The following is a 144179-nucleotide window of genomic DNA, read 5'->3' as shown; positions in this document are numbered from 1 at the left end:
AATTTATTCTATAGAAATACTTCTACATTTATTCAAAAATGTACAAGTAAGGATACTTACCAAAAAAATAAAGAATCTAAATGTCTTTCAATAAGATATAGCTAAATAAATTATGATACATCCATATTGTGAAATACCATGCAGTCTTTAAAAGTCATGAGGTAGTCTTTCATTAAAGATGAAAATGTTATTATAATAAAGCCTCATTAAAATGATATAAAAGAACAAAACATCACATAAATCCACAAGGACAAAGACACAGAAGAATAAAAGAGGCAAGTGATTGTCATAGATTTCTAAAGGAACTGGAGGAGAATAATCAATGAAAAAGTATAGTTTAGAGTAAGAGAAATTTATAAAAAAAAAAAAAAAGCCAGTTGGCTCCCAAAACCCTAGCATAGGGTATGGTATAGTCTGAATATCCGTACCCTCCAAAACTCATGCTGAAATTTAATTGCTGTTTAACAGCATTCAGAGGTGAAATCGTTTGGAGGTGATAGCCCTCATGGATGGATTAATGCTGTTATTAAAGAACAAGTTTGGGCTGGGAGTGTGGCTGGTGGTAGAGTGCTCACCCAGCATACTCCAGGGCCTGTGACGGAGTCCCTAGCACTTTCTGCTGGGGTAAGGCGGGGCAGGACAAGTTTGGCCTTCTCTTGTGTTTTGCCCTCCACATTTCACCATGTGATGACACAGCAAGAAGGCCCTTGCTAGATGTTGCTACTTGGAGTTTCGACTAGCCATCCTCCAGAATTTCAAGCCATGAAATTTATGCTCATTATGAATTATCTAGTCTCAGGTATCCTGTTATAGTAGTACAACATGGACTAAGACAGAGTTAGAAGGAGTTAAACTTTCCATTTTATCTTTATTTATTTATTTTTATGTAGTGCTGAGGATCAAACCCAGCACCTCGCACATCCTAGGTGAGTGTTCTACTACTGAGCCACAACCCTAGCCCCTCCATTTTATCTTCCTTAGAAAGCAGTTTGAATATATGCTCCAATAAAATGGAAAAGTAAACCAAGAAAGAGAGAAGACACTGGATCCAAGATATACAGGAGCCAACAGTGAAGAGAAATTCTGGGATTCTTGTTGTGCAGCAGCCTGAAGCAACCAGTTCTGACAGAGTTATCTAGGAGAAAAGTTTCCAGAAAAAAAATAGGGATTCCATAACTTAACCATTATGTTGGTGTATTCAGGGAAAATAACTCAGATATGTTAAAGGGGGAAAAAGAGAATCAGAAACTCCAGGAAAATAAAATACTATTTGAGAAAAAACAAACATAATCATAGGATCCTGATTGGCCTTGCAATGAATACCACTTATATAATCATAATAATGCAGCATTGACTCTATATTTAACAAACAAACAAAAGTACCTAAGTCATTTGTGTAGAGAGGGGATGACATACAGTGGTGGGGGAATAAGAATTCTAAATCCACATCTGGGATGTCAGAGTAAATAAATTTTGTGACGTTATTAAAATATGTACACAAATTATTTTGATTATCCTTCCTTCAAGTGTTGGAAACTAACTCTCCTTGCTTTGAGCTAGCAGCTTACTTCTGACAAACAGAATAAAGTGCAAGTGACAGTGTGTAATCTTGGAGACTAGATTATAAAAAGTTTTACTGAAGCTTCTTTGCTACTTAGACTCTCTTGAATTGCTTATGTGGAGAAAGCAAGCTGCTGTGTTATGAGTCCAGTGGAGAGGCCCAGGTAGTGAGGGACTGTAGCCTCCAGCCAATAGCCTCCAAGAAATCGGGGTCTCCTGCCAACATCCAGGTGAGTGAGCCATCTTGAAAGTGTGTCCTCTATCAGTCAAGCCTTTAGATGACTGCAGTCCTCAGCCAGAATCACCCAGTTAAAGCCACTGTCGAAGACCTAACCCATAGAAAATGTGAGGTAATAAATGTTTGCTCCTTTAAACCATTGTATTTTTAGGTAATTTGTCATGTAGCAACAGCTTACTAATATAAACTCTTAAATTGATAAATTAAGAAACAAATCACAAGCTATTGATTTTAGAGGCAATTATCAAAAAACCGAACTGTCTGTCAAGGACATAGGGTATGGTATAGTCTATAAATGGGGAGAAGACAGGTAGATGTCTGCTGTTTTTTTATTACAAAGCTTTTGTTACTAATTAATTATTTTAGAACCACATGTAGATATAACATTGAGTATATTTTTTTATTTTGAAACATATGTAGAAAAAAAGTTTTATATCCTATATGCGTTTCAAATATTTACACACACGTGTATATATATATATATATATACACACACACACACACACACACACACATACATACACATTTGTGTGCATTATATATATAAATACATACATGTATATATATATATATATATATATATATATATATATATATACTTTTAAAAACAGATTGAAAACTACCTGGAAAAATCAAAATAGAATTGGAGGAGAGGTTAAAAAAGGCTTTCACCCTTATATTGTATAATTTTTTTTTACATTGGATGCATTTTACTTATTTTGTTTTTGAAAATATATATAGAAAGGGAATGGCCATTGATATGATCTAAGTGGCTAACACCTCTAAGGAAGAATTTTTCTGCCTAAAGCAAAAGAGTTAACTATAAATCAAGAAGATATAAGTAATGCAAGAAATTCTAAAAACAGATGCTTAAATTTTTTCTGGAAAGACCCATGAATGTTACATTGCAAGAAGTATTTGTACGGTGATTAAGAGCACTGCTTACGGATCCAGATTGCCTGTGTTTGAATCTCCAGTTTGCTATGTATGTCTTGGATGATTCTGACTTCTTTGTGCCTATGTTTTGCATCTCTAAAATTGGGATGACAATAGAAGGACCTAACTCAGAGGGTTCCTGGGAAGATAAATAAGTTAGTATACACAAAGCAACTACTACAGTCTCTGACCAGAGTGAGTACAATCTAAGTATTATTTAAAACTATGTTGTGAGTGGACTTAGCACCAAATTGTACTTGAAGTCAGCTGCTCTGACAGGCATGACTCCAGAATTTATATAGAAGAGAGATATCGGAACAGCAATTTGATTCCATGATTGTGCAACAAACAAAGTTTTTAACTAAGTAAACCTGAAGTGATTTGGGGGGATTCTAACAGATATTTGATCTTCAAGTTTCATTTCATAACAAGCACATTTCTATTCCTTGGCACTACTTATCACATTGGGCAAATTATTTTAATCTCTGAGACCTGTTTCCTCATCTGTAAAATCAGGAGGCTGAACTACATAATTTAACAAATCTTGTCCAGCTTTCAGGTTCTATAATTCTGGTATTTTGTCATATCTAAAATTCAGATGATGGTTAGGGATATACATAAGTGGTAGAGCACTCACTTAGCATGCACAAGCCCTGGGTTTGACCAAGCACTGAAAATAAAACAAAAATAAATAAAGCTTAGATGAGGAAAACATTAGTTAGAGGAGCATGGTTATCAATTGTAAATTGTGAATACAATTTAGATAGATTTTGAATTTTGAAACTACTGTCTAAATTATGAATTTTACATCTTCATTAACAGAAAGGAACAGTATAGTGAATCATCCAAGGACACATGATTTTAAAATCATTTATAATTAGCCTTTAATATCTTAAACTATGAGATAATTGTAAGGCAAATATATCATCTTTATGGTGTTTTATTTCAATATTAAAGTTACTCCCTATTCTCTAAGTGACATCTGTGAGCAATATGACAACTCTTATCAGCAACTGAAAATGTTTTATATAAAATACAAAATATAGGGGGCTGGGGCTGGGGCTCAACGGTAGAGCGCCTGCCTCACACATGTGAGGCACTGGGTTCGATCCTCACCACCACATAAAAATAAACAAAATAAAGGTACTGCGTCCATTTCCAACTAAACAAAATATTTTTTTTAAATGTAGGAAAAACTAAAAGTTGACTTAACTTTCTTACTGAAAATAGGAAAATCTTTAGGATTGAAAATAAACATCAGTATATAGGTGACACCTTATAGTGATTAACAACAGGAAATTTACTGCCAGATGGACTTAAGTTACATTGAATAAGTAATCTAAGCTCTTCAAATCTAAATTGTCATACCTATAAATTAAGAATAGAAATTGCATAGATTGTGCAGCAGGTGATCTGAAGATTAAATAAGTAAAGCCACAGTCCAGTGAATGGAATATAGTGTTTGCTCAAAATAGTTGATTTCTTTGTATTTATTGTCCTCAAACATCAGATTTACTTATTTACAAATCATAAACTAGTATTCAATGTTATTATTGAGATATCATAGACTTTTGATAAGAGTTCAAATTCTAAATTTTATATGCCTATGTTGAAATTATGGCTCTGCCACTTATACACTATATAACCTTGAGATCCATAAAATTAAAATGAATGAAAAATAATTCATAGAGTTGTCTGGCCAAATAAAATATGATATATAAAGGATCAAAAAATATTAGCTAGTATTATTATTCAAGAAGTGGTAGAAATCAATCATTTAATGTTTTGTGCATTTAATGGCTGACCAACAACCCAAGAGGCAATGTTGTTTTCCTATTTTGTCATCACTCCTTCCTCATTTAGGTCTGCAAAAAATCAGAATGTAAGGAATAAATTCATTAGACTGTGGGTTCCTTTTAATAAAAGGACTTTAATGACCGTCTTTGAAGAAACATCTCAGAAGCTGTTTATAATAATGACTTTTTTCCTAAGCAATAACCCCAGGGATGTTTGTTTTGATGCCATTTTTAAAAAATCTAATAGAAACAAAGAGCTGACCCAAGGACATCAAAAATAACTTCACAACAGAAAAAGTTTGACAATGCTGGTGCCTACTTTATTTTTACTCCAATTAATTTAAAAACCTCATTTTCTAAAAAATGATAACCTTTTCCACATTGAATGGAGAAAAATCCATTGATTTATTATTGTATCCTTAACACCTGAACTATGCTAACAGATTCCTACCCTTCAAAACACAGTTAAATTGTTACCTCCTTTGTAAGGCTGGTACTAATATTTCTCTCATTTCCGAAAAAAGAAATAATCCTTCCTGTGGGAGACCAACCTTACACGTGATGGAGTCACACTCCCCGGCTGGGTGCTGAGGGGCTCAGTCGCAGAAATGTGGCGGAGCTTTCCCCACCCTTCTTGGGTTCGAGGGTCAGTGTCTCATGCATGGTTGTATCTTGCTATAGCCCATGGGTGAAGCTATGCTCACTTGTTCCTTTATAATATAACCCCTTGCCCTATTTAGGATAGAATCTTTCATGGAAGTGCCTTGTGTGTGTCCCCTTCTCTTACTGTGCTCTTAGGTGTGGCCTATCCAGGTGTCAGTCAACCTGCTGACAGTGGACAGCCCCCAGAAACCTGACCCCTTGCCTCATTTGAATAGCTTCTCCTCAATAAAAGGGGTTATCGCCTGCTCTTGCTCTCTCTCTTCCTGAGGACCCTTAAGGTCAGAGGAGCCGTCACAGCGACCCCAAAGAAAAAGGTATTTGTGTCTCTTGTGTGATTATTTCGTGCAGCCCAATTAGCCCTGTTTAACTGGAGTGACCCTTGAGCCTTTTAGTCGAGAGAACAGAAACCCGGCACCTTCCCTCGTTCTTAATCACACAGTACCTTCAAGTATATAGCAACTGTCATCAACAATTACTTTGTTTTCTTTTTTGGGGGAGGAACTTCCAAAGGATATCTTATTCTGCAATACATTCTTTGAATTTGATTTTAGTCCAGCTGATTTTTATTTTGTACATGGCCTGCCCTCCTTTGTAGAATCTATATTTTCATCTGGGATATCCTATTTCTTTTTTTTCCTGAGAGACTGGACCCACAACTTCACTTATTTGACTGCCAGATAATTACATGGCTTATTTATTTTCTAAACTTGTGTTCTTGCTTCTTAGCGCACATTTTATTTATTTTTGGTACCAGGGGTTGAACCCAGGAGTGCTTCACCATGGAGTTACATCTCCAGCCCTTTTCATTTTTTGTTTTGATACAGATTCTTGCTAAGTTGCTGAGGGCCTCACTAAATTGCTGAGACTGGCTTCCAACTTGTGATCCTCCTGCTTTGGCCCCCCAAATCTCTGGGATTATAGGTGTGCACTACCGAGTCTGGCACACACATTTATTTTAGATAGTAACATTGAAAAAAGCTTCTTGGTTTCTTCAGTTTGGAGTTATAGAAGGGATGGTGAGCTGAATCCTATATTCTCTCCCTTCTGTGACAATAGAAACCTAACATCCATTGAGCACACGAAGACCCAAGAAAAAGACTGTTATTGTTGGGGTGTCCAGTGGGGTCCAGGTCCTTGTTGTCCTGAACAAAAAACTGAGTAAGACACACAAAAGTACTGATGTATTGAAAGTGAAGGTGACAGCATATGTATTAGCAGAGTGGCCAAACCAGAAACTGAGACTTACGGCCCAATATCTGGAAATTAGTGTCTTATATGCTGAGCTATGAGGTATTCTCTTTTCTATAGGGACAGGATTGAAGACCTTATTAACCCCATTTGCTCCCACTGGTTACCTTATGATACCTGACTAAAATATGGTCCAATATTCCCCCACTGGTTACTTTATAAAACCTAATTAGAATACTTCCCACTTTACCCCCATTGGTCATTTAAAAATATAGAACCTGTGGCGGGAGTTGTCATGGTGACAAGTCCTCAGTGGTGGGAGTTGTCATGGTAATGGCACTTTATGATAAACAGGGACATGATGATTCCTCTCCCTGTCTTGTCCTCCGGCAGCATATTTCTTATACCCTGCCTCCACCATCTTGGCATCCCTAAACTCCTACCCAAAAGACTACTTTTCTCAGCAACCCTTACAAACAAGTGTAGTCCTGGTACTAATTTATTGCCAATAACAGGTATCAATATCCTCTGTGCATTGACCACAGGAATGGCTTAGCAGTTAAGTAGGCTGGGTTTATTGCTTGTTGTAACAAGGGAGAATGCACACTATGGGGAACCATGGGTGGCTCAGTGAAAAGGGCATTAGGAAGGCTTTACTATAGGATTTGCTTTGTGTTAGTTGATTTTAGGGAGGGTTGAAAGGATTTACTCCAGATGGGTAAACAGGGGCTATTCTTTGGGTATCTTAAAACATTATCAGGAGGAATGAAGCACAGCTAAAGCTACAATTGATAGCAAATCATAATAGGCAGAATAGGGAGTGTTTTGTCACTTTGCAGTTTGGACAATGTTCATGTTTCTGTCTGATCAGACATAATTGTGCAGTAGTCTTGTTTTTATATTGATCCATCAGTCACAGAGTGGCCCTGTCAAAAGTTGTTCTTTGAAACTGTGTATGTTTAACAGGAGAACATCAAGGTCTGCAAGTGCTAGGGCTACTCTACAATGCCAGGGGCTGTTTATATCTTCCTTATGGGAAACACATGATATTCACAGAAACCTATTTTAAAAGAGCTGGAATGTGTCTTTTGCCTGTGATTCTTCCTTCCTTCATTCACACGGATGGAAAGTGGTTGAGAGGGCTGAAGAAGTCCAGTTGGAACGAATATGAGGTGCTCGTGATAATGGAAGCTACAATAGCCCTAGCTCACAATAGCTGTAGATTTTTATATGAGATGAAGACAGGTCTACCTTGTTTAAGTCTTCACTATGTTAGGACCTATTCCTCATAGCTGAAACTAATCCTACTGCAGCAATCTATCAGTGTTTTTAAGGTTGGTTTCATTTCTTTAAATTGGATAGATGGGGCTGGGCACAGTGGCACACACCTGAAATCCCAGCGGCTCAGGAGACTCAGGAAGGAGGATTGCAAGTTCAAAGCCAGCTTCGTTAATTTAGTGAGGCTGTAAGCAACTGAGAGAGAGACCCTGTCTCAAAAAATAAAAAAGGGCTGGGGACCTGGCTCAGTGGTTCCGTGCCCATGGGTTCAATCCCTGGTACCAAATACATAAGACATAGACATATCAGAAAAAGTAATGTAAGGGTCAGAATGAACTGCCCTTGTACAAATTTTAGATCATAATTCTGTATTGTAAGTTGAAATTATGGTATCATTAGACTTAATGACCATTCACTGTAGTACTGTGATTTTTCTACTTTTTACTTATTTATTTTTGGTACTGGATATTTAACCCAGGGATACCTTTCCTCTGTGCTACATCCCCAGTCCTTTCTGGTTTTCATTTGAGACAGGGTCTTACCAAGTTGCTTAGGGCCTTGCTAAGTCATCAAGGCTGACCTTGAACTTGGTATCTTCCTGTCTCAGCCTCCTAAATCACTGGGATTACAGGCCCTGAGTCAGAAGTGGGCTATGCCCATCTGATTTTTCTAATATGATGATAATAATAATATCTATATTCTGCAGGGCTGTTGAGATTAACAATTTTGGCCACAGTAAACTGATAAAGGTTTTAAACATGAGACTAAAAAAGAAAAAGACAAACTAGTTAAATTTACTCAATTAATTTGGTCAAAATAATCATTTCAAATCTGTATCTCACTATATAGTTTTCTGTTCTCCAAAGCTGCCTTTTTCTTCTTTACACTGTTGGAGACTGAACCCAGGGTCTCATGCATGCTTGAGCTACATCCCCAGTTCCCCCCACATTTTTAAATCCCTGAGGTAACGTTTCTGACATCTTCTTCTTCAAACCCAAAAGGTCAGAAGGAACTTCCCTGCTCTCATCCTCTGTATGGGTCCTGAAAATCAGGATCAAGTGGGCTTTCGTTCCATAGCAGGTTTCATGTTCTCTCTACTGCCTTAGTTTTTTTTTTTTTTTTAAAGAGAGAGTAAGAGAGGAGAGAGAGAGAGAGAGAGAGAGAGAGAGAGAGAGAGAGAGAGAGAGAATTTTTTTTTAATATTTATTTTTTTTTTAGTTCTCGGCGGACACAACATCTTTGTTGGTATGTGGTGCTGAGGATCGAACCCGGGCTGCACGCACACCAGGCGAGCGCGCTACCGCTTGAGCCACATCCCCAGCCCTTTAGTTTTTATTTCTTTAATCAAAGACAATGTTGTCACACACAGAGAAATCCTTTTTTAAAGAAATGTTTATTTTTTAGTTGTAGTTGGACACTATACCTTTATTTTACCTATTCATTTTTATGTGATGCTGAGGATCAAACCCAGGGCCTCACACACGCTAGGCCAGCACTCTACTGCTGAGCCACAACCCCAGCCCACACATAGAAATCTTTGTGGGTCTATTTCTATATGCTATTTCCTTTAACTTGCTTATAGGGCAAGATTTTCTTAAGTACTTCAATTATCTTTGTGCACAGCTCATTGTACTTGAAAAGTTATTCGAAGTAGTAATTTGAGGCCAAAGATAAAGGTAGTTTTCTATATTTTTGCTAGGCTCTTGGGGTAGTACTACCAATTGGAGACCATCTTGATTTAAATTTAAGGTCAGAGCTTCCCTGAAACCATCCAGTTAAAGTAAACCTAAATGGTGTACTGAGCGCTGGTTTATCACTGGTTTACCATTGTCCCAAAGGTGAATTCTTTTAGAGTCTGTTTACTGTTTGAATCCAAATTGCCTACTGGACACTATATTGAGTTTAGCACACATTTTGATTTTCCTAACCCTGGTACCAGGAAGCTATGAAAATTAAAGCTAAACCGTGCACAGTGGTGCACACCTATAATCCCAGCAACTCAAGAGACTGAGGCAGGAGAATCCAAGTTTGAGGTTAATCCCAGCATTGCTGCTGGGATTACAGGAGAGAACTTCTCTCAAAATTAAAAAATAGAGATGGACACAGTGGCACATACCTGCAATCCCAGCATCTTGGAAGATTGAGGCAGGAGGATCGCAAGTTCAAAGCCAGCCTCAGAAATTTAGCAAGGCCCTAAGCAACTTAGTGAGACCCTGTATCTAAATAAAACATTAAAAGGACTGTGGATCTGACTTAATGGATAAACACCCTGGGTTCAATCTCTGGTACCAACAACAAAGGGCTCAGCAGGAACGCATCTAAGCACCTCTAGGTTTAATCCCTAGTTACCCCCCCAAACCCCCCCACCCAGTTAAAGCTGGAATTTTCTAGGGGTCAGCACATGCTTTTAGAAAATAACCTCTGTACTAACTTCTCTGGGTTTCAGTTTTCTGAAACTACTTCCTTATATGTTTTTAGTTATTTTTGGAGGATTGGTTCAAATAAGAGCCTAGCATTATTAGTCAAAATACTTCCTTTGCAATATTAAAACATTACTATTTTTTGTTACTTTTTCTAAATTTCTTTGCATGTACATGTATTGCCGGAATAAGAAAAAAATACAAGTTATAAAAGTTGTAAGGCTAAAAATGATTTATATCTTCAAAATATATCCTCCATCATTTATGATTTGGGAAAGATTTTGGTTCTCCTATGAATTTATGCTAGAATTTAGAAATATTGTATAATGTTTAGTTAAAAATGAGTCTCCCATTGTCATTGCTCTGAATATTGTGAGGCATATTATTGAACTGGCAAATCCTAAAACATTTCTGAGTATTATGTTTAGTTGTAAATAGTCTAAGTCCATATTATTAACAAATACTGTTGACCTTTTGATGGAAAAAAATATATTACTTCTTTACCATTTGCACTATTTGTCATATTATTCATAAAAAAATATTTACTTATCCTTAGAACTATTTGACCCCAAATAGTAGCTTAGGTTATTATCTTTTATACAAATGTGCTTTATTTCCTCTATTAAGTATTAAATTCCTCAAAAAGAATCAAGTTTTACATATCTTTAAATTCTACGTAGTATCTAATTCAATATTTTGGTAGGTTGTGATCCTAAAGTTTCATGCAAGTTTGAGATAATTGTTTCTAGCATAAAATCGGGTTTATTAGTTATAAAAATTACAATAGACTGATATATATGGAATAAGACATTGCTACAATGTGGTTTTCCTTCTTATATTTACTCTGTATTTTAAGTTATATAGAAAATTTACAGATTGCACAACTGATTTTCATGGAGTTAAGGTTATTCAAAGCCTGAGTTTCCAGTTTTAAGATTACCCATGTTTTTCTTGCTTCCTTGTGTTTTAGACATTAACATTTCCAGTGAATGTGAATTGGCAAAATGAGAGTAAACTCAGTTGGTGGATGGAGCTTCCCAAGAATAGTTCTAGGGAAAGGAGTCTTAGGGGGGAGTTTAAAATTAAGATGAGAACAAGGAAACATGCTTCAGCCACGAGACCAGCACTCATAATAGAAGCTTCATAATAGAAGTCCGAAGCATAAAAATTAACTAGTGAGTTTTAAAATGAAAGAGACATAATTCTCATTACCTTTATTGCCCAGCTCCAGAGATGGCTCCTCCTAGCTCCCGCCTCCAGCCACCTAATGTGGTGGTGAGATTAACATAAGAGGAGAGAGAGAGAGGGGGAGAGAGAGAGAGGGAGGGAGGGAGGGAGGGAAGGAGAGAGAGAGAGAGAGAGAGAGAGAGAGAGAGAGAGAGAGAGAGAGAGAGAGAGAGAACACGCCAGGGAGTGAGCTTTTATTGGGAAACAAAAAAATTCAAGGGAAAATTCCATCCAATGAAGGTCAAGGGGGGCAGCATTCCAAGGTCAGGGTCAGTGATTGGTCTTCGGGTCAGTGGTCAGGCACACCTCCACATGGACAAGCCCTCGAACGTGGGACAGGGTGGGGAAGGCTCTGACACAGTTTCATCTAAGCGCCTCTCACCTAGCCAAGGAGGTAACTCAAATTACGTGTGCAAGAATGTCTTCCCACACATGCTCTAATAGATTGATTAGCTATACCTGAGAGGGGTTTCTTTAAACACGTACATTTGAATGATAGCATTTTTATTCAAAACAATTTTTATTAAGGGAATTCAAATGAATCAACAAATCAATTGTTATACCCAGTGACCACAGAAATTACTTGACATATATTGATAGAATAGTATTTTGTAATATTCACATATTATTTTTTCCTCCCTTCATTTTACCCTTTCCTTTTACAGCTCCCTAAATTCAAGGAGATAACCATGTGTTCACTGCTCTAGGGAAGTGATTATAATATGGATGGTAGAAAACAGATATCTAAGTCTTCCATTTTTTAACTTTTATTTCCAAAAGTCAGAAAAGATTGAGAAGATCGAACTACAAAGTATCATGGCCATAAATATGGAGAAAGCTTTAAGAAACAAAATACTGGGGACAGAGCTGGGGTTGTGGCTCAGTGGTAGAGCACTCACCTAGCACATGCGAGGCCCTGCGTTGGATCCTCAGCACCACATAAAAATAAATAAATAAAGGTAAGGGTCTAACTACAACTAAAAAATAAATAAATATTAAAAAAATACTGGGACAAAGGATGGGATAAAGGTATTGATGGGATGAGATAAAGGATAAAGGTATTGTGTCTAACTACAACTAAAAAATAAATAAATATTTAAAAAATACTGGGGACAAAGATGGGATAGATCTGAAGTTTTAGGAAAAGAGGCAATTTAGACCTTGTTTCCTCAGTAGAGAGACCAGGAAGGTGCAAGTCTGCTAAAGGAATAAGTACATTGTATATTTGGGACAAATAGTGCCATAGGCAACCTCACAGTTATATCCGTATTACAAGTACCTCATCAAATGGTGGATTTCCTGTGCTTCCAGGGTGTTACATATGCAAAAAAATAATTATACCAGAGGAGTTATGCTGCATTACTTACGTATTTTTGTGTAACAAATTATTGCACCAAAACTTAGTGGGTTAAAAAAAAAAACACCTTTTTTTTTATCTCACATAGTTTTTCTAGGAAAGAATTCAGGAGCAGCTTTGGTGGATGGTTCTGAATCAAGGTCCCTTCTGAAGTCGAGAGTCATATCATGACTGTAGTCATCTGAAGGCTTGATTGGGGCAAGAGAATCCATTTCTAATATGGCACATTACTATGGCCGGCCAGCTATTGGCAAGAGGTCTTACTTATTCACTATGGGTTTCCTTACATTTGACAGCTGGCTTCACCCAGACTGAGACATTGAAGAAAACATGTCAGAAACTGACAATGTCTTTTCTGATCTAGCTTCAGAAATGATGTATCATTATTCCTCTGAATGCTGTTTGTCACACAGACCAATCTTGGTATGATATGGAAGAAGGGCATGAATATAAAGAGGTGGCCCCCGCAAATACCCATATTCTCATCTTCAGAAACTGTGCATATATATGTGCATATACATTGCGTGGTGAACCGAATTAAAGTACTTGATGGGATTAAGGTGGCTAATCAGTTAACCTTATAAAAGGAATTAGGGAAGGAGACAAGCTTTAATGGTTTGCTCTTAAGATTTTTGTCAGTCTGGTAGAATTGGAGAAAAAAAATTAAACTATTATAGACAATAAAGAACTATATTATTTATTGTACACTTTAGTTTATGAATAGTAATAATTATATTATCAATTCTCACAATTATAATGCTAGCAATTATCATAATTATTATGAATATGGGAGTAACTCTACTTTTGTGTCATACTTCCTAAGTGGTTCAAAGTGAATCCATTTCCACTAGGCCAGTAATTCTCAACCTTGGATATACAGTAGAATCAACTGGAAGAGTTTCTTTCATTAGGAGCAGAGCCTGGGTGTCAGTATTTTTAAAAGACTCATAGGGGGCTGGGGCTGGTGCTCAGCGGTAGTGCACTTGCCTGGCATATGTGAGGCACTGGGTTAGATTCTCAGTACCATATATAAATAAATAAAATAAAGGTCTATCAACAACTAAAAAAATATTTAAAAAAAGACTCATAGATAACTCTAATATGTAACTGGGTTGAGATCAATGCTTTAAATAAGTCCAAGGCCTTCTTACTATTTCAGATGTCTATGATTCTATCAGGAGTTCACCATACAGTAAGACGGCTGATTCTCTCTACTAACTGCCTGGAGTAGTTTGCTTCAGAAATACTAGAATAATGTCTCAGTAATATTCTATTCATTTTTGAGGTACTGAGAATTGAACTCAGGGGCTCTCCATTACCAATCTACATCTCCAGACATTTTTAACTTTTAGGGTCTGGAGATATAGCTCTGTTGGTAGAGTGCTTGCCTTGCATTTCCAAGGACCTGGGTTCAATTCCCAGCACCACCAAAAAGAGAAAAAAAAAGTTTTGAAACAATCTCCATAAATTGCTGAGGCTAATCTTGAACTCAGGATCCTCCTGAGTTGCTGGGATTATAGGGGTGCCACCTGGCTACTTCTCAGTAATATTTTTTTAATATTTATTTTTTAGTTGTAGTTGGACACAATACCTTCATTTATTCATTTTTATGTGGTGCTAAGGATCGAACCCAGGACCCAGTAATTGCTAGGCAAGCGCTCTACCACTGAGCCACAACCCCAGCCCTGTCAGTAATATTTTACCAGAGAGAAAAACAAAAGCTAAAGTTTGCTAAAAACAAACAAGAACCAAAATCTTAGTTGGCATTGTATTATATAACATAACGCAACCTTGTCTCTTACCCCCTTTACTTTCAGTAACTGGTCAATAGTTAGGCCTGACCCATTAACTAGGATTTCCCTCATCCTCTGTCTCTCTCTGTCTCTCTCTGTCTCTCTCTCTCTCTCTCTCTCTCTCTCTCTCTCTCTCTCACACACATACACACACACACACACACGCACACACACACTCCGCGTTTCTTCCTCTTTTTATTGTATTTTACCTGACTTCTTTAAGGTATCTGATACTTTTAAAATATATTTATCTCCCTAGACTTGTATATCATAAAACAGTTGTTACTCTGACAACTTCCTCTTATTGTCCTTTGCTAACTTGTCTTTGTTTGCCTGCCTCTTAAATGATAGTCCTCTCTAAGATTCTGTTCTTGGCTCTTTTCATCCCGTTCTATATTTCTTTCCAGGGACAAAACAAGTTCACTTCAACATTTTCATCTACCATTTACTTACTGATTTCCCAGATCTTTATTTTTCAGTTCAGAATTATCTCTTGTGTTCTAAACATTTTTTTTCTTTTTCAGTACTGAGGATCAAACCCAGGGTTCATCTACCTCTGAGCTACCAGCCCTTTTTTATTTTTAAAACAGAGTCTTGCTAAATTTCTGAGGCTGGTTTTGAACTTGCAATCTTTCTGACTCAGCCTCCTGAGAGGCTGGGATTAAAGGTGTGTGCCACTCTGCTGGGCTCCCTTATGTTGTAGACCTGCATTTGTAGCTTTGTTAAGTGAGCCATGCCATATTCAACATGTTCAAAATCTAATCATTAGTCTTATCCATAACACCTTCCAACCTGTCTCTCCTCCATTTCCTATCTTATTGAATGACACCAGTGTTTTTTTTTTTAATTTATTTTAGCCTCATGGCTTTATTTTCTTATTTTTCCAGATTTATTGAGGTGTAATTGCCTGCCTTTCTCTCTCACCTTCCTTATGTACTGGAGAATGAACCCAAGGGTGCTCTCCTATGAACTACACTCCCATTCCTTTGTATTTTTTATTGAGACAGGGTCTCACTAAATTGTACCATTGGCCTGGAACTTGTGATCCTCCTGCTTCAGTTTCCTGAGTAACTAAGATTACAGGTGTGTACCATCACACTTTGCTTGAAGTATAACTGATAAGGTATACAAAATGATGTATAATTGATAAGGTATACAAAATGATGTTCTGGTATATATATATATACATTGTGAAGTAATTTCCATAATCAAGATAATTAACACATCCCTATACATAAAATCTACTCTCTTAGTGAGTACCATACTTTTAGTCACTGATGGTAGAAAACAGAAATAATTCCAGAACAGAAGCTACAATCTGTGTGCCTATTTGCTGAAGTTGTTTTGGTTTAGACGGTACTTTAAAATCTTTAGAGCAACATTTAAGATTTTGGAGATCATGCATGAAAATACAGATTTAGACTTCTCTTTAAAAATCAGAAGATGAGGCAACTCCAGGTCCCACCTGCATGAAACTGGCTGGTGATGAGTAGCACATGTCCCATTTAGATTCAGATGAACTCCTTTTTCATGTAATGCTCATAATGGGATAGTGAGGCTTCTTTCATTCATCCATGCCCCTTGCCTGGCTTTTGAAGGCATCTGAAACTGTGACTCCTGTCCTAACTTCTTCCTCTCTCCTTACTTCCATCTATAACCAATAAGTAGGACCTATAGATTCTTGCATGTATCTTCTTCCTTCATCTTAATTGCTGAACTCTTAGTTCAAGATCTCAATATTGCTGATTTGGCCTATGAAGTTCACTGCTAGCTCCACCAGTCTAATCCTTCACTGATATACACGTGAAGTAAACTGTCTCTCCTTCAGTAAACATTAACAGTACCACCATTCCAGCTCTATCACTTCTGCAGAGTCATCTGTGCTCTAACTGGGCTAAATAATTATGTTAATGGCACAGTATTTCACATCTCTGGATCATGGTGCTCTTTATGCCTAGAATATCCTCATTTAACTTACCTACTACCCAGTTCGCTCACACAACCACTTCATAACTTCAGAGATTCATTTCAAGTGTTACCTTCTCTTTGAAGATTTTTCCTCCTCATTTTCAATTCCACAGGTGGATATAACCACTGTAACACTGCTATCTTGGTGACTATGACATTTTATTGTACTTATTTACTTGCTGTGTTCCTATTAGATTATAAATTCCTTAAAGGTAGGAGCTATGCCTGTTTATCCTTATACTTCCAGAACCACACTTGGTGTTTATATAGCTGCTTAATAAATGCTGGCTGAATGAATAAATAAAGGATTACTTCAAATGATTATTTACAAGTAGTCTGTTCTCTTACATAGGTTGATCTTCTTCCTGTAATCCCATTTATACTACTGATATGCTTTTATTTAAGGATATGCAAAGATAAACATTTTAACTCAGTTCAAGCAAATTATTCAATTTCAGAAATAATAGGTGGGCTCAGACAAATTGTATTTGTATTAACAATGTTTCCCCATTTTTTTCTTAAGAAAGACACCCTATATTACCTCTAACACCTAAGGGCATATGATTGATAAATAATTTATGATTCAGACTAATTATATCATATATAGGATACACGTCAGTGTGCCTTATGGGTATGGCTTATAAATAACATTAGGTTATAGCTGTCAATCCTCTTAACAAAAAGTACATTAGAACCTTTAAAGAATCAATTATGAATGAATCAACTGCATGAAGGAAAGTAAATGGTACTTCTCCAGGTGATATTATACTTTGGAAAACCATAGTAATATAAAGAGTAAAAAAATTAAAACATCATCACACAAAAAAGGTATTTTCTTTATTTTTTAAAATTTTTTAAATTTTTAAAATTTTGGGGGTACTGGGGATTGAACCCAAGGATGCTTTACTAAGGAGCAACACCCCAGCTCTTTTTATTTTGAGACAGCATCTAAGTTGCTCAGCTGGCTTCAAACTTGTGATCCTCCTGCTTCAGCCTCCTGAATCACTGGGATTGCAGGCATGCACCACCATACCCAGCTACTTCTCTTGGAGTTTTAAAGATACTCATTTTAGAAATGATCCATGTGAATATCTTGTAAAGAAGCATGTCAGCAGAGGAAAGAGATGGCAAATGCAGATTGAAGTGGGCATGTGCTAGAGCTTCCATGGAAGAACAGAGAAGCCAGTAACGAGTATGGGCACAGCAAGTTAAGTGCAGAGGCATATAGTAACCAGAGAGCTAATCAAATGGATTCAATCAGAGCTAGGGAAGGAAAGGAGCTGGATCAGAACACGTAGGGCAGTAATTCTGGGTTTTTTTAATATTTATTTTTTAGTTGTAGTTGGGCACAATACCTTTATTTCACTTATTTATTTTTATGTGGTGCTGAGGATCGAACCCAGGGTCTTGCGCGTGTGAGGCAAGGGCTTTACCGCTGAGCCACAACCCCAGCCCCATGTTATTTTTTTTAATTAATAAAAATGAGACAAATCTCACTAAGTTATCTGCTTATGGTCTCACTAAATTGCTGAGGTTAGCTTTGAACTCAGCCTTCCAAGTCACTGGGATTAAAGATGAGTGTCACTATGCCCTGCTTTGTAATATTTTGCTAAATAGATTGGTGATTGTTTATGGTTTAGGAAGGAAGGAATTGGGAATAATGTGCATTTGGTTTCCTTTCAGGGTCATGAAGATGTTTTAGAATAGATAGGCGATAGCTGCACAATATTGTGGATGTACTAAATGCCACTAAATTATATACTTTAAAATGGTTAATTACATGTTACATTAATTTTATTTCAATTTTAAACAACTATAAAAAGGCTGGGCAGGGCTGGGGTTGTGGCTCAGTGGCAGAGCACTTGCCTAGCATGGGTGAGGCATTGGGTTCAATCTTCATCATCACATAAAGATAAATACATAAAAGATATTGTGTGTCCATCTACAACTAAAAGAAAAATTCTAAAAAAGGCTGGGCATGGTGGTGCACACCTGCAACCCCAGTTGCTTGGGAGATTCAGGCAGGAGGATCACAAATTTGAGGCCAGCCTCACCATCTTAGTAAGATCCTGTTTCAAAATAAAAAATTTGCTGGGCACAGTGGTGTACGCCTGTAATCCCAGCAGCTCCGGAGGTACAGGCAGGAGAATCTCAAGTTCAAAGCCAGCCTCAGCAAAAGCAAGGCACTAAGCAACTCATTGAGACCCTGTTTCTAAGTAAAATACAAAATAGGGCTGGGGATCTGGCTCAGTGGTTGAGTGCCTGAGATCAATCCTGAGTACCCTTCAAAATAAAATAAACAAAATAAAAAAATACAAAATATAAAGGGCTAGGATGTGGTTCAATGATACAGCACCCCTGGGTTCAATCCCCAGTAACAAAAAACAAAACAAAATCCAATAACAAAAAAAAAAAAAAAAAAAAGAAAAGGGAGAATTTCAAGAAGGCATTTATTGAAAAGGGTCAAAAGCAGCAGAATGGCCAAGTAGGATATAAATTAAGAGGTCACTAGATCTGTCAAGTAAGAAGACCTTAGGAGAAACACGTCAGCAGTCATATTGTTGTACATTGGCATGAGATGAGCCTGTGGAAGTCTTGAACATTTGGTAGGATAAGGTGAAAGTGTCAGTGAAAAGGGTAAGAAGAGAAGATATTTATACAGCAAGTCTAAGAAAAGATAGAAGAGAATAGAGTCAACAAGTAGGGAGGTCAGCATTGGAAAGAATTAAGAATCCTAAAACTGGAGAGAAATATAAGTATAGGAGTAAAATCATGATTTTTCAATTTCACTTAGGGGGGAGAGAATGACTGAATGAATGAATCGAAATTTGCCAACTCCTATTTTCTCTAAATATGTAGAGCTTGAAGAGAGTAAGTAGTAAGCTTTGGGGGTTGACAAAGATGAATAAAAGTTCTGCTGGGCGGCTTTGAGATCTTTGTAGAAATCACAAATACCACACACATACAAATAAACAATGAAAAACTTCAAAGATTCAAAGCACTGCATGATTAATATTGTTCCACAAATTAAAAATTAAACCATCTAACAAATGATACCGGATTTGGGATATATTATGAATATATTTTAAAAGTGTTTATGTAACATGTAACAAAGTTTTAATCAGGCAGAATTGGAGAACACAGACAGGTAACTGGAATCTACTGAAGGAATGTTAAACTAAAAAAAGAAAGGAGGTGAGTGCAGTGGTGCATACCTGTAATTTCAGTTGAGGCTGAAGCAAGAGGATCACCAGTTCAAGACCAGCCTGGGTAATTTAGCAAGACTCTGTTTTTCAAATAAAATAAAATAAAGTAAAAAAGGGCTGGGAATGTGGCTCAGTGGTCAAGTACTTGCCTTGCATGTGCGAGGGCCTGGGTTCAATTCCAATACTGATGGAAAGAGAGAGAGAGAGGGGAGAGAGAGAGAGAGAGAGAGGGAGGGAGGGAGAGAGAAAGTTACTATGAAGAAAGATGTAAGCAAGACTTCACCAGAGATTTGAAACAATGGAATTTTATTTAGGAATTGACAATGAAAGGTCAGATAATAATTGCTTTGATAAGTCACATAATAATTTCTTTGAAAAAGATGAAAAATATATACAAACCTTAAAGTTTAAAGAAACTTTTTTTTTCTTTCTTTGTGTGTACTGGGGATTGAACATGGGGGTAGTCTATCACTGAGTGACATTCCTAGTCCTTTTTATTTTTTATTTTATGACAGGGTCTCACTAAATTGCCAAGACTGTCTGAGATTCTCCCAAGTCACTGGGAATATAGACATGAACCCAGCACTAAAAGTAAAGTTTAAAAGAATTTTAAAATCACAAAATGCTTATCAATTGAAACTAGTTATTCAAAATAAATGTCCTTTAACACATTTTTCAACCTCTAAATATATGTATATATTTGCACACACACATAAATATACACATACATATATACTTCTACAAACTGGTCATCTTGAAATGTGATATTCAGTGACAAGGTCAGGCATTCATTCAGTGATTTCAATGAAAGAAACAATATGCATTGTTAGGGTCTGTAAACAAGTCGGGATGGCACCTGGCATTTTGCCAGAGGGAGTGGTTTGTGAAGTAACACCAGCAAGCCATTAAGTGTGGAGATTCCTTATTGGTTGACTGCTGTATCTAGTTTATGTTAATTAAGATAAGCTGTGTGGAATGTATATATACCCCTCCTGTCCTACAATAAAGGGCTCCCACTCCTGCTGTATCAATCTACACAAGTTCCTCGTCCCCCCCCCCCCCCCCCCCCCGTTATTTTGCTGCAGCCGGACTGCGGCAATGCATATAAAGTGTCTTATACAATTCTAATTAAAAGATTTTTGCATAATATAAATTTTGGCAGTGAAATTTTCTTTACTAGATTTTAGTTTAGAATTGTATGGCTCCCCTACACCACCAACTATTTATGTTGAACTATAGATTAAGTAATTGAGACGCTAAAAGAAATCTTGGCTTTATACCTACACAGACTTTATACCTACTCAACTATGTTACCTACACAGACATGAAAGTTTTTTACAGAATAATGAATGTGATAAAAATATAAAATCATGATACAATTTTAAATACAATTTATTATTTTTTGTGATAAAATATATCTAACCTAAAATTTGCAAGCTTAACTTTTTTTTTTTTTTTTTTTGTAGTATTAGGGATTGAACCCAGGGCCTTCTATATGCTAGGCAAGTACTCTGCCACTGAATTAGATTCCTAGGTCTTTCTATAAAGTTTTATTTTGAGATAGGGTCTTGCTAAGTTGCCCAGGCTGGCTTTGAATTTGCAATCCTCCTGCCTTAGTTCCCCATGTAGCTGGGATTACAGGCATGCACCACCATGCTTGACTGATTTTCACCATTTTTAAATGCACGGTTCAGTGACATTAAGTAAATTTACACTATTGTGTAACTGTGACCACTCCATCTCCAGTACTTTTTCATCATTCTAAACAATATACCCTATCTATCCTCCTATCTGTATTTTAGTAAAAAACACACAAAATTTATCATCTTAACCATTTTTAAACATACAGTTCAGAAGTGTTAAGTATATTCTCATTGTTGTGAAACAGATCTCCAAACCTGTTTTGTCTTGCAAATTTGAAACTCTATTCCTGTTAAACAATTACATTTTCCTCCCTTCTCCCAGCCTTTGGTAACCATCATTTTATTGTCTGTTTCTATGAATTTGACTACATCAAATACCTCTTAAAAATGAACTTACAGTTTATTTTTAATCTAAAATATTTACAGTCTCTGAATGAAAGAGATTTTTGCTTGTTTTGTTTGGGGGCTTATTGCTGATAGTTTGGCCTCAGCCCAATCAATATAATAGATGGATTTCAATTGGTACAATATTTCATAGTCCTTGTTAATGATTCATTTCTGAACAGAAACTAAATGTCATTATATTAAAGAATCACTAATTAGATGCTCAGGTAGTGCTTGACTTTGAAGTTATTTATAAAATTTTAATTTTTCTTTGAATGTTCAATGAAACAGCATAAGAAATATGAAATAAAAAGTTGGAGGACAGGGTATATTTAATTACTCATTCTCCTTCAGTATTATTGCTGTATCCTTTGTTGTGTTACAGTTTGAAGTTTTCATTGAATGGAGAGTCACCTGGGTTTGGGTTCCAGTTTGGCTTTCTGTGTGACTCTAGGCAAATCACTGAATTTCTCTAAGCTTACATATTATTATTCCCTCTAGTATTTTAGTATACATTTAAAGATGGGCATAATAATACCTGACCTATCTAGAGTTCTGATAATAAATAGGGAGTAACATGTGAAAAAGCTCTGCAATATTAAGCTGTAGAAATACATATTATTAAAGAAATTTCATCCATTCCAAACTTCTTGTCATTTTTATGTGGCTTTCTTCTAAAAATCTTATGTTACCTTAAGAAACTAAAAATATGTTCCCTTATCCTCACTTCTCCATATACTGGATTACATGTTTCAAGAGAAAAATTTACAGATTAAACAATGGTGATGAGCTAGGAATGAGGGAGTAAGGGATACCAAGAATAAACTAGAGAAGAATTTCCCTCCCTTTTCATTCACTTTCCCATAAATTCCCAGCTAGGAATCCATTTAACATATAGTTTAAATTACAAAGAGTACTGAGGGACCTAGAATGAAATGGCAGGTTAATATTAGAATCTCAAGAATGGTTTGAAGCTTCACCTGTAGTTTCACATAAAGCATACCAGATATAAAAGTGTTTGTGACTCAGTGGTTTATGAAACAAGCTGGAAACTCAGGAACTGTGGGTTCTGTTCATGAGTCTGACATTTGTTTTCTATAAGTGAGTGAGCTCATCATGTTCACTCCCTGTGGTGTTATATTTAGCTTTTAGTCTAATAATGATGATAGTGATACCAAATTACTTCCTAAGATTGTAAAAGGAAAAAGAAAATAGAACTCAAAAGAGTTATGATGCTATGACAGTGGCAACAACCATAGCTTTTATGAGAAAACATATTTAAAACTTGTCTAAAAAATTAAACTTCCTACAGATATTGAGACTTTCTTTTAACCTAGCTAAGGAGGACAGTGATCCTGCAAATATGAAACAAGTAGATAATCCTGAAACCTCTTTCAGATTATTAATTTTAAATTCATTCCCATTCAACCCTTCACAAAAGCATAAGAAAGAGTTTTAAAAATGATCTTCAGCTTCCTCTTCATTCTTCATGTATTTACTTACCTAGAGTGAAGGTGGCTGGCTAGTACACAGTAAAAGAGGCAGAAGAGGTGAGTTAGTTGATTAAAAAAATGTCCAGAAAGCATTCAGTTTAACCAGTTCTTATTTTGTGTTTTCCATGAGAAAATAGAATGAGTAGTACCCCACTGTTAAAATCATCTCCTTAAGATAGCACCAGGTGGCTTTTTTACCTGGAAACTGAAGTTCAGATTTAAAGGGGAAAAGTGACTTGTCCAAGTAAGAAATGAAGCAGGTTTTGGAACATTCATCCTTTTGCGTTCAGAGTCCATGCTTTTTATTATTACAATTCTGCTTTTAAGAAAAACAGAATTTATTTATGGAATAAATATCAACCAAAACTGTCCTGAAAAGTTATTAGGAAGTTGAGTTGCTTCAAGGATTCTCCTACATGGGCATGTGGGTTATATCACACCTCTGTATATTGTGGCATGCCTGCTCAATATTCTTCTCCTGACTAATCAGATTCTTTAAGGCTTTTTACTCTGCCAGTAAATTCTACCAAATTCTACCTCATGACAAACATTCAGCATCAGCACTTGCTGCTTTAGTGACTTAAGGTTTCCAGGCTCAGATTCCCAAATGAGAAGTAGACCCAGTTCATGTTCCTATACCAGGCCATGGGTCACTGACCAGTTTATATGGATTGATGACTTACGTTAAGCACCCAAACACTCAACTGCAGCTGAGGATGAGCAAGGCACTTCCCTGAGAAGAGAACTGTGGTGTACGCAGGCAAGCATTCTGAAACGTCTGTCGAATGCCATTAAAACAAACAAACAAAAAACTTTCCAAACAAGATCTGCCTTCTTCTCCCTTTATTTGTTATGCTTCCCACCACCTGGAATAAATTCTAAAAGAATTTTAATTCAGTAGATTTAATTTTGTTGAAAAAATTATGCATGTACGTGGTAAAATATTCAGAATATAAAAGAATATATATTGGAAATCATCTCCTTTCTACTGTTTGTTTTCAAGGTCCTCAAACAAGAAACCACAGCTAATAGTTTTTAAAGTATTCTTCAGAAAAATCTCATGTGTTCAAACATTATATCCACATTTAAATTTTACATAAATGGAAGAATAAAATAAACATGATGTATGCTTTGCTTTACTAATTTATAACAAGTTGATCTTGGGGTCTAGTCCACATTAGCATATATAATTTAAAAAAATTTTTCTTAAGCAGCTTCACAAAATTTCATTTTATATATATATATATATGATTTTGTTTTTAATCTGTGCCCATTTGATAAGCAGCTACAGTGTTTCCAGTATTGCCATTACAAATAGGGCTATAGTAAGTATATATATATATATATATATTTACACACAATTGTAAATGTTATCCATAGTCTAAATTCCTATAGGGGCAATTTGGTCAATACATATGTGATTTTCAATTTTTTAAAAAATTGAACATTTTCTTTTATTTCTAAGTATATTTCATTTTAACCAAAATTAAATAGTAACCTTTGTGAAAAACAATAAAAAGAGTATTCAATTTGAAAAGGCAACACATTCAGGTGAATGAGAAATATTTGATGTATACATACATGTATGTATTTTGCATTCAATAACACTCTGGTATTTTCTTTATTTTTTCTTTTTTTTATTATTAATTGTTCAAAACATTTTTTGAACCAGGGATTGAATCCAGGGGTGCTTTACAACTGAACCACATCCCTAGCCCCTTTTAATATTTTATTTAGAGACAGAGTCTCAATGAGTTGCTTAGAGCCTTGATAAGTTACTGGAGCTAGTTTTGGACTTTAGATCCTCCTGCCTTAGCCTCCCAAGCTGCTGGGTGACTCTTTTTTTTTTTTTCTTAGATCTCTTAAAAGATATTTATTTTTATGATATATGTAATGCATATGACATCCAATTCACCCATTTAACATTTAAAATTCAGTGTCCCTTAGTTCATTAACAGAGTTATATAACCATTTAAAAATAGTTAATTTTTAGAAGATTTTCATGTTTTGAAAAGAAACCTGGAACCTCTTAGCTGTCAGCTTTTTAATCCCCATACTTCCAAAGTCCTAGATATCCACCAATATATTTTTAGTAATTCATAAATGTAAACAATAGTAATTTATTTATTTATTTTTCTTTTTCGATATGCATGACAGTAGACTGTATTTTGACATTTACATGCATGGAATATAACTTCACAATTTTATATTTGTACATAATGTGGATTTACACTGGTCATGTATTCATATGTGAATATAGGAAAGTCATGTCAGATTTATTCTACTGTTTTTCCTGTCTCCATTCTCATTAAATTTTGATAGCGAGGGGCTGGGGCTTGGGCTCAGCGGTAGCACACTTGCCTGGCATGTGTGAGGCACTGGGTTCGATTCTCAGCACCACATAAAATAATAAATAAAGGTCTATCAACAACTAAAAAAAAATTTTTTTAAAGAGAGAGTGAGAGAGGGGAGAGAGAGAGAGAGAGAGAGAGAGAGAGAGAGAGAGAGAGAGAGAGAGAGAGAATTTTTAATATTTATTTTTTAGTTCTCGGCGGACACAACATCTTTGTTGGTATGTGGTGCTGAGGATTGAACCCGGGCCAAAAAAATTTTGATAGCGATATTACCATACTACCTTGCAAAGATGCTGTGCCAGTTTATCTGTGTAAGAGAGTGCCCATCTGCCCATACCATCAACAGCCCATGTTTTGTCAACCTTTCTGTTCTCCTTCAATCTAATCTCCAATTAAATACTGGTTAATTTCAGTCTCTGTGTACATGGTGCTGGGGATGGAACCCAGGGCCTCACACATTCTAGGCAAGTGCTCTTCCACTGAGTTACATCCCCAGGCCTAATTTCAATCTTTTAAAATTCAGCCTTCTTCCTTGAAGCCTAGGTGAGTCATCAAGTTCGCTCAATTCTTCTGAAGTCTCTCTTCCCCCCATTTGCATCTTTTTCCATTCTCTCCCTTTATCAACTCAGAATTTATCCCAAAAGTGCCAGATTAATATTTTTCTAATTTTTACAATTTTACTTCTAGCTTCAGAAACCACTGAAGGCTCCCACTACCTACAGTGTCAAGTTCAAATCCTTAAACAGGCAATCAACACTCAATATAGTTTAGTCTACTATGACTACCTCATGCTCTACAGCCTGGTCCACAATGCTCTAATTTGATAAACCACTCATTTTTGTATCACAGGGAAATTATTATCTTAAAATAAGATCTGTTCTCTCTCCTGAACTAAGCTATATTCTTCTTAGAAGAAACCATACCTAAAACATTTTTCTATTTCTCACACACACAAAGTATAACCCCATATTTTGAGGTGCTTAAAAACATCTGTAGATTGAAATGAGACCTAAATATATTAAAAAGAAGAAAAAACTAGCTAGATACCAAGGAAAACACTGTTAAGCCTTTCCAAGAGTTGAAATCCTTGGAGTGCCTCATGTTAATTTTCTGTAACCTATAGCAGATGCCAAAAGTAACTGCTGAGAACTCAAGAAATCCTGGAGTGTTGCAAGATAGAAACAGAAGCTTGCCAATAAGAGGAAAAGAAAAGAAAAAAAAAAACTATAAAACACCAGCCAATATGAGATTCAGTATGTCAGTAATACTTTTTACCATACTGTCACTAGATTGTGCATATAATCTTTATCAATCACTATCTAGCTTTTACTTTCTTTGGACATATCAAAAGTAGAGGCACTATTGTTCATCTACTCAATTCATTGCTTACAGTCTGATTTCTCTCCCAGTTTTGAAAAAGGGCTCTCTATGATGAGCTATACTTATTAGTCCAGATTCTGATCTTATATCCAGTGAAAATGAGTCTCAGTATCTGGTTGAAGTAAAATACTACAGGCCTTTGTTTCCATAAAGTTTTTCTTAGAAATTGAACAATTTTACTAAACGAATTGTTAAAATGGAGATTATATTTCTTAACATGCATACACATATAAATTTATAGGAAAAGATTTGGAAGGGAACACCTGGAAACACATATTTCTGAGACTAGGAGTAGATTGGTATACATTAGTGCATTGCTTTAAATATTTTCCTTTTAAAAATCAATTGTGTCTTGCTACTCACATCTATTTTCTTTACTTTTTTTTTTTTCATCAAATTCCACAGGGCACCTAAACATTCATCTAAGAAAAGTGTTCTACCACTGCTATTTCCTATTTTAAACAAATTCCCTGACCAGTTGCTCTATAAAAAATAATGCTATTAGTGGGTATCCCTGGATTAAATCCTTCATTTCTGTCACATTAGCACAAATTTACATTCCTTACTGAGAGGCAGTGTGATGTTGTAGTGCAAGCAAAAGGGCTTTAATTCTAGTTCTGGCTCTGCCAAGAATATGCTGTGGGAACTTGGACAAATCACTTTAATTTTTTTTAAAGATGATTTAGATTAGCCTATTCTTTGGCAACAAGAATATTTACAAAGTTTATTCTGAGGAGGGAAAGCTCCCACATCAGTTTCAAAGGTGTGCAAATCTCAAGGCAAGATGACAAATCCCTTCAATTTATCAAACTCTAAGTCCCTAGCATACGCGCGGTACGTGAAGCACACACTCATTTCAGGCGCTCACTCGTCGGGATTGAAATGGATTTGTATGGAGTCAAGTCCTTTCACCCAAGAAGCGTTTCGCTTCTAGGTTAGTCATAGCAGTCTCCCAAACTGGCTGCCAGAGTCTATTCGCCTGTTCACTCTCACCAGGCCACTGGTAAGACCTACCTGCTGTGAGCGTGGAGGGGGCGCAACTACAGTTCCCAGCATGCCTTTTCCCACCCCTGCCCACCCATGCCCGCTGCGGGTCACCCCGGCCGGCCGGGACTTGTAGTCCCAGCCCCCGGCTGGCGGTGAGGCTGAGGCACTCTGGGAATCTACTCCTCCTAGCAGACAGTGAGGCCATGAAGTCCTACTGTGACAACTAAGGTTTCCCCTGCTCGGAGCTGCATGCCTTCCTCCAGAACAAACTCATCCTAACATTCCTCTGACCACCGAGCTCCCCGGCCGGGACACGCCCAGGAAGTGGAGACGGGTGGTCCCCCAGACAGCTCAAGTGTCTTCCAGCCACTCGGAGCCGGCTGGGCGGGCTTGGAGGAGGAGCGGCCGAGAGGCGGGCGAGCGGGGGCGGGCTGGCGCGGCGTAGCGCTTGGGGCGGGGCCGGAGCGCGGGGCCGCGCGTCTGGGTGGCGGCGGGGGCGCGCCCGTGGGGAGAGGCGGCGGCGGCGGCTGCGGCTGCGAGTGGGGGGTGGGGGGGAGGAAGAACCGGGGAAGGGGGCAGGGCGGGCGGAGAGCAGTGTTCCTGAGGCGGCGGCGGCGTCTCGGACGGAGGAGGAGGAGGAGGGCGGGGAAGGAGGATGGAGCAAGCTGGGGGTTGGGGTTGGCGCTAGCCGCAGCGGCTGGCCTCGTACTGTGGGAGAACGACTGGCTGCTCCTGGAAGTTGTGGTGTCGGGAGCCGGGCGGGTGCCGCCGCAGCCGCCGCCTGGGCGGTGGGGAGGAGGAGGGAGCGGCAGGGTTGGCGGGGGTCGGGAGGGAGGGACGGGCAGGGGGAGCGAGCTGGGGAAGACGGAGCGGGCTCTGCGGCGGGCGGGCGGGCGGCGGGGGGGCCAGCGACCGCAGCCTGGGGGACGCGGGAGGATGGAGCAAGTGGAAATCCTGAGGAAATTCATCCAGAGGGTCCAGGCCATGAAGAGTCCGGACCACAATGGGGAGGACAACTTCGCCCGGGACTTCATGGTGAGTGTCTCCGCTCGCTGTCGCCTTCGGCACCGGAGCCCCCTGCTGCCTCTCCGGGCCGGCCAGGGCTGCCAGCGCTTTGTGTGCAGCTGTGAGGAGCAGGGGGCGCGCACCCACCCGAGGGCCGGGTGGTCCCAGAAGCCGGCGGAGAGGAGCTCGCCTCCGCCCCTCAGCCTCCTTTCTCATCCTCCCGGGTTCGCGGCCCCTCGGCGAGCGCCCGCGGGGCCGAGCTCGCACTCGGCACAGCCGCCCGCGACCACCTATTGTTTCTCGGGCCAGGAGCCGGAGGCTAGTGAGGTGCAGGCCGAGGGGGCTGGGGACTCGCCTTTCCACGCCTTCCCACTCGGCCTGCCCTTCCCGGGATGTTCGAGGCAGGGTGTCTGGCTGCGACCCGAGGACAGCGGGTTGTGGCTGGCAGAGGAACGAGGGTGCCTTTGCTCAAGCCGGCCTCCAAGTGGGCAAGGTAGGACTCATGCTTTCTCCTGGTTCATAATTATTTTCTCCAGCATTTGGGAGAGGATTGTCCGTAGAGTCTCATGGTTTACCTAATTTCCATTCACTCCCGTGTCGTCTCTTCTCTTGAGACCCAGGTTTGAGATGGTCTTGGGGTCACTGTGACTTCAGGTTGAAGGGGGTCATTGTGGGTGGGGGTTGTCCTGTAGGAAGCTTACTTCGGACTCCCTGGGGGATATTGCCGAAGGCGGAGGGGATGTGACTATCACTTCCTATCCGGGGTGGGGGTGGGGAACTTGGGAACAATAGTCCTGGTGGGGCGGAGGCGACGGTACGGGCCGAAACCCTGAACCGGGAGATAACCTTCCCGGCCCCCCCCCTCGCCCCCCTCCCTTCCGCCTTGTGCTTGTGCAGACAGGCTTGAGAGGAGGTGAGGGTTAAAAACCTTGTTCGTGAAATTGCTGTAGATATATCACTGTGAGGGGGTCAGATCCGAAGGCGTGGGACCAGAAGCGGACTTCCTACGTTACCCCCCCCGACCCCGCCCCTTTTATTTTTCTGCTGGACAATGTTCCCTCTAGGGTTGTTTCCCGGCTTAGGAGGCGGTGGTTGCGGCTGCTGCTCCTACGGATATTGCGCAAGATTGGGGCGTTGGAAACCCTGGAGGTCTGGGGAATGGAAAAGGAAGTGGGACTTTAGGAAGTGATTGCTCCTTAGCCTTGGCGGGCGTTGGGAATGGGAAATTAGCTAGGGAAAAATTTGCTCCTGAACCGGGAGCAAGAATAAGCACATATCTGAAATTCGATTGTGAGAAGGATACACAGTTAATGTCTATAAAAATGAACAGGCACCAAACGTTAAGCCAGTTTGTTTCCAAGTGCAGTGATTTCAATGTGCAGGTGAAATGGCTTTTAGGACGGAAATAATTTTTCACCTTTTTAAAGGATTCTGTCTAGTAAAACTTTAGCGTTAAAATTGTTAACAGCTGAAAAAAACAGATCCTTAGCCTTACAACAGTATTATAATAGCATGCTGAGCTTTGTGATTCCTTCCTCCCAGGCCAATAATAGAGGATAGGAGTAGGTTTTATTATTATCTTGTAAAACTGAAAATTGTAGATAAAAGTCTATTTTGAACATTTTCTCTTGGTATTTAGTCTTTATGTTTTTGAACAATTACTTTTTGGTCTGAAAAGATTAAAGAAAGGAGAGGACATTTTCCATTTATGCTGTTGAGAGTGGATTGTGTGGTATCTTTTGAATGGTGTCATTTACAATAATTGTGTAGAGTCCCCCTTTTGCTACTCTCTAGCAAAAATAAAATGCATTGAGTATTTAGAATCTTTAAAAGTAATAATTTTCAGTCCTATTGGGTTATGGAAGAAGAGGTGGTGTGGTTCCTGGCTGTTTCTTGGTTTCTCACTTTGTTATGCCTGGATATATACGGTTTGGAAGGAGCACTGCTTGATAATATAGGCCATCAGGACAGGTGACCAGTCTCTGAACTCCTGAACAGGGGAAGTAGCCTTAAGGTTGGTTCATGCTTTGGGGATGAGTCAGGGATTCTTATTGGAGATTTCATTTCTCAAGGACTCAATGACTTTTTTCTTCCATAATACTTTGGTGTAGCTAGGTGATTCTACATTGGAGATTTGATGACTAAAGCTATTCTTTTATAGTGCCTGCTTTTTTTTTTTTTAATTTCCTGAGTTGATAAGCAATAACTATAATTAAGACTGCCTGTAGTTGGTGCTGCTTTTCTCTTGACTGGAAGGCTGGAGAGGAATTGTGTACTGTCATGGAAAGAGAATAGATGATCAGATTTATTCTTAAATTCTGATGTGGATTAAAAATGTGTTTTAAAATCTTAACATTTTTAGAACTGAGCCTTAAAGATAGATAGTTCCATTATGAAGTATTACTGGTATTTCAAATTTGGAAATTCTAGAGTAGTAATTACTAACAATAATCAGTAATGCCTTATACTTAGGAAAGTGGAATGGGCACTCAAACCTGTGGTCTGACTCCATAATGCTATTTCCATTATTCTGTAGTCCCATCACCCAAAGCCTATATTGTTTAATATTTTTAGTTTTATGTTGCCTCCTGCAGTAGGGGTAAAACCAAGGGTCTCTGAGCTACACCCCCAGCTCTTTTTATTTTATTTTGAGGTACAGTCTTACTAAAAATTGCCCAGACTATCCTGGAATTTGTAATCCTTCTGCCGCAGCCTCAGTAGCTGGGATTATACGTTTGTGCCCTATACCTGCCATGTTAATATTTTTAATCATTCTGTGTGACCATAACTGCATGTCTCATTTTATATTCTTGTGGTTTTAAACTTAGATTTTTGATAAGATTTTTTTCATTTATTAAAACTGCTTTGTAAAAATAATTTTAACTAATATTAGTGGCTTAATAGTTTGTATAATATTTTACCAAGTGACCATTTTATAATGTAACCATTTCATTATGCTTAAATGTTTAGGCCATTCTATTTTCTGTAATATATAATATGTGATAGACATACATAGAGCATTTGTATTCATGATTATCTCATATCTTTCCAGTAGTAGAAGTACTAGGTAAGAGGATATGAATGCTTAATACATGTTTATAAATAACTGTTTGAAAAAATTGTATTGATTTATACAACTGTCAGTAATATGAGTGTTCATATTATAATTGCATTAATCTTTACTTAATGGCTGAAAAAATGGTATCTTATTTTAATTTGTATTTCTTGAATACTGTTGAGGATAGGAATTTTTCTATCTATTGTTAAATATTCTGTGAGTTAGTCATTTGTTCTTGGCCTTAGTCTCTTGTGTCCCCATCCTCTAAAAGAGGAGAAAACTTAAGGTACTGTGATTGTGTAAATTATGGCACCTAGATTATTACTTACATGTTGGAAACAGGCTAATTTTGCAAATAAACAAATTGGCAAATAAACAGTTAATTTGTGACAGTTGTAAAACTTGAACTTTACTATCTCAACTTTTAATCTTTACAAGGTAGTAGGCTGTGATCATGACAAGTTGTCATTCATGTTTGACAGCGAGGTTTTACTCTATACAGTACCCTGAAGTGGTCTGGAGGAAAGGTGTCCCTCAACTGTACTCTGAGAACCAGTGAGCCAGTATGAGCCAGGGCTAAAGGTGGTGCTGGTGGGGTTGTGAAGGATCTTGTACTAACAATACTATGTTTAGTTTTTCTGTAGACTCATAATGGCAATTGTAGACAGTTCTGCACTACAATTCTTAGAGTTACAGGGAGAGTAAGATGGTGTTAAGAAAGTACATGTCCTGGCCCAACAGTCTTGCAGTGTTACCCCACTCCATCTTCTCCCATCCCATCTTTGCAGACTGCTTTTTGAGATTACTATAAAACTTAATGTGTATCATCCAAATAGGTTTTGGTAGAAAAGCTGAGAAATCACTATTATGGGTCTCTGGAGAGCCACTGAATGTTTTAAGGAAGATGGCAGTCATTTGACAGATTTGTGTTTAAGTTGATTCTGATGGCAGCATAAAGTATGGCATTTTAGAAGCTGTTGAAATATAAGAAGTTAGACATGAGGGCCTTTGCTGAACTATATCGGAGAGAATAGAGAGTATACAGTGGATTTGATAAGAAAAAAAATTCTTAATGATTGACTAGATGTGAATAGTAAAGGAAAAAGAAGTATAGTAGTAAGACTCCAGCATTTCTACCTTGGTATACTACTCAAGCTAGAAGGTAACATTTGGTAGAATAAAAGAGTAAGGGAGTAGAAACAGGTAGAGGGGATGAAACAAGATAGTGGGAAAAAATTTGAAGGAAGAAGAGGTTGAATTTTAGTTTTGGACATGTTAAAATGGAGATACCCTGGGGTGCAGTGGTGCACACCTGTAATCCCAGAAATTTGGGAGGCTGAAGTAGGAGGATCACAAGTTTAAAGCCAGCCTCAACAACTTAGTGAGTCCCTGTCTCCAAAAAAAAAAAAAAAAAAAAAAAAAGGACTGGGGATGTGACTCAGTGGTAAAGCACCCCTGGGTTCAATCCCTTGTACCAAAAAAAAAAAAAAAAAAAAAAATTTAGGTGTCCTTATATACATATGTAGGACATAGTCAAGCATCATAGTGAATAAGGGTATTCTGACAGGGTGATGTTTTTAAAGAAAGCAGCCAAAAAATGTGCCAGTGATTGTTTCTAAGAAGGTATGGCCAAAGATAATGGAGCTGAACTAGAGATGTCAGTTGTTACTAGAGTCAAATAATGCTGGATGAGAAGAACCCATTCCTTTTGACAAGTAGGAGTATTTGTCCTAGAAAAAGCAGTTTGGGATTAGTTACAGGAAGAAGCCAGATTGTAGTGGTTTGAGGAGAAAATAGATAAAGTATAGGTATAATTACCTTCCATTTTAATATTTGGAAGGTAGATGGTAGAAGTGAAAGAAGGTACAGGTTGCAATGCAAGACAGTTTCCCTCTCACTCCCTGCTATTTTACAAAAATAAATAAAGACTATTTTTATATTATTTCTTATTTATGTGCATATTTTCCTTTGTGAAGTGATTGTCTAAATATAATTTTTAAAAATATCAAGAATCTTGTCTTGTGATTAAGCAAAATCTCTGAAAGTTTTGATTCGTGTTTGGATTTGAAATATTAGAAATCAAAAAGGGAGGGAAGACTGAAAGCCTAGAAAGATCTTTATGCTGCAGAGACTAGATAAGTATAAAAATTGTAATTGTTTATTCATATTGTGGCTTGTAGGGTTTTGTTGCTTTAAGATAATGATAGCTTTATTGAGGTATAATTACCTACCATAAATTTCATTTAAAGTATACATTTCAGTAGTTTTTAGTATAGTCACAGAGTTGTGCAATCATCAGTAGAGTCAATTTTGGAAAATTTTCATCACCTTAAAAGAAACCCTACACACAATAGCAGTCACTCTCCTCCTTCCAGCCATAGGCAACCACTAATACGTCTTCTGTCTTCTTAGATTTGCCTAATCTGAACATTTCATATAAATGGTGTTGTGATATTTGGTGTTTTGTGACTGATTCCACTTAATATAATGTTTTCAAGGTTAATTCATGTTGTAGAGTGTGTCAGCAGTATGTTATTCCTTTTATGGTTGAATTAGAATCTATGGATACTACATTTTGTTTATCCATTCCTCTGTTTATGGGTAATTTAATTGTTTCCATGGTCTTTATGAGTAATGCTACATTTGTATACAAGTTTTTGTGTGAACTGATAGGTTTTTTTCATTATTTGTTTGCAATACTGGAATTGAACCCAGAGTCTTGCACATGCTGGGCAGGTGCTCTACTCCTGAACTACATTCACAGCCCTTTCCTAAATTTAATTTTGGGACAGAGTCTCCTTGATTGCCTAAACTGGTCTCAAACTTGTGATCCTCCTGCCTCAGCCTTCTGGCTTGCTGGGATTACAGGCATGTGCCACCACTGGTTGGACCTGTTTTAATTCTCTTAGGTCCACATTGAGGAGGAGAATTGCTAGGTCAGAAGATAACACTCTATTTGACATTTTGAGGAACTGCCAGACTGTTTTCCCGAGATAGCACATTTTATATTCCCACCAGTACTATATATGGGTTCCTGTTTCTCTACATCTGTGTTTTTGGTTATAAGTACCTTGTCGGTTTGTAAGGTTTTGTGTGTCCAACTTGTCTTTCAAAGATATTTTGTATTTCAAAGATATTTTTCAGTCTCTCCAGGCATCTTAATGCTTTCCTGGTGCCTGTTGTTTAGCTGTGGGTTTTGTTTGTTTGTTTGGGTTGGGGGTCCATCCTTTGATGAGTATTTAACTAGACATATTTACATTTTAACTAACTCCAAGAGTAGAAGTGAAATTTTAAGTACTGTCCAGACATGGCTCACTGAGATGAACACTAAAAATTAATTTCATGTTAATTCTCTAGAATGTTTTACTGTATTTACTTTTAGAATATCGTTGCCTTATTTTTTTTCTTTTTTTCAGTATTGGACAGTTTCGTTTGGAAAATATTTTGAAAGGATGAAACTTAAAACTAATATTTATTTAGTTTTAATTTTATTTATTTTATAAATTTAAAATGTATGCATTTCCTATAGCACTCATTTCATTAGGTTCATAAACACTTACATGTCTATCTTATCCAAACTAAAAGCCTCCCAGGCTAGAAACTGGGACTTAATTATCTCTGTGTCCCCATTCCTTAATATAATACCTTCCTGACATTTAATAGGTACTAATATCCATTGCATGAGCAAATATTGAAGGTGAGCTTAATGGTATTAGAAAGAAAATTTTGTCAGGTGATTTCTTTAAATGGTCCAGGGGCTTGCTCTTAGACCATCATGAGAACTTGCTTCTCCTCACTCCTACACACAGGTGTGCTTATACACAGTGTCCACTGAAAAAGAAAATACAAGATAAGGAGCTAAACTGAATTTAGACCTTTTAACTGAGTATTGCTTATTAATTGCAATTTGTTCTACATAAGTTTGTATAATAATATTCTACTTATCTGTCTCTGGACACTGCTTGGTATGCATAGGGATGCATTAGGGTCCTCTAAAACCTTTTCTACTAATCTATTCCCTGCCAATCATACTTGGAGAACCTTTTCTGAGACTATTAATTTTAACAAAATGCCCAATTTTAAACTTTTTTTTTTTTTTTTTTTTTGGTGTGTGTGGTGCTGGGGATTGAATCCAGGGCCTTGGGCATGCAAGGCAAGCACTCTACCAAGTGACCTATATCCCCAGCCCCAATTTTAAACATTTGGTTTTTGATTTAATAAAACCTAGATATTTGTTACTGTCATCTCTTAAAAAATGGAGAACACATAGATGTTTGGGAGTGATTACAAACAGTAACTGCTCTATCCTTGTTTCTTGTCTTATCCAATCCATTCCACATATCATATGTACTTTCCCAAAATACCACTTGTTGGCATCTGTAGGCTAATAGGAACCAACTACTAAAATCAGATGTATGTTCAGCCTCCATCTTACTTTTTAGTTGTATTTAGTCCTTTAATGCATGTATAAAGGACTATATTGGAAACATGATCTTTTTCTTTTCAATAAATATTGTTTAAAAATACTCATGGTTCCTTTTGCTAAACATTAAAATTATTAGAAAATTTAAATACCTAAGCAGTTCAAAATATTGGATCTAATGTCCACTGTTTTTCAAATTTTATTTATCTTCTCTTTTTTCTTCCCATCTTGATTTCCTGATTTCTACTTGTCCCCTCCCCTCAGTTTTATAATTCTGGCTCTAGTTGAGAAGCCTTTATAGGATTAAGTTTATACTATTTAGCTTGGCATTCCATAACTGCCTTAACATATTTTCACATTACATTTACAGAGTATACCTATACTATGCATTATGTATCCTCTCTTCCCCCTGATATAAGCTCTTCCTTATCCTTGAATATAAATGAATAAAATCTTGCTTCTCTGTGGTTGAACATATATTTTCCCTTCTTAGAAAGCTTTCCTATATTTACAGACTAGTACTTTGAAGATCAGAAAACTAAAAATTTAGAATGAGCTTATTGTGTTTACCTAGAACTCAGAAGCAAAAATATAATACACATTTTCTGGGATAAATATTTTAGACTTGTTTGTCTTTTATTTATTTACTTTTTTTGGAACTGGGGATTGAACCCAGGGGTACTTTACTACTGAGCTACATCCCTAACCTTTATTTTTTTTTATTTTGAGACAGTTGCCAAGTTGCTGAGGCTGGCCTTGAATTTGTGGTCCTCCTGCCCCAGCCTCTTTTGTGTCTGGGATTTCAAGCATGTGCCACCACACCTAGCTAGCTCAGTTTATCTTAAAGTACTTCTTCATTATAAAATTTGAATTTGAATTCTACAAGAAAAAAAGCCTTTCATTGGATTTGAGTTGAAAATTTACAGAGGTCAGTCAGGTAATACACAGTTGTTTTACACCACTAGTCTCTTCCAAAAAGATAACTCCTTTCCTGGTACTTCATATTCCTACACTATTTAAATTTTTTAGATTTTTGCAATCAAATGTTGACAAAATAGACAATTGTCTATTTCTCTCAGAAATCACACACAAATCTTGTTTCCATTTGTATAATCTTACAGCGAATGTGGCTGGCTCGTGGCAAAGAAAAGAAACAAAACAGTAGTTGCTTCTCTAAAGTTTTTCCTTGGGACTGTGGAATATGGATCATGTTACTAAGAAACTTTGGGGATGTATATTAATGTCTGTATTTCCTGTGGTAACTTTTTCAGAGTGCTTTTATTTTTAATGTTTTTATTGGTGCATTATAATTATAATAGCAGAACTCATTGTGACATTCATACAACATTTGCTCAGTTTATTTTCTTGTAATTCCCCTTTCTCTCCACTCTTTTCTCCCCTTGGTCCCCTTCCTCTACTGGTTTCCCTTTTTAGTTTTTTAATTAGTGCATTATAATTTTATAAAAGTGGGATTTATTGTGATACATTTGTACATGCATATAGCATAATCTGGCCACATTCCCTAGTAGTTCTCTTTTCCCCTCTCCCTTCCTTCAAAAAAAGATCAGATGACTGTATCTGTGGGTTTGTCTCTGTATCTTCTATTTCATTGATATACATGCCTGCCTTTGTGCCTCTTCCTCTATCCCTGTTTTCCCTTTTATTTTTGTGAAATCCTTTATTTTCTTTCTAATTTACATATATGAGAAAAAGCATTTGACCCTTAACTTTCTGAGTCTGGCTTGTCTTACTTAAGTGTTCTCCAATTCCATCCATTTACCAGCAAATGACTTAATTTCATAGTTAATGGCTGAGTAGAACTCTACTGTGTACAAATATCACATTTTCTTTAACCATTCATCTGTTGACAGACATCTAAACTGGTTTCATATCTTGGCTATTGTGACTTATGCTGCTTTAAACATAAGTATGTATATATTGCTGTAATAATGCTGATTTTAGTTCTTTTGGATAATACCAAGTGGAAGAATAGCTAGATCATATAGTGGCTCCATTCCTCGTATTTTGAGTAGCCTCTATACTGATTTTCATAGTCTTTAGACTAATTTGCAGTCCCACCAACAATGTGTCAGTTTTCCTTTTTCCCCCACATCCTTGCCAGCATTTATTATTGTTTGTATTCATCATAATTGCCATTTTAACTGGAGTGAGATGAAATTTCAGTGTAGTTTTGATGCATTCACCGGATTGCTAAGGATATTGAACTTTTTTCTTTCATTTTATTTGTTGGACCTTTGTATTTTTTTGAGAAATATGTTTAGTTCATTTAATCATTTATTGATTGGGTTTTTTTTGTTCTTGGTTTGGTAAGTTTTTGAGTTTTTTTATATATATATATTCTGGATGTCAGTTCTCTATTGGAAGAGTAACTGGCAAAGATTTTCTCTCATTCTATAGGCTTTGTCTTTACATTCTTAATTGTTTGCTGTGCATAAGTTTTTTAATTTGATGCCATCTCACTTTTCAATTCTTGGCTTTATTTCTTTAGCTTTAGAAATCTTGTGAAGGAAGTCGATGCTTGTGTCTATATGTTGTAGTGTTGACCCTTCATTTTTTTCTAGCAGTTGCAAAGTTTCTGGTTTAAATCCTAGGTCTTGATTTACTTTAAGTTGACTTTTGTGCAGGGTGAGAGATAGGAATTCTGGTTTCATTCTTCTATGTATGGACATCAAATTTTCCTATCATCATTTTTGCCTATCTTTTCTCCAAGGAATGTTTTTTGGCACTTTTGTCAAAGATCAGATGACTGGGGCTGAGGTTGTAGCTCACTGGTAGAGTGCTTGCCTAGCACAAGTGAGGCACTAGATTCAATCCTTGGCACCACATTAAAAAAATGAAATAAACACAAAGCATTTCTTCCTGATTAAATCAGAGATGTAGAAAAAAATAATAAAAAAAAAGATCAGATGACTGTATCTGTGGGTTTGTCTCTGTATCTTCTATTTCATTGATATACATGCCTGCCTTTGTGCCAGTATCATGCTATTTTTATAACTATAACTGTGTAGTATAATTTGAAATCAGGTATTAATTTAGGACTTCTTCCCCTCTCTAGTTCTGTTAAGAGTATCATGGGGGAGGGGAGGCTAGGGCTGGGGCTCAGCTGTAGAGCGTTCACCTAGCACATATGAGGCCCTGAGTTTGATCCTCAGTATCACATAAAAATAAATAAATAAAATAAAGTTATTATGTTCAACTGCAACTAAAAAATAAACAGTTTATAAAAAAAGAATATTATTGGTATTTTGATAAGTACTGCATTCAATCTATAGATCACTTTTGGTAATATGGCAGTTTTAACAGTATTAATTCTGCCTGTCTAGGAACGTGGGAGTTATATTTTCTAATATCTTCCTCAATTTCTTTTTTCAATATTCATAATTTTCATTCTAGAGGTCTTTCATCTCCAAATAATTATCATCCAAGATTGTTTTATCTAGCAAAGCTGTTCTTTAGAGTTAGAGAAGAAATAAAAATCTTCAAAATATGAATAAATCAAAATAATTCATTAGTACTAAACATGTACTGAAACAGATCTGTGTAAGCTGCAGGTCTTTGTAGCCAAGAAAGTCCATTTTAATGTTAGCAGCTAATCGAAGTAGGGAATGCCAGCTAGTGTCAGCTCTGGGGTCACACATGGCAAAGCTGGACTCCTTCTCCACAACCATTGAATGATGGTACAACTCTTAATGACAGGCTATATCCTATAGTGCTGCACACACCCCAGAAACTTGCTGCCAATTTCTTATTTCTAGGTTCCTGTCTCACAAATTGAAAGAATGGAATCCACAGGCAAGGAAGAGTGAGTGTGAGAGAGTGAGATTTATTCAAATGGGGAAAAAAAGAGACACCTCTCACAGGGCAAGAGAAAAGCAGGTTGCTGCTTGAGTATGCTAATCTAGAGGTTTCTATAGCTCTTGGGTCAACATAATTGGTCCAAATATGCTGAATTTATCAGTGTTTGGAAAAGTACAAATGCTGTTGGTTAGCCCTGTAATCCCATTCAGGTCAGTCCCACTTCCATTTTCCAGGAAGTTGAGGTGGCCAGATTGTGGATGCTTGGGGGATGGGAGCTGCAGCTCCGGAGTTGTCACCAGCCTGAGCCACCAAATAATACAGGTCAGTATGCTTTGGTGCCCCTCAGGTCGCTCTGGCCTGGAGGGCCCTGTGTGGCTGTGGGGGTGCCCATCACTAGCCCGCCCTGGGACCTGCTCCACAGCTCCCTAACAAGGACTTGGCTTCAGTATCACAGAAAATATGTAGTCTGTTTTTAAAAAGATGTTTAACAACATTTGAATAACTACCTGGGAGGCCATGAAGAAATTCAGAAATTTGTCCCTGTCATCAGTGGTCTTTACCATTCATACCAAAGATATTGGTTGAAGTTTATGAGTGCCCTGGGTGCTGTATTAGAATTGGAGATTAAAAGTATGGCATTTAGGGAGGTACTAACTGAATATACGTATTGAAAAGGAGTTTTCCTGGGTGTAGTGAGTGATCCTCCAGGGGATCTGTGAACCCTTTCATATTGTATAATTTTTTGTTTATTAGTCCAGTTTGAAGGGAAGAAAGTTCATAGTCCTTGACTTACAAGGGCTTGGATGCCGAAAATCTTAGAACCTCTGGACTGTTGGAAGAATCACAAGCTTTGGAGCCATACAGGCATTAATTTCTATCCTGATCTGTCTGTGATCATGAGCAAGTTGCCTAGAGAAATTGAAGATATAATACCTACCTGGAAAGACCAAGATAATGTCTGAATATATAGAGAGATATGTACACGTACGTGCATACACATATATGTGTGCATATATGGTATGTGTATGATGGATATATATAATATTGGAGATTTAACCAATAACTGAGTTACACCACCAGCTTATTTTATTTCATTTTGAGACAGTATTTTGCTGCATTGCCTAGGCTGGCCTCTTAACTTGCAATGCTCTGTCTCAGTTTCCTGGGTTTACTGGAATTATAGTCAAATGCCACCATGCCCAGCCTAAGAAATATTTTGGTGTCCCATTATTTTATGGTATAGTTTTTTTTAGTCTTAGAGTAGGACCTTTTTTTTTTTTTTTTTTGGTACTGGGGTTTGAACTCAAGGGCACTCAACCACTGAGCCAAGTCCCCAGCCCAATTTTGTATTTTATTACAGACAGGATCTCACTGAGTTGCTTAGAGCCTCGCTTTTGATGAAGCTGGCTTTGAATTCTAGGTCCTTCTCAGCCTCCTGGGCGGCTGGGATTACAGGTGTGTACCACCACACCTGGTTTAGAGTAGGACTTTTTAAAATCAATTTTTAGCCAGTGTTCTTAAATCTGGTAATTTTATTTTATTTCAGATATATAAAGCAGTACTCTGTCTGTTCTTAGATCTCTCTCTCAGTTCTTAGATCGCTCTTTTTTATCCCCCTTCTCTTTTCTTGGTGCTGGAGATTGAACCCATGGTCTTATGGATACTAAGCACATGCTCTGTCCCTGAGCTACACTCCTAGCCACAATTATGCCCAATTTTTCATCATCTTCTTTCAAATCTGTTCTTTAGGACATGGGCAACTGATTTATAATGGTGGTCTCTTGTTTAGTTTTGATTCTCCAGCAAATTTGAGTTTTCAATAAGATTACTCTAAAGAGGTTTTGAGACTATGCATTTGTGATCAGAACAGAAAGGAGTTCTAGGTCATATGCTACAAAGACAGAGAATAGCTTTTTACATACTTTCTGTATGATGGCTCTACTTCTGAAGTCATTGACTCTTTAGTGTTAAAAGGAACATTAATACTGTCCAGAAACTGAGGAGTTTATTATGGATCTTGCAATTAGAAAGGTTGCAGAGCTGGATTTAACCCAATACATTAAATGAAAGGGGGTACTTTTTCTAAGACACAGTAGTACGTGGGCATTCTTTAGAAGAAAAGTCGGTAAAAGAAAAAAATTGTTTTTTATCATTATGGATTTTTGGCTACAGCTTACTTCCTAACTAGCATAAGTGAAAAAAGGATTTATTGCAATAAAATACTGCTCTTCAGCTGCTTGAAGAATAAGAACTGAGAAATGGAGATCCATTTCTGGGGCTGCTTGAGTACTGGTATTTGCTTCTCTACATACCTGCTATACTGTTCTTTCTTTACATTTTGACTTCTGTTTTAATTCTACTTTCTCTTTTAACTTATGGTGGTCTATCCTGTCTTATTCACTTTTACCTTAGTTGAGGGGAAGAGTTAGAATGACTAGAATTGTTATATCTCACTTTCCAATTACTGAGAATCAGTCAACTTATCAGTGAGATGAGTATTCTGCAGTATAAGTATGTGTAATTGACCAGGATGGGAGTTCATTCGTAATTGTGTGGAAGAAACTTAGAGAAAGGAGGAATGGTTTACTAATTAGGCAGTCCAGAGTGTCCAGTGTAGAATCCTTGAAGCAAAACTGGAAGGAAAAAAAAACTACTATTTTAATGTTTCATCCCTATGTTAGTTCTGTTACTGAAACAAATATCCAAGATCATCATTTTTTTAAATATTTATTTTTTAGTTGTAGTTGGACATAATACCTTTAATTTTACTTATTCATTTTTATGTGGTGCTGAGGATTGAACCCAGGGCCTTCCATGTGCTAGCCCCAGCCCCAGCCCCCAAGATCATTCAGTTTTTAAAAGGGAAAAGTTATATTTTGTTTTGGGGATTCCAGTCCATGATTAATTGGCTTCATTGCTTTTGAGTGTGTGGCAAGTCAGCCCATCATAACAAGGAATGTACCCTGGGGCAGAGCTGCTTCCCTCATGACTGGAACATGAAAGAATGGAATCTCATAATTCCCTTTGGAGGACATACTCCCAATTACAGAAGACCTCTTACTAGGCCCTGCCTCTAAGATTCAACCACTTTACAATGGCAGCCAGCTGGGGACCAACCTCTAACACATGGACTTTAGGGGACATTTCAAACTAAAGCCACCCCCAAATAAACTTACTTCTTCAGAGAAGGGAAAAGAGGCCTCAAGAGTCCTCATGACCTGAGAGAACACTGTCTTGGTTCTGGCAGAGTGTTATTTTATGCTTACAGTATACATTAAACATTAAGCAAGATTGTAAGGATTCTGTATAGAAAGTATAAAATTAAGATCATATGTGACAGCATATTTATAGTATCTTAAGATTTAATAATTTGTTAGTATTAAAATCTGGAACCTTCTTGGTATCCAGTCACTGTTTATTCTCTTCCTGAATATGTATCAGAATACATTGTTAAAATTAATCTAAACTCATGAATCACCTAAAAATTTATATATTCTGTATATTCTAATATTGTACTTTCTTGGGTATCAGTGTTCCTGTCTCTGTGCCTGTGTATCTACCTTTGTGTTTTTTTATGTACCTCTCTTTATGTACCATCTCTATCTACTCTGTCAGTTCACCTGTCATTGTGTGCTGATAATGGATATTAGCTTGGGGGAGGGCTTGTGTAATTTGGAAATGTCCTGTAATTTATAACTAGTTATTTGTAATTGTTTACGTCTAATACTATAAATAGATAACATAAGTGTCAAGGGGGAACACAGGATGAATGGATATCCATAATACAGTTTTCAACTGAAATAGTTGATTAGGTTCAAATATTTATCTCCACTCATTCACAGGCATTATTGAATGTCATAAAAATTAAAAAGCTTTTTAAAAAATTACAATAAAGTTAGTAGAAAATTATAAAAGAGAAATGTGCCTTTAATGTTTTGATATACCAGATGCTTTTTTTTTAACTTTAGAAAGATAAAGATGAGTATTTTAGTAGCTTGAAAGCTAGAAGCAGAAAATACTTCTTTGTGAAAGTAAGCACTCACATATTATTAGTGGGGGCTGGGGCTGTAGCTCAGTGGTAGAGTGCTTGCCTGGCATGTATGAGGCACTAGGTTCAATAAATAAATAAAGGTATTATGCCCATCTGCAACTTAAAAAATACTAGTAATATTAAATGAAGACTTATTGTGAGCTCTCTTGAATAAATAGTTAAGTAGGCGTTGGCTAGTTCCACTTTATTGGCCTTTTCATTCCTTTAACCCACTGTAAGCTAATTTCTAGCTCAGCATTTTGCTGGAATTGCATTTGCCATGGTTACCTTGTACCTCCTGGACATATCCAGTGAACAATTTTTTTTTTTTATGGTACTGTGGATTGAACCCAGGAGTGCTTAGCCACTGGGCAAGATCCCCCAGCCCTTATTTTTTTGAGACAGGCTCTTACTAAGTTGCTTAGGGCCTTACTAAATTGCTGAGGCTGGCTTTGAACTTTCAATCCTCCTACCTCAGCCTCCCAAATTTCTGGGATTATAGGTGTGCACCACCATGCCCAGCTCCAATGAACACTTTATAATAGTACTTATTTTTCTTGATCTCTCTTCAGTATTCAGTGTTGTTGCCATCTTTGTTTTTAAAGCCCTTTCTTCCCTTGATGTTGAAGCACCACTTAAACCTGTTTTTTCTCCTATTTTAGTCTCTTTCTATTCATTTATGCTCAGATGCACCATTATTTAAATTTTTCATGCTCTTAGATTCTAAGGGAAATATAGTCTAATACTTGACTATTTATAAATACTGAAGAATCCAACTAATGTGGTAAAACTGACTATAGTGACATGGGTTATCCTAATGCTCTTTATGATTTTAGAAGAATAATATTAATATTTATACAGCCTATTGTGATGAATGGTGGATTATTTTTAAATTATTTAATTAGATTTAGAAAATGGGACTTAATCTAAACTAGAAATACAAAGTAAATATTTAAGCAGTACAGCTAATTTTCTGTCATTGCTTTACTATATACCAATTTTGTACTGGTTCTTGACACTGTAAGTTCTTGAACTGTAATGTTTCCAAAATGACCTCACCATTTATTTTTCTAATTGTTAAATAAGGCTTAGGAATTTTTATTTTAAAATAGAACGAATTTAACCAGAGCTTTGTATTGTCTCTTTTGTCTTTGAAATATATATTGGAGATAGACAAGGGGAAAATAATCTTTTGATACAAGTAGGCATGAATACTAATTATATGGGATTAAGGAAGGAATGCATACATGGACAGAGAAGTAACATCTTTATAGTATGTTTGACTTTAGTAATTTGAAAGTCCAGCATACTGGACATTCTAATGTGTGGATTACAACAGTCATATATAGGTTAGACCTATCTGGTTCTTAACTGTGTAACTTTGAGTGATTTAAACCACTCTCAATCTTAGTTCTATATTCATAAAGGAAATATTTTGTAGTGTTAGACTTGTTATAAAATAAAAGATGCTAGGAGAATTAGGAAGGAAGAATGAGAGTATTGAGTGAAAAGTAAATGCGAGAAGAAAAAGACAATCATTTGCTCTTTCTCTTTTGACCTTTTTGGTGAGAGACAAAAACAGTATCTATAGTATATTAATCTGAAGATGCCATTGATGGTAGGTATTCCCAAGCAAGTCAACATAGTGTTGTTTCAAGGATTTTTACCTAAGCCCTGATTTAAAAATACATCATACATGATTATTTAGAATACACTTCATAGACCAAAGGTTTATTTAAGAATTCTAACTACTTGCAGTGTGCTTATAGTTTGTGTTCTCTATTTCATTTTTTAAAAAATGGTTATTGTAACATGCTAAATTTATCGACTTCCCACTGGAGAACACACAACTGGAAAACATTGTTTTAGTTTACCATGTTGCACAAATAACAGAAGACTCAGGTGGCATTATTAGAAAGGGGGGGTAAGATAATTTTTTATAAAATTTTTTTAGAAACTTTGTTTAATATATGATGAAAGCAGTAATGACTCAGTTTAGTAGCTTAGCACCTTCAGTTCATATACAAAGATCTTTTTATGTCATTTTAAATGGTTTGCCAAGTGAAGGTTTCTTATTAGATTTAGAAGATTAAATGAGGAAATGTTTATGATACAATGTTTATATATTTATATGTATGTGTGTGTGTGTTTTAATTTTAGTAGTCAGTGGGCTTTTATTTTATTTATTTGCTTGTGGTGCTGAGCCAGGCATGGTGGCACACGCCTGTAATCCCAGCAGCTCTGGAGGCTGAGACAGGAGGATCTCAAGTTCAAAGCCATTCTCAGTAACAGTGAGGTGCTAAGCAACTGAGAGAGACCCTGGCTCTAAATAAAATACAAAATAGGGGTGGGGATATGGCTCTGTGGTTGAGTGTCTCTGAATTCAATCCGTGGTACCCTTTGTCCCCCCCCCCCAAAAAAAAATGAGTGCCTCATACATGCCAGGCTAGTGCTTTAGCACTGAGCTACAACCCCAGCTCTCATGATAGATACATTGTTAAGTGGAAATGTGATATAAACACAAATATATAATAGTAAATGGCAGTACTTTAGGTAGGTGTTTATTACTGTGGTGCAAACAACTCCCAAACTTAGTATTCCTTAAAGTCACAAAGATTTATGACTTCTCATGATTCTGTGGATTGACTGGGTGAGGATGTTTTTTGGTTTTTGGTTTTGTTTTGTTCTGGTTTTGCCTAGACTCACACATGCTGCTGCAATCAGCTGGAGGCTCAACCTATCCTTGAGTGTTGTATGATGACCTCAGTCACATGTCTGGGACTTTTCCCTGGAATGGCTAGGAACTCTCTTCCCCTCTACACTTACTCTTTCATATCAGGCTACTTCACAGTGTGGTGGTCTTAGGGATTCAAGAATTGAAGACCTCTTTAGATAAGGTCTAGATTCTGTAACTCAACATAATGTCATTTCTGTGGCATTTTACCAGACTAAGCAAGTTACAGACTTGAGGACTTCCTAGCTCTTTCAGTTTGTAACTGAATATACTCTTATTTGTTTACTTACCGTACATCCCCTCTCACACAGTTGGTCCCTTGAATAAATAATTTTTAAAATATTAGAAGTGAATTTAAGTATCTTTTGGTATGATGATTATCTTTTGATGTTTGACTCTGGATAATTTTTTAATACTTTTTTTGTATTTTTCTATTTTCAGTAATGGGCATTCTTTGTTTTAATAATTGGGAAGAAATTTTTGGTGAACCTTTCAGGAAGGGGGTATGGGAGTAAAAATGCCTGGCTTAGAGTAGATAGCTAGTAAAGTAGTTTATTACCCTACATCTTGTTCTATATTATATTGTTTCAAACACCTGAAAACAGTTTTGTTTGTTTCCTAAGATATTTTTTTAAATCAAAATTTTCAATATTGTCAACTATTTCACTTATGACAGGCCAAATACTTTTATCATTGTTCTTCAAATATGGCATCTAGAAACTTTAACATAGTCCTTATTGAGATCTTATTTCTAAAGACACAGTGGGTCTTCTGATGTCTTTTTTAAATGATATTTTTCACTTTTGACCCACAACATTTGTTGTACTTAATATCTATAGATCTTTTTTTCTGAACTTTTATAAGGTTATTTTCCATACTGTGTCCAATTTAAATTTTTAACTTAATAAAAATTTTCTTACAACATTTTAATGTTTGAATTCTGATATCCAACATTAATTTAATTAGCAACCAACCCTGTGAATACTAAAGTACTATTGAGTATAAGTACTATTTTTATTTTACAAATCAGAAAATTCATACTGAAAGAGGTACCGTAAGGTACTGAAGTTGGGCTTCATCCTCAAACTCATGCTCTTCTACTCTTTCCTATTTAGAAAACTTACTCTTAGCTTCAGAAGGCAGGATTAGAAGAAGAAAGCAGATTTCAATTCACTATAAAGAAGAACTTGTTGTGAACAGAGAAAAGGAGAGAAGGAAGGTCACATTTATTAAATATATAGTATGTAGGTGTTTGACATACTAAAACCTCTTTTTGCCTGCTCTTTTTTTTTATTGTTACTGCCAGGGATTGTACCCAGAGGTACTTAACCACTGAACCATATCCCCAGCCCTTTTTATGTCTTATTTGGAGACAGGGTCTAGCTGAGTTGCTTAGGGCCACTATAAGTTGCTGAGGCTGGCTTTGAACTCCTGATCCTCCTTCCTCATCCTCCTGTGCCACTGGAATTACAGGTGGGTGCTGTGGGCTCCCTTTCTCTTTGATCTCTAAAAAAATTTTTTTTTTATCTGAAAGCAAAAGAAAATTTTATAAAATAAAAATAAAAGTAGGGAGAATAAATATGTGGCAGAGCCAAAACCTTGCAGAACCCAGCCCATCTGACTGGTTCCCACACTCTGGCTTCTATATGGAAGGTTTTTATTTTTTTGTCTTTTCAAAAACACTCAACCACTGAGCCACATCCCCAGTCATTTTATATGGAAAATACAAGTAATATATAGAAAATCGTGTTTTATTTTGGGAAAGGTAATGTTTTGAATGTAGTATATGTAATTTGATCTGCATAAGATGTTTAAAAAATTTAAATGTCCTCCTACATTATTACTTTCAAGTATTGGCTTGCTTAAAATAACAGATTTGGGCTGGAGTTGTGGCTCAGTGGTAGAGTGCTCGCCTAGCATGTGTGAGGCCCTGGGTTTGATCCTCAGCACCACATATAAATAAAGGTATTGTGTGCAACTACAACTAAAAAATAAATAAATATTAAAAAATAAATAAAATAACAGATTCATTCCAAAGCCATAATTTTTGCCTCCTGCCTGTTAGAAGATGATAAATTCAGAATGTCAACTCTACTCTGTACCTCACGCCTTTGAGATTAATTTCTTCCGAAGCTTTCTCCTTTTTGTTGTTGTTGTTATTGATCACTAATACTACTGCCAGAGAAGGTATGGCTTGGAGAGTTGTTATGAACCCTTATTTTTTTTTTAATTAAAAGGATCTCAGAACTGAAAGGAGTCTTGGGAATAATATTACTAAGTCATAGAACCACCTTAACATTCCCAAATAGAATCACCATTTGACCTAGCTGTCCCATTCCTGGGTCTATACCCAAAGGACTTAAAAACAGCATACTACGTGGACACAGCCACATCAATTTTTATTGCAGCACAGTTAGTTCACAATAGCTAAACCAACCTAGATGCCCTTCAGTAGATGAATGGGTAAATAACTAGAGTAAACAATTAGAGTAGTTCCCTATTTATTGTATGCTATGGAACAGTCTACACAAGATAAATCTAATGACCCTTCTACAATATCTTGCCCATTTTTTGTGTCTTAAGATTAAAGGGAATTAAGTAGCAAAGGAAATGAAACAAAAATAAGAAATCTTAGAAAATATTTATTTTAATATATTTCAAAATAATAATTCTATGAAGAATTTTTTTTCAGATGAAGAAAATTTTCCATTTTCATTGGTGTATTATAATTATAAATAATAGTGGATTTCAGTGGGATATTCATACATGCAGTTAATATAATTTTATCAGTATCTTTTGCCACCGTGATCTTGGGACTGTGCAGTAGCCGACATAGTCCCCTATGTGCAGTTGCCTGCCTGCACCTGAGAACTTCACCCAGGCTTTAAAGTCAGCTGACACTGCAAGCCACAGAGCTGTCTTGAGGGCCGAGATATCAACTAACAAGGGACAACCCCACCTACTGGATGAGAAAGGAGGCAGGAAAGATACTGATCTCCAACCAAAACAAGCCCCATGTCTTCCTTCAAGATTATTTTTCCCTTTCCCTCTCCTTTCTCCGTGCTCACATCCCCAACAGCTGGCCTAGGGACCCAAGATGGCGGGCCAGAGGGAGGCCCCACATCTAATAGAAGCCCAAATCTTCATCATATCAGATTAGGCTCCTTACTTCCTTAATAAGACTCCTATAGCACAAGAATTAAAATCAAGAATTAATAAACTGAATTGATTCAAACTAAAAAGCTTCTTAGAAATCAGTGAGGTGAATAGAGAGTTGTAGCTTCGGAGAAAATTTTTACCACTTGCACATCAGATAGAACGCTAATCTCTAGGGTATATAAAGAACTCAAAAAAACTTAACACCAAAATAATAAACAACCCCATCAATAAATGGGCCAAGGAACTTAACAGACACTTCTTAGAAGATATACAGTCATTCAACAAATATATGAAAAAATGTTCAACATCTCTAGCTATTAGAGAGATGCAAATCAAAACTACCCTAAGATTTCATCTCCAGTCAGAATGGCAGTTACTAAGAACACACACAACAATAAGTGTTGGCGAGGATATGGGGAAAAAGACACACTCATACTTTGCTAGTGGGACTACAAAATGGTGCAGCCAATATGGAAAGCAGTGTGGAGATTCCTTGGAAAACTTAGAATGGAACCACCATTTGACCCAGCTGTCCTATTCCTGGGTTCATACCCAAAGGTCTTAAAAACAGCATACTGCATGGACATAGCCACATCAGTTTTTATTGTAGCACAATTCACAATAGCTAAACCAACCTAGGTGCCGTACAGTAGATGAATGGGTAAAGAAAATGGACATTTAACCAGGAAATACGAGCCATGAGAAGTCAGCTCAAGAAGATTGAGGACCTGGGGGCTGCCATGGAGGAAGCCCTCATCCTGGACAACAAGTACACCGAGCACAGCATCGTGGGCCTGGCCTGGCAGTGGGACCAGCTTGACCAGCTGGGCATGCGCATGCACCACAACCTAGAGCAGCAGATCCAGGCCAGGAACACAACAGGTGTGACTGAGGAGGCCCTTAATGAGTTCAGCATGATGTTTAAACACTTCGACAAGGACAAGTCTGGCAGGCTGAACCACCAGGAGTTCAAGTCCTGCCTGCGCTCCCTGGGCTACGACCTGCCCATGGTGGAGGAGGAGGAACCTGACCCAGAGTTCGAGGCTATCCTGGACACCGTGGATCCCAACAGGGATGGCCATGTCTCCCTGCAAGAATACATGGCTTTTATGATCAGCCGTGAAACTGAGAATGTCAAGTCCAGCGAGGAGATCGAGAGTGCCTTCCGGGCCCTGAGCTCCGAGGGGAAACCCTACGTGACCAAGGAGGAGCTCTACCAGAAACTGACCCAGGAACAGGCCGACTACTGCGTCTCCCACATGAAGCCCTATGTGGACGGCAAGGGCCGAGAGCTCACCGCCTTCGACTACATCGAGTTCACCCGCTCACTCTTTGTGAACTGACCCCCCCTGCTCCCCACTGGCCCAGCCCCCACCGCTTGCCCTGCCGGGCCCCGCTGCATGTCAACTCCTCTGTGCTCTTGAGGACAGTGTTCCTTCCCAGTGTGACCACAGCCTGTGCTTAGCTTGGGTGAGACTTAGTTGAAAATGGTGCTTTAATAAATAAACCGCTTCTGGTCCAGCTACCATCACTGGGCTTCTATGGGACCAGCCCCATGTCTGAGCAGCTGCCCGCATTCCGACATAGAAGGTCCAGGTAGCCGGCTCGCTCCCTTCAGGTGCGCTCTCCCTCCCCCAGATGATTTCGTTTTCATGTAAAAGACAAATAAAGACTTGACTTCTCCCCCTGGAAAAAAAAAAAAAAAGAAAATGGACATTTAAGTGTCTGGTTAAGGAGATCATTCAGTGCACAATGGAATATTACTCATCAAAAGAGAATAAAATCCTGACATTTGCAGGTAAATGGATGAGTTGGAGAATAAAATGCTAAGTGAAGTTAGCCAATCCCAAAAAGCCAAATGCTGAATATTTTCTCTGAGATAAGGAGGCAATTCCTAGTAGGGTTGGGACTGGGAGCATGGGAAGATTAGACAAGCTCTAGATAGGCAAAGGGGGGAGGGAGGGAAAGGAATGAGATGGACATTATTACCATAGGTACATGTACGAAAATATGAATGGTGTGAATATACTTTGTGTACATCCAGAGATATGAAAAATTGTGCTCTATATGTGTAATATGAATTATAATGCATTCTGCTGTCATGTAACAAATTAGAATAAAAAATTTAAAAAAGAACAGCTGGCCTAGAGCTAAGGGATCAGCAGACTTTTTTTATAAATAGATTAGATTATAAATATTATATTATTAATGTTGTAAGCTTTGTAAGCCATATAGTCTTTTTGCAACCACTGAACACTGTTGTTGTATAGCATAACTGTAGATCATATATAAACAAATGGATGTGACTGTGTCCAAATAAAACTATTTACAGAAGCAGATGATCAGTGAGCCATAATTTGTCTTGGTATAGTGTACATGCAAAAAGTGGCAAATATATTATAAGAAAGAGGAGATCGAGAACAGATTATAGAAGATCTCATATTTATTGCACTTGGGAGTTTTCTGTATTATCCATGCTAGTGATCTCCACACTTTTCTCAGAAAGTTTTCAGCAAGCATCTTCTATGTATTCTTTAATGTATAAATCATACTCTTGCACTACTATACCAAAATTTGTTATTATGAAATATGTATCATGTTGTAGTGTTCAGCTAGGAGGTTTAGATGATCTTGGCTAGGTTCATTACATTTCCAGGGATCGCTTGACTGACAGTACATCTCCCATGGCTATGGTCCATTCCTGCTCCATGTTTCTTGTTCTCCTATAGACTAGCCTAGGCACATTGTAGCAGATGTAAAAAAAGCAAGTGAGGGAGACTACTTAAGATCTCTGTAGACTTGAAACTGGCATACTGTCACTTTGTTGCATTCTGTTGGTCAATGCAAGTTATAGTGCCAGCTTAATTGCAAGGAGTAGGGAAAGAGACTCCACCTTTTAAGTCAGAAGAACTGCAGAATCACATGTATTTTTATCTGGAAGGATCAAAAAATAGAATAATAGATTAATTGATAATCTACCATATGGTAGGTATCAAAGATATTATGACAATGGGAGGTTAGGACATTGAAGTAAGACTTCAAAGAGGGAGAAAAACATGCAGTTATCTTTGAGAAGAGCTTTTCAGAGAGAAGGAATAGCAAGAGCTCAAGTACACTGAAAGGATGTCAAGGAAACCAGTGTGCTTGAGCAGAATGAGTAAGAAGGAAAATAGTAGATTTACAGTAGGATCAGAACTTGTGGTAGACCTTTTGGGTTATTGTAGCCATTGTATGAGGACTTTGGTCTTTAGTGGGTGAGATAAGAACCTTTTGATTTTTTTCCCTGAGGTATGATATTATCTTACTAACATTTTGTTTTAGGAGGGATCATCCTGACTGCTCTGTGGGGAATAGATGTAAAGGAGTTAAGAACAGATGCAGAGACCACTTAGAAAATGGTTCCAGTAGTTTAAACAGAAGGACCTAAAGACAATAACAGTGAATATGAAGGAAAGGGATGAGTTTGAAAGGCAATTCTTAGGTAACATTACCGAGAAGACTTGGTGAAAATAGAGAGTTAGGACAGACTTATTTAGGCAACCATGGACACTAGGGTTAATGATGAGATAGGGAATATAGAAAAAGAAATTCATTTGAGAAGTTAGATAATCATTTTAATTTTAGAGGTCTTTAGTTTGAGTTGTCTATAAGATTATAGTAATGAATTTAGATTTCATATAAATTTATTGTCAGCCTTGGCTCTATAGATTAGGAATTTGTTGTGTGTTAGTGATCACTGGACTCATGTAAAATGAGATTTTTTTTCTTTTCTTTTTTATATACCAGGAATTGAACCCAAGGGTGCTTAACCACTGAGCCACATCTCCAGCCCCCTATTTTTTATTTTGAGATAGGGTCTCACTAAGTTGCTGGGGCCTCTCCTAAACTGCTTAGGCTGGCCTGGAACTTGGAATTCTCCTGTTTCAGCCTCCCAAGATGTTGAGATTACAAGTAAGAGCCACAGCACCTGGCTGACAGGAGCACAAAATATTAGGGACATTTAAGTGTCTGGTTGAGGAGATCATTAGTGCTGAAGGTTTAGGTTTGCAGTGGCCAGGTCTGGGTTTTACTTGTCTTTTTACTTTTGGTGTTTAACCAGTAATTGCACAATACAGCAGAATTCGGAGGGTAGTGTAGATAGAGACCAAATGGATTAAGGGGGTTTGAATTTGGATTTAAGCCAAGATTCAGCCTGGCCCAAAGCACTGAGAAATGAGTAGGGCAAATTTGTATATTTTTTTTAAGAAATATTTTTTAGTTGTAGATGCACACAATACCTTTTGTTTATTTATTTTTATGTGGTGCTGAGGATTGAACCCAGTGCCTCACACATGCTAGGCAAGTGCTCTATCACTGAGCTACACCCTCAACCCAAATTTGTAGTTTCTTTTTTTAAAGAGAGAGAGAGGAGAGAGAATTTTTAATATTTATTTTTCAGTTTTCGGCGGACACAACATCTTTATTTTTATGTGGTGCTGAGGATTGAACCCAGCGCCCTGCGCATGCCAGGTGAGCGCGCTACTGCTTGAGCCACATCTCCAGCGCCCAAATTTGTAGTTTTTAAATATTAAAGATAATATTAAGAGACTTGTAGCCAGTGGTTAATAGGTTAAAATAGATTTTATTAATTTAAAGTAGTGGAAGAATTGTCCTTGTTCATAAAATCCTGTTGTATATGAGTTGCTCCCAAAGGTAAACCTGCTGTAGTCATTTTAGGGAAGAGAGAAGCAGAGAAGTAACCCAGGGACTTGGTCAAACAGCTTGTTTGTTGATTTGATTTATTGTTGTTCTCTCCTTCTCTCTTAACCTTGGATCTCTTCTCCCATTTCTGTACCTTCTATGCTGTTACCCTTGTGCTACTGTTTTACTTTGTATTCTCATTCTAAGGCAGTGGTTGATCATTGCAGCTAGTAATGGCTCAAAGCCCAGAGATTATAGAATCCAAGAGGTGATTTTAAACAAGTATTCAGTTGGTGCTACTTTGTGCTTAATAAATTCTCTTCTTTTCACTACAACCCAAAGGGAAAGTTGTTATGTTCATTTTACAAGTGAAAACACAGTTGGTAGAGTTGTTCTTCAGCTTGGTTGGGCATTGGGGCATTAGAACCCCAACTGTAGGTAATATCATACTTTTTTTTTTTTTTTTTTTAATGTACTGGGGATTAAAACCAGAGGCACTTAAATACTGAGTCACATCCCCAGCCCTTTTTGTTTTTTACTTTGAGTCATGGTATTGCTAAGTTGCTTAGGGCTTCACTAAGTTGCTGAGGCTGGCTGTGATCCTCCTGCCTCAGCCTCCCAAGCTGCTGGAATTTTAGGCATGAGCCATTGCCCCTAGCACTTTTTCCTTTTAAGGTATCAGTCAGGGTACCTGAGAGTGGTAATCCTTAAATGGAAGAACATGATGCAGCAGAAAACTGTTGATGAAATAAGTTGGATTTAACAGAGTTGAGATATTTCAGACTTACATTTTTTTTTCTTTTTGATTGCGTAGCACTTTGTAACTATCTCCATTCACTATATCATAGTGGAGTTATCTGTTTTTCTAATACAAATTGAGTATCCCTAATTCAGAATCCAAAATGCTTCAAAATGTATTTGAATGCTGACATGATGCCACAAGTTGAAAATTCCATACCTGACCTTATATGACAGGTCTCAGTCAAAATATAGGCATACTAAAAATATTGTACAAAATTACCTCCAGGCTATGTGTATGAGGGGTATATAAAACACAAATGAATTTCATGTTTGAAGTTAGGTCACTTTCCCAGAGATCTAAAAACAATCTGAAATTTGAAATACTTTGGTTCCTAGTATTTCTGATAAGGGATACTTAACCTGTACTGTATTGTGAGGTTTGCAGTGGCCAGGTCTGGGTTTTACTTGTCTTTTTACTTTTGGTGCTTAACCAGTGGTTGCACAATAGGTGCTTTATAAATCTTTAAAAATAAGTTAATCATTATAATATGATCACAAAGTATATTTTCAACAGATAACAAATAACGGTATATTGCTTACATAATAAACTGTAAGAAATACTGACAAGTGCTTTACCTTATGTCTTCAGGCTAATCCAAGTCCAGTATTTATAGATGAGGAAACTGAATTTGCCCAAGGTCAGGGATTTGCCCTATAAATACAGGTGTGTGTGTGTGTGTGTGTGTGTGTGTGTGTGTGTGTGTGTGTGTGTTAGGGATCATTAGACTCATGGAAGATGAGATTTCTGAGGGAAGATACACACACACACACACACACACACACACACACACTGATAATAACAGAAGAGCACAGAACATTAGGAAGGTTCATGTGTTCAGCTGAATGTGTAAGTGGCAGACTATTCAGCTATAAAACCTATGCCTCTTTGTATTTTGTTGTCTTTTTCAGTGTGGGAACCATCAGCATGATTATCCATTCGTTTGTAATCGGAGACTGGTTTGTAGAACCTTTAAATAAGAGGTTACTGATTATCCAGAGAATTTAACATTTCTCTTGACTCTTAGCTATTTGTTAAGACTCTTTTACCTTAAATATACTGTGTATGGGGTAGAACATGTTAGTTTCCCAAGCCTGTTAACATCAAAATTTTTAAAATGTTGCATGTGAAATGAACCACTTTTAATCAAGGGGAAGCAATTACTTCATCTCTGCAAACTTACCAATCAAAGCATTTCTGTTCATAGGCCTTTAGTATTCTGCTAGTTAATGTGTGTTTTGCTGAATGATGTGGCACCTTCCTGCCAGTTTCAAAGTGTTTTATCAGTATAATGTCACTGAAACATACTCCTAGAACCTCGATATTGAAAGTAGAGTCAGTTATAATTCTTATATTTGTTCTTCTATAGATAAGGTATTTTCAAATATTTCTTTTATTTCTTTCTCTCTTTATTCTGTGTCTTTCTCATTATGCATGTTATACCGTTTGTGGTTGTCTCATGGTCTTGAATATCCTGTTCCCGTTCCTTCAACCCCCATCTCTTCTCTTTTCTCTTTATTTTTCAGTTTTAGATATTTCTGTTGCTATATCCTCAAGCACAGAGATTCTTTCTTCTCAGCCATGTCCAGTTTACTAATAAGCTTATCAAAGGGTGTTTTCATTTCTGCTCCTTTTTTTTTAATCTTTAGCGTTTATGTATTTATTTATTTATTTATTCTAATCAGTTACACATGACAGCAGAATGCCCTTTGATTAATTGTATACAGATGGAGCACAATTTTTCACTTCTGGTTATACACAAAGTAGGGTCACACCATTCATGCAGTCATACATGTACCTAGGGTAATGATGTCTTTCTTATTCTACCATCTTTCCTACCCTCATTTCCCCCTCTCTTTCCTCCTTCAGTTTGCCCAATCCAGAATTTCTCCTCCTGTTCCCCCGCCCCCACCACCATTATGCAGTAACATCCACTTATCTGATCTCTAGCATTTCTTTTTGGTTATTTCCTAGAATGTACACCTTTCTTCTTATATTCTATACATCTATTCTTGTATGGTGAGTACTTTATCCATTGGAGCTCTTAGCATATTACGCAAAGGTTTTTTTAAATTACTTCCCAATAATTATAGTAGCTCTGTCATATCTCAGTCTGGTTTTGATGTTTGCTCTGTCTCTTCAAACTGTTTTCCCTTTTGTTCTGTCTTATAATTTTTTAAAAAATTTTCCTTTCCATTGAGGTACTGGGGATTGAACCCTGGAGTGCTTCACCCCTGAGCTACATCCCCAATGTATTTCACTTTATTTTGAGATCGGATCTAAGTTGCCCAGGCTGGCGTTGAACTGAGATCTTCCTGCCTCAGCTGGGATTACAGGCATGTGCTACCACATCTGACTTTATACTTTTTTTCTTGATAGCTGAACATGATATACTGGGGAAAAGGAATTGCTATAAATGTGCCTTTAGTAATGTGGTGGTAAGGTGTTCAGGGGAGGAGTAGTGTTCTGTAATCCTGTGATTAAGTCTCAGTCTTTCATAATGAGGCTTTAATTTTGGATTGTGAAGTTAATGCACTTCTCAGTTTTCCTCTCCTCCAGTCAGTAAGGCTCTGCTAACACCCCAGCAGTTTAGGCTCTGGGTAGTTTCTCCTTAAAGTAGGCCTTGTTAAGAAACAAAATACTCTGGTGTTTCAAAATGGTTCATTTTCCTCTCCACCTACCAGGAATAAGAGGGTTTTTTCCCTCTAGTATTTTCTGTAAGGACCTGTAGAGCTTCTGGAGATAAAAAGTGTGGGGTCCCACCTCTGACTAGGTTCACCTGGAGATTTTAACAAACTGTTGTTCACATTGAGACTCCATAAATCTGTCACAGATCAGGTTACCCTTGTAGGGTGCTGCTTTAATAAATCGTGGTTTTATATTTGCCTTGTGGTCTCCCCAGTTTTGGGGATAGCAGTTTTCCCTGTGACCTCACTTATTTATGGATCTAAGCAGACTCATTGATTTTTGTGGTTCTGGGGATTGAATACAGGGTCTTGTGCATGTGAGGCAAGCACTCTACCAACTGAGCTATATCCCCAGCCCGTGATTTATTTTTAATAAATTTGTTTAGCTTTTTATTTATTAGGTCTGAGCGGCAACTTTTAACCTTCTTATATATGGAACTGGAAACCAGAAGTCTCAAGTGAGTTTAATATAGACTAATCCCAGGTTTGCTTTATTTCAAAGAAAGTGAGTTGCTTATTTCAAAGAAAGTGAGTTTTCTAGTAAATTCAACCCTTTTGAATGACATTGGACTTACATGGTCTGTTTCTTGAAGGAATTTGCAGTGGAGATGAGAAAATAAAGATATGTACCAATAACTAACATAAAGCTAAACATAATGCTGTGGAACAAAGTGCAATGAAGATTTTATTTACCCTTTTTCCCCTCTGTGGTGAAAGGTACATAGCATAAAACTTAGTATTTTGAAGTGTACAGTTTAGAGGCATTAAGTACATGAGTATTGTTCAATGAGAATTCTTAAAAGGAAGAGATCACGTACATTCAAAACAGGACTTTAAACGAAAGGACTTTTAACATACCAGAAAGGTAGGTGAATTTTGGTGGAAGTAGCCCTTTGAGCAAACAAATAGAGTAGGATGATGGAAAGCATTTAGTAGTATCATTAACTAAAAAAGAAAAATAAAAAAGAACATTTATAGAAGTAACTAATACAGTGAGCTCTTGGTGTATTTATAAGTGTTAAAGAATTAGCTACAGAAATATCTGTTTTTAGAATAAAATTAGAGATAGGCAAAAGTAGACTTTGTCTTTGTCATCCATGAAATGTTCCAGCCAGTATATGATTTATTTATAGGTAGGTCTAATATAGAGAAATTAAATTTAGATAAGTAAATTATCTACTGGCTGTATGGTACCGGGTATTACAACCTAGAGGCAACTACCAACAAGCTACATCTTTGGCCCTTTTTATTTTTTATTATGAAACTGGGTCTCAATAAATTGCTGAAATTGGCCTAGAAGGATTGGAATCCTTCAGCCTTAGCTTCCTTAGTAACTGAGATTACAGGTGCATGCCACTGCACTCTATTTCTAATTTAAGCCCAGAGATTTCCCGTATAACCATACTATACATCAGGTAAACTTATAGCAGTATAACATGGCTCAGAAAGGTCAGGGTAATAGTGAAGTATTGAGTCACATGAATGGCCTTATTGTATTAGAAATTAGCTAAGATCTAAGAATTATCACTTCATAAAGTGATGCAAACACCACTTTGTCTAAGATACCCCCTCATAATTAGCTAAATTGGAAGATTTCTTCATCCTAATTTAAAATATGCAAGTTCAGGGCTGGGGTTATGGCTCAGTGGTAGAGCATTTGCCTAACATGTGTAAGGCACTGGGTTCGATTACCAGTACCGCATATAAATAAAGAACAAAATAAAGGTTCATCAACATCTAAAAGAATATTTTTTAAAATAAATAAATAAAATAAGCAAGTTCAGAAAGACAGTATCTTAGCTCATTTGTGCTGCTGTAACTACTTAGACTAGGTATTTTATTTAAAAACAAACAAAAAAAGATTTATTTCTCGTAGTTTTGGAGGCTGAAGATCCAGGTTCCAGGTTTGGTCTGGTGAGGACCTTCTTGGTGGGTCCTTACATGACAGGTGGAAGGGCAAGCTGGCCAAACTAGCTTAATGTTGGATAGAGTCTTTTCTATAAGAATCTTTATCCCTTTAACAAGAGAGGAACCCTCATGGCCTAATCCCTTTATTTGGTGGGGGGAAGGGATTACTGGAGATTGAACCCAGAGGTACTTAAACACTGAACCACATCCCCCAGCCCTTTTTATATTTTATTTAAAAAGTTAGGGTCTTGCTAATCCATAGCAAATGTCCACCCTATTGGGATAGTAAATTTTTTCTTATGTAATAGATACTCATCTAGAGGGAGGCAGTGTGCCAGTTAAAGAAACTGGGCTCAGGAGACTGAGGCAAAAGAATCACAAGTTCAAAACCAGCCTAATGGCAAGGTGCTAACCAACTCAGTGAGACCCCATCTCTAAATAAAAATACAAAATAGGGATAGGGATGTGGCTCAGTGGTTGAGTGCCCCTGCGTTCAATCCCTGGTACCCCTCAAAAACAAAACACAAAAAACATTATTTAGAGCAGAGCCAATCTGAATTAGAGTGCCTTTCCCCCCTGATTTATGCTTAAAGCACAGATGTTACAATGAAAAGATCAGAGTTGACCTCATAAAAGTAGAAAATGCCAGTTATGTAAAAAGATTATTCATATTTATTTTGTCAATTTATTTTTCTGCCATCATGATGAATGTCTCCATATGTTTAGGAACCATTCTAAATTCCTTTTCTACCTGACACTTTTTTTTTTTTTGCCATTTTTTCTTTTCAAGATCTTAGAATTTTTCTCTTCCATTTATAGAAACATTTTTTGCATGTTTGTTTTTGTGTGATACTGGGGATAAGATCCAGAGGCATGCTACCCCTGGGCTACATCCCCAGGTCTTTTGTTTTGTTTTGTTTTAATTAGTTATACATGACAGTAGAGTGCATTTATGGACTTTGATATATCATACATAGATGGGATATAATTTCTCATTTTTCTGAGTATACATGTTGCAGAATCATATTGGTCATGTAGTCACATTTATACATACAGTAATAATGTCTGTTTCATTCTACTACTTTTCCTATCCCCACATCACTTCTCTCTACCTAGTCTAAGGTAATGCTATTCTTCCCTAGTGCCCCCCCCCCCAACTTATTGTGAATTAGCGTCTACATATTAGAGAAAACATTTGTTTTTTGGTTTTGTGGGATTGGCTTATTTTGCTTAGCATGATATTCTCCAACTGCATACTGGCAAATGCCGTTATTTAGTCTTCTTTAAAGCTGAGTAATATTCCATTGAGTATATATATGACATTTTCTTTATCCATTCATCTATTGAAGGACACCTAAGTTGGTTCCATTGTTTAGATGTGGCTGCATCACCATAGTATGCTGATTTTAAATCCTTTGGGTATAAATCAAGTAGTGGGATAGCTGGGTCAAATGGTAGTTCCATTCCCAGTTTTCTGAGGAATCTTCATACTGCTTTCTATAGTGGTTGGACCCATTTTCAGTCCCACCAGCAATGTATGAGTGTACCTTTTTCTCTAACCTTGCCAACATTTGTTGTTGCCTGTATTCTTTTTTTTTTTTTTTTGCCTGTATTCTTGATGATTGCCATTCTGACAGGAGTGAGATGAAATCTTAGAATAGTATTGCTTCTGTAGAGAATAATCTGGCAATAGTTGTCAAATTTCAAATGTACATACCCCTTTACCTAGCAATTTCTCTTTCAAGAATTTATTCTGAAATAAATTCCTGGGCAACATGACTTCTGTAGAGAAGTATGGAATTTCACTTGATTTCTACTAGCAGAAAATAGCAAAATAGTAAATATCTACCCAGAGGGTCTAGTGAATTAATTTATAGCATACCAATACTAAGAAGCCATAAAAAGGGGGCTCGCTATATGTGTTGATGTGGGACCATTTTTAGGATGCATTATATAGTGAACATGCAACATACCCACTAATATCTATCTAATGCTTATAGAATTGATATAGATTTGCGCTTGTGCATGCATTACGTATCTTTGGAAGTATACCTAAAAGGCAAGTAAGTGTTTGGGAAAGTACAAATGGGTGCCAGAGAGAGAAAAAGACAGCTTTTGCGTTTATGAGTTTGAGTTCTATACCATGTAGTAATTTTGCTGTGTGTTTTACTTATTATAATGATTTTATGAATTTCTTTCTCAGTTTTCTATTAACCTGAATCCTGGGATTGAACCCTTCAAAATCATAATGTAAAATGCTGTGTAGGGAATGAAGAATCGTAAAATTTGAAAAATACAATAAGTATAATAATAAATCTTTGCCATATAGGATTTAAAAAATAATTCAAAGAACATTTCAGTACAAACATGGACATATGGCATAATAATTAACAGAAGAAGGATTCATATAATTACTGAATTATATGAGGGGAAATCACCAACCTCTCCAGCAATCAGAGAGATGCAAAGTAATCAACATTAACTTTTGGGAAGGTCCACCTGATTTGGTAAAATTGATAATGACAAAATTGAGAAGTTGAGAGAAGTAAATGTTGACAAGGTTATATATAAAAAATATTAATGTGTGCATAAAGTACTGTATCTACATATGTTAGTTGCAACAATTTTTGTGAAATAACCTAAAATATCTATTAGGAGAACAGTTTAACATGGTTTGGCTACCTAAAAGGAGAAAGATTTGGAGTGGGGGGAGAGATTTTGCTTTTTCATTTTAAACTTGTGCACAGAAAATAGTTAACATAGCAGGCCTAAGACTGCTATTCTTAGGTTTGTTTGCAAGGTTGGTCCTTGTCTGATGTTTTGACTTGAGCTTTTGAAAGGGTTTTGCTGATAAGAGTGGCTCACTGTGTCTCTGTGGCACAAACAATATGATTTATGTTGAACACCTGTTTTCCTTCTGGGAGTTTAGAATTTTGCTATATGCCAAGCAGAGAGTGCTTATGTGACTATGCTCCAGTCATAGACCTGGGCTTTGTACCTTTACTGAGTTTCTCTGGTAGGCAACATTTCACACATGCTGTCACAACTAATTCCTGCAAGAATTCAGTGGGTCCTAGGTAACTCCATTGGTAGAGAATTCTTGAAAACTTGTCTGGTGTTTCTGGACTTTGCTTCTTTCACCTTTCCCTTTTACTGCTTTCACTTTGTGTGATGGTAAAAAAAAAAAAAAAAAAAAAAAGAGAAAAAGAAAAGGAAAAACAGGTTACAAATAGCATTTTGTATTCTCCAGTTACACAAACTATATTATCTCAACTTTTGACTTAATCAATAATCAACTTATTGTGTTATAAATGAAGTTGGGTTCCAGTTCATTGACTGTGATATTACATATGTGGTTATCAATGCCCATTATGTCTAGAAGTCATATTATGCCATATTGAATATATAGGAAGCATTATATGTGGCACTCTGGGATAATAAAAAGAATTAGAGATACCTGTCAGGCAGTAAATTATAATCATTGGCTGTAGCAGCAGTGGTTGTGAATGGGGCAGGGTTGTTAAAAGGCAGGAGTGATAAATATTATGTGACTATAACATACTTTTGGAATGTGTACTGCATAAGAACAGGGATTTTTCCCTGTTTATCACTGTATCTATACAACCTAAAACATTAGCAAATGGGATAGATTAGGAGAAAATGAAGTGAAACTAATCATTATCATCATGATGGTGACTGTTGAATCTGAACCTTACCTTTTCTTTTTACTATACATATCTGTATCTTTTTACTGTACATACATGTATACATTTTGATACCTTTTGGAGATTATTGGTGACTTTATAAAAATAATTTCAGTAAAGCAGTAAAGGGGAAAAATAAATAAAATGTTCTTCAGGGAGCTTAGGTTCACCAGGAAGTGTATGTTTTTCTTCGAAAAGTTTGGTTTGTTGACCATAGTTTTGTGGCACTCTATCCTGAAAAAAAAAATCCATATAGTGGTAACTGTGTATTGATCTCTCTTAAACTACAGAAGTAATACTTTTCCTGTGTCATATTTGTTTTTACAATGATTAATATGAATTCTTGTCCTTGCTATTAATTTGAGGATCTTTTTTGTTTTATATCTTAGTTGGAACTAAACAGAATTAACGTAATTGTGGTTTTATGTGTAAACACTGAACCTTGATACTCTGTTTTACTGAGTAAAATGCACGCACACGCACACAGACACACACACACACACTCACACACACATACACACACATATATTATATATTATGGGATTGCTTTGGTCCCCTTTGGAGGCACAAGGAGACTATATTGATCCTGTTTTCTTGAAACAAAATCAGGACATAAAACCAGATGAGAGAAGGCATAGTCAGGGGCAACCATAGTTTTAATGCCTAGAGCTTTTAATGTTTCAGCATACCATGGGGACAATGGGAGAAGATATTTGAGGATGAGATTGACTTGGAAAATCAGTGAAAACACTATTGATTACATGAGTTAAATGGATAGAGGGGCACTAGATAAAGAAAAAAAGAAGGAACTGAAAGAAAATGTGAGGGCCCCATGAGTTGAAACAAAAATAAAATAATTCTGGAACATTTCTGTTCCATTCACTGTATTAGATATCTTCTTTTCAGTAAAAGTAGTACATGTGATAAAATTTTATTATCCTTCTAATTTGAATGGTATTCTACTTCAATTTCCATAGAAATACATCTTCTGGGTAGGGAGAAGATAGACTTGTGTTTATTTCTTTTCTTTCTTTTTGCGGGGGGGGGGGGTCGATGGGGGGAATAACCAGTAATTAAACTCAGGGGCACTCAGCCACTGAGCCATATCCCCAGCCCAATTTTGTATTTTATTTAGAGACAGGGTCTCACAGAGTTGCTTAGCACCTCACCATTCCTGAGGCCGGCTTTGAACTGAGATCTTCGGTCTCAGCCCTCCGAGCCACTGGGATTACAGATGTGAACCACTGCAACCAGCTGAGCCTTTCTTTTTTCTTTTTTTTTGTTTTAAAGAGAGAGGGAGAGAGAGAGAATTTTAATATTTATTTTTTTTAGTTATCGGCGGACACAACATCTTTGTTTTGTATGTGGTGCTGAGGATCAAACCCAGGCCACACACATGCCAGGCGAGCACGCTACCGCTTGAGCCACATCCCCAGTCCCTGCTGAGCCTTTCTTTAAGAAAAGTATTTATGGGGCTGGAGATGTGGCTCAAGCGGTAGCGCGCTCGCCTGGCATGCGTGCGGCCCGGGTTCGATCCTCAGCACCACATACCAACAAAGATGTTGTGTCCGCCGAGAACTAAAAAATAATAAATATTAAAAAAAAAAAATTAAAAAAAAAAAAAAGAAAAGTATTTATTTGTCTAGGCTGTGTGTGTGTGCGTGTGTGTGTGTGTGTGTGTGTGTGTGTGTAGGGGGGTCTATATTATAAGCTGTTAATTTAAAATTATTTTTTTACTTTTAGTTCCATGTTTGCCATATTTTTTATTGTTATTTGTAAAGTATGTAGTACAGAGTTTTCTTTAAAAGCAAATTCTTGAAATTAAGGATTATTGCTGAACCTTTTCAAGGAGGATGATAAAACTTGGTTGGGGAGGTTTTTGCTAATAGTGATGGATCTGTTCAGGGAGGATGAGAAAACTGGGTTGGGGAGATCTTCTTCGCTAGTAATGATGGAGATGGAAATTGATCCCCAGCTTCTCTGACTCAGAGCTGTCCTATTGTAAAGTAGAAATGAAGTGTAAGCAAGGGAGACAAAATCATTTAAGTATGTTGGTCACTTCTGATTTACATGTGTTTTCTCTGAATATTACCTCTTGAGAAGACCTAAATAGTTTTAGACTCTCTACTGTTTGTCATGGGTTATTCTGATAGTAGCTGGTATGGTCTGCCTCTTCAGGGAATTCATGTTCTGTCAGCATGGCATATGTATAATTATTTTGCATTGGGATATGTCCTAGATTAGAGGTGCATATAGTGGGCTGTGGTTTGATGAGGAAGCAGTTTGGGAGGAAGTGGATGATGGGGCTATATGTCAGTATTAGTCTCAGGAAATGTTTCATCAAGATGATTTCTGTACTGAGGTAAAAGGAAGCAAGGACAAATAGGGGAATAACTGAAACATAGAAATAAATGAGTTAAAACACAGAATAATTTTAAACAAAGACTTTTCTTTTACACAGACTCTTTTAAGACTGGCCCTTATTTACTTCAAAGTTATGCCTTTTATCAATCAATCTTGATTTAGGCTTCAAATGAGGAGGTGTAACCATACGTTTGAAGAAGAATGGCAAACAAGTTAGTTTATTAGACAGTGGTGAAAACAAGGTGAGCAAAGACAGGACAGGAAGATGAATTTTCACATATTTTGCAATTGAAGGTTATATTGTTCAGTTTTACAGTTGAAACTCCTTTGATTGTTTTAGTTGTGCTTATAAACAGCTATTAGTATATAAGTATATTTTAATGTGTTTGTAAAGATTTCACAATAGTTAGACATAGTATAGTTTACTATTTGCTGCTGTAGATTTTAATTTTTTTTTAACGTGACTGCTTTTTTAAAAATGGCTTAGGCCACCCTCAAATCCCCAATGCTCCTGCCTCAGACCTCCCAAGTAGTTGGAATTATAGGTATGTGCCACTTTGTCCAGTTTATTTATTGGGGTTTTAAAACCTATTTTGGTTTGGCATTAAAGCAACTTGTATGGTAGAGTTAAATTAATAGTATTATGATCGGGTGATATTTTTTTTGTGTGTGGCTCAGGATAAGTAAATATCTCATATGTAAAACTAGATGAATTTATTCTTTTTACAGTTAAATATCAATTATGTCCCAAACCCTCTTTTATTTTTCCATATTTTTATTGGTGCATTATAGTTGTATATAATGGTGCCAGACCCACTTTTAAAATTCAGATGGATTCTCCAGTATTACCTCCAGAATTTATTTTATATTGTAATTTCATTTTTTATTAGAGCATTTTAATTTTACAGAATAATGGGTTTCATCATGGCATATTCATACATGACTATCACATGATTATAGTCGTATTCTTATAGTCATATTCACTCCATTACCCTTCCTTATTCTGCTCTATATCATTACCTCAAAAGTTTTCATAGCAATGTCAAAACACTGTGATTTTAGGGGTAGGTATCCCTATTGTTTTGCTACAATGTACCTTTTAAGCTTAATTATCTTATTTTACTATACCCAGTGCAGTTTTGAGATACTGTATTCTAGGGTTGGGCAGTTGCCTAGCATGTGATGAAGCACTGGGCTCCTCAGCACCACATAAAAATGTGTCCATGCTCAACTAAACATGTTTTTTAAGGCTGGGGTTGTGGCTCAGCAGCAGAGCACTCGCCTGAGTACGGGCAAGGCCGTGGGTTCGATCCTCAGCACCACATAAAAATAAATAAATAAAAATAAAGATATTGTGTCCAACTAAAAAATAAATATTAAAAATTTTTTTTAAAAGATACATATATTCAGGCTGGAGTTGTGGCTGAGTGTTAGAATGCTTGCCTAGCACATGTAAGGCATTGAGTTCAATCCCCAGCACCACATTTTAAAAAAAAAATAAACAAAATAAAATTATTTAAAAAAATAAGGTCTATTGTAATTTTTTTAAAAAGATACGTATGTTCTGATTGTGCATATTTAAGTTGTGACATTGAGGAATTTGAGGCAATGGTAACAAAGTATGAGAGATCTTAAGCTCTGGTGTTTAATTTATTTATATTCCAACTATTCCAAAAAGAATTTGAATTAGCTTAATTTTCATTTTAGTTCTTTTTCTTTTTCTTCTTCCTTTTCCCCCCCTTTTGTGCTGGAATTAAACCCAGGGTTGCTTTACCACTGAGCTAGCAGTGGTATCCCCAATTCTTTTTATTTTTTTTATTTTGAGACGGGGTCTTGCTAAATTGCTGAGGCTAGTCTTGACTTGGAATCCTCTTGTCTAAGCCTCCTGATTGACCACCGTGCTGAGCAGTTTTATTCCTTCTTGTTGTTGTTGTTCATTTATTGTTTTCTTAATTTGAAATTCTGCCAACAGCTGGGTACTGTGACACACACCTATAATCCCAGTGGCTTGGGAGTCTGAGGCAGGAGGATCTCAAGTTCAAAGCCAGCCTCAGCAGTTTAGTAAGGCCCTAAGCAACTGAGTGAGTCCTGTCTCAAAATACAAAATAAAAAGGGCTGGGGATGTCACTCAGTGGTTAAGCACTCCTGGGTTAAATCCCTGGTATAAAAAAAAAAATTAATGCATGTCTGTCTAAATGTATTCTCAATTCAAACTCTGTTTGACAAATGTGAAGTGCACTAACTATATTTTAGTATTAGAGCTTGCTGTTGGATTATATGGGGAGTGTGGAATAAGGTGAGCTAAACGTAGGACTCAAGGATGATTCCTAGGTTTTGGCTTGAGCAGCTGTTGAATGATGGTGCTATTTGATGTGTTTGTGATGCTCTTGAGACACACTCAGTAGATAACCCAACAGACAATTAGCTATTTGACTCTGGAGAGATTGAACAAATTCATAGACCACATTAGCAGTAGGGTCAGTCCCTAAATAAACAATGAAGCTGTTCTAGCCTTTGAGAATTGAAGTCTTGACACATAATCAGATATCTTTAAAGAAAATAGTCATATTACTTTTGACTTTTGAAGCCTTTGAAAATCAGTTTATTGGTTTCAGATTAGGGGAATTCAGTTTTGAGTTTTAAAAATTAAAGGAAAAACAATTTATTTGGAACTTTAGAACAAAGTGAATATTGGGCTGAGAAGCTAGCTCAGTGGTAGAGTACTTGTCTGGCATGCGTGAGGCCCTGTGTTCAATCCCCAGCACTGCTAAAACAAAATGAATATTAAACTCAGATTTTGTTTGCATCAAAAATTACAATTTAAGGCCCAGTAGTAAAATGCCAATTTTTAAGGTGATTTGATTTGCATTAGATTTTGGTCTTTAAAGCCCAATAAAATAGTCCATGCTCTGGGCTGGGGTTGTAGCTCAGTGGTAGAGCACTTATATAGCACGTGTGAGGCACTGGGTTTGATCCTCAGCACCACATAAAAATAAATAAAGGTATTGTGTCTATGCATTCAGTTTTGTTTTTTTGGTTGGAGTTTTTTTGTTTGTTTGTTTGGTTTTGTTGATCTTTTTAGGGGTACTACTGAGCCACATCCCCAGTCCTATTTTGTATTTTATTTAAAGACAGGGTCTCACTGAGTAATTTAATGCATCATTTTTGCTTAGGCTGACTTTGAATACGTGATCCTCCTGCCTCCACCATTAGAGAACCACTGGGACTATAGGCCTGGGCTGCCACCTGCAGCCCCCAGCTGCATTCAGTTTTATAGTGTTGTGGAGAGACAAGTATTAAAGTATTTTTATCCTAAGTGATAATAGAGTGATATATTATGGACTCAAGGGGGCTGGAGAGCAAGGAGGGAAGTTTCAAGAAGGGCTTCACAAAGGAAATAACACTATCCAGTCCTAGGAACTTATCAACAAGCAAAAATTGTGAAACTGATATTTAAGTGATCAGGGTTTCTGGTGGTGGTGATTGGTAATTAATTTTGTTTGACTGAAGCATCATACTGCAGTGATAGAGTATTATAAAAAGAGGCTAGGAAATTGAATAGGCAGAAAAGTATTTGATAATTAAACTAAGAATTGGTAGTTCTCTTGAAGGTGATAGACTCATTGGAGTTTTTGAGTATAAAGCTAAAATGATCTTACTTGGTTTTTAGAAGTGTAACTGATACAGTAGTACATTTATTTAAGGAATTCATTTATGCAACTTTTCCAAACCCAGTAAATGTAGACTTAATTAAAAATATCTAAATAAAATGCTTTTGTTTATTTTCTTACTTTTTTAAAAAAAGAAGGCCACACATGATAGAGTGTAGTGTGGGCATCTGTTAATTTTTGCCATTTTGGTATATTTCTGCCCATTTAAGATATTATTTGAAATAATTATGCTACTTAATAAATGAATTATTTTATTAAACGTTTACTTCCATGCTGTTCTCATAGTGTGTATCACATAATACTGTGTTTGTAAAGATCTCTTAGTATGTGATGGCGTGTTTCTCAACAATATAAGGTTTTTGTTTTTGTTTTCTTTCTTTTAATTTCCTAGTGACAGCTTCACTAGAGACAAAGGAATTTGGTAAGAAAGTTAAAACAATATTGTATATATAGGTACTTTCTGTTTCATATAGTTAAACTTTGGTAGCATGTTGAGTGGTTTAAAAATAACAAAGCTTTAATCTAAATCAAGTCTTATTCTGAGATTAATTTATTCAACATAAGAAGATTTTGAAAGGGAAAGATTATTTTTTGGACTAGGAACATCAGAAACGCTTTAAAGGAGCTAGGTCTTAAAAGATTGTGAAGTTTGGAGGTATTTAAGTGGAATAGCCGCAATGAAAAAGCGTGTACAGTGTTACCGTGTCCATACACAGGTGGATGATTCTGTTTTATGAGAGAGAAAAGTGACTTTAAAAAGAGTGTTAATTTGCGGTTTCAAAATTTTTAAGTTCTTTCATTTATGCCCTTTTTGTTTCTTGCAATTAGAGCTTTTGCTTTGACTTGTTGCTTAACCATGATCTCCATTCCTCCACACCCACCTTTTTTGTTTGCCTTTGATAACTATAATTTTCCCTCTTCATTCCTAATTCTCCATTATTTTATGAAAAATTCCTAAGCACTTTTTTTTCAAAATTATTTGATGCTGTCAACCCATACATAAAATACAGAGAAACCTAAGAATTGTTGAAAATCAACCTTCATTTTCCCATGTTAATGAACACTCCTTCTAAAGCTTAGAGACCTTATTGTACTAGTAGTTCTTAAAACTTGGTCATGAACTGTAGCAGCAGCACCTGGGAACTAAAAATGCAAATTCTCAGGTTTTACTGCAGACCTATTAAACCAAAAACTCTAAAGGTGGGCTGTCAGACTGTGCCTCTCCCCCCATAACCCTACCCAGGTGATTCTGAAGCCTGAACCTGGAAGTGTGGTAGGCAAACTGCTGTTTTATAGTACTCACCAGTTCAGGCAGACAAATTGACCCAGAATGTGTAATTCTTCTTGATCTTTTATCTAGGAAAGAGTTTAAAGAAATAAGTCTGAAGTAACAGAACATTTGAATAGTTTTCCATAATTGACTGTAATAGTAGTTAACATTTACTGATCCATTTTATATGCCAGGCTCTTGCTGAGTATGGAATTATTATTTCCATTTTATAAGGGTTATGACACTGGGGGATTAAATGTGTTCATTGTCATACAATCTAAAGTAGCAGATCCAGAATTTAAATTCAACTGTTAAGCCGACTTATTTTTTTGTACTTCTACTTGAAGATATCTTTTTAATACAGTTGAATAGAATTTGCTTTTTAAATATAAAACAAAGCTTTAATATGTTTTATAGACCACCTTTGTATCTTGATGGGTGTGAAAATTTCTAAGTTTTCTCTCTCTCTTTATATGTACATATATTTCGCATATACATATATTTCATTAATAGTAATTTTACATATGGGGTACAATTGATGTTTTAGTACATTTTTACAGTTGTAATAACCATATCAGAGCTAAGTATAATATTTAGAAAGACTATCATTTTCCTAGAACATTCTTCATTTTAAGCTTGAATGTATAAAGCATTCCATGATATGCCAGGCTTTAAGAAAACTGAATAATAGAAATTCAAACTTAAGGGGCGGGGGTTGTGGCTCAGTGGTAGAGCACTCACCTAGCACTTGTGAGCCCTGGGTTTGATCCTCAGCACCAAATATAAATAAATAAATAAATAAATAAATAAATAAATAAATAAATAAATAAATAAAGGTTTTGTGTCCAACTACAACTAAAAAATAAATATTAAAAAGAGAAGAAAAATCAAACTTAAATATCTGTTGTGACATACTAGTGTTCTCAAGGTTCACTATATAATTACTGGCAATTCTTTGACATAAAAACTTTGTACCTTTCTCAATAACATAATTTGTCACATAAAAGAAGAAATGTTTAGAGTGACAACAGAGTCCAAAAGTACATTAACATTTATAATTAAATTCAGCTCCTTTTTTGTTGTTTTTGTTACATATATTTTTTGAGGCAGTAATTTAAAATGCATTCTTTTTCTTCCTGTGTTTCTGTAGTTGTTAAATTGATATCCTTTTGCAAATCAAATTCACATATTTATTATGCATTAGGATACTGAAATGTGTCCTTTCAGATACCTAATCTTTGAGCAGAAGAAACAAAATTCTGATTAAATATGTAAGATGTTTTTGTTAATATGGAATATGAAATCAAAGTCTTTCTGACTTTCCCATTATTTTATATTTAACTTTGTAAAACAGGCAATGTACTCCTATCCAAAAGGTATGAAAAGACATGTAGTGATATCTCCTTCTCACCCATTTCCCATCCCCACAAATATTTGTTTTCTTCCAGACATTTTATGCATATGAACAAATACAAATATATTTTAAATTCTTTCAAACACCAGTAGTAGTATATTTATATGCACATATTTTTTTCTGCCTTTTACATTTAATATGTATTTTTGAGATATTGCCATAGTTGCCATATATACAGAGCTTCTCACTTGTTTTCTAGCAGTATCATAAAAGTTGACTATATGAATAAAACAAATGTATATAGACAGCCCTATTAAAGAACTTAAAAATTATTTGCAATCTTTTGCTATTATAAACATTGCTGCAATAAATAACTTGTGCATATAGTATTTCATGTGTGTGAGTTTTATCTGGAGGACAAACTTGTAGAAATAATAACTACCAAGACATTATATGCATTTGTAATTTCCAGATTTCCCTCCTTGAGTTGTGCTGATGATTTTTTCCACCAACATTGTATCCAAGTTCTGGTTTTACCACCCTCTCACCAATAACAAAAAAACTGAATACAGTGTTTTCCCTTGATAACCTTGTATATATTTTAAGAACTTCATTACCACAGGGAGAAAAACATTGTAAATATAGCACTTGGCATTGTGCCAACACAGAACAAGATTGTAAGATTTTTCATCATCTTATAATGATAAAATTAAGTAATTTTAAAGTAAGACAAAAACATTATCCATTCTGCATTTAAGGGCCTATTTATTTCAAGTGCTTTATGTTAAATTATAACAACAATGAGGCAAAGATTTTTATATTAAAATTGATGATTTTAAAAAGAGCAGATGTAACATTCTTAGTTGCTTAAAAACATTACAAGTAGCAAAAATAAATGGTGAAGAAGTTAAATGTTACCAGACATCTTTTTCATTTCATTTGTATTTAATAATTTGTTGAACAGTAAAACCATAATGCCTTCAATATGTCTTTTAAGCCTGAAAGAAAGTAAACTTCTTTGAAATTAAATTTTAGCAGTGTAGTTGAGTAGAATTTAAACAATTCACAATGCCGACTTTCAGTACTTCTGAAAGCAGGAAGTGTATTACTGACATGCAGAAATATTCCAGTCCCAACGAACATCCCTACTGCCATATGTGGTAAGAATTTGTCACTAACCCACAAACCACTTCTGTATTGCAGTGAATAAGTAGAATTAGTCTTTGTTGGACATTTCCAATTCAATATGAAAGAACTTTGTTTTGCAGTGTCTTATAAGTAATTATTAGCTTATGCCTTAGCATGGCACATCATGGATGCTCATGGTTTATTGAGAGAAGAAATCGTACATAATTCTTTTTAGGCATGATTTTTCAACTTATTTATTGCAACAGTTAAAACAGAAATTACTTGAATACATTAAAGAACTAAGTATCCTGACTCAGCTTATTAATGATATTTTAAAATAAAATTACTAATTTTTATTTTAGTTATCACCTTTGCTTCTCATTGGAATAAATGCAAATCTTATGTTTGCACTTTTGCTAAAAGAAATCCTTAGGGTTAATTATTTAGGGATGGGGAAATTAAGAGCTTAGAGAAACAGGAAAATTAGTTGTGAAGAATTGGGTCAGCAAAATTTAGTGATTGTAAATCATTAACATTTAAAAATATAAATGTTTCTCTAAACTTGAATTTTATTTTCTTGTATTTTAAGCGATTAAGAAGATTATCTACCAAATATAGAACAGAAAAGATTTATCCCACAGCCACTGGAGAAAAAGAAGAAAATGTTAAAAAGAACAGATATAAGGACATACTGCCATGTAAGTTTGAAATATGTTGATAGAACAAAACAGAAATGCTAATTAGTCTTTTGTAACCTAACTAGCTTTATTCTTCCCAAGTTTGATTGTTAAGGAATTAGTAAATAATCTTTTTTTCCAAGGTACACTTCGAAATAATTTGTAATTGTGTTTTTCCTTCTAATTTGTTGTTTAATTTTATCCCTTTAAACACCACAGTTTCTCTAATAATAAATTGCTTTTAAATACTAAAATTTTAAGAATATCTTTTATAGACTCTGTTCAAAGAAGCAATTTCATTAAAATATAATATAGATAATGAATGTTTTTATAAAATGCTAAATGCTGACAGATCTATTATCTGTTCACAATAAGAACCTTGATTAATTACTTATGCATGAAAAAAATTGGTCATACGGTGGCTCACTTATTTGTGGGTCCACTATTCTTAGGGGTCAAAATAGCATTATATTCTAATAACATTATAATTATATTCTTAGATAACAGTTTTCTGACAGAGTAACTTTAAACACATACTTTGCTTGGTACCTGCTATCTAATAAAGCAACCAGTAGTCTTTTTTTCTCTTTGCCTTTACTTCTAGTGTCTTGAAATATCTGCATTTCATGACACCATACCTTTAACTCTTAGTCTTTCTTAAAACTTCTAAAACCTCCTTGATAAAATATAAAATTCTTGTGACTTCTTAATTGGCAGATTCAGTGGTCTTTTTTCAGTGTTTATTTTGTGCTATCTTGGTGTCATTCACCTGTCCCTGTCCTAAAATTTTCTTTTTTAATAATAACAACTCTCCTTTAGATCATCTCATTCTTCTCTTGTTTTCATTCCTCTGTTCCTTACTGATTTTGTTGCCTAAATTTAACCCTTCATCTTTCTGTTGTTCTACATTATTCTCAGCTGTGGAATATGTGGATGACCAGTGTTAGCAGAAATAACAAGTGGCAGCTTAGGATAATGGTGAAGAGTTCTTAACTTCAAAAATTCAAATCCCAACTTCACCACTTAGTACCTATCTTGGACTCATTTTCTTTGTACCTGGATTTCCTCATCTGTAAAAATGGAGATGATGATAATGATAATATTTTTAGGATTGTTTGGAGTGTTAAATAGATCTAAACATTTTATGGTACCTAGGATAATAACCACTCATTAAGGTTTTTGCAAAACACCCTACTTTCCTCACCAGTTATATTTGTTTATTCAGGCTGTTATAACAAAAATACCATAAATTGAATGGTTTATAAACAGAACAGTTGTAGAGGCTGGGAAGTCCAAGATCGGAGCAACAGCATATTGGTATCTGGTGAGGGCTTGCCATAGATGTTGCCTTCTTACTCTGTACTTATGTGGTAGATGGGGCAGACAAGCTCCCTAGGTCTTTTTTATAAGAATACTAATTAAGAGGCTATACCTCTTAATACTATTACATCGAGCTTCTTTTTTAGATATAAATGAGGTGGGGGAGTTTACACCAATATTTAGATTTAACACTAGTTCACTTCAAGAATAGGGATTGGCAAGGGTTTCTGTACACTTTATTAAGCAAGATAATCTTGAGGTGATCTTACAGTGCTTTGCAATTAATGCTCATTCTCTCCACTTATTTTTCCATCATCTAGGGAAATCTTAAATAGCTCCAGATTTCTGATTTTATATGTTGTTTCATTCATTTCATTTTATAGAAGGCTTTGAGTATATATTATGTACTAATGATACATGAAAAAACAAAATGTCAAAAATCCCTGCCCTTATGAATTTTATATTTTAGTCTACTTGATAAACAATAGATTAAACATATATGGTCAGTCATACAGATCATTGAGAATGATATAGTAGTAATGAGGGACATAAGGAAAGCTGATAGTAGAAAGAAGAATTTTCTAATTTTGAATAGGGTTAGAGGACAAGGTCAGTGGTCTTCTGAAAAAAAATGGAAGCCTTAATTTATAATGTTTGCTGATATCTGTGCTAAATAGATTATCACCATAATGGATTTTTGACCATAATTATGACAACAAAGCTATTTATTATATTCCATTTTACTGATTAGAAACTGAAAGGTAGAGGCTTAGATCGCTTGCAACTAATTGGGGTGAGAATTTTTTTTCTCTTTCCACACTTTTTATTGGTACATTATATTTAATGCATAATAATGGGATTTGTTACATGTTCGTACATGCACACAATATAAAAATGTATTTTGGTCAATATCACTTCTCAGCACTTCCCTCCTCCACTCCACCTTCCATCCCCTGGTCCCTTTCTTCTATTGATCTCCTTTTGATTTTCATGAAATCCCTTCCTTCCTCACCTCTTTCTTTTCCTTTTTCCTGTCTAGCTCACAGAGGAAAACATATGACCTTTGGCCTCTGAGTTGGCTTTTTGCTAAACATAATGATCTTTTAGTTCCATCCATTTTTCCTGCTAATGACGTAATTTCATTTTTCTTTGTGGCTGAATAAAATTTTATTGTGTATATATACCCCACATTTTCCTGATCCATTCATCTGTTGATGAACACCTAGGCTGGTTCCATAGTTTGGCTATTGTGAATTATGCTACTATAAACATGAGTATGCATATATCATTATAATATAATAACTTTAATTCTTTTGGATAAAAACCAAGGGATGGTATAGTGGGTCATAATGTGGTTCTTTTGAAGAACCTCCATATTGATTTCCATAGTGATTGTACTAATTTATATTCTCATATTCCTTTTTCTCCACATCCTCTCCAGCACGTATTGTTTATATTCTTGATGACTTCCATTCTGACTGGTGTGAGATGAAATCTTAGTGTAGTTTTGATTTTCATTTCCCTAATTGGTAATGATGTGAACATTTTTTCATTTATTTTCAGGTCATTTGTATTTCTTCTTTTGAGAAGTATCTGTTTAATTAATTTGTGGGGTGAGAATTTAAGCAAAAGAAAAGCTAGACCAAAATAAGGGAGAAAAGAAGGGGGACATTACAACTTTTCTATGTACATATGAATTTACCACAGTGAATCTCACATTTATGTATATCCACAAGGCACTAATTTGGGAAAAAAAAAACTATAAATAAATAGAAGAAAGACCTATAGAAAAACTACAAATAAATAGAGTAGAAGAAAGGGAACAGGAGGAGAGAAAGGGGAAATGCTGGGGACTTAATTAGAGCAAATTATATTTCAAGCTGGTATAATTATGTCAAAATGAACCCTGATATTATATATAACTAAAATGAACTAATACAAAATGCAAAAAAAAAAAAAGACATTGGTTCTCAGATAATATAGTATGATTTTGCTCCTCAAGCAGCAGTTGGCAACACCTGGAGACAATTCAGTTGTAGGTCTGGGGTTGTCAGGTCTGCTGCTATTGGCATCTAATAGATACAGTCAAGGGGTACTGCCACACATCCTATAATGCACAGGATACAGCTTACCCCACAAGAAAAATATCAAGCCAAAATGCCAGTGTTTTAAAGTTGAGAGACTTTGCCTAGAGTTTGAGATCACTGGGCTGGTCAGTGTGTCTTTAAATTATTTATGGAGTAGATAGGTAGATAAGTTTTTGGTAGATTTCCACTTGTTTTTATTTTGAAAATTATTTTAAAAGTAATCATACTTAATATATTTACTTACTATTAGAGAATAATTTATCAATTTCCTTTGAATGCTTACTAACACGTCTGTTTTAAACAACTTTGAAATAAATTTACCATGAAATTTACACATTTTAAGTGTACAACTCAATGATTTTTTTTTAAGTAAATTTAGAGTTGCACAACAATAAGCACAATCCATTCTATTGCCCCCAAAGATCTGTTGTTGTAAGCCCCAGGCAACTGCTTAATCTGCTTTATTTCTACAGATTTTCCTTTTCTGGTAATTTAATATAAACACAGTCATACAGGGTGTAGTATCAGTAGTTCATTTTTTTATTGTTGAGTAGTAGTATCTTATTTTATGTATATATTGTGTTTTCTTTATCTGTTCACCAGTTGAACATTATAATGCTGGTATAAATATTTCCATATAGATCTTTATGTGTACATATAATTTTATTTCTCTTAGGTGGATGATATGTAGGAATGAAATTGCTGTGTCTTTAGAAACTTACATGTAGGTTTTTAAGAAACTGTTAAACTATAATCCAAGTGGTTATTCCATTTTATAGTCCCAACAGTAATGTGTGAAGCTTCCAATTTCTCCACGACCTTACTAACACTTGTTACTGTGGGATATTTTCATTTGTTTGTTTGAGATTATTTCTCACTATTTTGCCCAGACTGGTCTGGAGCTCCTGGTTTCAGGTGATTCTCTTGCCTCAGCCTTTTGTGCAGCTGGGATTACAGATGTGTGCCACAGGTGTAATGCCTAATTTTGGAATTTTGGATTATAGGTATTATACTAGTGGTTCACATTCTGATTCTAATTTGTATCTTTTCGTGTATGCTGCCTTTGTATATCTTCTTTGGTAAAAGTCTGTTCACATTTATACATTTTTTTTTAATCTTACAGATTTGTAAGAGTTTTTAATATGTTCTGAATACTGAGGCTAATCCCGGAATTGAGAAATTTCAGCAAACTGTTGGGTCAAAGGATGACCCACTTACGGTTTGTTCATTGAAAATTGAAAGGGCTAGAACTGAGCTAGACTTTAAAAGTGATGGATCATGATACTCTGCCTATTAATGATTTAATTATAGAGATTCTTTTATTTCTCAGAAGTAGGATTTAGTTAGTAGACAGTTTCTGTGTCCATGGAGGTGACAACATTTATGGGTTTTTTTTTTTTTTTTTTTTTTTTTTGTTTTTTGTTTTTTGTTTTTGCCATAGGTCATTAATGTTTGCTTAGGGTAGAGAGGGAAAAACTGCTGTCTTAAGGAGCCTCTTGGTTTTGTGTTGGAAGTCAGGTTCATAGGAGATTGTAGAGGCAGTCAGCAAAACCATGAAGAGAAATAATTGATTTTATTTCTTTGATATTTAGACTTGTTCTCATCTTTATGCTTAATAAAACATCAATGAAGAATATTAAAATATATGAGATGTTATATAAACAGCATGAATTATTTTTTAAATTCTTAATTAAAATACAGTATTTGTATAATATAAGTCATTGACTATACTATATTTACCCTTGCTTTAGAGTGTAAATGGGGAATTCTAAAAAAGGCATGTTTGTGCCCCATTTTGAACTTACTGATTTAAATTTAATGCAGAATATAGAACACCAAAAAGTTTGAATTTTAATTTGCTTTCTTCGGTCCCCACCTGTTGAATGATTAGTGATAGATGAAGTAAGATTAGCAAAATGTTGATAATTATTGAAGCTGTGTAATGGACAATCAAGAATTCATTATACTATTGTATATATACTTAAAATTTTTCATCTTAGAAAAAATTAATTCACAGCCTGCATATAAACAGTTTGGCATGTAGGCAGCCATTTGGTAATCACTATTTTTCATTTGGATTCATAACCATCAGAAATATTTATGGAAAACCCAGTGCTAAACAAATTATTGTACTCTGCCATTGAGATACTTTGAATAGAGACTAATATATCATATGAATAAGGGTAACTAACCCTAATCCTAACCCTAACCCCAACCCCTTCTTACTGGGAAACAGGTAAGAGAAAGTTTCATATTGTTATTTTACCACCTTTATTCTAACTACTGAATATTTTATTCTCATTTACCAGAAGTAAGCTTTTTTTTTAACATATATTTTTTATCTCAAATGTCATAAAATGGGGGCAATATCTAGGGTAAATAGAATAAATGACAGTATATTATTTTCGTATAATATTAAAACATGTTAATATTCTCTTAACTGGAAACACGGTGAGGAGATGAATAATTGTCATTAGTAGCTGGCATGTCTTTCTTCTTTGTCTCTTCCTACAAATTTTCAAAGAAGTTTCCTTAAGAAAATAAATTAATAAAATTCGCACTAAATCTTTTTTTGGACAGATGAAAAATAAGTTTAAGAGTTCGCCAAGAAATTTATTTCTGTTTGTTACCTTTTTTTTTTGTCTTTTTATGTTTTTAATTGCCTTTGACATCACTGTCCATGAATTAGAAGATATTAGGGGAAAAATGATAAAAGTTGTGCAGTGTATTTAATTAATGTTTTAATAATGTTAATTTTATGATTTTTTTATAATTGTACTGTGGTTATGTGAGATATTAATATTAGAGGAAACTCAGAAGTACTGGGAAACTAGTATTGCATTTTTTCTGTATATCTAAAATTAGTTCTTTATTAAATAAAAAGTTTTAAAATCCACACAAACTGAAAAAAACTATTTACACTACCTATCTTACAGAGTTGATTTTCTCTTTCTGTGTATATTACATAGAAGGAAGGAGGAAAAACTAGACATGGAAGAATAAGCAAAGAATAAATAATCAGTTTATGGAAAAAAGAAATATAAATAACCAGAAATGTATGAAAATATGTATAATCATTTGCATAATTCAAGAAATACAAATCAAAACAAGATATGAACTCTGAAATTGAAGGCCAGGGGAAGACTTGATTTTAATATTATACCTTTATTACAGATTTAATTTTTAAAAATCATGTACATATTTTGTTTACTTAAATACAATGTAATGAAGAAAAATGTGTGATTTCATAAAGTTAATGTTTTTGGAATTTTGGTCTATAGATTTTTTTACCCTAATTTGATATTACCTAATGATAAATATTATTGGCAACTACATCATTGAGCAATTTTGATATATTTTAATTCATTAATTTGTCATAATTTACTTAATTTTTATAGTTACCTGTAAAATATGAAAGTTAGATTTCCTAATAAAACTTGTGCCAGTGAGCTTGTGTGTATTAGTTATTAGTGGTTAATTGTTCATTAGTCACCCACCTGGTATGCTAGGTTTTTTGTTGTTGTTGTTGTTTTTGGTACCAGAGATTGAATTCAGGGACAATCAACCACTGAGCCACATCTCCATCCCTATTTTGTATTTTATTTAGAGACAGGGTCTTAGTGTGTTGCCTAGCACCTCACTGTTGCTGAGGCTGGCTTTGAACTCTGAACCGCTGAGAGTACAGGCGGATTGTGTGCGCCACTGCTCCCCACCTGGTATGCTTTTTTTAAAGCTACAGAGGCTTAAATCCTAAAGTCTAATGTAGTAAATCTGGGATTATGCCTAGAATTTGTATTTTTAAAAAGTTCCAGAGATGATTTTATTACAATCATAATACAATTTTTTACATCACTGGTTTTGTTTTACTTAAGTTCTGTTTTCTATTACTGTATTGTCAGAAATTACACTACTGGTACCTATACTTCATTTTCATTTATTTTTTTAAAGAAAATATTCTTAGTTATCTTCTTTGACCATACTTATGCTTCATTAGAAAATATGTGAATGCCAACTATACATAATTTATGAAATATTTTCTTTTTTTTGTAGTTGATCATAGCCGAGTTAAGTTGACCTTAAAGACTCCTTCTCAAGATTCAGACTATATCAATGCAAATTTTATTAAGGTATGTATGCTCTAAGTCATCTTCCTATATACCAGTTTTCTCTTTGTATGTTGTGGTAGTAGGTATTGAACCCAGGGGCACTCTGGCTCTTGAGCTGCTTCTCTAGTATTACTTTTTTATTTATTTATTTATTTATTTATTTGAGACAAGGTCTTGCTCAATTGATGAGACTACCCTCAAACTTGTGATTCTCTTGCCTCACCCTTCCAAGTCCCTGGGATTACAGGCATGTGCTACCACATCTGTCTCCTATATACCAATTTTATTAAAGCTTTTTAAATTGCTTAAGTAGTAGTACCAACAACAAAAGAAAAATAAGTCACTGCCCTGGCACAATCTATGCTTTCCTTCTAGCCTCCTTATTCATATAAGTAAACAATTTTTGCTAAGTTTTATGACGACAGAGATAGTTTTCTGTTGTTTCTTCTTTTACATTGAAGGCTTATAAACACTACCTATTGCTAAGTCATCTTTCAAATTATCACTTTGAGCTTATGTGTACAAATGTGTGTGGTCATTCTCTGTAGCTGAACCATATAGTTTTCCAGTTTTCTCTAATAATAATACTGCAATAAGCCTCTTTGTTCATTTGAATAATTTCTTAGGATAAATTACTAGGACTGGAATTAATAGGTAATACTTATTTAAATTTATAGAGCATAATTTAGATTTTAAAACTTTTGGTAATTGTTACTATTTCAAGTGACAGCTCACATCCAAGATTAAATTTATCCTTGTTTAGATAACTTTGGTTATCCTTATATCAAAAGTAGTCAGATTTTTATGTAGTTATAAACAAAGAGAGATGCAAACTGCCTCTTACTTGGTTGAGTTTAAATAAAAAGTTTTTAATTTGTTCCATAAGTTTTGCTGTTTTTTAATCTTTACAGTTATACAAAAGTGTAATGTTTAGATATTTTATAATAATATGGTATTTATGCATATTTTAATAAGGTGTTGACAAAAAATGTCAAGTAGGAAGAGTTTGCGTGGCAAAATTAATCTTATCTATGTCAACAATGAACGGTCATGGTATTTTCTTTAAAAAAATAAATGAAAATGAAGTATAGGTACCAGTAGTGTAATTTTATTATACTTTCAGTAAAATCTAAAATTAATAAATTCAAAAAAACTAATTAATAGGTTGTTAGCTTTCTCAGATGTTAGTATTTATCTTATTTTATGAGGATGTGTATTAAAAGTAGATTTTAATTGTACTTTTTTTTTTTTAAAGAGAGAGAGAGAATTTTTAATATTTATTTTTTAGTTTTCGGCAGACACAACATCTTTGTTTGTATGTGGTGCTGAGGATTGAACCCGGGCCACACGCATGCCAGGCGAGCACGCTACCGCTTGAGCCACATCCCCAGCCCTTTAATTGTACTTAATGATGCAAATTCATTGTATGTTCATTATGTGCCAGTTTTATTATTTTAGTCAATTATCCTATTTGGTATATTCTTGTATTTATTTTTTAAAATAAATAGGAGCTGGGTGCAATAGTGCATGCCTGTAATCCCAGTAGTTCAGGAGGCTGAGGCAGGAGGACTACAAGTTCAAAACCAGCCTAAACAATAATAATAAAATAAAAATTAAAAATGGGCTGGTGATGTGGCTCAGTCATTGAGTGCTACTGGTTCAATCCCTGTTACCAAAAAATAAAATAAAACCTATGTAGAAGATGTTCAATAAATTTTAAGTTTAATAGATAAATAATTGATGGTAACTGTGGAAGAAACTATTAACTACTAGTTTTAGTATTGTTTGTAGAATCAAAGCATGCTTTTGTGTTTCTGATGCAGTTAGCTTGTTGACTAGGTATTGGGAATTTAGTTTTTAATACTCAGGTAAATAATAAATTTTAATTAGTATCAAATGATCCTTAATTACTAATTCTGCATGTCTAATAAATGTACAAAGTAATAGTTAACAAAACCTGAAGTGAATTGGATATATTATTGCCATGTTTTTATGTGCTATGAAAGAAAAATTATTTAGAAATGCTTTAGGTGAAAACACTATTACTGATAAAATTTGAAACCTTAAAATTTAGGTAGTGAAATATCTTTGTTAAATAATAAATGTGAAATTTGCATTTGATCATTTTAGGGTGTCTATGGGCCAAAAGCATATGTGGCGACCCAAGGACCTTTAGCAAATACAGTAATCGATTTTTGGAGGATGATATGGGAGTACAATGTTGTAGTAAGTACTTTTCGTAACATATTTTAAGTATTGTATGAAATGACATAGGATGTTTTATCGATTCAGGAAGAAAAGGACTTTTTTAGTCATAACAGTATATTTAATTATAGCTATTCTTATGAAAAAGACAAAAACTGTTGTTGAGGATCTCTCAGTTAAATTTTCACAAACTATTCTCCATATTTTAAGAAAAAGGGTGTGGTAGTTATTTAAATCTTGTCCTAAGTCAGTAACTATTAAGACAGTTACCAAATAACTTTAAAAAGGCAGGAAAGGATTAGTGGTTTTATGAATCAGTAAAATGCCTGATAATATAGTCATATTCTTAAACATCATTCTAGATATAAGCCCTTTGAATTCCTCTTCCAGGAAAACATATGTCAGCATATAATTACAAATTATTATGTAAAGTTTGAGATAATTTATAGGACCTCTGCACTTTTCCCCTACCCTTTACCTAAAGCTCATTCATCTAGAAGCATATCAAACTGTTAGCCTTTTAGTTCCCTCTTGCTTATTTTGAATGAAGGGAAATTGTGTGCCCTTAGTTTTCTAAAGCAGAAATATGAGTGAGTTAGGATATTGCAAAGAGAAATCCTGTTCTACTGCCTACCCTTGACGCCCCAAAGTATTTGCCTGGGGTTGGTTTTGGTTGGTAAATGTAGAAAATCAATAAGGAGCTCTCATCCCTCTCTCATGAACATTGTAATTGGCTTTTTCTGTGGAATTATACTGATTCTAAAGTGTTGGCATCCTCCATTGGCCCTTTGAAAGATAAGTAAGGTAAGGGGAAACATTCCAGTTCTTAGTGCTTGCCATTTTATTTTATCTTGAAACAAGATAAAGTTGGAGAATAATTGAAAAAGAGCCAGAGTAAACTTTCTGGGTGATGGGAACATCCTTTATCTTGATAAAAGTTTGAGTTGTATAGATATGTGCATTGGAATGTTCACTTAAGATAGTACATTTCATTGTATGTAAAATTTACCTCAAGGGAAAAATAATGTAAACAAAGTATAAAAATTACTGGGTTCCAGATAAATATGCATGAAGTATTTAGGAGGCTTAAGATAGTACATTTCATTGTATGTAAAATTTACCTCAAGGGAAAAATAATGTAAACAAAGTATAAAAATTACTGGGTTCCAGATAAATATGCATGAAGTATTTAGGAGGGAGTGTAGTGAGGGCTGGAGTTGTAGCCTGGCACATGTGAGGCTCTGGGGTTCTATCCTCAGCACCACATAAAAACAAATAAATAAAATAAAGGTGTTGTGTCCATCTGTAACTAACTAAATATATATATATATATTTAAAAACAATTATAGTGAAATGGTAATGATAAACTATGGGTGAAAACTATACAATGTTTATTGTAAAATTCTTTTAACTTTTCTGTTATAAATGTTGAGGGTCTGGGGGAACATGGGAGGATTAGATGAACTCTAGATAGGGCAAAGGGGTGGGAGGGAAGGAAGGAGGCATGGGGGGTAAAAAAAGTGGTGGAATGAGATGGGTATTATTACCCCAAGTACATGTATGAAGACAGGAATGGTGTGAATATACTTTGAATACAACCAGAGATATGAAAAATTGTGCTCTGTATGTTTAATATGAATTGTAATGCATTCTTCTGTCATATGTAGCAAATTAAAATTTAAAAAAATTTAAAAAATAATAAAAAAATAAAAAGGACTGGGGGTGAAAAAAAATAAATGTTGAGGGTGGAGATAGCTATAACTTTTATATTTAAGGGCAGTATTAAGTTTAATACATTCAACCTTTAGATAATTTTAGTAAATGTATTCTAAGTAATATTTATTAAGTACTAAATAATATTTGATTAAAATACTGTTTAATTAGGTAAGTATTCTAAAGATGGCATTTTAATATAATTTCAAAATCAGAAGTAAATCTGGAAGATTCACATCACTTAATTCAAACTAAGTCAGTCATGTTAATTATAGTCAAGCTAATTTGTTGCTATATAGTTAAGACTTTGGAAAATACAATACAATTTTGATAATTTGATCAATACTTTTCATATTTAAACTTCTTTTTAGACAGACTATATTTTTGCTCAGCATAAAAAATAGTTCTTGAGATTTGTATTTAAAAAGGTAAAATTATGTTTAATTAACATATTCTTTATTCCACTCTGCCCCACCACCACCTTCTTTTTAGATCATTGTAATGGCCTGTCGAGAATTTGAGATGGGAAGGGTATGTATACCTATTAATATTTATCATTTCTAACAATAGATGTTCGTGAGTTCCAGATAAATATGCATGAAGTATTTAGACCATTTAGACCATGAAGATGTTCGTGGTCTTTTATTATATAATAGTCTGAGCCCAAATGGTTAGGTACTTCTTTATTGTGCTCCGCTCTTGTTTTTATTTGACTTAAGAAACAAAATAATTTCTATAACACAAACTTTATATATCTTTATATATATATATATATATATATATATTTTTTTTTTTAGTTGTAGATGGGCACACAATACCTTTATTTTGTTTATTTAGTGTTATATGGTGCTGGGGATCGAACCCAGGGCTTCACACATGCTAGGCAAGTGCTCTACCACTGAGCTACAACTCCAGCCACCCCCCCCCCCCGCTTTTTTTTTTTTTTTACATTTTGTAAATACATTTTATGATATACTTACAATTATTGACTATTGTCACTTAACAGTCTACAATTACTTAATGGTGTTATAAAGTAGAGAGGTATTTTAGAATAGGAATAAAATCAACCAAATGAGAATGTGTTAATTCTGATTAGTGCTGGGGTTGTGGCTCATTGGTAGAGTGCTTGCCTATCAATCGTGTGAGGCACTGGGTTTGATTCTTAGCACCACATATAAGTACATAATAGATAGATAGAGAGATAAATGTATGTCTATCGACAAAAAATATATTTTTTAAAAATTAAGAATTCTGATTATTTATCATCAGTTTATAGCTTGGATATTCTGATTAATCTTTCTATGAACATCACTATCTTCTTTTTTGTTTGCTTATTCTGTCTTCAAAACTCAGAAGAAAATTTCTTACCTTGATATTTTTTTGACTGATGTTTAAGTATATTCAAAATATTATAATGTCCAGTAAACTTCTTTTCTCAATAAGAGAAATATTGCAAAAGCAAGATACATCTTAAGAGTTATGTGAAATGTTATATAAATAATTAGGAAACTGTAATTTAGCTAATAATTTATTCCTTCCAAACTGTATTTTTACTGGTATTGTCTTTTTGGACAGAAAATGAACAATTTAATATTAGAAAATATAACAATTGAGGAATTAAGTAATGAAATTATTCATTTAAATATTGTCAGCGTATACTTCAATACTATTATTAGTTCATTGAACTAGGAAATTTAAATTTCACACATTTAATGTTCTCTAATTAGTTACTGTTGAGGTTTAGGATTTTTCTTTTTATTCTCTTGATGAGTTTATATTGTATCATAGTAAAAATTTTTGATGAAAAACTGTATTGAGTGTAAAATTTTTTGAAGCAAATGGTTTTTGTGATTTATAATGTTTTGTTAGTATAAATCAAGAATCACTTATCCAAAATACTAGGGACCAGAAGTCTTTTCAAATTTTGGAAATTTTCAGTTTTTATAATAATTGCATAGATGTTACTAGTTGAACCTCCCTCATCCACAAACCCAAAACCAGTAATGCTGCAAAATCTAAAACTTTTTGAACACTAACATCATGCTTGAAAAGTTTTGCACTTGGAATTGAAACATTTCATAGGTTTTAAACTTTTTCATAAGAGAAAAAGTAGTAGATTGTGAATGAGTTAGGATTTATGAATTTATTTGATAATCTTGAATTGGATTCCAACTTTGAATGTAACTTAATGGAAGGAGCATAGATGATAGATGGAAGGAGCATAGAAACCTACGCTCTATTACCATTTTGACCATGTACAGTCTACTGCCACTCTCAGATTCACTTCCTCATCTCTGAAATAAATACCCATCTTGCAGTATTAGAGATCATGCAGCTATGACATTTAGCAAATAAGTTTTGGTATTACTTGCTTGGTTTTGGACCAGGAATATAAACACCTATATAATCTATATTTAGTTACTGCTCATTTGAATGAGGGGCATGTTACTCATATAACTGTTTTCTTTTTGTTTTAAAATATTAAAACTTTACCAAGTAGGAGACCAAATTACAAAAATCAAAAACAAAACAATCTTCAAAATAATATTATAAACAACCCTAAAAATGATATTTTCTATAAACTTCTCTTGGGCAATGGGGTTTAGAAATTACTTGTGCTTTTAAGCCTCTAAAATATTAGTATTTTTAAGCTAAACTGACACACTGAATAGTTCTCCTTTGCTGTCCTTTGAGCAGTATTGTCAGCTTACAGTTCATTCCAGCTGATATGTAAAAACTTCACTATTTCTGGAACTCTGATACTAGAAATTTATAAATTACAAGTCGTGGTATTACGGTGACTATAGATAACAGTAATGTACTATTCATTCCATGGTTTAAACATTATAAAATATATACATGTATTGAAGCATCAATGTTACCTCATAAATATGTACAATTTGGGGGTTTATATATGAGTTAAAAATAAATTTAAAATGAGAAATTAATGAACTGATCCATTTCCCACTGCCAAAAGATTTATTTTAAACTTGATGGTCGACCATAGACTTCCATTTTATTGGATCTTGATAAAAATTGCACCGTTTTTTAGTACTTGAATGATAGCATCTACTGAAAAATTAAGCTTTTCATTAACTTATCTTGTTTCCTAAAGTAATGGAGCTTAATATTAGAAACCAGTGAAAATTGAGTGTTCTATTTTTATATCTGCTTAAAATAGGAAGATAAGAGGGAAAACCGCCTATACTTTTTAATCTCAAAATTGAATACTTAAAATAATATATGGTACTTGCCTAAGGTTTGTTAAATCAATAGAATATGTGTAATATGTTCATAATTAGTATATATAATAGCCCTATAAAATAAGGATTAGTATTCCTTCTTTCTACAGATGAAGAAATTAAAGATTAATAAATAGTAAAATCGGTACTTTTCAAAATTCTTATACCAAGAAGAATGCTCTTTACACATTTCACAGATTTAACATTAATGAATTATCAAGTTATAGGCATTAAAACTTGTCTGGGAACCCTATGTACTAAATGAATTTCCTTGTGCCAGATACTTTTTTAAAGTAGTTTTCCTTTCCTATACAAAAGTGTTTGGTCTGCTGGGTAGACTGGGCAGGTGCAATGGACCTTATACATAAATTAAGGTCATTGTGACTAATCTCGGAGAAGATATAGTAGCTTACTTTTAAAAATAGTTGGGATAAATCTGAGCTGTTTCATAACCTAGTGATGCCAGTTTTTCTATTTTGGAGAAGTAGTAAGCTGAACTATAGGATACAAATTATTTGTGAAAGTTTAAGGAAAACTACTGTGTACATTACTTACTATCTTTTTTTTGAACAACAGAAAAAATGTGAGCGCTACTGGCCTTTGTGTGGAGAAGACCCTATAACATTTGCACCATTCAAAATTTCTTGTGTAAGTACCTATTTTTATACATGTTATTTAATCAGGAAACGGGCATGATAGAATTGATGAACAATAGGTTGATATAAGCCAAACACTCAGTTTCCAGTAAACTTACACTTACAATTTTAAAAATAGTAATAATGTTTGTTTTTATAGTTTAAATTTATAAGGTTTGGGAATAAGTTCTTATAAATGTATAAATTTACTTGTATATTATGGCGATTTTATTTTCATTTATCTGTTGAAAGTAGTGATTTATGTATATATTAAGAGTAAATGGTGGGCTGGGGTTGTAGCTCAGTGGTAGAGCACTTGTCTAGCATATGTGAGGCACTGGGTTCAATCCTCAACACCATAAATAAATAAATAAATAAATAAATAAATAAATAAATAAATAAATGGAGTAATAGTGTGCTTTGAATGATCTGTTTGGAAACTATATGTTCATTTCAAGGGAAATAATTGAGAAAGACCTTTGATGATTCAAATATAATATATCATATTAACCTTTCATATCCATATTATCCTTCCCAAAATTGTTGAGTTTGAGAATTGCTCTCCTGGAAGTTAAAAAATCAATCCTTCATGGCAGATAATTTAATATGAAACTTAGAATATATACCTTATTACTTAAGGATATTAAAGAAATTAAATCAAATAAATTAAGTAAATTAAGTCAAGCCAAAAATATAACACAGCAGAAATCAGAGAAAATGAATTTTAAAATTAAAAAAAATGAAGAAAAAGCATGAGTAAGAAAAACAAAGGACGGACAAAAGGAAGTCTAATATAGTCAAGCTTAAGAATAGAATAGGTTTTTTTTTTTTTTCTTTTAGGTGTCATGTGGCATCTTCTTTGTTTTTTTGTTTTTGTTTTTGTTTTGTTGTTGTTTGTTTGTTTGGTACCAGGGATTGAACCCAAGGGCGGTTAACCACTGATTGACATCCCCAGCATTTTTATCTTTTATTTTGAGACAGGCTCTCACTAGATTATTTACAACCTCAATAAATTGCCAAGGCTGGCTTTGAACCTGTGATCCTCCTGCCCCTGCATGCACCACCACACCTGGCTTGGCATCTTCTTTCTTAACCACATTAAAAATAATAATAATAATAAGATTTTATTTGCTCAGGCTTGTGTATATGTGAAAACTAATTGGAATCATTAAATGTTTATGTCATCTAAAAATGCCCTCTTAGAAACACCTACCATAATATTTGACCAAATAATCTGGGTACTCTTGGCCCAACCAAGTTGAGCCAAGATATAAAGTCAACTATTACATTCTCCATTTCTCAGCATTACTTTCACTTTGCTTTCTATAATTAAGTGAAATATAATTCACATATTTATTTATCACAACAGAACACAAATTTCTGAGTAAACAGAAATTTGCTGGTTCCAAAAAGCCAAAAATACTTACTCTCTTGTCCTTTACCGAATAAGTTAAATCTTAGACCAATGGTTCTCATCTATATTCCTTTTTTTAAAAAAATTTTAGTTATAGATGGACACAATACCTTTATTTTATTTATTTATGTAGTGCTGAGGATCGAACCCAGTGCTCCATGTGTGTAAGGCAAGCGCTCTACCACTGAGCCACAACCCCAGACCTGTTTTCCTTTTTGGTAAAAGTAAAAACATATACATTCAAAAAATACAAAGTAAATTACCATGATTTGAAAAACTGAAACAGGAAAAATATTATTTTTTTTTTTAAGAGAGAGTGAGAGAGGAGAGAGAGAGAGAGAGAATTTTTAATATTTTTTTTTTTAGTTCTCGGCGGACACAACATCTTTGTTGGTATGTGGTGCTGAGGATCGAACCCGGGCTGCACGCATACCAGGCGAGCGCGCTACCGCTTGAGCCACATCCCCAGCCCATTATTCTTTTAATAAAATAGCATATGATATTATCCTTGACAATCACTGCCCTAAACTATCATCTAAGGTTTTAATTAATAGGACTATAAGAATAATCTGCTTAGAGACATACTGATAAAGAGGCTTCATTCTAATACTTTGGCTAAATGACAGACAGTGAAAGACTTAAAGTGAGAGAGAGAGAGAGAGAAAGTAAGTAAGTTAGATAAGCTGGGTGCCATGGCACATGTCTGTAATTTCAGGCACAGAATTGAGGGAGTCTGAGGCAGGAGGATCACAAGTTCAAAGCCAGCTTCAGCAACTTAGTGAATTTTGTCTGAAGATTAAAAATTTTTTAGAAGACTGGGGACTTAACTCAGTGGTAGTGTGTCTCTGAGTTCAATCCCCAATACCACACCCCCCCGCCAAATATATATATGGAGAGAAAGAGGTATAACCTTTAGAATGGTTGTTTGTATAATTATCAGGTACATCTGGAATTTTAAAGGATAATTTTATATTGTGGGCTTTAAGTGTTTTGTTTATATATGTGTTTGGTATGTAAATGTTTTTGTTTTAATGTTCTTAGACTCACAAATGTTTCTCTGTCTTTAGGAAGATGAACAAGCAAGGACAGACTACTTCATTAGGACACTGTTACTTGAATTTCAAAATGTAAGTACTTTCCATTAGATGCAATCTCTAAGAATAGTTTTCAAAGAGAAGATATATAAATACTATACTCTTAAGTCACCATGTAAGGTAAATCTTCATTTAGGTATATATTATTTTTACTTGAGGCTATTGACTTCAGTGTTTCAGAGCTGTATAATATGGTAATTTCTCAAGGAAAGAATCTGAGAAAAATGTGATGAACATTGTAGAAATGCCTGTCAAATTCTTCCTCATGTCTCTATTTTTATTATCTTAATTTTTAAACCATTATAAATACTCAACTTGTTCATAAAATATATCATTCTTACCAATTTATACAATTGTAAACGTACCTATGATCTTCTACCTTCCTGTTTACATGCATAGTTCCAAGTACTTTTACTGCCCCTAACTTTACCTATCATTAACATGTCCCTTTAGATGAGTCATTTATTGTACATTGTAATTTTTTTCATCTATAATAATGTGTACCTTACTGAATTTCTATAGTATTATCAGGCCTGTGAATCTTTTTAACTTCCTAACAGTAGATACTATCATCTGCACTGTACATAGATACAGGGGCTTCAGAAAGTAAAATGGTTTACCTAAATTACTCAGTAAATGGCAGAAGTAAAATTTGATTAGTTTTACCTAGATTCCAAACCCTTTACTTTCTATTAACACCTAGAATAACCATTCTCAAAACATTTGTGACATCAGGACTCTCTTACCTTCTTAAAAATTTTTTACGCTCCCAGAGAGCTTTTATTTATTTATGTGGGTTGTATCTTATACTGTAATTAAAATGGAAACTGAGTTTTTACAAGGCATGAATAAAATGAAAAGATAAAATCCAGAGTCTTCAGCATATATTCTACTAGTTGTTAAAGGAAAAGACAAATAACCCCTTATTAATAATCTGAAAACACTTTAAAATTGATGGACCCACCCTGACCCCAAAGGAATGAGAATAGATAGGGTGGTACTCAGACCATACTTTGAGAACTGAAGTTCTTTTTTAGTTCAATATTCTGTTGGTCTAATTATACCACATTTTAACACAATGTTTATGGTATATTACTCTTTCATTTAATAGTGTGGATTAGTTAAATGATGTATATATAATGTATGGTTAAAATGTACTTTCTGGAGGTAAGACCACTGGGGTTAGATCCCACATTTGTCACTTCCTGTGAAACTTTAGGTAGGGTATTTAATCTTTCTATCAATTTTTTTACCTGTTAAATGAAGACATTACAACACTACCTTCCTTATGGAGATTAAATAAATTGTTACATGTGAAGCCATTTAGCATCAGTACTTGGCTTATTGGAGGCAATCAGTAAATATAGTTTGTTACCTTTTTTTAGGTAGTGCAAAGTACCAAACAAAAATGAAACTAAATGAGAATGTACAGCTTTAAATTTTGCAAATGTATTTTCCTAATTATTGAATTTGTTTTTCGTGAAGGAATCTCGTAGGCTCTATCAGTTTCATTATGTGAACTGGCCAGACCATGATGTTCCTTCATCATTTGATTCTATTCTGGATATGATAAGCTTAATGAGGAAATACCAAGAACATGAAGATGTTCCTATATGTATTCATTGCAGGTACAAAAGAATTTTCCACATGTATAAATACAGTACTTTTCTTTAACCTCAATGTTGAATAAGGTTCTATTTCTACATTAATGTGTTCTATTTCTACATTAATGTGATGATAGTAATCCTTAACTTATAGCCTTGTTATATAGTATGTTGAAATTTTAAAAGGTACCCAAAGAAGAAATTTTTATGTGGGTAGATATCTTATGACCCAAACATTGTTTTATAACAAATTAGTAAATATTCTTTCCTAAGGCTATTAAAGCTTGTGTTAGAGAATAAAAGCAAATCATTAATTTTTTAACTTAATTTCTCTGAACAGTGGTCAGTTTTCATAACTAATAAACATTGATGAGAATTTATATATATATATATATGTATATAGATATACACACACACACACACACATATACTGTACATAAGGTCTTATTTGTCTAAGGTATCATTGGTTTCAAGATATACCATTATGGGGCTGGGGTTGTGGCTCAGTGGTAGAGCACTTGCCTAGCATGTGTGAGGCCCTGGGTTTGATTCTTAGTACTGTATATAAATAAATAAAAGAAAATCCATCAACAATTAAAAATATATTTTAAAGAAAGGTTCCATTATTTGATATTTATTAAGAATCAGAAATCACTACCACATACAAGGGAAGGAGGTAATATGTAAGAAGTCATAGATGATAAAGTACATATCAATTTCACAACTGTTACGATGGGGATTAAATGTGTATTTTAGAACTGACAAACAATTCAGTGGCTGTTTCCATTCATCAGGCACATAAGTTTCCATGTTTGCGATGTTGCCCATCGTATCATGAATCATATTTTAAAGTTACTGAAATCTAAGTAGACCAGAAGGCTAGCATTCTTATATTAAGGCAGTATAAACTGTAATTGTGCTTTATAGAAGATGACTTCATTGTAGGCAATACCTAAGACTAAATGATTGCTGGCATTCTTAAAGTTTAGATGTACCTATATTAAATTGCTCGGTAGAGCTGGGCACTGTGATGCATTTCTATAATTCCAGCTACTCAGGAGGCTGAGGTAGGAGGATCCCAAGTTTGAAGCCAACCTAAGAACTTAGACCAACCTTATCTCAAAAAAATTAGAGCTGGGGGCCATAAGCAACTTAGTGAGACCCCCACCATCTCAAAATAAAAATTAAAATGTGGGCTGGGGCTGTAGCTCAGTGGTAGAGTGCTTGCCTAGCAAGTGGGAGGTACTGGATTCAATCCTCAGCATTTATTTTATAAATAAAATAAAAGTATGTCCTTCTACAACTAAAAATATTTTAAAAATAAAAATAATCTGAGAATGTGGCTCAGTGGATTCAGTCTCTAATACCAAAAATAAACAAGAGCTGGGGGTTGTACTAGGTGGTAAAGCACCTCTGGGTTTAATCTCCAATATTGCCCCAAAAAAGTCTTGGCATTTATTCAATCAGTATTTGAAGTTCAGTTAATCTTTGCAAAACTAGTCCTTTTGACATATAAAAAATCATGTAAACCCTGCCTTTGATTTTGGGGGGAATAAATATTGAATATGATATTGTTTGTTTTGGGGAGAATATTTTATATTCTAAGGGTAGAATATTTTATATTCTAAGGGTAGGGTAGAGTTTAGTTCTATTATATATTTTGCCTAAGATTAATTAGTTTAAGATAACTAATTGTTCTGTTCTGTTTGGGGATTTTTGTTTGTTTTGGTTTCTTTGGGGGCAGTACTGGATCAAACCTAGGGGTACTCTACCACTGAATTACATCCCTGGCCCTTTTTAGTTATAGGTGAACACAGTGTCTTTATTTTACTTATGTGGTGCTGAGGATCGAACCTTAGCACCTCAAACATGCTAGGCGTGCCCTCTACCTCTGAGCCACAACCTAGCCCACTAATTATTCTTAATTAAATATTTTGGGTTATATTGTAATCTGGTTATTTTCCAGTTGATAATATACTTGATCCTGTTTATAACAGAGAGCAAGGAAGCATTTCAGTTGGGAAGAAGTACTTAATTTTGGGGGGAGCGCGGAGTCAGAGAAATTACAAATGCATTTTTGTCCCATAGCTCATAAGAATCTGTATGATTGTTTAATCCTAAAATATTGACAATCTTTTGTTCCCTTGTTTAGTGCAGTATATTATGAGTGTACTACTTTATAATCTTAAATATTTGCTATTAATTTCTGCCCACATCCTTTTTTGGATGTTTTAAACAATAGCTCACGTTTGTTGTTTAGTCTATTTTTTAAAAATTTATATTTCTTTACTGACTTTTATTATTAAGAGTGTATTAAAAATCATACTGTTTCTTATAAAGTTGCTTATCAGGAATTTTTAGGTTATGTGTTTAATAAACTAATAAAAGTTTCAAAATATTTGTTAATGCTACAGCTTTACTATAAAATTATTTCGATGATGTCTGTAATATCTAATTACTTGTAGTGATTTTTCGTGTATTGTATACACCTCTTCTAGTTAAAAAGCTTTGAAGTATTTTTGTGATTTTTATTTTATTTTTAGATTAATTACACTTTTAATTTTTCATTACTGTATTATAGTTGTGTATAATATTGGGATTTCTTTTGGCATAATTATACAAGTATGAAATATAATTTATTCCAATTCTAGTCTCGGAACTTCCCCCATCCCTTCCCTCCTCCCATCCTGTTCCTTTTCCTCAACTCTACTGGTTTTCCATTTATTTATAGTTTTTTTTTATTAATGCCTTATAGAGATGTACATAAAGGCAAGATTTACGATAGTATGTTCATAAATGTAAGTTTGGTTAGTTTTACTCCACTGTTCCTCCCATTTTCCATCCCTCTTCACTCCCCATACATCTCTCATCGATTTTCATGGATTTCCCTTCATCCCCCAACTTTTTCTTTTTCCTTATTTTGGTATACCTTCTGATATGAGAGAAAATAGTCAACCCTTGACTTTCTTAGTCTAGCTTATTTCATTTGGCATGATATTCTTCAGTTCCAATCATTTATCAGCACATGCTATAATCTCTTTCTTCTTTATTTGTCAGTTGATATCTAGACTGGTTTCATAACTTGGCTGTTGTGAATTGCACGACTATAAATTCTGATGTAATTGTGTCACTATAGTATGTTGATCTTAGTTCTTATGGGTAAAAACCAAGGAATGGCATTAGCTGAGTCATATTGGAACCATTCCTAGTTTTTTGAGGAATCTCCATGCTGCTTTCTAGAGAGATTGTCCTAATTTGTGTTCCTACCAACAATGTATGAGTATACCTTTTTCCCAACATCCTCACAAACATTTATTATTCATATTCTTGATAAATGCCATTCTGACTAGAGTGAGGTGAAATCTCTAGTTTTTAATTTGCATTTCCCTGACTGCAAGAGATGTAGAACATTTTTTAAAATCTAAAATCTATTTGTTGGCCATTTGTATTTCTTCTTTTGAAAAGTGTCTGTTTAATTCTTTTTCCCATTTACTAGTTAGGTTTTTGTTTGTTCTTGGATTTTTTGGGGGAGGGTATTAAGTTTTTTTGAGTTTTTTATATATTCTGGATATTATCCCCCTGTTTGAGAGGTAGGTGGCAAAGATCTGTGGCTTTCTCTTCACACTCTTTAATTTTTTCCTTTGGAGTGCATAATCTTTTTGATGCTGTCCTACTTATTGATTCTTCGTTTTATTTCTTGTGCTTTAAAAGGCTTGTTAAGGAAATTGGTACGTGTCAATATGTTGATGTGTTGGGTCTATGTTTTCCTCTAGCATTTGCAGAGTTTCTGATCTAATTCCTAGGTCTTTTGTGTTGGGGGGAGAGAGTAACAGATCTAATAACTTCATTTTTCTACACATGGATATCCATTTTTCCTAGCACCATTTGTTAAAAAGGCTATCTTTTCTCTGGTGTGTGTTTTTGGCTCCCTTGTATATCAAATGACTGTATCTGTGTGGATTTTTTTTTGTGTTCTCTATTCCATTCGTGTTTCTCTGTTTTGATGTCAATGCCATGCTGTTTTTATTACTATACCTCTGTAGTATAATTTGAGTTTTGGTATTCTGATGCTTCCAACATCGATCTTTTTACTCAGGGTTGCTTTGACTATTCCGGGTCTCTTATTTTTCCAAATGTATTTTAGAACTTTTTTTTCCCCCTCTCGTTCTGTGAAAAATGTCATTGGTATTTTCATGGGAATTGCACTCAGACAATATAATGTTTTTGGTAGGATGACCATTTTGATATTACTAATTCTGCTATCTAGGAACATGGAAGATCTTTCCATCTTCTAAGGTCATCTTTATTTTTTTTCTTTTTTGGGTGAGCGGTATTCTGGGGATTGAACCCTGGGGCACTCAACCACTGAGCTACATCTCCAGCCCTTTTTTGTATTTTATTTAGAGATAGGGTCTCACAGCTGCTTAGGGCCTCATGAAGTTGCTGAGGCCGGCGTTGAACTTTCGATCCTCCTGCCTCAGCCTCCCAAGCAGCTGGGATTACAGGCGTGCACCCACTACACTCAGCTCATCTTCAGTTTCTTTCTTCAGTGTTCTGTAGTTTTCATTGAAGAGGTTTTTCTCCTCTTTAGTTAGATTTATTCACAAGCATTTTATTTATTTATTTATTTAGGGTATTGTGAATGGGATAATTTCCCTAATTTCTTTCTTAGCAGATTCATTATTGAAGTGTAGGAAAACAATTGATTTATGTATGTTGATCTTATATCCTGGTACTTTGCTAAAGTTATCAGCTTTAAGTTTCTTCTGATGGAGTTTTCAGGTCTTTTAAATATAGGATCATGTCATTAGCAAACAGATAATTTGACTTCTTCTTTTCCTATTTGTATCCCTTTAATTTCCTTATCTGATTGTTCTGGCTAGAGTTTGAAGGAATATTTTGAATAGGAGTAGTGAAAGTGGACATTCTTGTTTTGTTTCTCATTTTAAAAGAAATGCTTTCAGTTTTTCTCTGTTCAGTATGATGTTTGCTTTGGGATTGCCACATATATATATAGCCTTTGTACTGTTAAGGTTAAGTTTCTTCTATTTGCAGTTTCCCTAATGTTTTAAACATGAATGGGTGCTGGCCTTTGTCGAATGCTTTTTCTCCATCTATTGAGATGATCATATATTTCTTGTCCTTAGCATTATTTATGTGGTGTATTACATTTATTGATTTGTGTGTGTTAAACCAGCCTTGCATCCCTGGGATGAGTTTAGTTCTCATCTTAATTATTTCCTGTCTTCTGCTTTTGGAATGAGTTTGTTATTCTTTTTTCTAGTCCCTTGAGGTGTAATGGGGCATAAATATTTGCATTCATTATATCTTGTTGGATAGTTCCCTTAACCAATATGAAATGACCTTTGTCTCTTCTGATTGATTTTGGCTTGAAGTCCACTGTATCTGATATGAAAGTAGCTACCCCTGCTTGCTTCTGGCTATTATTTGCAAGGTTTATCTTTTTCTGTTCTTTCTCCTTTAGTCTATGGATATATTTGTCTGTAAGGCGAGTCTCTTGTAAACAACATATGGTTAGGTCTTATTTTTAATCCAACTTGCTAGTCTATGCTTAGATTGAAGAGCTTAAACCATTTATATTCCATATTATAAAGAGATGATTTTTATTTCCTTCCATTTTGATTTATCTCTAATTCCCATTTCTTGATTCTCCTTTAACTATTTTTCTATTGTGGTGCATCCCTGGGCTGGTTTTCATTTGTATTTTTCATTTCTTCTACATGAAATATTTCATGGAGTATGTTTTACCAGCTTAGTGGTTATAAATTCTTTGTTTCTGCTTATTATGGAAAGTTTTTATTTCATCTTCAGTTTTAAAAAATAGTTCTACTGGGCTGGGGATGTGGCTCAAGTGGTAGCACGCTCACCTACCATACGTGAGGCACTGGGTTCGATTCTCAGCACCATATAAATATAAAATAAAGATATTGTGTCCACCTAAAACTAAAAAATAAATATTTTTTAAAAAATAGTTCTACTGGATCTAGTAATCTTGGTTGGCACCTGTTTTCTTTCAGGGATTTGTATATTCCAAGCCCTCCTGGTTGAGGAATCAGTTGAAATCAAATTGGCTTACCTCTAAACGTAACCTACCATTTTCTCACGCAACTTTTAAAATTCTGTCCTGATTTTGTTTGTTGGGCATTTTTTTACTGTGTGTCATGGAGAGGATCTTTTTTTTTTTTTTTTTAATCTTTTCTCTTTGAAGTTCTATATGACTCTTGTATTTGGATTTTCATGTCATTCCTAAAATTGGGGGAATTTTATGATGATATTTTATTGAAAAGTTTGTGCATTCCTTTAGTTTGTATTTCAGAGCTTTCTTTTATGCTAGTGATCCTTAAGTTTAGTCTATTTATGTTATCCTCAATTTCTTGAATAGTCTCATCATTGTGTCTTGACATCTTTATTGTCAAGTTTATTTTCAAGATTATATACTTTGTCTTCAAGGCCTGAGAACTTATCTTCAAAGTAATCTAATCTATTGGTGATGCTTTCCACTGATTTTTTAATTTGATTTATTGAGTCTTTCATTTCCAGGATTTTGATTTGGTTCTTTTTTAGAATCGTCTTATTGAAATGATCTTTCATTTCCTGTATTTTCTGAGTTCTTTCATTATATAAGAACTTTCTAAATTATTTTCTTACACTTCTTCCACTGTGGTGTCAATGGGATCAGGTGTTGTTGTGTTGTGGGCTGTTGGATGGTTTGTTTCCTTGATTTTTCATACTGTTTGTATGTCTGCCCATCTGCTGGAATGATAATCACTTCTTACATGCAGGAAGTATTTTGTGAGCCTCTTTCATTTTAGAGCCCTGGTGAGTGAATATCCAGGTATTGATGCTTTCACTCAGTGTGTCCTTAGCTGTTTCCAGTATGAAATCACTCTCTGGGCTACTGTTCTTTCACTGCTTCCTTTCTGGGCTTTGGAGGGATTAGAGAATACACCTACAGCTATTCTACCATCTTCTCCTCCCAGGCAGGCTGATCTTTGAAACAGTAAACCATCCTCATTTCCTGGCTTTCCTGGTACCTTGCCTGCCTCTTAGAGATTAGCCAGCACCTGCACAGCTCAGCAACCTGGACCTCCTAAGCATAAAAGAGGAAGTCTGGAGATGAATCCAAAGAATGGTGGGGTCCACAGACAAAGACCACTAATTTTTTTTTTTTTTAATTAAAAAGCCTGAGGTTATTTTACTTTATACTCTCCAGCTCCCATTAATTCTTCAGGAAGTGAGAGCACATCAGTTTTCTCGTTCTTTTAGGGAAATCACTGCTTGTACTGAAACTAATTTCTAAGGGCTTGCAGCATTTTTCATCTTGCCATTACTTCTCTCAGGTCAAATGTACTATTTCTTACTCTACTATAAAACACAAGAGCCATTTTGAACATAGAATAAATTTAAAGGATATTTTTAGCTAGACAAGATTTTTTGAATTAGAATAAGATTTCTAAACTAAAGGCTCACAGGTATTCTATGAGTCACTCTTAGAAGTTTCTTGAATTAAGCTTTAAAACAATATAAATACTGATGTTATAAATGTCATGCATGCATTGTTAAGCTGTAGTTTGTTTACTAAATAAGTATTTTATACACTTCTAAAATTATTTCTTATTTATGAATGTTCATATGCCCATCTGTATTTTGTATTTGTTTTATCATAAAATCAATTTTTTTTCAAACTTTATATCCTTAGTGCAGGCTGTGGAAGAACAGGTGCCATTTGTGCCATAGATTATACGTGGAATTTACTAAAAGCTGGGGTAAGAAAATTTTTTATGTAGCATTATATCCATCTGTTATGATTTTCAAACAGTATTAATTGCAGTAAATGATAGCATTTTTAAAATTTGTTCTTTTTAGTTATACATGACAATGGAATTTATTTTTATATATTTAACAAGCATGGAATATATCTTATTTTAATTAGGATCCCAGTCTTGTGGATGTACATGATGTTAAGAAATAGCATATATTTTGGTTATACACGGTACTTTTTCAGAATTAGTTTTACCACATAAGAATAAAAAATAAAGATCATGAAAAAAGTATAAATAGTTCATATTGCCTTGAGGGTAATGTATGGGACAAGAGAGTTGAATGAATAACTGCATTAGTGATGTAAACTGCAATCTAACTTTTCTTAATACAGACTTCTCATTGCCTTTTTTATATTTATTCTAGGTATAAGTGTACTGTATTCAGTAAATTTATGCCTACTGGAGATATTATAGTATAGTAGTTAAGAATGCTAATGGTGGAGCCACACTGCCTGGATTAAAATTCTGACTCTCCTCTATGAGCTGTGGGATTTGAGTTTTGTTAGTTTTTTATTGTTGGAATTATCATTGTTTCTGCCATTGCTATTTCCAAAAAATTGTGTATGGAGCTGTGGAGGATACAAAAATAGATAAGACACAATCCTCATTATAGATTTAAAAAACACATTACCACATATTTTATATATATGGTGCTTTTGTTGTTTCTATATTATGTTCATTTTCTATGCATTCAGGACAGATTTTTAATCCTGTAGCTTTAGGCTTTCTTTGAGCATGTCATTCTGTATCTTCCTTAAAATAGAGTCAATACAGTTTCACTTTTCCTTTTTTCCTCTATTTTTCTGCTTTTTGTCCTGCTGTCTTTCCATTTTTTAATTTTTTTTTAAAGAGAGAGTCAGAGAGAGAGAGAAATTTTTTTTTTTTTTTTTTTTTTTTTTTTTTTTTTTTTTAGTTTTTGGCAGATACAACATCTTTGTATGTGGTGCTGAGGATCGAACCCCAGCCATACGCATGCGAGCACTCTACCACTTGAGCCACATCCCCAGCCCCCATTTTTAAAATTTTTGTTAGGGAAAATTTAAGTTTTAAAAAGTTTCTTTAAAATCTCTGTGGTATTAGAGTTTATTTTTGTATTCTTTAAAAATTATAATCATTTACTAGTTCTCAAATTAAAATTTATTAAGTGGAGGAAAAAGTTAACTAGAATTATGTCATTTTAACATTAAAGTCAAAGATTAAAACTGAAATGGGAAGAGGCATTTAAATGAATGCCAACACACAAAATTTCAGGTTTATTCAGAAAGTCTGAGATGTTCAGATCATTTAAACTTTTTTAAAAATATTTTTTAGTTGTAGACCAACACAATACCTTTATTTTATTTATTTACTTTTATTTGGTACTGAGGATTGAACCCAGTGCCTCACATGTTCCAGGCACGTGTTCTACCACATGAGTCCCAGCCCTGGCCCCTAAACATTTTTAAATCAGTCTTTATTTGATTGAATTTGGCTTAACATAAATGTAATAATCATAGGCCTTAATTATTTGTCAAATTTTTTTTGATGTCTACAATGATTCTCTAGCAATGAATTTGGGAAACATTCACAACTCTTCCGTCTTCCTCATCACCTCAGAATATCCTTGTTGATCAGCATATTTAATAGCTATGTTTCAATAAACTTGTACTAGTTTTTCTCCCATTTAGACTGTCATCTTCCTTAATACAAACATTTCCGAGTATTGGATCTGCTCATGTTAGGATTGCCTTGTGGCAGTACTTCCAATTCCACATATACAAGGAATTCTGTTGGTTGTTTTACAATCATTCCCTAGAGACAAAACTGTTGAATCTGTATGTTTACCTAGTACTTTTAGCTGGTCCTTACATTGCTGATCCAGGAGATGCTGGCCTGTAAAGTTAAGACTAAATTGTGTATTTTTTACAGTTTGATCCTGAGGAACATTATCTTCTCTCTTCCTTTCAGTACCTTCTCCTCTTCCTTTTAATCTTAGTTTTTGTCCATATCAAATTCTCAGTCCTCCAAGTAAATTGTATATTCAAACTGCCGTGCCTGTGTATATTTTCTTCACTTTTTATGAAATAACCTTATTTTCATAGCCATCTTAATTGTCACTCCACCCATCAAAGTTTATGATAGACTCTTTATTCCTAGTACATTGTAATCATGCTTTGGCTGGATATTAGCTTTGTATCCACAATGCCACATTCCATGTCAAATATATGATGAATAGTTGTATCTAAGGTCTGTATGAAAAGTTGGTCTTTTTTACTGTGTTTTGGAGTAATTCAGATTTTATAATTATTCCTTCTTTTAGAAAATACCAGAAGAATTTAATGTATTTAATTTAATACAAGAAATGAGAACTCAAAGGCACTCTGCAGTGCAAACAAAGGTATAGTTGTTTGTTTTACTCCTTAAACTACATTTTTATAAATGCCTTGTTTTATTTAAATGTCTTTTCCCTTATTAATCATCTATCTCCCTGATAGGAGCAATATGAGCTTGTTCATAGAGCTATCGCCCAACTGTTTGAAAAACAGCTACAGTTGTATGAAATTCATGGAACCCAGAAAATTGCTGATGAAGGGGTAGGTGTTCTTGACCTGTTAATTTTAGCAAACTTTTTACCAAGCTATGATATTTAGCTTTTAATTGTTACCTTATATTTTATCTAACATAAGAATAGCCACAACAGTTATTATTTTTATCTAATGTGATTTTTTTATTAAGTTGTGAATGTTTCCCAAATTCATTCTTCATGTTTATATCTCTGTCAAGTCATATAATTCATTATTGTTTAAAGTATAAATTGCTTTTTAAAAATGTTACTGTATTTTCTCCCCCCACTCACCTAAATAATTATGAGTTGTTTTCACTTAAATTTTATTTTGTTCTTGGCTTGACAATATGAAGTTTTGCAGTTGTTTTTGTATACTGTATGCTATTTAAGCAGAATTATAAGCTCCCTTTTGTCATGTTGTAGGTCAGTGTCACTTTAGCTTTAAAAGAGCTTATCAGATATTCATACTTTTGACCTAACAAAAATTAGGTATTCTCATTAGTGTTTTCATTTCTGCCTCTGTTTTGTAATAGTTCTTTCCTTGTTCATAATGGTGCTAAGTTTTGGGGTAGAATTTCTTTATACCTTTATCATAGAACTATCTTATAATGAACCAAATATGAGAAAATTAATCGTAAATTTATAACTTGTTTTCCTTTTTCTCTATTAAATGGTTTTGTCAATTTCCCAGAGTATTCATTTGAAATTTCTTAGTTTTTCAAATAGAGATTTATTAACAAATGCTAGTCTTAGTATACCTTCAGGTAATCTAATAGTGTTCCATGAATTTAGGAACTCTGTGTATTCCCTTTATTAGCCAAGTGACAGTTTTAATGGTGTTTTTTTTTAATAAAATATAACTTTTATGTTTTTATGTAGTGCTAAGGATCAAACCCCAGTCCTGTTTTTAAGATTTATATACATTGGTCTGGGGATATAGCTCGGTTGGTAGAGTGCTTACCTTACAGGCACAAGGCTATATATATATATGGCTCCTCTTATTCCTTCGTTAATATAAGAATGATCATACAACTAGGCTTTACATCTCCATCTCTTTTTCCCTTTTGTTTAATTAAATCCTGTTATGTAACCTGTTCTAAATCTAGCCACATTTTTTTATAAATGAAATGTTTTTTCTTTTGTAAAATTTATCTAAAACAAGACATTTACTATTTCAATATGGACTTTTCTTTAAACTTTAATTGGAAATATTTTCATTTTATTCCATAAATGCAAAATTAATTCAAACCTAAGGTTTTTGTATTTCAGAAATGTATTTTAGACTACCATTTTCTTTATTATATAATAATGAAAAATTTTAACCATTACTAACTTACATGTTTAATAAGATGTATAGGAAATTCTTTTATTGCAGTTTTCAGTGTTATTTTTTTTATTAAGCTTTTTGCTATATTTAAATAATTTCCAGGAAATAATGCATGATAAATATTGCATTGCTCTCATCTCAATATTCCTATTACCTGATCTTTATTAGATTTTTATTTTCTCACTCCTTGTTTACTAGCCTGAAGTTCACACTAGGATTATAATTTTGTCATAAGTGTTTGTATCTAATGGGTTAGATATTTACAGATGAATAAGAAATATAAAAAAAAGTCATAAATTGGATAAGAAGAGATGAAATAATACCCAGTAGCAAATAAGTGTTGATTTCAAATCTACTTTCTTATCATTGTCTGGTAGTAGACATACGCTAATTGTTGTTGAGATATATGCAAATTGTGTATTCTTTAACAGTGTGTATGCATTCTGATAAATTATCATTTGACTATTTATGTTGTATGAATATCATAGAATTATCTTAAACACAAACTAAGACAGCTACCACTATTACTCAGCAATATAATCTTATGGACCACTATCGTGTGTGATCCACTGTGGAACCAAACTTGGTATGTGGTACATGACTGTATGTTTATATCCCAGGTGGATGAATTGATTAAAAAATAGAAAAATAAATGGATAGAAGATAATATAATCATCATAGATAGTTTTGTAACATTTAAAAAAAATCTTACTCTTTTGGAATTTTTAAATATAAAATGACTGTTTTTATTAGACAGGTATATGTAGTTGGAGATTGTTAGACCCACTTAGAGAAATGTGGAATCTAAAAAAATGGGAGAAATCATCTTAGAACTGTGTGGTTGAGTAAAATTAGTTGTATTTCAAATAAACAATTATGTATATATATTTATTGTTATATATTTATATTTATAAAAATATATACTTACTGTATATATAATAAATATATCTATAAATATATACATTTACTGTTCCAAAGCTATAAGAAATAATAAATTTCTTATTATTTCTCTCACAGTTTAATTCAGAAGTAAAAGTTTAAAAAAATCTATATTCCAGAATTATTTTTGTAGAAATTTTAGTTTGAAATAGTTTTTGGTAGTATAAGACTCTACAGTAAATGATGTTTGTTAGAGCTATTTACACCATAAATGATGTACCGAGTAGGGGAGCTAAAGAACATTTGTTCTGTTGTATCATATTGATTCCCATTTAGAAACACCTTAGTAAGCAAAAATCTGTAAGGTATGCATGTGAGCCTTTTTATCTTTGATATAAAGGACACCATTATTGGTACTATCAACACTAGGATTTTCAATTCTAGAATGAATGATCAATAATGTGTGTTATGGTCCTTCTGTTGTGTTTGTTTTATACATTTTAGAGGAATTCTGAATTCATTTAAATATTGAATTCTGGAAAACTTCCTCAAATGGAATGTTCTGTATTTTTAAAGCACATATATTCTTAAATACATGATACTTAGGCTCTGAGCCTTTCTTTTTTTATGTGTGGCCTTTTATACAGCTCTGTTAAATGGAATACACAAAATAACTTCTGCAAGCTCTGCTTGAAACAAGAGATAATACTAGAAACCTAACCTTCCTATAGATTAATTTTTAAAATACTTTCAATTTTGAAAGTTAGTGATAGCTTCAACAGGTAATAAAAGTATCCCAAGAGAATTGTATAAATCAGGACAAATGAAATAATAAAAAATGATCAGAAGATGTAAGAGTATATAACAAAATTATTATAGGTAAATACTGGGACATCTAAGAATATTATTCTAATATGAAGTCTAGTGACCAGGTTTTGTTCCTGCTGTTAGGTGGTAGGTTTCCATTGAGTTGCAGTTCTGCATTGCCACATTGGTTGATTTCACCAGATGAAATTCATCTTTATGATGTTTAGAAAGCTTTTTTTCTTTTTTCCTGTTAATGGCTGTGTCATTCTCTCTATTGACTCCCATCATCATTTCATTCACCCAGAAGGAGGAATTCTTTATATCACATATAGTCACTTTCCTACAAAAGTCCTTAACTTCAATACCATTCCACCTTGATATTCTTAGTTTATATGTACATTTTTTTTTCTTTCAACTGTAATATCTCTTTTCTTTGATTTCACAGCTTCATGGTACTTTTATCACCTTAGGACTTTATTAGTATTTACTTTTATATTTTTGTTTGGTGATAATTCCAGACTTGACTTCTTGAAATTAAATACCATATCCTTTGTTATCCTCTTGACTGCTGATTTTTTTTTTCATTGCCCTACCTACAGGTTCCAGATGTCTAAATGCTCTGAAAATCTAGTTTTGTTGTGCTTTGATTTTTGTTTGTTTCTGTATCCAATTTTTATAGTCATTTTGTAGCAAAACCTATTAATATGGCATGAGGCTATATGTTGTACTAAAAAAATTACCATTTTTTGGTTAGAAACAGTTTACTCAAAACAATTTTATGTAATTCACCTTTATTTATTTTATTTTTGTTGCAGTATTGGGGATCAAACCCAGGTCCTCACACATGCTAGGCAAGTGCTTCACCACAAAGCTGCATCCCAGCCCTCACCTTTAACTTTTATTTAATGTAAAATTTTAGATTTTTGGTGCAAAGTAGTAATGAGTGTTATGAGAATATTGTGTGATTAATGAATCAGTAATATGTCAGGGATCTTTATGATGCAGGGCCTCTATAAGTTCTGATGGTGTCTGAGGATTTAAAACTGTGATGACCCAAACTCCTAATTTGCCTAGGACAGTAATATGTTGTACTTGTTTTGTACCTGTAATGATCAATAGTCCTCCACTTTCATTTTCAAAAGAGCCCTGATTTGGGTAGTACATTATATGGTCACCTTACCAATAGTACATATCCTGGAACAGATATTTTTATAATGGTGGGTAGCTTGAAGTAATGATGAAAGTTTTCACTTTTATGATGTAATTGTTGTCTGGTCAGTTGGTTAGATGTATAATATAAAACTCCTCTGATCTATCAAATTATATATTAGGAGACAGGGCACACTGAAAATTGCTGGGAAGTTGAGATCTCTGTTTTCTTTAGTTGGAAACACTTTAAGTAACATAAATTTAAAAGAAAAAGAACCTGCCATGATAGCCATGGTAGAAATGTCTTTTATTTATTTATTTACTTCTTTTGCCCCTGAGGCAGGATCTCACTAAGGTCTCAGATTCCTGGACTCAAGCAGTCCTCCTGCCTCAGCCTCACAAATGGGATCACAATATATACTGGTTGCACCTGACTAGAAATACCTTTTGAAAATAACAAAATAACTGCACTCTCAGAGTTCCTTTATTGACAGTATATGCTGAGAGCTTTTTTAAAAAATTATCTGAGATGTAGGCAAGGTTGAAAATGATTTCTGTTTTCTGTTCCAGAATTAACAGCCTGGCTAGAATGAAACTAATTCAAGAGAGCATTTTATATAATAATTTTATAGTCCTAAATCTCTAGATTCTTGTAGTTGTATTACTTTGGATCCATCAATGTAAATGATGTCATTATTAACTCTTTTTTAATTTATTGGTTTTAGATAGACATGACAGTAGGGTGTATTTTGTGCAGTCCATTACAATTTTTATCCCATTCTTGGGGTTGTACATGATGTGGAGTTACATTGGTCATGTATTCGCACATGAGCATAGGAAAGTTATGTCCAATTGATTCTACTGTCTTTCCTATTCCCATCCCCCCTCCCTTCCCTTCATTCCCCTTTGTCTAATCCAGTGAAATTTTTTACTTCTCTACCCTCCCTTGTTATGGGTTAGCATCTAAAAATCATCTTCATAGCAAAGAAAACAGTCAAGAACATGAACAGAAAAATCTTAACCACATGCCCCTCAGGTAGAACATTAATCTCCAGTATTTACAGATTACTCAAAAAACTTAACACCAAAAAAAACAAACAAACAAAAAAAAAAAACAGATAACCCAATCAGTCAATAGGCAGAGGAACTGAACTGGCATTTCATAGAATATTGGTCAACAAATATATGAAAAAGTGTTCAACATCTCTAGCTATTAGAGAAATGCAAATTAAAACTACACTGAGATTCCATCTCACTGCAGTCAGAATGGAAGTTATCAAGAATACATGTCATTGGTTCTTGTGACTCACAGGAACCATGATATTCTTAAATGGTCTCCCCAGGCCTGCTTAGTTAGCAATATAAATGTTATACTCCCTAATGGAGTAGGGAATTTCACATGGTGGAAGAGGGTGGGACAAAGAATGTTTAAAATGAATCCTAGGACCAGTTTTAAGGTACAGTTTTAAGGTAGTAAATGGGAAGTCATAGTAGTACCCAAAAAAAGATTGAGAAAGGTGAAGAATAAGCCTTACTTTGTTGACTTTTCCTTCTCTATACATATGAAGCTTCTATCTTGGACAGTTTGGGTTTTTAGAGTAGCATTTAAAATGTGCTGAAATGCTCAGGTACCCAATTGATTTTTTCAGTAACTGATAATGGTTTATATAAATTATTCCCATTGAAGTTTGCTCTTTTAGAGCCAGAATTTAAGAACCATTTTTTACTTTGCAAAAGTAGCATTATTTTAAAAATTCAAAAGCCAGAAGCAATTTAGTTAAACATAAGGAAGGAAAATTATTTTTTTCCTAGCTTTAGTAAAGTATTTTTTCCTTTGGCAGAATGAAATTAGCACTGAAAGTTTGGTCAGCTCCATAGATACGGAAAAACAAGATTCTCCTCCTCCAAAACCACCAAGGACTCGCAGGTATTGTATGTCTTTGAGTATTTTCTTTGGAAGGATACTTGTATTTTACAGGATGTTAATTAAAATGATAAATTGTCTGTATTTATAAGTTACTTTTTTAGATGTTACTTTGTTTAGGATATAAGGTATGTACGGCAATTGATTTGTTTCTGGTATAATAAAATTTTTTTTTAATTATTTTGGATAAAATGTCTGTGGTGTACTGTACCAGAAGACAGTCAATCATGAATTGACTATAGCTCCTGTTTGGTACATGTTACAATTAAAATTTTAATTTTTCCAAAGAGTTCTTATTTTCTTGTAATGATTGTACCAATAATATGACAAAAATTGTACACATGTGTGTTTAATAACATTACTAGCAAAGTAATTACTGTCTCTTCTTTTACTTCTCTTTTTGGGGTGGGGACAGGAATAGCTGGTAAGTTAGTTACATGGAATAATGGAAGGAATATAGGCAATCATAAGGATGTAATTTCAAATCCCTTTCATCAGTTAGCTCTGGGGTTATTTATTTAATCCTTAGGATTTGGATGGAGGAGGGGGCGGGCGGCAGTGGTGACAGCAGGGCTTAAGTATTGTCTTGAGGATTAAATAAGACAAATAAAATATTTTCAAGTGTTTTTTCTTGCATATGGATCTGACCAAGCTGATTGAGCTTCCTTCAAATTAGGATTTTTTTATACAGGGTACACCAATTCTTAATTCTTCCCACTTGAAAGTTTGCTGCAGCTTGACTAAGTTCAATGAAGTGGTTAGGATTGGGTCTTGCCCTTGATTTGGTAATACCAAGAGACAGCTCTAATGTGATCATCCCTCTCCCCCCCACCCCCCCCCCAAAAAAAAAAAAGCCTACAACTTTCCTCAGTAGCTAAAGATTTGGCCAGAATTTCTGTATTCCCCAGGAGTAGTTTGTCTCACATTTTGATTAGGCAAGTTTCAATCTGCTTGTGAAGGAATATTCTGGATATGGAAAAGACACCTTTGTACTCTGGTCTAAAGGGGCTTTTTACATTGGGAGGTATTTCAAATTTTAACTTCAGTATTTTTAAAAAATATTTCTTAGTTATACATGGATGCAGTATCTTTATTTTGTTTATTTACTTTTATGTGGTTCTGAGGATTGAACCAGAGGCAAGCGCTCTACCGCTGAACCGCACCCCAGCCGCCTTAACTTCAGTATTGATAAACTGAATAAACTAAAACTATTTCTTTGAAAATTCTTTACTTCACTGTATTGAGATACAGTGCTGCTTTTTAAAATTGTTAATAATTAGTGATAATATGTATGAAGCATCGAGCTACATGCTTGACCTATAGTAATAGGTTTTTAACATATAATTATTATAGTCTCTGGAATGCATTTCAGAAAGCAAAAGGAAATCAGGAAGCCAGTATAGAGAGGTTAGGTCTCCACATTTAAATGTTCAAGATGTTAAACTATGGGATAACAGAATTTTCTAGTAATTGTTTCCAGTTTGACTTTCACCTTATTATCTATCAAAGTTGGCATTTTAGCCACCTGTGGGAGAAAGCCAGTTGAAATCTATGAACTGTTCTCTAACTTCTTTGTTCCAAGTTCTAGGGTCCTAAAAGAAAACTATTGATCTTAAAGGTACTTAAGAAGCATGCTTGCCCCCTAGTATCTTCAAATTTGGTTTTTGAGATTGAACCAGTGTGGAAGCGTTCCAAGTGTATGCTGGTACTTATGATTTATATGGTCTTCTACTTCATAACAACATATAGTAGTGGCCTCTTCCTAATTTTGCAGAGGAAAAAAATGAATAGAATACGTTTTAAACCTTTCTCGTTTTTAAAACTTGGCTCATATTATTCTTTAATAATCCAAAAAGATGATAAGGCAGCAAATAAGTATTAGAAAAATATTCACCTTAAGATAGGTTTTTATTTGGCAGGCACGCTCAAAGTTTTATGTGTGTATAATTTTATTTTGCATATGTAAGTCTGGTTTTTTGTTTGTTTTTTAGGGATTGGGGGGGGGGGCGAGTTCCTTCATATAATAGAGTCAAATGCCAGAATTTCATTGTTTTCCACAGAGAACTTTGTGACTTCTAAGTTGAGATGAGTGCTAGAACCCATTGTAAATTGTTACAACATAATTGAAAATAAAGTCACAAAATTGAAAGATTGATAAAAAGTGCTTTGTTTTCCAGTATATGTTACTCTCTATGAGTGCAGTAACAAGTTCATTAATTGTTTAAAGTACATATTATTGGAGAAAGAAACATTCATGTTTGTTGATTAGATTTAATTACTTTTCTGCTCTGGTTTATAAATACTTAAATCATGTTTGTTTTTGTAAGCTTTGATGGCTTAATTTTTTATTGGTTCCTTTTAGTTTTACATGAAAATGGAATTCATTTTTACATAATTATATAAATGGAATGTGTTTTATTCTAACCCCAATACCTCTCCTTTCCCTTCTCTTTTCCTGCTCCCTGCTCTATTGATTTTTCTGCCATTTACCTATATTCTTTTAAATTAATTTCTTATAGATATACATTGATGGTGAGTGAGGTTCGCTATAGTATATTCATATATGTACATAGGAAAATTATGTCAGAAAAGTCTTTCCTTTTCCCATCCCCTCTCCTTTCCTTTCATTCCCCTTTGTCTAATCTTAAATCATATTTCAAACAGCAGATTTCATTGTCTGTTTTTAATACATACTTTGTTAAACTAATAGAGTTCTCTATGCACTTTATTTACCAATACTATCACTTTGGAAATATACCTTGTTTGCTATTTCTGCAGACTGTCACAGATTTACTATGGAGACACGAAAGAGTTTATACCTCAGTAAATTTTCTTACTATGTTTAACATTTCAGAAACAGTGACAGTATGCTTGATGCTTTTTTGTAATGCCTCTCTAGTCAAACATTTTAACTAGGAATAGGGTTGGGAGGAACACAGTACGATTCTGTTTTACACATTTTGATCTCTAAGCTAAAGTAAAGATTTATTGAAAGTTTAGTTATGTAACTGATGATAGAAGACTTGGGAATAGCTAAAATCTCTCTGATTCTGGATATGACAAAATACCCACAGAGGTAATAACCCTATTAAACACTAAAAAAAAAAATTTTTAAGGAATAAAAAGAACAATAAGGAGATAAAACCAAGAAACAGTGATGTAGAAACCATGAAGGAAAGAGGTTTTATTGTTTCCATTTTGTTCTGTTCTGTAGTTTTGGGGGAAAACAAGTGCTTTATCACTGAGCCATACTTGTGGCCCCTGAGAGTTTTTAATATGGCAAAAATATATTAATATCTCCTTCTTTAAAATGTCACCAGGGAAAATGAACTGGAATTTCAAATCTATTTTGTCTGAAAGTGAGTTCAAAGCAAAGAGTTGAGAACTGTTCAGATGGAATAATTTAAAGCTACCTCATTTGGAAACCTTCAAATAGCTCAGGATGTGGTAGAACATTGGCGATTTAGGACCTTGGGAAAATGGCAGGTTGAAAATTAGTGAATGGGAGAAATCCATAGCACACTAAACGGTTAACATTCTATTTTACCTTTGTTTGTTTGTTTAAAAAATTCTTTCTTTTTTGAAATTTATTTTCCTTATTAGGTTTTTTAACAAAAACTATATTAAACTCAAATAAGTTGCCTTAAAATGTTTAATTTATGTGAAAGAGAGGAGCAAAATAACTGGATAAGAGAAAAATCAGTAGCGTTTAAATGGAAAGTAAAGCCTTTAAGTCAAAATGCATTTATTTGCATTAATGAAAGAAATTAAAAGTTCTTGGTTGGAAAAGTTAAATGTAATTTATCTTTGAAGTTACACTTAATATATCATTTCTAGCCATGTGTGGTGGCACATGCCTGTAATACCAGCAGTTCAGGAGGCTGAGGCAGGAGGATCCCGAGTTCAAAGCCAGCCTCAGCAAAAGCAAGGCACTAAGCAACTCAGTGAGACACTGTCTCTAAATAAAATACAAAATAGGGCTAGGGATGTGGCTCAGTGGCTGAGTGCTCCTGGGTTCGATCCTCATACCAAAAAAAAAGGAATACAAACAATAAAAGATGCTGGAGAGGTCATAGAGAAAAAGGAACACTTTCACACTGTTGGTGGGATTGTAAATTAGTACAACCACAAGGGAAATCAGTATGGAGGCCTGTCAAAATACTAGGCATGGAACCACCATATGACCCAGCTATACCATTTCTTGGCATTTATCCAAAAGAATTACAGTCATCATACCCTAGTGATACATGCACTTCCATGTTTATAGCAACCCAATTCAAGTACCGAACTATGAAACCAGCGTGGGTATCTATCAGTGATGAATAGATAAAGAAAATTTGGAATATATATACGCACACTATGGAGTTTTATTCTGCCATTAAGATAAATGACTTTTTGTAATGTGCAGGAAAATGGATGAAACTTGGGACCATTGTGTAAATAAGCCAACTCAGAAGGTCAAGGGTCATATATTTCTGGATATGCAGAAACTATAGAAGAAAAAGGAAAGGTGGTTGGGGAAATCTCATGAAAGTCAAAGGGAGGTCAGTAGAGGGAAAGGGACCAGGGGTGAGAGGAGGGGAGCAAGGGAGAAAGTTCTTGGGAATATTGTTATATTGTATGAATGTGTAAATATGTTACAACAAACCCCATCATTATGTACAACTATAATGCACTAATTTTAAAAATTCAGAAAGAAAAAATTACTGTATAGACTTCTCTTAAGTCCATTTTGATTTATAACATCTTTTAGATCCAAAAGTGTCTTTGCTGATTTTATATCTAGACAACCTATCTAGATATATTGAAATCACAGTATTACTGTACTGGCATTTATCTGAGCCTTTATGTGAAGGTAGTATTTGTTTTATGTAATTAGTTGCACTGACATATGGGGTGTAAATATTTATTGTCATTATTTCTTTTTAATGGATTTTTCCCTTATCGGTAAAAAGTGATCTCTTTGTCTCTTCTGATTAATTTTGGCTTGGAGTCTGTTTTGTCAGATATAAGAGTAGCTACTGTTGCTTGCTTTTTGGGTTCCCTTTACATGAAATGTAATTTTCCGTCCTTTGATTTAGAGCTTGAGTATGTCTATGCTTGTTAGGTATTTCTGTTGCAGGCAATATTCACTTGGGTCTTGTTTTTTTTAATTCAGTTGATCAGTCTATATGTATTTTAATTGGAAAGTTGAGATCATTTACATTCATTGTTATCATAGAGAGGTATATGTTTCTTATTTCCTGCCATTTTGATTTGTTTTAGTGTTTAATTCAATTCTAATTATCATTTGATTAGCTATTCTTTAATGAGATTTATTCTTTTTTTAATTTGTTCTAACTAGTTACACATGACAATAGAATGCATTTTGACACCCTGTACATAAATGGATTATAACTTCTCATTCTTCTGGTTGTGCATAATGTAGAATCACACTGGTCATGTAATCATATATGTACATGGGATAATAATGTCTGATCCATTTTACTATCCTTCCTACCCACATACCCCTTCCTCTCCCTTCACCCAGTTATCCTCCCTCTTCCTCCACTCTATAGTCCAAAGTATCTTATTGTCATCCCCCCCACTCCACCCTCACTTATTGTAAGCTAACATCCATGTATCAGAGAAAACATTTGGCCTTTGGTTTGGGGGGATTGACTTATTTCACTTAGCATGATATTCTCTGGCTTTATCCATTTACCTGCAAATCCATAATTTTATTCTTCTTTAAGCTGAGTAATATTTCATTGTGTTTATGTACCACATTTTGATTATTCATTGTTGAAGGGCACCTAGGTTGGTTCCATAGTTTAGCTACTGTGAGTAGAGCTGATAGAGTAGGCCCAAACCTTCACCAAGTTGGCTCAGGAACTGACTTCCTTAACAATACTCAAAAAGTAAAATCAAGAATCAATAAATGAGATGGATTTAAACTAAAAAGCTTCTCAGCAAGGATTGTTTGTTTAATCAATAACATGAAGAGAGAGCCTACAGAATGGGAGAAAATCTTTACCACATGTACCTCAGATAGAACATTAATCTCCTGAATGTATAAAAACTCAGAAATCTTAACACACTCACACACAAAAAAATAATCCATTCAATAAATTGGCTAAGGAACTGAACAGACTCTTCACAGATGAAGAAATACAATCAATCAACAAATATATGAAAAAATGTTTAACATCTCTAGCAATTAGAGAAATTTAAATCAAAACTACTCTAAGATTTTATCTCACTCCAGTCAAAATGGCAGTTATCAAGAATATAAGCAACAATAAATGTTGGCAAGGATATGGGGGAAAGTTGCACTCATACATTGCTGATGGGACTGTAAATTGGTGCAATCTTTATGGAAAAGTGGTAAGGAGATTGCTCAGAAAACTTGAAATGGAACCACCACTGACCCAATTATCCTACTCCTCAGTTTATACCCAAAGACTTAAAATCACCATAAAAATACAGAGGTTTATTCTTCAAAAATTTTTTATGTTCCTTTGTTTATAGTATCTGTCAAAGTACTTTCTGCAATGCTGGCTTAGTGGTCATGAATTCTTTGACTTTATGCTTGTATTGGAACAGTTTTGCTTCTTCTTTTATTCTGAAGGATAGCTTTGATGGACTAAGCAGTCTTGGTTGGTACAGATTTTCTTCAGTGCTTTAAACACATTATTCTAAATTTTTAAATAGTCTTATACATCCGATATCATGCTGATTGGCTTACCTATAAATGTAACCTGACATTCTTGGGGCTTTAAAATTTTTATCCTTATTCTGTATGTTTAGTATTTTAATTATAATGTGTTGTGGAGAGATTCTTTTTTGGCCCTGTCCATCTGGATATGTCCTATGTGCTTAATCCCAAGATTTAGAATTTTTTCTGTTACTTCACTGAATATGTTATCAGTGTCATTGGCCTGTATGTCTACTTTCTCAGTGTCAATGGATCTTAAGTTTGGTTTCTTTATGTTGTCCCAGAGTTCTTGTATATTGTATATAGTTGATTTAATACTTTCTGAATATTCAAGGCTAACCACCTTCTCTTCAAGCTGTGAGAGTCTGTCTTCTATTTGGCATAATCTATTGGAGACATTTTTCAACTGAAATATATTAATTTGATTTATGGAGTCATTTCCAAGATTTCTGTTTGGTTCTTTTTATAGCCTTCAGTCTTTATTGAAATGCCCTTTCTTGTCTTGTATTTTCTCCCTTAGTTCATTTCTTGCATCATCTTTTAATTCACTAATCATTTGAATAATCAACTTTTTGAATTCTTTGGGATTTTATAGGTGAATTCAATTTGGGGTAGTTATGAACTTTTTGAGGCATCTTCTTGGTCTTTTTTGTCATGTTTCCTACGATACTATATTTGCACATCATTGTAATGGGTTCCACCTTTTTATATGAGGGTCTTTTAGTACCCAGTTTTCTCTTTATAATAATCCCTGGGCTAGGGCAGGGGTATATTTTAGCCTCAACACAGCCAGTCACTGTAATCAAAAGTGCTGAGTTCAACCACTAGTACCACTTTGATAGGACAGAGTAACTGCCATTAAAAGTGGTAGTTTAAGGGCTGGGGATTGATTGCTCAGTAGGTAGAGTGCTTGCCCCGCATGCACAAGGTCCTGGGTTCCATCCCCAGCACTGCAAAAAAAAAAAAAAAGTTGGTAGTTTAAGAATAGACCATATCTGATCATGGTGGTGCATGCCGGTAATCAACACAACTCAGGAGGCTGAGACAGGAGGCTTTCCAAGTTTGTAGCCAGCCTGGGCAACTTATTAAGACATTGTCTCAAAATTAAAAAAAAAAAATTAGAAAAGGCTTAAGAGCTAGGGGTGTAGCTTAATGATAGAGTATCCCTGAGTTCTATCTTCAGTACCACACACACACACACACACACACACACACACACACACACACACACACAAAGATCAATATATACTACAAAAGTTATTACTAATGGCCTCTGTAACTTAAACAATGAGAAATGTGAGTGAGAAATAATATATAATAGTCTCAGAAGGTTAAGCATTAATGATAGTATGCTAAATTAATTGTAAGAAGAATAAAAACAAAGAAAAGAAAAAGGTGGAGGAGATAAGGAAGACAGAATATAAAATTGAAGTAAGAAGGATGAAGGAGAGGAGAAGGGAATGGAGATGAGAAAAAAGAAATGAGGTTACCTGAGAAAGTTTCCAGTTGATTGACAAGATATAATTAATTGTATATAAATTATATATACATAAATTAGATATAATATAAAACAAAAAATGAAGGAAGACACTGTTACATTACACAGAGCAACTAGTACAACTACAAGTCATAAAAAATGTTTTGTATTCTTCTTGCTGAGGTTTTCTAAATAGAGACATTTCTTTCCAGAGTTTTAGAATCTCCTAGTTATGAGGATGTTTGTATGACACAAATATCATGCTGTTTGTTTTCAACTCTGACCCAAACTGGCCAGACTTGTTAGGGGAGTCTGTCCCCTTCTTGCCTGGCAGCAAGTTCTGTGGGAGTGTTACCTATTTCAGAGCAGAATTCACCCCAAATATGGCTGTTTTTTTGTGACTTGGAAATAGAGTGTAACTCTGGCAGGGCTGCTCATCAGTCCTCTCACCCATGCAGTGTGGACTGATTCAGATGGTCCTATATCCCCCATTCCAAGAGCCTTAGTCTGTGTGCTGGGAAAAGGTGTGGGAAGTGTCCAGGATGCACCAGCCTATTCTCCAGATCCTTCTGGACTTGAGGAGATGACAGTCTACAGTAGAATTTTGTGGTGTCACCACTTTGCACCCAACCTTGATCCTTCCCAGTTCCACACCAGCAATTTCAAATGAAAGAGCCCTTCCCTATTCTTTCTCTACAGACTTGCAAATTGGCAGTACTGTTCCTCTTGCCACCCAGAGCTTCTCCTAAGGATGTTTCAGTTTCTATCCTATGCTCAGATTGACTCCTGGCTTGTGTACCTATATTGATCCAGAGAAAAGTAAAAACTAAGCATCTGTTGGTTCTTGGGTACTCAGAAAGAAAGTATAGTAAGAACAAGACAGAAATAGAATTTTTAAAAGGAGAAAAATGAAAAACAAAGGTAAACTGCAGGAATTTCTAATCTCCTGTTTGGGAAGTCCAAAGAAAGAATCTAACCCTGTCAACACTTCCCTGTTTTCTCTAAAATCTGCTGGAAAGCACTAAGACTCTCCCAGGCTGGCCCACTTCAGTATCTGAAGGAATTTTCTGCACAGGTTGCAAATCTGTTAGTTAATGACACCTGTTTTTCTTGAATCAGCAGGGGAGATTTTTTTCAGTTTGTTTGAGGAGGGTTTCCTCCCTCTTCCATTGAGCCACCGTGCACCCAACACTGGTGCAGTTTATTCTTTTTATTAATACTCTTTCTATTCTAGAAATCCCTGTTTGTGGTTTTCACCTTGTGGATAGTTCTTTCAGTTGTCTGCCTTACTGTGTCAGCATGCCACTGCATGGATCCGTATGGTGGGTTCCACCAGTCTGCCATCAAATCTTCTCTTCTCTTTTTTTTTTTTTTTGGTATTGCCATGTCTTCTCTTTATTCATTTTGTAGGTAGTTGGTGATGTGTTGAAATGATATGCAATGTAGTGAACTCAGTAATCTTACAACAACCTTGATCAAATGGATTTTTTTTTTTTTTTTTTTTTTGGTGTTGGGTATTGTATCTAGGGCCTTGCACATGCTAGGTAAGTGCTCTACCACTGAACTACATTCCTAGCCCTTTTATTTTATAGTGAGACACTGACAGTCTTTGTTTTCAAGACTGGCCTCCAACTTGGGATCCTTGTACCTCAGGCTCCCGTGTAGTTGGGGTAACAGGCATGTGCCACCATGCCCAATGACTAGAGGGGTATTAATATCGATGGTTGCCAAAGAAGTTCACCTGCCTAGGCTTGCAGAATTCCATTGAGGACACAAATCTTTTGTTTTCCATATTGAAGGGTTTGGGGACTGTTTGTTATTTTGGTGTTGGGGTTTGAACCCAGGGCCTGTCGTATTACCCCCAGACATTTTGGTTTTTTTAAAGTGCTGTGTTCTACCTCTTTAGTTGTTATTTTCTCCACCCCTGTAATCTTTCATTTCACCCCATTTTGACCCCCTCCTGCATTATTGTAAGGAAAGTAATTTTTTGGGTTTCCATGAAATATGAGTTGGAAACAAAGGTTATATAATTTTTCATTCTAAGACAGTCAAATTTAAAAAGAAAAAAGTAAATTTTTCTTTATTACAAAGAACCTGTGTTTTTTCGGAACATGTGGAATCAGGAATAATATTTAGAAGAAGAATTATACAAGTCATATTGTTTCGATTTGATGGGTCAGTACTATCTGGAGGACTTCGGTATCGAATGTTAGTGAAAATAGCCAGGTAGTAGTGCATTCCTGTAATCCCAACACCCCGGGAGGCTGATGCAGGAGGATATCAAGCAGAGCCAGTCTCAGCAACAGCGAGGCACTTAGCAACTCAGTGAGACCCTGTCTCTAAATAAAATACAAAATAGGGCTGAGGGTGTGGCTTAGGTGGTTGAGTGCCCCTGAGTTCAATTCCTGGTACCAAAAAAAGAAAAAAATATATTTAGTGAATATATGAATGTTGAATACTGTAGTAGAAAATGTATAACATAATTTTTGTGACTAGATTTTAATATAATTTTTGTGTAATGAACGTATCTTAAACCCTGTTTTGACTACCCTTAATTTAAGGAAGGGTAAGGAGAAATATGGTAGTGCAATTAATAACAAAATTCAAGTGGCCAAGACTGTATTTACTATATGCATATCAACATGCACAGACCACTACTTCTTAAAGCACTTACAATACTGTTTGTTACACAATGCAGTTTGAGCACATTAACTCTGTTATTTTCCTGAAATAATAATGAAGAAATGTATGTATGTGTATGTGTGTGTGTGTATGTATATATATATATATATATATAACAAAAATAGAACGTTGGAGAGGAAATAATAGCACTTTTGGAAAGTGGAAAGCATATTATCTAATGAAAAGGGACTTAGAGTAGAGAAAGCTAAAATTTGCTTTCCTAGAGATGAGGGAAACTAATAGAAAGCAAGATTATTCTTTTCAGGGAGCCCCCAGAAAGGGTCATAAATTGGAGATCCCTCTTAAGGCTGGTGTGTAGGGTAGGAATGAAAACAAATAGAATGTTTAAATCTTTTTTATAAAGATAAAAACATTTAGATACCCAGATTCCTTCTTTCAGATTCAGTTGACATTGGCTATTTTCCCCGTATACCTGGGTATACTGTGAAAAAGGGATTTACTCTGCAGTGGTTGAACAAGAAGCCCCAGAGACATCCAGCCTAGCTTCTAGTCATGTTGTGGTGCCTAACTAAAAACAAGAACCTCATGCTGATTGGTGCGTTCCCCAGTTTCCTTGCTCCCACCTCTTTCTCTGCTTCCTAAATACTGTTAATTACTTCTGGTAGAAGACATTGTCTTTCCCTTAAACAACTATCAACCCAAGAGAAAGAGTCTATAGATATTGGTAGTTGTGATCCTCAGTCACCATATAGTGAGGTGTCCACTCTTTCATAAGTCCTCCCCATATGCATACATATTTTTTAGGCATTTAAAAAATTCCATTCTTAACAGTGAACAGGAGCAAGAATGATGAGACACTGGACACAGGCCTCTAGCATGAAAGACAGAGGAAATGTAGACCACACAGAATAGGAAAAAAGATGGAAGAAAAATAACTAACCCATTTCTCATTCATTAGGAAATCCTGCAACCATGAATAAGAGCCAGATGATAATAATAAGAAGCCTTTGAACATTAAACAATATAACAGCATAAATTTTAAAAATTAAAAAGAAGGTTGGAAAATAGTCAAGAAACTTTCCCCAAAAAGTTAATGAATTGATGAAAGGAGAGAGAAGATAAGCAAATTAGAGCACTAAAACAGAAGGTCGGTCCATTGCTGAACTAATAGTGTGAAAAGAAAGTAGAGAAGAAATTAGCAAAGAAATAAGAAAAGTTTCTAGAATTAAAGGACATGAGTTTCCATATGGAAAGTATATACCAAGTTCCCAGCATAATATATGTATAAAGGGATTGGAATGCAATGGATTTTTTTAAAGTCACATCATGAGATTGTAAAACATCAAGAATAAAAGGAGGGCTGGGGTTGTAGCTCAGTGGCAGATTGCTTGCCTAGCATGTGTGAAGCACTGGGTTTGATCCTCCACACCACATAAAAATAAATGAATATTATAAAATATTTTTAAAAAATAGAATAAAAAGGAAGAAACTAAAAATTCCAAGAGGAGGAAAAAAAAAACAGCTCACAATTAAAAGAAAAAGAATCAATCTAGAATTCTGTGCCTTTAAAAAAAGAAAAGGGAAACAGTAGGTTTAAGCTATGAATGCGGACAAGTGCCTTTAATCCTATATATCCAGGAGACTGAGGCAGGAGGACTGTGAGTTTGAAGACAGCCATGGTCAGCTTTTTCCTAACTGGGACCAAAAAAACTGATTAGTGCAGCATACAGAGGAAAAGTTGGTTTTGACTGACAGTTTCAGGAATTTAGTCTATAGTCAGACAACTCAATAGCTCTGATAAAGAGGTAGAGCAGAACATTAGGGCAGAAGAACATGATGGAGGAAAGCAGCTCAGGACATGGCAACCAGGAAGCAGAGAGAGAGAGCTCTGATCACAGGGACAAAATTAAATCCCCAACAGCATACCCCCAGTGACCCTTCTTCTCTAGCCATACCCCACATTCCTACAATTACTTACTACCCCAAGTTAATTCATATCCATACTAGGTTACAACTCACCTCCAAATATTCTGTTTTTAAAATATATTTTTAGATGCTGATGGACCTTTATTTTAGTCATTTATTTATATGCAGTGCTGAGGATCAAACCCAGTGTCTTACACATGCTAGGCAAGTGCTCTACCACTGAGCCACAACTCCAGACCTCCAAATATTCTTGCATTACCTCACCTGAGCTTTTACCTCATATCTAAATCATAACATTCTACCCCTGTACCCAAAAGCTGATGTCTATTTCATAATTCAAAGTACATTTAATTCATCTCTAAGTGTTCCTGTAGTGTTAAAGTGCCACAACCTGCATGGCCATTAATTCAGAAACCAGCAAGGAGATATGGGGGATTAAAAAAGACAAACAGACACAGAGAGAAAGCTGGGACCAGATGGGACACTGTCCTCTGATAGATGTGCTAGCTCAGCACATTTATTATATAGGTTTTTATCATTAAACTGGTTTTCTGTGAGGAAGTTTCTTCAAAGCAGGCAGGCTGAAGGACAAAGTACTGGGCAGCCAACTAAATTTAATTATCTTTGGGGGCTCATAATTCTCTACCCCTGGCAGCTGGTGTCTGAACTCAGGGTCAAGACTGATAGTCCTGTGCCTTGCACAGTACCTCTTTAAGCAGGGTGTCACCATAGCAACTGGGCAATCTTGATCTGCACCTTTGCACAGGAAGTTCCCAGTGCAGTTGCAGGCTCCTGCTGCAAGACAGAAATCCTGAGCAAAGTCACCACTCCCCACATTAAAAGTTCCAGCATTACTCAGAACTCACAAGTTCAAAATCTCTTCTGAGACTCAAGGCAAAGTCTTTGCTCTTTTGATCCTGTAAAGATCAAAAGCAGGGACTGGGGTTGTGGCTCAGTGGTACAGAGCTTGCCTAGCTCATGTGAGGCACTGGGTTTGATCCTTAGCACCACAAAAAATAAATAAAATATAAAGGTATCATGCTTACCTACAAATTAAAAAAAAACATTAAAAAAAAAAAAACATCAAAAGCAAGGGGCTAGAGTCATAGCTCAGTGGTAGAGCACTTACCTAGCATGTATGAGGCACTGGGTTGGATCCTCAGCACCACATAAAAAGTAAATAAATGAAGGTATTGTGTCCGTCTACAATTTAAAAAATATTTAAAAGATCAAAAGCAAGGTACATATATCCAATGTACAATGGCATAGAATAAACATTTTCATTCCAAAAGGGAGAAATAAAGGCATAGAAGGAAGGGATGAGACCAAGTAAGGTTAAAACTCAGCTGGGCAAACAAATTCTGTAGCTCCACATCCAGCATCCGGAGCACATGGCATTGTGATGTTCTCTCCAAAGATCTTATATAGCTTCGCTCTTGTGTCCTTGCTACTTGAGCCTCCTTGGTCTCTCGGGGTTTGTCTCTGCTTGATTCCCATACCTTTCCTTGTCAGATTCCACATTACTTGCATTACTTAATCTCAGGAGTCTCCACTGCAGCTTCAGCTTCCTTCTCACATCTTCATGCATCACCCTTTCAGAGGCAGCACACTAGAACTAGCACACTAGAACTTTGATCTGCTGCACTTTGCCTGGCCTCCCAGACCTCCATGACTCTCTAATTCCAGTATCCTGCATTTCTTCAAAACCAGCACCACGTGATTGATACCAAGGTCTGCCACTATTTAGAGCAGTAACCAATCCTCCTAAGACCCAGCTGCAGCAGCCTCTGAGTGTCTTGGCAGCTAAGCATGGTGAAACAGCTTTGTAGCAACCCCCGTGCAAGCAGAGTGCCCCATAGTCTCTTTTCAAAGAAATCATTATTGATACCCTTGAATTCGATGGGTGTGTTCTTGCCAAACCTGAGATGGACTTAAGCCATCTTTCCTATTGTTTCTGGGCAAAGTACTTGTCATTTCTGTAGTGACAATAAACTCTTTAACAATCACACTTTCGTTAGCCCTTGTATTACTCACACTTTTCTGGCCAAACTTCAATTTTTTTTCTGCTCTGCTTTCTGCTCCTGGTTATCACAGTAGACTTGGCCCAAAACCACCAGCAATGTCGGTGCCACTGCCAGAATGCTGCCTTGAAATTTTCTCTGCCATATAATTAGCTCATCACCTTTAAATATAGCCTCACAAAATGTCTCAGAACACAAACAAAATGTAGAAACTTATTTGTCAGAACATAACATCAATAGTCTCTAGTCTAATTTTCAAGAGTCTTGAAACCTTAGGACCCAATCTTTACTGTCCATAGTCCTATGGGTATTCTGGTCTTTCAAGCTCTCATCTGAATTGTCCATTGAGCTCCACTTACAGTCTTCTAAAACTTTTCCAGTTGCTTCTCTAAACTTTTTAAAATTCCTCTCCCTGCAAACTGACTTAAAGGCTTCTGAATCATGTGGTCAGGTTAGTCAGCAATGTGGCCTTACTCCCAGTGCCAGTTTGTTTTAGTCAGCTTTTTGGGGGCCAAAAGACCTGATGAGCAATGTAGAGGAGGGAAAGTTTATTTGGCTTACAGTTTCAGATGTTCAGTCTCCAGTTGGCCAATTCCATTGCTTTGCGCCCAAAGTGAGGCAGAACAGCAGAATGGCGGATGAAGGAAAGTAGCTCAGGACATGGCAACCAGGATGCAGAGAAAGAGAGAGCGTGCGTGAGCTCTGCTCACCAGGGACAAAATATAAACTGTGTAGGTTTAAAACCCCAGTGATCTGTTTCCTATAGGTACACCCTGCCTGCCTACAGATACCATCCAGTTAATCAATATCAGTGAACTAAATCCACTGATTAGGTTATAGCTTGCATGGTCTATAATGATTTCACCTCTGAATGTTTTTGCCTTGCCTCATACATGAGCCTTTGTGTAACTCCTCATATTTAAACCATACTAGGCAATAATGAGACTCTATCTTTTAAAAAATTAATGGTTCTGAAAATATAATACTCAAGTATATACAAGCCCTCAAGAAGTTTGCCTCCTACATATAGTTTTTGAGAAGTAACTAGAGAATATAACACACCAAAACAAGAAAAAGATGGGGACTGGAAAACATGAGAGTCTGAAACCAGAGCTCCATGGTGGCCTAAGGAGCCAGTGATTCACACTGGAGCACAATGCCCGAGGTATCTAAGAGTGTTATCTGTGGTGTTGATAGTTACCTGGTGTGTTTGACCCTTATTGAGAGGTATACTACAAATCTGTACTACAGTTAAAAGAAATGAGTTACAGATAATACATAGAGGACCAAGCAATTGGGAAAATAGAATTGCTTAAAGTAATAATGACACAGAATCCTAAGGCTATTGGGGAAAAACAGGAAGTTACAGAAGGAAAGAAATTGTGGTGTCATACATATGAATAATATCTGAAGTCATAAGATGGAGTTAGCCAAAATTTACAATAAAACAGTACCGGAAAAGATGCTTATGTTGTAGGAAATCAGTAGAGAATGTGTGAAACCAAAAGAGCAGTGTAAACATTTTGAAATAAGTCAGAAACAGCTGTGAAAGAAGTTGAAAGTAGATACCTGTGGCTAACTGGAAGTCCATAAGAGCAAACTACTGTTTTTCTTTAAAACTTGCATTATATGACTTTTTAAAAATAGTATATGTGTATTGCTTTTGATAAACATTAACTTTCCCTGAAAATTATAATTTTTTTATTTATAACCATATTCTAATGGCTTTTAATATAACTTCTGTTAATATTTTTCAGTTGCCTTGTAGAAGGGGATGCTAAGGAAGAAATATTGCAACCACCAGAACCTCATCCAGTGCCGCCCATCTTGACACCTTCTCCCCCTTCAGCTTTTCCAACAGTCACTACTGTGTGGCAGGACAATGATAGATACCACCCAAAGCCAGTATTGCACGTGGTTTCATCAGAACAGCATTCAACAGACCTCAACAGAAACTATAATAAATCAACAGATCTTCCAGGGAAAAATGAATCAACTATTGAACAAATAGATAAAAAATTGGAGCGAAATTTAAGTTTTGAGATTAAGAAAGTCCCTCTCCAAGAGGGACCAAAAAGTTTCGATGGGAACGCACTCTTGAATAGGGGACATGCAATTAAAATTAAATCTACTTCATCTTGTATAATTGATAAAATGTCTAAGCCACAGGAAGTAAGTTCAGGGGATCTAAAAGTTGATGACGTATCTCAGAATTCTTGTGTGGACTGTAGTGCAGCACAGTCAAATAAAGCTCCTGTTACTGCACCAGAAGAATCACAGAAGAATTCAGACACACCTCCAAGGCCAGATCGCTTGCCTCTTGATAAGAAAGGGCATGTAATGTGGTCATTTCATGGACCTGAAAATGCCACACCTGATTCATCTGAAGGCAAATCCTCAGATATGCACTGTCAAACTATGAAAACTGTGAGTTTAACACCAAGCCCTACAGCACAAGTTGAAACCTTTGTGGATCATCAAAATAGTTCACCTCTATTCAGAGCACCCCTTAGCTTTACTAATCCTCTTCACTCTGATGACTCGGATTCAGATGAAAGGAACTCTGATGGTGCTGTGACCAAGAATAAAACTAATATTTCAACAGCAAGTGCTACAGTTTCTGCTGCCACTAGTACTGAAAGCATTTCTACTAGGAAAGTATTGCCAATGTCCATTGCTAGACATGATATGGCAGAAACAATACTTTTGGGTGCTGAAAAAGGTAATAATACAGTATCTAACACTTAAATGTCTTTATCAGTCACTGTTCTAACCACTTTATCTGTATTAATTTATTATGCTTTATTCCATACCATTCTTTATTCCATAGTCTAGAATCTGCAACAAAATTTTAAATACTAATTATTTTAAAATAAGGTTTTGTTTATTATTACCTTAATTTGACCACATTGTATTAGCAGTTTTGTTTTTCCAAACTATTTATCTAACTGAATAATTAGAAGTAATTTAGGGAAAATAGAATTGCTTAAAGTAATAATGATACAATACTGTAAAGAATGGCTTTGTTTTACCCATGTTTCTCATAAATATCTAATCATCTTTTTCTATTTATTTACCAAAAATTTTTGGAAATTACTTACAAATGAAGTCGCTTTCAGTCCTGAGCTTAATCCAAGAGCCATATTGGAAATGACTCAACAGAATGAGTAATTAATTCATTTAGTAGTGAGTGGGATATATACCTACCTAGTTAACAAAACCATAATTTAATGACTCTTCTTTAAGTGGTCTTAACATTTTTTAAATTTTTTTTTAGTTGTAGATGGACACAATACCTTTGTTTTATTTATTTATTTTTATATGGTGCTAAGGATCAAACCAGTGCCTCACATGTGCTAGGCAAGTGCTCTACCATTGAACCACAACCCTAGCCCAAGTGGTCTTAAGATAATGCATGTATTCAGTTTCTAAGACATATTATTAGTTTTTGATCTGCTATTAAAAACCATGGATGCTTTCTTAAACAGACCAAAAAGATGAAAGCAGATGTATAAACATGAAAGCTATTTACTGATATATTGATCAGTGAACCTTGATGGTGACACACACAGACTGATTTTTTTATTTGTTCTTTTTAGTTATATATAACAGTAGAATGTATTTTGACATATATACATGGAGTATAACTTCCTATTTTTGTGGTTGTACATGATGTAGAGTCATGTATTCATATATGCACATAGGAAAGTTCTGTCTTAATTCATTCTACTGTCTTTCCCATTTCCATCCTCCCTCCCTCCTTCCCCCATATCTACCCTGTCCAATCTGGCAAACACCCACCCCTCCACCCCCCAACACACACACACACACACACAGACACACACACACATGCCTATTTTGAGTCTGTATCCGCATTTCAGAGAGAACATTTAGCCTTTGGTTCTTTGGGATTGGTTTATTTCACTTAGCATGATAGTCTACAGTTCATCCATTTACCAGCAAATGCTATAATTTCATTTCTTCTTTGTTGCTGAATAATATTCCATTGTGTATCTGTACCACATTTTCTTATATCCACTCATCTATTGAAGGGCATTGCAGACTGATACAATGTGAAGACAAAATAAGTACTGTGAGGCTAGGGATATAGCTCAGTGGTAGAACACTTGCCTATTGTGTGTCTTAATTCATTCTACTATCTTTCCCATTTCCATCCTCCCTCCTTCCCCCATAAAGATGAAAGCAGATGTATAAACATGAAAGCTATTTACTGATATATTGATTAGTGAACCTTTTTTTAGGGAAAATAGAATTGCTTAAAGTAATAATGATACAATACTGTAAAGAATGGCTTTGTTTGTGCAAGGACCTAGGCTCAATTCCTAGCACCCACTTCTCCCCCCAAAAAAGTACTATGAACTTGAAAGATAACTTTCTATTTCTGACCAATTATAAAACCATCCAGGCTGTGGCACTTTTCTCCAATCATATATACTGTATTTTGTGTCTTGAGAACATATCTGGTAGAGTACATGAGATTCTAATCTAATTTTGTAAGTTACAGAATTTCGATTTTTTTTCTCTTTGTTTTGGGGTACTGAGAGGTAAAACCCAGGCGCACTCTGCCACTGAGCCACATACCCAGCCTTTTTTATTGTTTTTTGAGACTTGGTCTGGCTAAATTACTGAGGTGATCTTGAACTTCATGAATCTCGTGCATCAGTCTCCCAAGTTATAAGCATGCACCACCATGCCTAGCCCAAATTCTATTGTTTTTTCTTCTTCTCTGATGTATTTAATTAAAGAATCTTCTGAAGATATGATGTATTTAATTGAAGAATCTTCTGAAGAAAATGATTATCATTGTAAATATCATTTTATCAGTTTTCCATAATTTTAAGTTATATTACCATTTATTCTTCCTCAACTTCAAAATCTGAAATATAACTATACTTATATGCTCTATTTTTATACATATATACTTATAACTGCTAACGTTTAACTCTGCAAGAAAATATATAACAAGCAATTATATATACATGGAGTATAAATTTGGGGCTTTTTTTCCCAGGAAATTTTCCTTTCCTTTCTCTTTTTTTCCCCTCTCCTCTTCCCTCCCTTCTTTTTAAACTATTCATTGGAAATAGAATTTGGTGAGAACAGGAAGGATGCATGATATGATATTCTCTTTAAAAGTTATTGCCAGGTCCGGGGCCAGGCTCTGTGGTGCACACCTATAATTCCAGTGGTTTGGGAGGCTGAGGCAGGAGGATCTCCAATTCAAAGCCAGCCTCAGCAAAAGCGAGGTATTAAGCAACTCAGTGAGATCCTGTCTCTAAATAAAATGCAAAATAGTGGGGGGATGTGGCTCAGTGGTCAAGTGTCCCCCAGTTCAATTCCCAGTACTCAAAAAAAAAAAAAAAAAAGCAGAAGGAAAAAAAAGTTATTATCAGGTGACCAGTCTCGTGATGATACAGAAAGAGTTCCTTTAACAAATATTGTACAGGATTAAGTGAAAACACTGTGCTATATGCTAATTCATATTTGGGTTTTTTTTTTTTAATTTGTGTTTCAAGACAAAGGTAGCTGTAAATTTGATTTCTCATTTATTTTCACCTTACTCACCTTTCTATTCATTTGATATTAACTGAAAATTTTCCTGTATAAATATTCATTGCTGCAACCTAAGTACAATTAGTCCTCTTTTTAATTGTTAGTAATTGTTTACTTTATATATTATATCATTGATTTGATATAAGAATTAGGGAGTTTTGTCTTAGAATTTGTTAGTGAGTTAGCTAAATAATGTTGTATTGACACCTAAAATAGCCTTTATTGCTTGGCAAAAATTCCTGGCCCTGAATTTTCTTTTTTTGGTCTGGGGATTGAACCTAGGGCCTCGTGCATATTAAGCATACTACATGAATTCTGATTTTAGTCTTGTCTCAAGCCTTCTGGAAGATTTCTCAGATTTACCCATAGTATGCTCCATACAGGCAAAAGCCTATGTAAAATGTGCAGTCTCTAGTTGTATAAACTTTTTTTTAATAACTTCTTTTTTTAAAACGGTAGTTATGTAACATGAACATATGAAAGCTAATATAGAGATCCAGGGAGAGACAGCCAGTCAAAGCTGGGCATGGTAGCATACACCTGTAATCCCAGTGGCTTGGGAGACTGAGACAGGAGGATCTTGAGTTAAAGCCAGCCTCAGTGAAAGCAAGGTACTAAGCAATTCAGTGAGACCCTGTCTCTAAGTAAATACAAAATAGGCCTGGGGGTGTGGCTCAGGGGTCAAGTGTCCCTGAGTTCAATCCCCAGTACCCCCCACCAAAAAAAAAAAAGAAAGAAAGAAAAGAAAAGAAATATCCAGTCAAGAAGCAAGGGCCACAGTTATAAAATAAATTCTCTTTTTTTTTCCTTTATTTCTTTTTTGCAGTACTGAGGATTGCATTATACATTGTTCTACCACTGAGCTACATTCCCAGCCCAGAAAATAAATTCATTAAAAGTAAAGATTGTTATAAATGAGGGGATACAAAATTTTTAAGATACAAATAGAATTACCTTTCCTGCTTTGTTCACTTAATTTATGAGATGGTATCACAATGCCAAGATTATGTGTTGTTCCTTTCAACAACCATCTCTTAACTACTAGTTTTTAGTAACAAGAAGGCAAAGAGAAATACAGTGATGGCTTATCCTGTTTCCACTGCTACTATCAGATAGATAATGTAGCTAGTTATTTAGTGGCAAGAGAATTTAGATAGTCTAGATAGATGCAGAAGCCAAGCTATATTGTCTTGTTTATCCAGCTAAATAAATGTAGGAGGGGCAAAGAGCACTCTTAACCTGCCTCAAATTGTTGAAAAAGTACTTTATTTTCAGTTTAATGCATAGCTTATCAGATATGATAAAAGACAGTATTGTGGGCAGGCTGTTTGTTCTTTTTTTGTGGTGCTGGGGGTTGAATCCATGTCCTTGTGCATACCAGGCAAGCACTCTACCAACTGAGCATTCTTCAACTGAGCTATATCCCCAGCCCTGTTTGTTTGTTCATTTTAAAAGAGTCCAGTGGACAAGGCCCAGAGAAAATAAGATGGGATTCTTACATTACCTTTTCTTTATCCCATGCTTCCTAGCCTGAAAGTCCTTATGGTTTATACAGAATTGTATGCTCACATTTACTTTCTCTATCACCATTGACAGCTCAAAGATCTAATATACTTATTTATCCTAAGGCATAATAAACTTAACCTCTGAGACTTACTTAATGCCTTGGATACATCCCCAGTCCTTTTAATTTTTTATTTTGAGACAAGGTCTTGCTACATTCATTACTAAAGCTGTCCTTGAACTTCCAGTTTCCCAACATTAGCCTCCCAAGGGAGTAGCTGGGATTACAGGTATGCATCACTATGCCTGGCTACTTTCATATGAAAGTGAAAAACTTTCATATGACTTTTGTCAGTATTCTCAAATTATAGCCATGTGCAATTAGTGTTCTTATAAATACACTGTTCACAATATCTTAGGCAATAATAAATGGGAATCAAAATTTTAATAGCTATATTTTGTGTATATTAAAATAACTAGCATTTCAAATATTATTTAGTTATTACTATTTAGAATATGACTGAAGTACATAGTTAAATTTAAAATTATATTTAATCAGTGAATAGGACAGATTGTGTATAGTATGGCAAAAATCATGAAACGAGTTAAGCATTTGAATCCACTTTGGGAAATACTGGCTTAAGGAAATGACTAAAGCTTTCTTTTTTGGACTAAAGAAGCATCATCAATAAGCCCATTAGGCAATTGACTTCTCTATTGAGTCTTCAGCCTCAGAGGACAAATCTGCTTTATGTCTGTAGTGTAAGAAAAATCTTTGTGCAATAGTGGTAGAGTAAGCATGACAACTCTTCTTGATAATGAGTTGAGTGATAAAGATTTGTTTTTAGTCTTTTTAAGAATGTTTTTAAAACAATTTTTTATATTACTGTATACATTTTTATGGGTACATTATAATTATACATCACAGGATTCCTTGTGATATATTCAGACATGCATAATACATAATTTGGTCAGTTTTATTCTCCAATATTTCCACTTTTCTTTTTTTTCTTCCCTCCTCCTGAGCCCCTGTTCTCTGGTCTCCCTTCTGTTTTCATGTGACCCTTTTAAATTCCTTCCCACCCCACCCCGCTTTTCTAAAGGAACTGATCTTTTATATACTTGTGACTATAATTTTTAGAATATCAAAACAGCTCTCAGATTTTATTTAGATGACATGTTGTGAATTTTTAATAAATTGACTACATTTTATGTATTTAATTTAGATGGTGATGTTAGTGAAGATTCACCACCGCCCCTACCTGAAAGAACTCCTGAATCTTTTGTATTGGCAAGTGAACATAGTGAGTGTCTCTTCTACTTTTACATTTATTTTATACTATAATAAAAGACTCTGGAAAATGTGGCCAGTTTTAATTTAATAACTGTTATGTTGAATAATTAAATTCAAAAAGTTCTTTGAATTGATATTAGCATGCTTTTAATTCCTCATTTGAAAAGTCCTTTAAAATGGTATTTATAAGAACACTAATTGCTTCACTTTTTAGTGTAGTTAACATTAAGCTTGGTTGTGGGTGGGCATCAGTTAAATGGTATTAACCAAGAGATACTTCAGAACACTAGACTATCAGAACTGGGCGAAAGTGATCATATTTCAAAGCATTAATAATGTACTTCTCCCCATTAATCTTCTAAAAACAGTACAGGAAAAGCTTGAATATATTTATTGTGTCTCATATTCAGTGGAGATGCTTACTCTTCTAATGAGTCATATTACCAGTACATTATTCATTTTGACTGATTCTAAAGACATTAAAAACAGTGAAGCACTGTACCTTTAATTTTCTAAAGTTTGTCAGATTATCTATAGACAACAATAAGCTGATGATTGAATTAATTTAAAGTTTAGGGACAGAAACTCAGGAATTGTCTTGATTTAATAAAAAATAAAACTCTTTAATGAGAGCAATAGTTCCTGAAACGTGTAGAATCTTGTTTTGTATGTACTTTAATGTAGAGGGATTTCAGGAGTTAATGATGTAATTTGAATAATAAAATTTTATTTTTCTCAGATATACCTATAAGATCAGAATGGAATGAACTTCAAAGTCAGGAATGGTCTGAACAAATAGAATCTAAAGTAAGTCCTTTTGGAATTGGAGCAACTAAAGCTTAATATTTTTACTCACCTATTTCTCTTACAGTTGTTATTTTTTGCAGTACTGGGAATTGAACCCAGGATTTCATGCATGCTAGGCAGACGCTCTACCACTGAGCTATATCCCAAGCCTTAAGGTTGTTATAATAACTGTCATCTTTAAACCATTGAATATAATTTATGATTTTTTGATGAGTCTTTTTTATTCTAAGATTTCTGGTATAATATCTATATAAAATGTAGGAGATTGTTTTAATAAAAGCACAACCTTACCTACATAAGATCATCACTTCGGTATTATTTTCTCAAGCTGCTTTTGAAATTTGTAAGTTATATCATATTCCAAATTATTATGAAGTTATGAACAGGTCTTAGTACTTCCGTAGTATCTCTGAAATAAAAACAAGATGCATTTTAATTGTTATGAAATAATGACAATCCTACAAAAGTGATAATCTTATAAAGATCAGTAAGTTTAATGCAATATGGTAGATGGCTGGCAAGTTTCAACTATGTGTATATTCCTTTATGCAATGGCTCTTGCTTTTTCAGTTTTCGTTCAGAAACTTTTGCTTGCAATATTAAACAACATGATTTTTAAGCATAATTGAAAACATCATTGTTTTCCTTTGACATTGAAAATCTTTAGACCTTGATATTTCAGGACTATATATATATATATATATATATATATATATATATATATATATATATACCCATAACAGACTAAGCCTTCTATTATTTGCACATAAAATAAATGTAATATAATAGCTATTAAATATCTTCCTTATAGGGATTGAAAACCTCTGGAAATGGAAAATGTGGTGAGTTATTAGATATTTTTTTCCTTTCTTCAATAGACTTTGTAGATTAATTTCTATAAAAGCATGTTTCATGGTATTTGGTATTTCTATATTTGAAGATATCTAGGGCAACTTTTCTAGAAGCTTTATTTAAGTGGTATAATTCTTCTAAGTTAACTAGAATTATTATTATTAACCAGATATTATTGACCTGGAAAAATTATAAGAACATCTCTTTTCAGTAGTTACATGTTAATATGTAGAGTAATTTTTTAAGACATTTACTGTATTTAATTTTCTGTTGTTTAAAAAAAAACACTTAATAGTTGGGGCATGTAGCTCAATGGTAGAGCTGTAGAGTCACGTGCTTAGCGTATTGAGGTGAAGCCCCAGGTTCAATATCCCATGCACAAACAAAACATTTAGAAGTTAGATGCTGACTTTAATAAATCCCCAAATTTACCTAGATGATGGGATTGGATTCATTAAAAACAATTCTTTTTAGATATCCTCCTCTAATGATATTTACATTTATTTGTAACAACCAATAAAATTATGTAACCCAAACCAGTTGTTACAATGCCAGTTTACAAAATTTTTTACCATACTACTTTTCCTATAATACTAAAGTGGAACAAATTATTATTAATTTTATATGTCCGTGACCATGTAAGGAACTTATTAAAACAACCTATTCTGTACAAATTCTTCAGTTTACCTGTTGTCTCTGCCCTTATTCTCCAGTCTGTCTCAGGTCTTCTCTTTCATGCTTACACCTTGAATCTTGACCTAATGGGTCTGTTCCATCACATAAACTCATTACTCCCTCTGTCTTTACTGAGGCATCAGATTATAATGAAAAGAGAAGAATCTTTCAAGCCATCCTGACCTGGATTGCAATCCCAATTTTGCCATTGTACATAGTATTTGGCTTTTGACAAGTTACTTAATTTTTCTGAGCCCAAATTTTCTTATTTGTGAAATAGAGATAATTATAGTACCTACCTTAGAAGATTTCTGTGAGCACTTAATTAAATTAAACAACATATGTTAAACAAGATTAGGCCACAATTTAGGGTCATCTACAGTTGGGCTCTCACAGGTATTGCCTGCTGTTCTTATGTGCTCTAGTTGGTACTTTTCTATTTCCAAGTTTTTTACATGTTTACTTCTAAATCATCAGTACTGAACTGGGCATAGTGGTGCACATCTATAATCGCAGCAACTCAGGAGGCAGAGGGAGGAGGATTGCAAGTTCGAGGCCAGCCTTGGCAAATTATTAGTAAGTTCCTTTCCATCAGTGGTAGAGACCCTCTGAGTTCAGTCCCTAGCATCACAAAAAATAATAATAAAATTATCAATTCCACTAACCCTTAGTTGACCTTTACTTCAAAAGCCAAGACCTTAAGACTAGATCATCTCTTCATCTTAGTATATGGCCCTGCATAGAATATCTCACCACCACTAGTTTTATGTAGGTGTTTTTCTTCTCTGTCCCTTTTGTACTCTGTGTATTATTTCATTATAAAGTTTATCACTTTATCACACTACTATAATAACTGTTCATTTCTGTCTTTCACTAGGCCAGGGATTGGCAGTCTGTAGCCCACAGGCCTAATCCTGCTCTTGGATTCATTTTTTTTCATATGCCCTTGAGCTGAACAAGGGCCTTTTAAACTTTTTAAAAATTGTTTTAAAGAAAAACAAACTTAAAAAAACAAAATATATGTGATAGAGATCTTAGGAAGAAATTTGCTGACTAATCATCTTGAGGATAGGAATCATGTATTATTTGAATTAAATTCTAAGTTTCTAGAAAAGTTCTTCAAGGAGGTATGGGGGATATATAATAAAGGTTGTAAAGGAGTGAATGAATCTTAATAGTTAATTTTTTGTTACCAGTTTTAAACATTGATAATTAAATGAGTAAACTAACTACAATTTAAACAAGTAGGATTTGAAAAGAATTACTACTTTGGAAGACAAATAGTCCATTAATTAACCAAGAACTTCTTTGCCGTTAATTTCTATTTAAAGGCATTTCAGTTGCAATTATTGCCTTAGAACACAAAGCATGTAGTATACCTACTTTAGGGAAATATACACGATCTAGTTATATGGAATAAAGTGAAAACATAACAAGAATTTCCACATTGCCAAAGTTCTCACTGCAAATTTCTAGGTACCCTCAAGAATAAGTAACATACTAGGCACGATGGCGCGTGCCTATAATCCCAGAGGCTTGGGAGGCTGAGATAGGAGGATTGCGAGTTCAAAGCCAGCCTCAGCAAAAAACGTAGCACTAAACAACTCAGTTGAGACCCTGTCTCTAAGTAAAATACAGAATTGGGCTGGGGATATGGCTCAGTAATCGAGTGCCCCTGAGTTCAATCCCTGGTACCCAAAAGAAAAGAGAATAACTAACATGATTTTCTGTGCACACTAAAATTTATAACTGAAAGTAAAAGTTGCTCTTTTAACTTATTGCCCACACTAAAACAATTGAAGTGTTTTATGTATGGTGCTACAAAGAATGATGATTGAAGCTTTGTTTTGTATTTTAGATCATCCAGCAGGAGGTATTCACGCAGAGACTTGTACAGAATGTCCATCTACTTCCAGTGACAAGAAAGATCAAATAGCAGAGAGTCCAACAGAAGCCACAGATATTGGTAATTTGTTTAATTAATAATTTAAAAACTAAATAGTTAATGCTGTCAAGAGTTAGAAAAGATCATTTTCCAGGATTTCCTTTTGAGTTTTTCAGACTTTTTACTAAGGTTTATTCAGGTTTTGAAAAGATACTTGCCAAGAATGAAATATGCATGGTCAAAGTGTCTTGGAATAATCATGAAGTAAATGAAATACTTAACTTAATTCTGTTCCACAACTGAGATTAAAACCCAAAATATTTTTAAAATTTCAATATATAAGCAAATGAATCTTTTGTCTTGAAAGTCTAAAGTAGCGTAGATATTTTTCTGACTTTGTGATAGAATCGGTTTTATTTTTTGCTTTGCTTCCCTCCACCTATCTTGCCAAGATGGAGTTATGCTTAGTGATAGAGCACTTGCCTAGCATGTGTGAGGCACTGGGTTCAATCCTCATCACTGCATATAAATAAATAAATAAAATAAAAATCCATCAACAACTAATAAAAATATTTTTTAAAAGAAGCAGTTATTTTCAGTTACCCCAAATAAATGTTTATTTGTTTTTTATTTATAGAGTTTCATTTGGTTTGAATTATGAATTCCCTTCTGGAAATCTGTTTCAGAAAATGAGGATGTCTGTGGATATGGTTTTAGTAGTATAAAGGTTTTTCTGGACATTGACCAGTTATGGTGTTTTGACCCTAGGTTTTGGTAATCGCTGTGGAAAACCCAAAGGACCAAGAGATCCACCTTCAGAATGGACATGATTCAGGGAGCTAAAAGACACTTTAAATTTACTGGAAAATCCAAGTGCCACTGAAAGCCAGATTTATAGTATTCCATCTTTAAAATGTGGGACTAACAGCAGTGTAGATTGTTACCATGATATTACTTTGCTGGGACCATCTACCTGCCTTAGGAAAAAGTATTAAATATGGTTTATTTTGTAACTTCAAGTATTATTGCCTTAATGTCTCTTAACCCTGTTACACGCTGCTTGTAGACATGTTAATATAGTAATACTTTTATGATAAATTGAGTTTAAGGACTACTCTTTTGCTGTTTTATCATGTATGCATTATTTTGTATATGTACAGGGCAAGTAGGTATATAATTTGATAAAGTTGCAGTCATAAAATATTATTAACAGAAGATGTAAGAAATTTCTGCATGGTCTAAATCTTTGTGTACCTTATTTGTAAATTATTTGCCCTGAAGTTTTAGAAAATAGTTTTTGAATTTTAAAATTGCTGGATTCATGCAGCCAGCATTGCAGGTTATCAGAGATCAAAGATTGTAATAATAATACATTTTGTAAATTGTAAGCAAAAAGTTATTTTTATATTATATACTGTCTAATTGTCATCCTAATTGTTCTTGTTTTCATCTAGTCATGGAGATTCAGTAAGTGCCTTGGAACAATATTGAATTCTCTTAGCTTGTGTGTGTTACTTTAATATTTGAACTCAACTGGGATTAGAAGACTATCAAAATATATGTTATGTTTCAGGATATTTGACCTGCCATTAAAAAACAAAACCAATTTTACAGTGCCTACACAGTGTCTTGGTTTTTCATTCCTAGGAAATCAGACTTACTATCAACCTTCTAGCTGGCTCAGTCTTAACTTTCTAAGTTACAAATATGAATGGGGTTTAATCTCTTAATTAAGGAATGGTAAGCTGTGTGTAATGGTACTCACTTGTGGTCCCAGGTACAAAGAATGTGCCAATTTTGTTTTATTCCATTTTGTTTTGGTAACAGGGATTGAACAGGAGAACTTAACCACTGAGCCACATCCTCAGCCCTTTTTGTGTTTTTGTCTTTGAGGCAGGGTCTTGCTAAATTGCTTAAGACCTCGCTGAGCCGCTAATTGTGATCCTCCTGTCTTATCCTCATGAGCCACTGAGATTACAGGCATGCATCACCATGCCCAGATGTCTTTGCCAATTCTAAACACATTTTTAAATCAGCGATCTCATCCTTATCGTCATTAGCCTTCCAAGATCCTGGTTGAGTGCCAGAGGTTGAAATTGGGAGGGTAAGCTTGAGTTAGTTCCATCCCAAAATACTATACTGTCTCAGTACTGACATCATGGATTGGAACTGATGAACATTTTTATTTTCCCTGTGCATACAGAAGAATAAAGAAATTAAACTAAAATAAAATGGAATAACTATGAGTAGAAGGTTAATTGTAAATGAGAAAATAATATCATAATTTTGTGTTAAAATTTTTTTTTTAAGCTAAATGGTCTTCATGTTGATTCCTTAGAAGTTGAAAACTTGTATTTTTGGTTGTAAGGAAGTGGTAATACAGTGAACAGTACACGTTCACAAGACATGAATGCTCTTATAACATACCATTTTCCTAATGAAACTTTAACTGAAGTAAAGTATAACTGAAGGAAATTTTAGACCCTTCACATACTTAATGAATCTGATACTGAAATCATTTTGAAATCTTTTGTCTTTGTTGAGAAGGAGTTTCTTTAAATAATACTTTCATTAAAATATACTGTATTCAAATGAGTATAAAATCATATTAGTTTTCATAATGTATGCATGTTTATGTGAATGTGACTATCACCTAGGTCAAGAAATAGAATAGTGGGGCTGGGGATGTGGATCAAGCGGTAGCACGCTCGCCTGGCATGCGCGGGGCGCTGGGTTCGATCCTCAGCACCACATAAAAAAATAAAATAAAGATGTTGTGTCCACAGAAAACTAAAAAATAAATATTAAAAAAAAAGAAATAGAATAGTAATACCCACTAAGAAGCTGCCCCCCAAGATCTGTTCATTTTCATATATGTACTAGTTGTTTATTTTTCATTTGCATTGTATGAATATACCACAATATTCTGCTGTTAATAGACATTGAATGTGTGGGAATACTACTGATCGTGCTGCTGTGAACATTTTTATGTGTATCTTTGGGAACACATGTACATATATCTGTTTGATATAAATTATAGACCGGGATGTTTTGGATGATAGGGTATGCATAATATATACTTAAGCTTTAGGAGATACTGCCAAAATTTTACAAACTTGTTATAATTGTTATAACTCCTTGCTAATATTTGGTATGGCCAATAATTTCTGTTTTAGCCATTCTAATGGGAATGAAATGATATTGCCATATATCTGAAGATCTATGTATATATCTGAAGATATATTTTCCTGATGATCAATGAGTTTGTGTGCCTTTTCACACATGCTTATGATCATATGGATATCTTTTTTTTTTTTCCAAATTCTTTTTTAGTTATAGGTGGACACAATATCTTTATTTTATTTTTTTATATGGTGCTGAGGATCGAACCTAGTGCCTTATGCATGCTAGGCAAGCGCTCTACCTCTGAGCCGCAACCCCAGCCCTGGATATCTTTTTTTATGAACTGCCTATTCAAGTCTCAAGCAGAGAACTAGAGGTGTAGCTTAGCAGCAGATCACTTGCCTATGCACAAGACCCTAGATTTGATCACCACCCTCACAAAAGGGGAAGTAGGGAGAGGAAAGAAAGAAAGCATTCGAGTTTCAAGTAGATAACCATCTGGCAGAATAAATTGAAGCTGAATGTACACATACCCTAAAGTCCAGCAATTGTGAACTTTGGATCTTTTTTTCAAAATTTAATTCTTTAATTTAATTCATTTTAATTCTTATGGATTTGCCTCTGGCTTGCCCTTTTATTAATGTTGGGGTTTTTTATTAATAGAAGTTCTTTAATTTAGTCAAGATTATCAGTCTTTTCCTTTTAAAAAAAAAATCTTTATTTTTTAGTTGTAGTTAGACACAATACCTTTATTTCACTTATTTATTTTTATGTGGTGCTGAGGATCGAACCCAGGTCCTGCCCGTCCTAGGTGAGCGCTCTACCGCTGAGCCACAACCCCAGCCCCATCAGCCTTTTCCTTTAATACTTTTTGGTATCCTCTTTTAGAAATCTGCCCATCCCAACATAATGATTTCAAATCATTATGTTTCTCTAGAAGCTTTATTTTTTTAATTGATGCACTCATGTGTCACTTAACAATGGCATATATTCTGATAAATGTGTTGTTAGGCAATTTCTTTGTTGTGTGAACATTATATAGTGCTTACACAAACTAAGATGGCTACCACGTCACCAGGCAATAAATGATTGGGTGATCACTGTCATGCATGTGGTCCATTGTTGAACCAAGACATTGTTATTCCACACATGACTATATTGTTTTTACCTAAATCTTATAGAATTGATATCTTATGGTGTAGATTTTGCTTTCAACCAACAAACCATCATTTATTAAGAAAACTCCTTTTCCTGTTATTACATAGTTTTGTCATAAATTAGGTATTCATTGATTTGAGGGTCAGTTTTTGGAATGTTTTTCTTGTCATCTTTTTGATTTTGGTTTTGTTATTTTGTATTTTCCCCAGTACTGGGAATTGAACCCAGGAGCACTTTTACCACTGAGCTATATATTCCCAGTCCTTTTATGGGAGTAAGGGAGACAGACTCCTCAGTTAAATTGCTAAGGCTTACCTCGAATTTATGATCCTCCTGCCTCAGCCTCCCAAGTCACTAGGTTTACTGGCCTACATCACCATACCGAGACCAAGATGATATTTTAAGTTCATCCTTTCTCCATCCTTAGCCTTCTCCCAAGGACCTTGAGGCCTGGAATAGTGGTACACAACTCAAGAGGGTGAGGCAACAGAATCACAAGTTCAAAGCCAGCCTCAGTAATTTTAGCAAGACCCTAAGCAACATAGTGAGGCCCTGTCTCAAAAGATTTTTTTAAAAAAGGACTGGAGATACAGCTCTGTCTCAGTGATAAAACATCCCTGTGTTTCAGTCTCCAATACTTAAAAAAAAAAAAAACATGAAATCTCTTTTTTTCTGGCTCATAAATACTATCAGCTTTCTTTTAGAACTACTTTCATAAATAATATTTTTTACTTATGGACATTTTCTTCAAATATTGACTAAATGAAGAGTAATATAACCATAGTTAAATGTCAGTGCTGAACTAGGCTCGGTCCCTAGCTTCAGGACGTGCTCCCATGAAATATCCTCTTAAGGTATGTGGTTAAGGTTTTTTGCATAAGCAAAATTACCTCACTATATGTTCTAAAGGGTAACTTAAAATAGTTGAAACTATGAGTGACAAATTCTTGAATATGAAATCAGTTTGTCTTTTTATATTCTGAGGTTAAGTTTACCATAGGTAGGAAGTACAGAATTCCTGCTTCTACTTAGATACCTAAATGGATATGAAAGAAAATGAAGGTCTCTTAGTTTCCACAATTCTGCCTTGGAAAGGAAAAGCTCAGTTTTGAATATGTTGAATTTTATAAAACTGGTTAACATCCATTATCCAGGAAGTGATGTCCAGTTCGCAGAAGTAGACATTTGAAGTTTAGAAGAAATATCCAGACAAGATCAAAATTTGGACATTAATATAGATGTGAATGAAACCATGCATGTACACCAAAACCATAGGGAGAATAAATGAACGTTTTGATATTCGGTGATTATTTTGCAGTTATATGGGAAATTTTACCATTTCTGTTTGTTAAAATATTATTGGAGGGCTGGGGTTATTGTGTTCATGTGCCACTACGCCGCAGTCCAGCTGCAGCAAAATAACCTGGGGGGGGGGGGGTGACGAGCAACTTGTGTACATTGATACAGCAGGAGTGGGAGACGTTTATTGTAGGACAGGAGGGGTATATATACATTCCACACATCTTAATTAACATAAACTAGATACAGCTGTCAACCAATAAGGAATCTCCACACTTAATGGCTCGCTGGCGTTACTTCACAAACCACTCCCTCTAGCAAAATGCCAGGCGCCATCTTGACTTGTTTACAGACCCTAACACAACTAAAAAAATATTTTTTAAAAATATGATTAAGTTAAACATGGGCTCTATCCATTATCAATGTCATTGCCTTTCTTCACCACCCATACCAGTCATCTGATTCTTCTTCCTAGGTTCTGATCTTGTCAGTTCACCTTCCTCACTACCACCAAAATGATCTTTCTAAATGGCCAATCTGATTTGCTGTTGACTTTTTTTCCATTTGTTAACTCACCCTAAAAAGTCTAATTCCGGCTAGGGTTGTAGCTCAGTGGTAGAGTGCTTGCCTAGTATTTGTGAACCCTGGATTCAATCCTCAGCACCACAAAAAGATAAATAAATAAAATAAAGGTATTATACACATCTAAACTACCAAAAAAAAAAGTATTTTTTTTAAAGTCTAATTCATGGGCTGGGGTGGGGGCTCTAGTGGAGCGCTTGCGTCTCACATGTGAGGCACTGGGTTCGATCCTCGGCACCACATAAAAAATAAATAATAAAGTTATTGTGTTCATCTACAAATAAAAATATTCTTTTAAAAAAAGTCTTAATTCATTGCCTACAGTAAAATTTCTTTAAAACATTCAAAATCTGGTCCAGGTTTTCCTGCACAAGAATTTAGGAACTGCTTAAAATTCAGGTGCCAAGGTTCTGGATTTAAATTAGAA

General features: G+C 34.9%; 1 protein-coding gene across 4 annotated transcripts; it reads left to right on the top strand.

The window, feature by feature from the left end:
- The first annotated feature begins 28770 nt into the window (after nt 1-28770).
- On the top strand, nt 28771-139208 carry PTPN12 (protein tyrosine phosphatase non-receptor type 12). Of its 4 annotated transcripts, XM_081282804.1 has the most exons (18): nt 28771-28906; nt 74254-74362; nt 81799-81875; nt 83985-84080; nt 86265-86303; nt 89591-89662; nt 92131-92190; nt 93643-93785; nt 101482-101548; nt 103905-103982; nt 104080-104178; nt 110154-110239; nt 126758-127722; nt 133304-133381; nt 134111-134178; nt 134990-135020; nt 137564-137671; nt 138359-139208. In XM_081282804.1, exons 1-18 carry the CDS (start codon nt 28808-28810, stop codon nt 138418-138420), a joined length of 2337 nt encoding a protein of 778 aa, XP_081138930.1. In that variant the 5' UTR covers nt 28771-28807; the 3' UTR covers nt 138421-139208. The 4 variants fall into 4 exon arrangements, with proteins under 4 accessions (XP_081138930.1, XP_081138931.1, XP_081138932.1 ...); XM_081282805.1 differs by lacking the exon at nt 133304-133381; XM_081282806.1 differs by lacking the exon at nt 134990-135020.
- Nucleotides 139209-144179: the final 4971 nt, after the last annotated feature.

The sequence above is a fragment of the Spermophilus citellus genome (assembly GCF_964194105.1).
Source record: "Spermophilus citellus genome assembly, chromosome: 3".
Taxonomy (NCBI): domain Eukaryota; kingdom Metazoa; phylum Chordata; class Mammalia; order Rodentia; family Sciuridae; genus Spermophilus; species Spermophilus citellus.
This window is presented reverse-complemented; position numbering and strand designations above follow the sequence as displayed.

Excerpts from the sequence above, each read along its gene's own strand:
- PTPN12 (XM_081282804.1), top strand. The coding sequence starts at position 28,808 with ATGGAGCAAGTGGAAATCCTGAGGAAATTCATCCAGAGGGTCCAGGCC. Across the intron at positions 103,983-104,079 it reads ACTCTGCAGTGCAAACAAAG|GAGCAATATGAGCTTGTTCA; the intron begins GTATAGTTGTTT and ends TCTCCCTGATAG. Across the intron at positions 104,179-110,153 it reads AGAAAATTGCTGATGAAGGG|AATGAAATTAGCACTGAAAG; the intron begins GTAGGTGTTCTT and ends TTCCTTTGGCAG.